Genomic DNA, 144,179 nt, shown 5'->3' on the forward strand with positions numbered 1-144,179 from the left:
ACACAAAGAGTCAACCTTTCTGTTAATGGATTTCAGTTAATGTATTAACATTTGTTCCATAATTATTACAAATGTATCGCCCAATGCGAGATATTAAGATGTTAATAATAGGGGGAAATGTGAGTAAGGAAGAGAAGGAGTATATGGAAATGCTCTGGAGTATCTGCCCAATTTTCTGTAAATTGAGAACTGCTCTAAGAAAATAACGCCAATAAAAATTCAAATTAAGGCATTCTTTATTGTATAAATGTTAAATTTTATAAATATGGTAATTTATTATGGCTATGTAGAACATTCCTCTTTTTCCATAACACCTATTTTCTAAACACATGCTGGCATGTTTAAAAAATAGGTATTATGATGCCTGTAATTAACTCTGAAAAGATTCAAGTAAACAAAAATATGGGGTTAATGAGAGAGAGAGAGAGAGAGACAGAGAGAGAGACAGGAGAGAGTGAGAGAGAGATAGTTGGGGCCAGGAAGAGAACAAAAACACGAATATCGTAAAATATGAGAATCTAGGCAAAGGTTCTAAGGGAGTATTGTGAACAATTCTTCTTAAGACTGATATTTTTTGAGGAAAAAAAAGATGAAAGGAAACTATGAGAAAAATAAAATAGAATTAAATTGCTAGGTTAACAATTTACATTCTATTCCTGGAATGTAACTTTCAACTTTCAGGAAATCATTTAACCTTTCTGTACTTCGAGTCCTTTAGCTCTAAAATGGAGGCCAACAATTCTTATTTTTTTTCTTCAAGTTGTAGAGAAACTCTAATTAATGAATTAGTGAGTGGAGAACTGTTTGTGAAGCATTTTTAGTGTTCTATCTTACATTTTTTAAGTCGTCTCTCTCTTTAGCATTTAGTCTCTGTATCACTTAATCGACATTCTATATACACACTAAGATTACTCTATTTGTAAACTTTTAACTTAATGAAGATTTACAAGTATTATTAATCCAACGTATTAATATTTCAAATAAGGAAGAGGGGGGTGTGGTTAGAGGATCAGCATCAGTGTTTGATGTCACTTTTACCCTGTTAGTCCATAAAAGGTTAGGTGTTAGAACACTTAAAGTTTGTTAAAGTAAAATACAAAATGGAGACCAAACTTGAAAATTCCCTGAGCAGACAAAACCATTTAAGCCAATTAAGCAAGACTAAATTTAGCTTCTTTCATGAACATACACAAAATTTAGGTTATTTCTTGTAAATACCTCTGATAATCATAAAACAAACTTAAGTCAGCCTCCTAAAATGGTACAAGATAATCACTTTTAACCAACTCCCTGCTATCTGGAAACTCTCATTGTAAAAGATAAATAACTTCCTCATTTTTACTTTGGAAACCATCTCTAATATCAGGACTGAATTTCACGTCGGTTTTGGGTTAGAAAGCTCCTAACAGATTATTGTGAACTGTTCTTAGGTGCACAATAAACTCTTACTAAATACCGCTTTACTGATCTGATTTTAATTTATACTGTTTGGGGATTTTTGACAAGGTTAAGCACGAAGAAAGGGCTGCTGCTGAAACCCTTATTACAAACCAGAGATGGTGATCAGGTGCTAAGGCCCTTTTGACCAATGCTAGATTGATGTAACGGCGAGATGATAAGTGTGTACACTGTAGTTGCTGAAGAATATATTTTTTAAATCTGTTCTTCAGCAACCATTTATTGAGCACCTACCATGGGCTAGGTTCTGTTCTAGGCATTTGAGATACAGAGAGGAAGGAGAGAGAAGAGGCTCTATCTCATGAAAGTTATGTTCTGGTTGGAGGCAGCTGATAATAAGCCAATAAATAATAATAAAAATCAGATAACCCTAAGCACTATTCAGAAAAATAAAACTGAGTAATGTGAAAGAAAGTGACCAGCAGAGACTTCAGGTTTGATGGTCTAGGAAGGTCACCCTGAGTAAAGAACAGTTAACATATCTGAATGCTAAGAAGAGGGCAAAAATGCTAGTGGAGTTGAGGAGAGGGCCAGAATCCACATAGAAGGACTAAGTAGTATAAGAAAACTCTTTGATAGGAAAGATCTTGGTATATTTATGGGGCCAGAGCAGAGTGGGCAAAGGAGAAGGAGGCATAGGGTATATCTGAGAGACAGGAGGATGGAGATCATGCAGGGAATGGAATTTGTAAGCCAGGATAAGGAGATTAAATTTTATTTTAAGTTTGATTATAAGCTGTTGCAGTTTTTTTTTTCTCCAAGAGTAATATGATCTGATTTTATTTTCCGTGAAATTATTCTGGATTCCTTGAAGAAAATGTATTGTAGATGTGACAGCAGAAGCAGGGAGATTGGTGAAAAAGTCATTGCTGTTATTGTAGTGAACAGGTTGGTGGATAGTGGCTAAGAATGGCAATTGTAGAGGAGACGGAGAGAAGTACATGGAATTCAGGATGCGTTTTGGGAAGTAGAGTTGATAAGATGCACATGTTGATGGAAAGAGACTAATAAAAATAATGATAATGATAATAATCTTTTAGAATTTTATTTAATCCTCATAACCACACTCTAAAGTAGATATTGTTATGAACCCTAATTTACAAATAAAGAAATGGAGGCACAGAGAGGTAAAGTATCTAAGTTTTAACTGTTAAGTAAAACTAAGTTAATGTTTTGATTGTGTGGAGTGGTGCTATTTGCTGAAATGGGGAAAACTAATGGAAGACCAGGTTTGGGCAAGAAAATGTGGCTCTTTTGGCCATGTTAAATTTGATGCATTTATTAGCTATCCAAGTGGACATATCAAGTAGATAGTTGAATGTTTAGGTGTGATGTTCTGGGGAGAAGTATTTGTAAGTCATAGGATTGGGTGATATCAGTTAGGAAGAGTATATATGGAGAGATAAGGAGGTTTCAGAAGAGATTCTTGGAGATGCTAGCACTTAGGAGTGGAAGAGAAAAGGAGCCTACATGAGTCTTTAAATAAAGATCAACCAACTGGAGAAAGAGAGAGAAAGCCTTTCATACCTGCTAGCAGGAGTGAGAGTCTGAAAGTGCAACCCATGGTTAGCAGGTGTTATACAGGCACATAGGTTGCTAGAGTAATGAAGAAACCAACCAGTAGTTCTTAGAATTAGATGACCTAAGGGTAAACGAGTCTGGAAAAGTATATTTAGAAGTTGAAGTTTGGCAAGGAACCAGAGAATTTTTGGACAATCTGGACAAATACATGCCAAATACATGGTTTCAGGGTTAGCAAGAGAAGCTTACAAGATCTTGCAAAAGTGTTTCAAGAGAGATGGTAAGCCCCGCCCAGGGGTGGAAGGAGGAAAAGGAGAACCTGATATCACAGAGGACATAAGAGAAAAGTTTTTGAGAAGGAGGAAATTGTCAGTGTGTTGAATTTGCAGAGAAAAAGTATAAGACAAGAACAGAGAAGTAAGTAACACTTGGAGTCGTCAATGTGGAAATCACTGGGGATCTCAGACTAGCTCAGCTGAGTGGCAGGAAAGAAAGCTTGATGGTGGTGTGCTAAAGGAGTGGGAACTGAAAAGTGGAGACAGCATTGTGTATATGCGCTTGTATTCATAGGTAACCTTATAACATACAAACTATTGCTTACTATAAATATGATCCTAAACCTTGCAATTTTCACTTAATAAAATTTGTCTCAGCAAATTTAAGAACTATGGTGTTTCAAAAAAGGACTGTATGTAATGCCTCTACAATGAACACTGATGTTGTTTCTATCTGTTTAATATTATAAACAATGTTTCAGGAAGGGTGTTTGTACTTGCATTTTTTAATTCTTGTGTGAGTGTATCTTTAGGATAAATTCATAAAAGTAGAACAATTGGGTCAAAGGGTATGTTTATGTAAATACTGATGAATACGCAAATTTTATACAAAGAGTATCTACTACTTATTTACCAGGGCACCTAGTTCTCCAAAGCTTGTTAACTCAGAGATTGTTTGCCAATTGGATAAATGAGAAATTATTGAATTTGATTTCAATTTTATTATTTATTACTTTAATTACATAATTTTTAAGCAGAAAAGTGATGTAGTGCATATTTTTATAAAAGCCATTTATATTTTTTCCCTCTGAATTCATGACCTTCATCCAGTTTTTTTTTTTTCTATTGGTTAGTTGGTTCTTATTGATTTGGATGTACCATAATATATTAATGAAAGTATACTTTTATTGATTATTTATGTTGCTAATATTCTTATCACACTTTTTCTGGCCCTTAGACTTTGATTATAGTAATTTTTTTTTTTTAAACGGAGTCAGAATTATCAGTCTTTTTTTTTTTTTCAGGGCTTCACGGCTTTGTGTCATGCTTAGAAAAACCATCCCTACTGTAATAATATAATTTCTCTGTAATAACATAATATAATTTCTCTATATTTTCTTAGAATTCTTTCATTTTTGGCTCTTGTAATTTCTCCGACTTTATCTGTTATTCTCCCTCTCTTTAAGTCTCCTACAGTCATGCTGCTGTCATGTCAGACACACTCCTGACTCAGAGTCTTTGCTCCTGCTTTTTTTCTCCACCTGCAAAACATTTCCCCACCATATCTACACATTTCTCTCCCTAACCTTCTTTGGTCTTTGTCAGAAATTACCTTCTCAAGAAGGATTTCTCTGACCACCCTATGTCAAGCTGTGATTCCTGCCCTTCCTGCTTTATTTTTCTTTATAACATAAATTCTCATTTAGCATATTGCATGCTCTGATTTTCATTTATTTTCTCTCTCTCTGCTTTCCAATACAATGAAAGTTCTACAAAGGCAGACTATTTTTTAAAATTTGTTTTGTTTGCTGTGATTTTGACAATGACTAGCACATACTAGATATTCAATAAATACCTGTTGACTGTCAGCAGATGCATAATAATAATAATAATAATAATTTACATTTTAGGAAGTATAGAAAATAAAGCAATCTGAAACATTAAGGTAAGTAGGTCAAATATTCAAAAAGATAATGAAATAATTAGATTTTTTAAGGTAAAAATGGGATATTTTATACATAAGGATATAACTTACATGAGTTGTAGTACCAATAGAATTCCTAAAAGTGAAAATATAATCTTTGAAATTATTATGACGACACCTAATTGATATGGTATTTGTCAAGTACTGGCAACATTTGAAGCATTTAAAAAACGTTTTTATAAACTAATTTAATCTGAGGAAGGTGCGATGAGAAAGTTGAGGCACAGAGGTAAAAGACCTTGCCAGAAGTTAGTTACCAACTAAGTGGTGAAGACAGGATTTGGACCCAGATGAGCTGCATCCCCAACCATTCCCGTTGTTCTCTAGCTACTTTAATTTCCCAAGTGTACTTTGTTTTCTCTGACCATGCCCCTGAACTTTGTAAAGCAAATGGTGTTTATAAGATCTGTCAGTGTCTGCCTGCCAGGTCCTATGGACTATCATTGATGTGGTTTGAAAACTTTAAGAACAGATTGGAATTTGACCTGAGCAATCCCAAGGACTATTTAGAGACAACCTATAAAACACTGTTAATTTCTGAAAACTGCATTCTCCCCAAGACAAACAACACAGAACAGCACCTAAGAGTGAAATTGTTTGGAAATCTCAGTTGAAATCTGATTCAGTTCTGATCTGAGCCAGTTTTGGGATGTGATGGGTTGAGACTGCCCCCATGTGGGTATAAGGCAAAATGACAGAAGCAAACCAGCTTTGGGAGAACTCTGCTAACTGGTGTTTCCTTCTAACCACTTTGTCCCAGGACCTATGGCCACTCATGAGGTTCTGCCATGCTAGTATTTTTCTAGAGAGTATCCATTGTTTAAACTAATCACAGGATAAAAATTCTATAGCAAGTATGGCATTCTTAGCTCTGTCTAACATGAGACCAGCTAACCTTTTCATCTTATGTTCCAATAAGGGTATTTCTCTATTCTCTGCACATGCCAGGCACACTCCTCATTCTGGGCTTCCACAGGTATCATCTTGTGGCCTGGAATGCCCTTTTCCCCCCTTTCTACCAGAAGAAATGCTCATAATCTTTGAAAACCCAGCTAAAAATTTTTGTGACCCTGTCCTTGCTTTCAAGAGCCCGAGTTATATTGGAATGAAGTGTTTCTTTTGACCTCACATGCCCCACTCTTGGACCGTGCAACCCACTAGCAAGCTGGTACCTTTTACTTTAAAATATTCTTAAATGCATTTTTATCCCAAGACTTTTAAACAATAGAAAACAACTAGTTTAGGCACCTGTATTTTCCATGATGACTACTGAAACATCTTAAACGATTTCCCTCCTTTCATTCTTTTTCCCCTTCAATCATTCTCTAGTTGCCAGAGTGATGTGTTCAAAAATAGACATTAACGAGCCACTCTGTTAAGTGAAATTCTTTGATGGCTTTCCTTTGTTTGTAGAGTGGGCTTCAAATATTTTGATTTCGCACATTGATTAGCAAATACTTTTCAGCATGTACCCACAACATAGATTTATTTAGATATTTATAAATCATACATGTATTACAGAAAAGCATCTGAACATTCTGAAATGGCATTTTTTCCTCCCAGCTAAAATAAGTTTATTTAAGAATGAGTCAACACACACAAAAAATATAGAATTAGTAGTAGTACTTGCTCACAGCTAAGCCACTCAGGGCCTAGCGCATCTGGACCTGGGCAGGTGTGGCCTTCCCTGGTGGCTAGGGCCTCTAGGGGTGAAGCCTCACTCCGATGCCTTGCCTGCTTGCAGGGACCTGCCAGGGCCCCCACGAGTCTGCCCTCCAGCTCCCTGGGACTAGCAGGTCACGCGCTCAAACGCTTCACTGAGGGTGGGGCCTGGCTGGGGTGCGCAGAGTCTCGGTGGGCTGGACCTCAGTCGCTGCTGTGCCCTCGCCTCCTCTTGTGCCATGGCGAGGCAGAGTCGGAGTCCTGCCTGCCTGGGCACAAGCCTGGGACACCGAGGAATCTGCCCACCTCCTCTGCTCCTTTTCTCTCGTCTCTTTCTCGTGCATCTTCTTTTTCTTCTCTTTCCTGCGCTTCCGGCGGCTCGCAGGGCCCGGCGCCATCTTCTCAGGCCCAGGCTTCTTCCGGGTGGGGGCGGCGGCCGAGCGGCTGCTCTGCACGCGGTGCCGCGTGACGCCGACAGCCGCAGCTTAGCCGCTTGCGTGTCTTCTTGGGACAACGGCATCGGCCTGCAGAGCCACTGTAGCTCCCCAGGCCCTGGAGCCATTCCGCTCCCTTCTCCTCGGGGTTCCCCCTTCCCGCCTGCCGCCTTCCACAAAGTCTTCCATGCTCAAGTGCTTGGAGCCTGGCGCTGCCACGAGCGCCTCCGGCTTCGCCCGCCTCAGGGCCGCCAACGCCCGCTCCAGGCTCAGACCCGCGCCGTCCGCGCGGCCCGTCGCGTGTCAGGTGAGGTCGCGGCCCTCCTGCCAGCGGCCCACTGGGGCCATCAACCAGTTGCCCAGGTAGTTCTCCCTCTGCTTGGCGGTCTTCAGTCCGCCCAGCCGAACTGGTGCTGCGCTCCGCTCCGCTCCCACCCAGGCGGCCGGAGCCGAACAAGGTGCGGGACCCGGCCTCTGCGTCCCCTGGCCTCCCCTGCACCGGCGGCTCCGCCAAATGGCGTTCTTTAAAGCCCGAGCCACTCATCTGCCTTGTCTCTGAGCATTATCCTCTATATGCCTGACATACTTGACCTCGGACAGGACAACCTCCGGGCCCATGGCTGCACCATATGCTTTCATATCGTGCCTTGGCATTTGCGTGGAATATCTTTGACCTCATTTGTCTGCTATGAGTTTCTAGTCATTTTTAAAAAGTATGTGTACAGAAGCCATTCGTCTTTGAGCTTTTCCAAATCCCACTTCTGAACCCTAGAATCAGCCGCTTCCTCAGTTGGTGCTTGGATAACATCTTCACATTCCCCCCAAATCGTTTTTTCTTTTCTTTTTTCTTTTTAACCATATCGTAGAGCTTTAATTGATTTGTCCCATTTTCTGTTAAGACTTGAGGGAAGAAACTGTTTATCTTTGCAACCTTCCCAGTTCATGGAGGGAGTTTAAAAAGTGTTTGTGGAGTGAATAAGTGAATGTCAGTACCTACCATTAAGTCTACAGACTGTTTATGTCTCCAAACAATTTCCTTATAAATAAACCTGTCACCACCAGTCACTAGAGGGAGAGGTCCTGACCTCTGTGGTGGGAGACCTCCATCTCCTGTAACTGAAGGAGTAAAAAAAAAACTCTTCCTTTGCAGGAAACTTCTTGCCAGGGACTTTTCTTAATGACCTCAGACACCTGGAATTATTTTGCTCTGTATCTTCTGTTCTGCCTTAGGACTGCTGTTCTTGTCTGTGCTACTGCTCAAGGTGGGAAGAGGGGAGAATCCCAGACATTTGTGTATACCCAGGTTTTTTTGTGTTGTTTGTTTTGTTTCTTCCTTGTTCTCTGTCATCTGGCCTGACTATATATATATATATATAGACTATATATATATATATTTTGGGGGGGGCGGGGATGGGGTGGGTGGTACAGAGGGGTATGGTGACCACTCCATTATAATCTCCATAGAACAAGGATGATGTCTATTTTGCTCACCATTGACTGCTGCCCAATACACTGTTCAAGAAGTGTTATGTTGATTGAACTGAACTGGTGCCCTTAGCCAAGCCCACCCCAGTCCCCTAAAGAGATTGATGCAGACAGAGTGAATGACAACAGTATATAATGAAGTGCTCTGAGGCTACCTAGGAAGGAGCAGGAGACCAGGCTTCATCAGAAGGGCTTTCCATGAGCCAATAAGCTGAGTAATCTCGAGTGAAGCCATAATGAACCTCATGTCAGAGGGGCAACCGGTTGCCAATTCTCTGTGCATATGGTGTGCTTTTTTGCTAAACTTCCCTGGAGCTCTTTTGCTAATTTAACTTTTCTTAATAATCAGCAGATGGCTTCTGTCTGGGAAATCATCAGCTGGTGCTTAGCAATGGCAGATTCAAGAGGAGGCATGGGACTTGTTAGGGGTGGGGAATACAGATGCCAACATGCAGAATGCCATGTGAAGTTCTAGGCATTTTCTAATTGGTGTTAGAGGGACTGAGGACAGCTGAGAGGGATAATAGGAAGAACCCTTCCTGGAAGGAAGATTGATGCTCAGGAAACCAGGCAACGGAAATCGGGAACAACTCCAGAATATAGACTAGTTCTTTCTGAGTACTCATTATCTAGTAGTACGTATTATACCTTTATCTACACAATCAAAGTACAGGGAATATAAACTGACCCACCATTTATTCACATGTTTATCCATTCAACAAATATGTGTTGAGGCTCTAATTGTGCACCATGCCCCAGAGAGCTGGGGTAATTACACAAATCAGCTAAACACAGTCATTGAGATTACCGGGAGGTGTTGATTCCCTAGCACTTTCCGGATCTGGACAGTGGCAGTGAGACGTATTCTGGGGCACTCTGAATGGTCCAAAGCACTGATTTTTTTCTGATACATAGGAACATTATCAATCTTTTGACCACTGCATACCCAGAGACTAGAACATTCCTGGAAATTAATAAGGGCTCAATAAACATTTTTGGAATGAATATCCAGCTAACGTACCAATCAAGAATAAAAGTAGATTTGTCAAAGGTGCTGAGGCAATTCAGTGAGAGAAACAATAGTCTTTTCAACAAATGCTGTAGGGATAATCAGATATGCAAAAAGATGAATTTTGGACCTCTGCCTCACATCATACACAAGAATTAGTTGAAAGTGGGTCTAATCCAATGCTAAAGCTATAAAATTTTCTTAGAAGAAAGTAAACAGCCAGAATAATAAATATATAACCTTTCTGGAATACCTTTCAGTGCAACCTCACCTCTACCAAGCACTGGCAATGTGGAGATTGAAAATGTGAATACTATTCCTAGGATGTCTGACATTGATATCCATAGAAGCTCACCGTCACTACCATTTGCCACCAATTATATTCAACCAATGTCTGCTTCCTCATATTTTAAGTTGTGAATGGAAGTCTTGTGAATGTTGCAACTATAGACAGAGCCTAGGTCACAGGTTTATATTCTAGTTGAGTTCCAGCTTCTATGTTAGGGAGATGGCATGTGTACTACAGGGAGTTCCCCATGAGTAAATCTTCATGATCTTGGGTTAGACAATGATTTTTTAGAGATAGCATCTAAAGCACAAGCCATAAAAATAGTTTGACCAATTTGACTTCATCCAAATTAAAAATTTTGTGTTTTAAATGAACCATCAAGCAAGTGACAAAACCTAAACACTAGGAGAAAATCATATACCAAATAATGGATTCCTATCCATAAAGAACTCTTAAAGCTCAATAATAAAGCAAATAAGCCAATTAAAAATCAGCAAAGGATTTAAACAGTCATTTTTCCAAAGAAGACATATAAATAGCCAATAAGCACATGAAAAGATGCTTAAGATCATTAGTCATTAGAGAAATGTATATCAAAACCACAATGAGATACTACTTCACACCTATTAGAATGGATGTAATCAAAAGAACATGCAATTGAAGTATCAGTGAGGGTGTGGACAAAATGAAATCATTAAACATTGCTGGTGGGATTTAAAAACATGCAACAATTTTGGGTAACAATCTAGCAGTTTGTCAAAATCTTAAACATAGAGTTATCACATAATCCAGCAGTTCAACTCCTAGGTGTGAAAACTTATACGTCAATGTTTATAGAGGCATTCATAATAACTAAAAAGTAGAAATTATGTACTGATACCTGCTATAAAATAGATACATTTCAAAAACTCTGTTTTCCAGAGGAAACCAGACACAAAAGGCTACATGCTGTATAATTGTTTTCATATGAAATGTCCAGAATAGGTAACTTCATAGAGGTTAGGGTGGGGTGAAATGAAGAGTAGGGAGTGGTACTTATGGGTATCAGGTTTCTTTTTTGCTATGATGAAATGTTCTAAATAAAGATTATGGCAAAGGTTGCACAACTTTGTAAACGCACCAAAAAGCATTTAATTATATACTTTAAATGGATATATTTTATGGCATGTGAGTTATATTTCAGTAATGTTGTTTTATAAAAAAAAGAGAATGAAAACTTTTTAGAAATACATGTAAAAAAATTACTTCACAAAAATCCCTGCCTAGAAAGTTATTGAAGGATATGTTGCATTGAGTCAATGGGATAAACTTAGAAAGACATAAACCTATATAATCTACATGTCTCATAGTATTGGAACTTTATTATAAGATAGCAGCAAAGGAAATCTCAGGATGACAGCCATGAAGCAGCCTGAAAAAAACAATTCTAAACATAAGCTGGAGGAGAAGAGCTTCAATAGGGATGTCTCCAAGAAAATTAAAAGATATTTTGGTTTATATGATGGATTCGACCTTGTGAAAAGTATTATTTAGAGCTGACATTTCCAGAGTTAACTAGAGTTGGTGGTTAGAAAACTAAACAAACAGGAAAAGAGGTAATTGTTAATTGTGAAAGGACAAAAAATTGAATAAGAAATGTAATCAGAATAAATGACTAGGCTCAATAGTGAACAACATTTACATGGTTCTAATGTTATAATTGAGTATCGATACAATTGACGTTGCCCAGTTGACAATAGACAGTGCAACACACCAAATAATGGTAGAGTTGGGATTGAAACTCGGGAATCAGAGTTCATTGTCTGCCAAAAGACCACATTGACAGTGCATTTCACAAGTTTAAAAGTGAGTTTGGCTCTACTCTAAGGTACTTAAACATACAAATTATCCCATCAATCTCTGAGAAAATCCTTTCCAGCTCTTTACAACTGTTCAGCTTTTGAATACTCTTGTTTTTCCCTATGAACAATGGAAAAAGTAGCTCCAATGAGTGAGAACTGAGGAGACACTATCTTTTTGTTAATGTTCCAACATTTTTTTAGTTGTTCCATTTTCATCCTGGACAGCTTTATTAAAACAGCTTTATTGAGGTATAATTCACATGCCTGTGTAAATATAATCTCACAATGAGATTTACAATGTACCCATTTAAAGCATACAACTTAATGGTTTTGAGTATTAGGTCATTAAAAGTTTTTAAGTTGTAAAATATACATAACAAAATTTGCCACTTTAACTATTTTAAGAGTATAATTCAGTGGCATTAATTACATTCACAGTGTTTTATAACCATTATCACTACCTAATTCAAAACTCATTCATCACCCCACACAGAAACTCTGTGCCCATTATGGAGTAACTCCCTTATCTCTCCTCTACCTGGTTGCTAGTAACCTGTAGTATACCTTATATCTTTCAAATTTTACCTGTTTTAGATGTTTCATGTAAGGAGAATCATGTAATATTTGTCTGGCCTATTTCAGTTAGCATAATGTTTTCAAGATAGACCTATGTTATAGGATGTATTATAACTTTATTCATTTTTAAGAATCTTAGTTCATTGTATATTCTACATTTTATTTATCCATTCATCTGCTGATAGACATTTGGGCTGTTTCTACCTTTTGACTATTGTGCTTAATGCATCTGTGAGGTCCTGCTCTTAATTGAGACACCATTTTGGAATTCAGAATACATGGGGTTGGAAGTTAGTAGTCCTGAAGTTTAGCCTTGGGTCTGTCTGTGAATAGCTATGAGGTCCTGAACAAATAACTTTCTCATTGGGCTCAAGTTTTCTCATCTGTAAATGAGAGAGCTTTTAAAATATTTATTTGAACACTTTTAGATATCAAGATTTAACATAAGATTGCCCTTGGGAAAAAAAAAACAGATAAATGTTGTATTCTACTAATACAAATATATTTTACAAATTCAAATTTGTAATAACAAACAATGATGATAATATATGCTATTTTGATATATAAGAAATAAAATCAGAGACTATTGCTGGCAGTTAATATCTGTTGGCCCATTAATGAGTCTCTTTCTGAACATACAACACTATCCTAATTTTTTGGAGATGCGGAGAGATTTCATCTCTGATTACTCATGGCAAGAAACAAAACCCATTTGAGCTGGGTTTTAACCCAAATTTGCAAAAAGATATAGGTAGGTAAAAGAACCTCTAGGTCAGATAGAGACTAGGGCCTATAGTACATACCAGAATAATATCCAGTCACCTTTCTGGAATACCTTTAATTGAAACCTCACCTCTACTAAGCACTGGCAATGTGGAGATTGAAAATGTGAATACTACTACTAGGATGTCTGGCATTGACACTCACAGAAGCCCACCATCACCACCGTTTGCCACCAGCAACTCCAGGAACGGATTCAACCATTGCCTGCTTCCTCAGATTTTAAGTTGTGAATGGAAGTCTTGTGAAGGCTGCAACTATGGTCAGAGCCTAGGCCACATGCTTATATTCTAGTTGAAAGGGAGACTGGAAAATAGAGTTCTGGCTTCTATGTTGGGGAGATGGCATGTGTACTATAGGGAGTTCCCTAAATATAGGAAATATATCCACAGTTCATGGTTGGCCATCAATTGGACTAATGGCCATTGCAGTCCTGAATTCTTTCCTCTGGAAAATGTAGATAAATATCGCATATAATAAATTTATTTTAAATATATAATAAATTTATTTAAAACATTAATTCAGGAAAATTTGAGTAATCGTAAAGATTGTAAAGTGATTGCCTTTCATTCTGAATGCAATGGGAAGCCGATGGAGATTTCTGAGTAGAGAAATGAGATGATTTGGCTTACATTTTAAAAGAATAACTGAGCATACTATGTAGAAAGAAGATTTGTATCATGAGGGGGCACAAATGTAGCATGGGCTCTAGTCAGAGTCTATTTTAATAGTCTACGTGAAAGATGATGGTGACTTATGCCAGTATGATATTTGGAAGGTCACAGGAATAGGTCAGATTGAGGATATATTTTGAGATGAGAGTTTATAGAATTTGCTTATAGCATGAATATGGAGTATATGAAAAATAGAGGAGCCAAGAATGATTCTAAAGTTTTGCTTTGATCAACCGAGTTGTCATTTTCTGAAAAGAGGGTGGAGCAAGTTTGGAGTGGTGACATATGCAGAATTAGGTTTCATTTATGGAACTGTTAAATTTGAGATAACTCTTAGACATTGAAGTAAAGATATTTAGATGCTTACAGTTTGGAGGAGAGGGCTAGACTAGAAATACAAATTGGGAAACGTTGGCTGTAGATAACAAATAAAACCTTGGGTGAAATGAAATCAACTAGAGAGTGTGAGTAGATGGAGAAGAGTAGAGTTTAGAGGGCTGAGCCTGGCTACTCTAACTTTGTGCCCCCAACACAAGAAGACCTTCATATGTTTGTAGAAACAGACAGAATATAAGAGATACTGTGAGTGGTCATCCACTGTCAGAGCAGTCCAACCTGTCTTTTTGACAGCATGGACTCCTTAAGTACCCCTTTTCTCCATCTGCTACATGGTTGGCTGTCCTGGGATCAGCATCTCAGAGTAATCATGGCAGTGAGCTGTGGTAAGCTCGATGTTATTGTGTTACTTGGGCCTATATGAATTCTAATGATCACATGGCCTTATGATTTTGTGTTAGTAGGGTAAGTTGTGAAATCGTGGATGAGCTTCCGTGTTTTTGATGTGTGGTAGAGTTATTTATTTTGGAAGAGTTGTGTCCTTCAAGATTTGATGTTACATTTTAACCTATATTGTGGACCTTTACATTTCCTGTCATTAGTTGGCCCAGAAGCAAGATGGTAGCATATAGAAGTAATTGATCGAGCTTGACTCTCAGCCTTGTGGTAGGTAATGTAAGTTCAGGGCAGTCTTCATATGATGATGCCTCCACCTTTCGTTATGGTACTCTTCTCCTTGTTCATCTTCACCTCTGTTGACACTCTGGAGAGTCTTGTAGTCCTTCATGAAGACATTTAGGAAGGCCCTCCTACATCCTAGGTACCTTAACAATATTTATTTTTTTCATATAATTGAATCATCAGAACAAAACTATGATGTAGATAATTTTTTATTCCTACCATTTCCCGCTTACAGATGAGGTAACTGAGGCTCAGGTAGATTATGCAGCTGGTAAATAGCAGAACTGAGATCCAAACACAGGCCTGTTTGACTCCAAAGCCCCTATTCTTTGTTTTATCACACTACTTTTTGCCTGATGGCATATCTTATATATTAAGTTACAAATACATAACAAAGCTACTAATGTTGCCGATGATGACTAAATAGATTTTATTAGGTAAAATGCAGGTGGAGCTGATAAAAACAAACAGAAAAAAACAAAACCCAAAGTAACAGCTGTATTTTTCTGCAGGAAGGTATCAGTGAAGGTAGATGAAGACTCTAAATGAGACTGTCTTCTCACACCAACTAATTTGGCTAAATTCATTTTGGAAGAAAAAGGTAAGTAGTAAAAGTCTTCATCCATATCACCAACCAATCACCTACAGTTGCATTTTTTACTTTCCGAGTAATTGTTTATGCATCGTGAATTTATGACATTTCTGTCTCAGCATTGTTAATGGGCGGTTAAAAGGGATAAGGTATTTAAATAGAGGAAATCTACTCCCAAACCAACAATTTTGCATTTACAATGTATGTCCAAGCTTCCCCCATTTCTTTTCTCCCATTGAAATAGGACCTTGGCCTCGATGTCTAAACCAGTCAGCCTTTTAGCAGATGTAGTTTTATGGTTTAGGTTGGGAACTCCAGATACAAAAGCTTACACAAGTTTTAAGAATGAGCTGAGATAACCACTAAAGAAAACTCTTGCTAGAGGAGCCACAGAGCCAGGAACAAATCTCCAGGCCATGTAATCAGAAGGGGTTTATGCAAACCACTTAAAGGAGGTTTACACAAATATACATCCAATTTCCTCTTTGGAAGGCTGTTTCTTCCCACTGAGTCAGTGTTTAACAGAGCTTGGCAAAGCATGAGCCTGTCAGTTGGAAGAAGATAGGGTTTTAAAACTTGACCCATTCTTCAAAGGAGAAAATAACCCTTAAGCTGCATTAACAGAGCCTACCATGAGCAGCAGAGACAGGGATTCTGTCATCAATGCGTTCTCTGGGCTGGCATTTCCTTTCCTTGCTATAGCGGCCTCTGCTTGCCTACACCTGCCTTGTTATCTGCCTCCTGCAAATGAGACCTGCCTTTGTGTGTACTGTCTCTGAGCATGTATCTGTGAGCAAGGCTCAGTTTTCTGAGCTTTAATTTTGAACAAAATGGAAAACATACTCAACACAGCCTCTGCTTCCTGTCTAAGTCGTGGGGACAAAGTTCATTTCATTTTTCTATCTCATGAGAAGAAATGGGCTGCACTGGTAGACATGCTGGGATTATGCCATACCATGCTATTTTTTAGTACTGAAATATTGACTTTTGGGGATAGCATAATACTATACTGTTTTGTTAGTATTTTTAAAAATCTGATATTTGAATCATTAGTGTCTTGAGCTCGAGATTAAAGACTCAACTTGTTTTTCAGTGTATGCGAAAAGACAAACAGCTGGACAGCACCAGCCCGGCCAGGTCTGCTTCTCTCACATTCCCGGTATGCCCCCAGGTTGTGATATCACAGAGCTTCTATTGCAAGAATAATTCTTCTCTGCTATTCCTGGTGAGTAGAATGTGAGCTGAAAGTGATGCAGGTAAGTGTGTACTCACTAGGATTTTCACCTGTAGATGATAACATTAAAGGAAACAGATGAATCAAAAATGGCTTATTTAAAACTAATACTGTAGCTCTCTCAATAAAAACCTGTTGTGCCTGGCCCTCTTTCACTCCCCCCCCCCCCAAAAAAAAAGTCGGTTTAAAAAAGATCTTCAAAGTTATCAAATAAGAGATGGGATTATTCAAGTAGAGTCAGATGAAAATATTTGGAATTATTTTATAACAGCCTTTTCATTATTCCCTTTTTTCTCTTTTCTCTTGTTGCATTCCCCTCTTTTCTGTCTTGCCATCCTTACTTGACTCCTTTCCCTGCTTGGACTCAGCTGTCCCTCACAAATAAGTAACTGGGTTTTTCTAGCAGAGGCCAGGTTGGCCAGGTGCTTGGAGAGCTGGGAGTTGCAGGGAGGAGAGATGAGGGCACAGCCTGACCAGAGCAGCTGGTTGCTGGCTCTCACTCCAGAGGAGAGTCCAAGCAGAGCTATGGAGTGCCCACTGCAGCACGGACAAGGCCAGTGAACGTGGTTCCATGGGCAGTGACAGTACCAGTCAGAATGGAGCTGTGGGCGGTGAGGGGGCAAGGGGCACAACTAGGGAGACGTGAGATTTCTAAGACAGCAGTTCTGTGCCATTCTGTGCCATATTTGTAATGGGTCTCTCCCAGCTGCTCCCAGCCAAGGCCGTAACTCAGTAGTTTAAGCTATGTTCATAAAGTATTGAAATCATTAAAAAGTTTTAATCAGGGAAATCTATGTTCTGTAACTCTCTGTGTAAAGGATGAGACAGCTGTAATTACTGAGTGCCCTTGGTTGTAAGGATGCTAAAAGAAGGCAACAAAAATTTCATTTTTTTGTTCATTATCAGCTTGTTGAAGACTGAGTGGTTATCATGAAGGAAGAAAACAATAGCATCAACGCTGTATCTATTGAGTACCATAGGTGATAATTTGTGTTCCATGGAAATGTGATTTATATTTTATAGTTCACTATAAAAGCCAAGGTGGGATGCCATCTCTCAGGAGTCTGTTAGATGGCTGATACTAGTCTGGCAATGATTCTGTGTTGGAGCTCATGGAATGTTAGAACTGAAGGGACCTCTGACACTACCTTGTACAGAGGATGAGAAGTGGCCTGCTCAATGACCTCCAGTGGGTTTTTGGTAGAGACAGAAATGGTTGCTTGAATGACTAGGCAAACCCTCATAGATAACATTTGCAGAAAGCAGGAAAGTGGAACCAGTGGTGGCTATGTCAGCAACTGTGAGAGCCAGCTCTAGGAGGTATCTGAACTCAGATCACTTTTTAATTACTCCCCATTACTGCCTCAGCTATACCCTTCCTCATTCCCATATCTCATACTGCTATCACCTCTCAGACTCTATGGGATAGAGGTGGGAGCATCTCTCCACTTCAGATGCTTGGGCCCAGATATGTCCCTTCTCCTTATGTCCTTAGCATAGCTGAAAGAACTCTGAGGGTAGGGGTTTGAATGAGATTGTATTACAGGCAGGGAACATGGGGGATGTGCTTGCCTCTTTCCAGACAGATGGGTATCGTTAGGTCATCAGAGGAGTTAGTCTTATGTTAGGTCCCCTGCAAGTAATTTCCCATCTCACAATAGCCTGGTGGGACCTTCAAGTCAGAGACACAAACATACAGACGCTGCAGGGGTGGGTGGGGCAGGCTTCCCCTCCCCCCTGCCCCCCCAAACAGCCTTTTTCTTCTACCCTGATCTTGTGTTCATTTCCCGCTGATTTCTCTCCCTTTACACAAGAGGGCGCTGGAGCCCACGTTTCTGTGCTCTGGGCTTGGAGACTAGGTTGCAGGGAAAGGCAGAAAAGTGATCTGATGTGTTTCAGATGATGGTACTAGCTCTGCCAACTCCAAGTTCAGGTACTCTGTGTATACCTCTAGATGCAGTAACTCTTAGGGAAAGGTATAAACTCCATCCGGGCACCCAGGAGCTCGCGGTTTTGGGCCCACCTTTGAGAGAGGTAGTGGCCATCTTGGAGGGTATCCTGCAGAATGTGACTGTATGCAAACCAAGCTGTATGTAAACTGGCTGAGGGACTTGGGACCTTTTAGTCTGGAGAAAAGACGATTAGGGGCTGATGAGAGCTGGTTCTGTGTTTTGGAAGAGAACTAGGCTTATGTGGCTTTAGCGGTAGAACTAGGACCCATGAGTAATATTTATTGAGAAAGGGATATCAGCTTAACATATGAAAAACTTTATATATGTGGAAAGCAGCATGGTTTAAGCAGTAAGAACAAGGGTTATGGAGGAAGTCCTAAGTTCACCCTCTTGCCTACCCTCACTAGCTCTATGACTTAGATAAATCACATAACCTCCTTTAGCCTCAGTCCCCTTATCTGTAAAATGAAGATAATGATGTCTATAGGATTATTGTGGAGAGTCAGTAGTTCGAATAAAGTGCTCAATGTAGTGGCTAACTTTTTTTGAGAGCTCAATTAAAAAAAAAATTGTGGTAGCTAACCTCGAACACTTATTCTGTGAAAGGCATTGTACCATCTCCCATCCCAAACAATAATGAGGTGAGCGTTCCTACTCAGATTTTATAATAGAGGCAAGAGGGATTCAGAGAGAATAAGAGATTTGCCCAAGTTCTCAAGCCTGTGAAGTTGGGATGCTGAAATCCTCAGCTGGGTCTGACTGTCTTCAGAGCTGTAGTCCTGCCAGGACACCATGCTGCCTGCCTGTGTCAATGTGGGGTCTTCACCCAGAGGGCCCCAGGGTCTGGCGAGCTGTTGGCGGGTTTATCTATCACACACAATGATGCAGGGGCACATATGTTGTTCTGGCAAAGGCAAGGCGCATTTTCCAATGTGGATCGAAGCAGTGGATGAATAATACAGGGAGAGGGATCAACAGAAGGGGCAAGGGGAGGCCAGAGCTGCATCAATTCCCTTGCCCCCAACAGGGGCAGCAGAAGGTGCAGCTGGCGGGGCCCCAGAGAGGAGCCGCCAGTCCAATCATCCTGCCGCTGGGTTTTGCACAGCTTTCCCTCTCCATTCTTTCTCGTTTTTGACACTTGTGATTATTACCAATCCTGGTGGCGCTGACGCACAGGAGTGCAATGGTTACCATGGCATACTTAATAGCGAGAGCAGATGTTTGGCAGGCTAACTCCATGCATTCTAAATACACAAGGCGAAAGTTGGTGGAGGGCGTAATTGATTTGCTGACTGCAATGGGAAGCCAGCCCATGCCCGCGCTGGGCCCGGGCACCTTACCACATACTCTCTCTAACACAGCACATGGTCTCATCATGAGCTGACCCCTTGTAGGCCCCTCTGGCCTCACATGTTGTCAATTCCCACCTGCTCTCTCTTCTGCTTTGCTCAACACCTGCAGCCTCCCAAACAAGCTGTGGGCTGTCTCCTGTCTGGGCCTTCCCACCAGCTGTGGCCTCTCTGCAGAACCGCATCATTTGTCGTGTGGGTAATGCCCATGAGTCCCTCAGTTCTCAGCTTGGACCTCACTCTCTAGCATACCTTCATGAAATCTGAGTTGGCAGGACCATCTTGTGCCTGCCCTTCATAAAACTTAACTGCTGTGCTGTAATTTCTTTTTTAATTGTTCATCTTCTCAATAGAGGGCAGGTTTCTTTACTATAAGAACCATGATATTTACAGGTATAATTTTGATTATAATTCATGTAAAAATTACATGAACTAAAACATCCGTCCTTTTCTATTAGTATCACATTTCTTGCAAAACACCTTACAGTTGGTCAGGATAGCACAAGTGCTCATGGCTTCCCTCCAGACAGGTTTATTATTATCTGCATACAAGGTACACGTTCCTACCTCTGAGCCTCTGTTTGCAGCATTGGCTCCATCTAGAAACCTGGTATCCTTTTCTCATTCACCTCTACCTTTTTAAATCCTGTCCTTTAATCAAGACAGCTGTCAAGTTCTTTGTAATCTTCTCTGATATACCTCCCACAATTAAATATGATCACTTCTCAGTCATAAACCTCTTCCCTAACACCCCACTTCCACTGCACACTTAACCCCACAATATACTATTTGCATCTCATTTGAGACCCTTGAATTTCCAAGATGCAGCCAGGTGCAGTGGAGAGTCCCGGCTTTGGCCTTAGGCCCAAGTTCATAGCCTTAGTCTGCTATTTACTTGTTCTATATAACTTAGGATGTGTTAAATGACCTCCCAGCTTCATTTCACCCATTATTGAAATGGGTGTAATCACACCAACTCCAATTGGATAGCCATGTGGATGAAATAAGATACTGAAGAAAAAATATGTATCCCAGTGCATGGAACACAGACCTCATTGAATGGTTGCTATTATTAAGTCACTATTTATATATTTGCCTGATGCCACCAAGGCAACTGTGTTATAATACCTGTGTATACCATGTAGTGTGGTACAGCAATGGTTCCTGTCATATATAGCTGAGACAGTAGAGGAAACTTACTTTCCTCACTAAGTTTGACCTGCCTTGTCTGTAAATTGGGATTATGAGATAAGTGGGAGCATTAAATTTTGAGTACCTTTTAAACTGTAAAAGCTCAGAAACAGTTTGAGTCAACTTAAAGGGGCTAGCATGAGAGGAAATGTATGGAGCAAAGGCACATCCAATTTCTGCTTCACTTTGGAAATGCCGAAGCTGAGACTAGTTTGGAGTTAATCATTGCTCTGGTAACACAAGTATTTTGTATTCACCTCACAAGTTCTGAACCATGTAGAGAAAGAGGCAGAGAAGGGAGAGAGAATGTGTGTGTGTGTGTGTGTGTGTGTGTGTGTGTGTGTGTGTGTATTTCAAGAGGGGAATGATGGGGTTTTTCAGGGGCAGAACAACTGAGAATTTGTTTGGATTATTTTCAAATAATCATAACTTATCATACAAAAAAAAAAACCTACTAATTTTGTGACTGTGACCAAGATATCAAATTATTAAAAGAGAATTAGGAAGTTTTTACCAAATGGTTTGATGGAGTGTATTGACAAAAGTGAACATTTGTGAAGGTCATTGAGCTGATCCCAAATGGATGGGAATGGTAGGATTGAGGGGTTCATGTAGTTTTGGTCCTAACAAAGTCTTTATAGAAAATTCATGATTTTTAAAAACTCTTTGAGAAGAAATATGACTGTGTCTCATATTTCTCAAATTGTAAAGTAGATTTTTTATATCACATTTTCAAAAATTACAACTTCTACCTCTTTTGGAAAGTCATAGGGGACAATCAATTCTTCCCCACCAACCCTGTGCTCCCTTGATTCCGTGCTTACAAAAATGAACCTCAGGCATTTTCCGGTATGGGCTAGAGTTAGTTTGTTCCCACTCCCTCACATCCATTAGTGATGTGAGAGCTATGAATGAAGTGTCTGCATTATTTATTTATTTATTTTTACATGCTTTTTACTTTGAAGATGTCTGGCTTCTAGTATGAGATGATAGCCCCACACAGCCCTGAGGCCTGGAGAGCTATATTTTAAATACGGATTTGTCAGTAACTTTTAACCCTAGGAATGTATTTTCTCCATTCTCGCCTCAAGCTTTTCATCTGGAGAACACCAGGGTTGGATTTCATCATTTTCTGTCTGTTCAGGTGATTGTATGGTTTTTCTTCATCGGTTTTTAATTGTTGAACCAGCTTCGCATTCCCAAGATAAACCTCATTTTTAATGTATTAATGGGTTTGATTTGCTAGTACTTTGTTAAGGATTTGTGAGTTTATGGGATGTTCTCTTGATTTCTTTACTTGTAGTGTCTGTGGTTTGAGTAACTCAGAAATGAATTGGACAATGTTCCCTCTTCTTCTACATTCTGGAAGAGGTTGTGGAGAATTGATATTATTTCTTACTTAAATGTTTGGTAAAATTTTCTGGCAGACTCAGTCACCTTGAAGATTTTTAATATTCTAGGCAGTCCCGGGATAACTGAAGGTCCATCCTGGGGAAGTTTGGAGAGATTTCCCACCTCAGGCCCTTTAGAAAGTTCTTGTCAATAGGGGAATAAGGAAGCTCCTCCAAATCACACAGAGAGGGCTCCTCTTTCCTGATAACTTCTTGTGTCGTCTCACCAGCTTGCAGGTCACTTTTCCAAAAATGATTTTGAGTCTTTGAGAGAAAGTATGATATAGTGAAAAAAGCTCAATTCCTTTGCTCTAGTATATACTAGTCAGGTGACCTTGGACCCACTTTCCCAAACCTCTAAGAGCCTTAGGTCTTGCATCTGTAACTGGGCATGGTAAATTTTAGTTGATAGGACTGTTGTGAGGATTGAAAACATAATATATAAAAATGTCTAGCATAGTAGGGTTTCAGTAAACACTAATCTTTCTGAGGAAATAGGGACACTCTGTTCCATTTTACTCAGGCTTTGGGATCCATGTGAGTGAAAAGCCTGTTTGAATCTGGAACCTCTGAATCTGGGATAGTTTTTCTGAAGGGAGTCAGAAATGCAAAGACAGAGCTTTTTTTTTTTTTTTTTTTTTTTTGCCATCTGTTCAACAAGATGAATGAGTTTACCTTGAAAACAGTCACATTACAAAGTGATTGCTGGATGGGAACAATTTGTTATAATGCTCCAATTCCTCTGCTTCCTTCCCAGTGGGGAGAATGCCCTCTTCAGTTACTGAGGCTCCAGAGCGTTGCTTCCTAATGGGAACCGGAGAACAGGCAGCTATTCAAATTCTAACTAGAGCCTAGAATGATGGTTCTTTTTGATTGGAAAAAAAAAAAAGTCGTGAGTCAGCTGCTTAGGAAAATGCCTTGCTGATGATATTAGTACATAGAAGCAATTTCATCAGACTGGGAAGCACATTTTCAAGAGACAAGATTGGCAGGGCAGAAAGGACAGAATATTAATGAATCTGTCACGTGGGATGATGGTGCTGTTTCAGTTTTGGGTAGCAGAGGGAGATATTGTCACCTAATCCTGGAATAGATATTTGGCAGGAAGGTGACTATCAAGGTGTTTAGAGAAAACTTGGCTTCTAGTTAGTTGTTGTAGAGGTCCATGATTTACTTACATTTGGTTGGCTTTTAGACTTCACTAGGAAGCACCAGAAGGCAAAAGATAATTACTTACAATAATAGCCAACACTCTGCATGAAACGTGGTGTGATCCAGGCACTGTTCTAAGTACTTTATGTATATTAACTCATTAAATTCTTAAAACAGCAGTATGAGATATGGAATAATATTCCTATGCTTATTTTGGAGATGAGGACACTGAGGCACAGTGATGTTAAGTGACTTCCTCAAGGTCACATCTAACAATTGTTTGTACTCTTAACCATTATTGGGAAAATACCTTGCCAATTATATTTACACTTTTGACTTTACCAGATCTTACACACAGTTCTGTGTGGTAAGTACACTTTATTACCATTATTTTATTAGTGGAGAATCTGAAGGAGGGAGAGAGGGGGCGTGAGAGAGGGAGCGAGAGAAAGACAGATTGAGATTGTTTGATTGAGATTGAGAGAGAATGAACTTTGCAAACTTTGGGCCTGAAGTGTTCTAAAAACATTCTCAGTGCTAGTATTTGGGCCTGAAATGTTCTAAAGACATTTCCAGTGGTGATATTCTAGGCTTCACATGATTGGCTAATAATACAGAGAAAGTGTTGGAGAGCAGAACTCAGTCCCAAGTCTGACCCCAAGTTCAGTGCTTTTTACTACTTCACTGTTTCTTTTACTACTCCACTATTTCTAGCTCCTTCCTCTGTGCCAGGCTCTGTGGGAGTGAGGGCTCAAGAGATGCAAAGACCTAGTCTTTGAGCTGCCAGTACCCGAGCTACACTGACTTCTCCCTTACTTGAGACTCTCAGCCACTGGCCCTGGAAACATGAGATGCAATTTTAGTTTTTTCATTTGGCAGCCTGGAGACTTTGACACTGTGTCTCTCTAATCAATTCGCAGAAGTATGCTTTCAGGAGGCAGGGCTGAAAGACAGGAGAAACAAATATCATTTTCACCACTGGATGGGAGAGGGAGAAGGCAAGTCCCCTCTGAGGTTTACTTTTGGGCCAAACAATCTTAAAGGTCTTCAGGGCTGACATTCTAAGAAAAGTTTAGGTAAAACCTCAAATCTGTTATTAAATTTTGATTCAATGACAGGGAACCTCAATCCAAGGGAATGACTATAAGTCAGAGTTCTGCTCACATTTTGGATTGGATAAGTTCTTGTTATAGGGGACTGCCTTGTGAATTGTAGCATGCTTAGCAGCATCCCTGGCCTCTGCTCACTAGATGCCAGTAGCACCACAGTCTCCTTGAATTACGACAACCAAAATAAAACTTCTAATGGTGGAAATGCACACACTGCAGTGGACCATGGGGACAGATGCTTTAGGTTGATGATGATAATGATGATAATGTTAATAAATAACATTTTTTCCACTGGCTATTATGCCCCAGGCCCTCTTCTACACAGTCAAGTGTATTCTCATTTCCTCTTCACAACCACTCTGTGAGTTTGATATTGTTAACTTCATTTTGTAGAAGAGAAAACTGACGCTCAGAAAGATTAAATAACTTGACCAAGGTCACACAAAGTTCATGAGCAGTGAGCTGAGACTTCAGTGCTTACACCATCTGCTTTCCTCAAGATGTTCTAGATAGCATGTATGGGTTACAGACTGGTGTCAGCCTATGGACTATTTGCTTATAGTCTGTGATGAAGTAAACTTACTATATCACTAAACACACCATTCAATTCAGCTAATTTTTTTTGTAGCTAGACTTTCTCAGTGGAGGATGCATTACATAGATTTATACACTGACACAACCTCTTATCTTGTTGTAGACAAGCATTTGTTGCAAGCAGGCACAGAGATGAAAATGTCATCTAATATATCCATAGAACTTCACCACTGACAAATTGTACTGCTTTGTATTTTCTCATATACTTCTTATAGAAGTGCCTTTCCAGACTTTATGAGGTTTACTGAAGAGGTGACATAAGATAGACTGTGACTTTCCTGATGAGGAGACTAAAGCTCAAACAATTCAGTAATTTGTCCTTGCTATTAAGATAATAAGTTGGAAATTCAAAAGACGAGTCCAAGTTTCCTAACTCATAGTCCACTGTTCTTTCCAAGACAGAACTGTGTTCTGATCCTATCAATGAGTGGCTCCATGCCATCATAAGGACTTAAAAATGGATTACCTTTACTTCAAGGTACTCTTCTATTAATATGACATTGTTATTGAAAGAAACAAAATCATAATTTTGGGGGGCAATGTGCTTTTCCATTCAAAAAAGCATAATGCTTCTTTGATTCTCTGGGGTTATGGAAAGAACCTGAGTTTTGGAATCAGCCTTAGACTCCGTATTTATAAGTTCTGTGATTTTAGGCAAGTGTTTAAGCCCATCTGACCCTCATTTCCCTCATCTGTTGGACATAATCACATCTACCTTTTGAGTTGCGTCGGTCAAATTATATGTATGTGTACAGTGCTGAGACAAATGTCATGTGCATGGTGGGAGCAAAGTCAATGTGACTTTTCTCTACTTTCTATCTACAGTGTGCTTTTTGATCCTCTTCCAGATCTTTAAAACTGTCTCCTAACATAGTAACTAATAACACTAGAAACCAATCTTTATCACTAATTCACAATCAATCTGGGAGAAAGCCATTCCTTCCTAAATCAGGACTGATCAACGGGGCCTCAAGACCCAGCTCTATCCTACCATGAGCTCATAGGAACAGATGGAAAATGGGCTGGGCAGATGGAAAAACTCCATTTTCCAACAGGAATTATTTATTTGTGAAGTTGGAACCATTTGGAATGAATATTTTGAATTAGGAGGGTGAAATATTGTTAAGATTCACAACAGGGCCATGAAATTAACTAATGCACTGCGACTACCAGAGTCACTATGAGGCAGAGAGTAGGAATAATAATGGTGCTTTTAAAAGATGGTTCAGACACGTAAATTACTTACTCATGTGTGCGTCAGTGTCGGTGACTCCCTCAAAGCTGTACTGCTGATGGCGTTATCCCTAGTGTCCTTCGTCAGAAAGGCTGTTTTCATTGCAAGGTCCTTTGTCTTTGTGATCAGGTTATTATAGAACATGGACATTATAAGATACTTGCTACCTGTGAGACCTGTTTAGTGTTACACACTGTGTGTGGTGTTTTCCATACCTTATTTCCAGCCCTTATGATGATCCTGTAAAGAAGGTACTTTAAAACAGGGATCCTCAACCCCTGGGCTGAAGACGGGTACTGGTACTGGTCCATGGCCTGTTAGGCACAGCAGGAGGTGAGTGGCGAAGCTTCATCTGTGTTTGCAGCTGCTCCCCAGCGCTAGCATCACCACAGATCATCAGGCATTAGATTCTCTTAGGAGCACCGGTTCCTGGTGCCAAAAATGTTGGGGACCGCTGCTTTAAAGACTACTTTACAGATGAAGAACCTGAAATTTGACAATGTTAAGTGACTTATCTAAGTCGCACAGTAGTCTGTAACAGTTTTTCCTGCCTCTATTCTTGCTTCTCAGAGCTTTTTCCAATGACTCTCAACAATCAAAACATTCATCCAGTCACATCACAGACCTTTGCCCTCCATATGGAGTCTTAGCAGGACATCATGGGCCTGCCTTCGAGATCTGACCTTACCTTCTCCAGCTTCTCTCACTTTCACCTGGAGCATCATGCTTCAGGTGTATGTAACCATAGTTCACAGTTCCCAGAACAAACACTGGGTTCAAGTCTCAGTGGCTTTGTTCATATTACTTGGCCTACTCAAAAAATTCAGCCCTGCTACCCAAGTACTCCACTCCTACCCACATTTTGGCCACTTGCTTCTCCTCTGCTAGAGTTCAGCCCAGTCATAAATATTCTAGGAAACCTTTGACAACAGCTATACTCTTATCACCGGTCTAAGTTGTGTGTCTTCTGTCATGGCTTAATACTTTTGGATTTCCTCTCTCAGAGCATGTATACTCTGTGGCATTCGACAGCTTTAGTGTCTGCTTTCACTAAGAGATTGTGAGGCCTGACTTACTCATCTCTATATGCCTGATACCCAGCACAGCTCCAAACACACTGAGGTTTTTGCGTTTGTGAGTAAATGGACGGATGGGTAGAGAAGAATGACAAGTGCTTTCTGCTAAAGCATCCATGTGGTATGTCTGTGGTTTTCATAGGCCTCAGAAAACAAATAACTAAGACATCTATAAAGGAATAAATCACCAAAGCCTCATTAAGATCTCAGAGAGGGCTGAGGGAAACCATGATATTGGCTAAGTGGCCTCAGAGTGAGGAGGATTGACCTGGGAGAGAGGTAAAAAGCAGTGAACATGCCTTTCCTGATCTGTTAAGTGCCAAGGAAAGAAGCTACAGACAGTCCAGTTCTAGGCAAGGGTCAGTATTTGAAGGAAGTTCAAGTTAGTCAGTAGTCTTTGGATGAGACCATTATCTAGGAAGTCTGGAAATAGCTTAGGAAATCCATTCAAACTATTTACTGAAGCCTGGCCATAGTAGGTGTTTAGTAAATAAATAAAAAAGAACTATACAGGGCAGAAATTCTGTTTACCTTCCTAGACACAAGAGACCTACGGTAATTAGAAGCTCCAGAAAAAAGAAACCTCGGCTTTTAGTGGCAGACAGCCCAGGGTGGGTTGGAGCTGGGAAGGGCTGTATTTAAATCATGCCTCTAGAGCTCTTCTGCTGAGCCTCTGAGTCTCACCTCTTCATTCATAGAGTAGAAATAATTCCCACCTCTGAAGGTTTTCATGAGTAATAGGTAAGATCACAGAACCTGGTCCTCAGTGTGTGTTCAATATTGAGTGTTCTCTTCCTGTTCTCTCGGGATCAGTGAACCTTGGCACAGGCAGCAGTATGTGGGAACACAGTTCCTTGCATCCTTCCAGTCTGGCTGTCAAAACGGGGCAGATCTGCTATTGACAGCTGGATAATAAGCCAGGACGGAATAGAACTGGCAGATCTCGCAAGGAATGACCACTAAGAACTGTGCTGAGGGAAGGCAGGACTTCAACTCTGTTTCCAACTCTTCCTACACCTTTAGCACAGAACTTTTCTGAGTTTCAGCATCCTCATCTGTAAAATAGTCACCATTCTTCTCATGTCCCACACTGTCTCTGGTCTGTTTCTATGTGGTGTTCTGAGGATAGAGGGCATACATGGAAACATGCCCTGGATAATGCATCAGAGTTGACCTAGCCAGAAATCAATTCCTCTGAGAGGTGGGGGAATGATGAACTCCAAATGCCTCTTCTAGAAGCAGGATATAGATTGGATCTCAGGCTTTGGAAGCTCCAACTGTGCACTGCGTAATTCCAAGGACTATTGTTGGGAATTATGTCCTCTTTCTACTTACTTACCAGGGTGTATCAGTAGGCTTAGTTAAGTTTTGCCATGGTAACAAACAATCCCAAATTCTTAGTGACAGTTTTAATTTTGTGCTTAGAGGTTTGTTTTTGTTTATATGTCCATGGTGTTGATTTCTAATTTGCTCCATATCGTCTTTAGTCCAGGTCCTGGCCTGCTCTCTCAGATAAAGCTGGCTGTAGTTGAAGAAGAAGAGAACATGGAAGAGCCACACAATGTCTTTTAAAGCTCTTGTTAGGAGGGACATGTTTCTTCTGCGCAACTTTATTGACCAAAGTAAGTGTTCAAGTCAACAGGGTGGGGCTGACAGTTCTCTCTCTGGGAGGGGAGTCAAAGGTCACAGGCCAAGCCTGACTTCAATGAGGTGGGAAAGTATTCCCTAGGGAGAGGACACAAATTTTGAACAATAGATATTTTGAAAAATCAAATAATATATTATACAGGAGACTCAGAATTCCCGCTCTTTGGAGTTAGGGCACTGGAAGGTTCTGTGAAGTTGCCCACCACTTTCAAGGGAAAGTCCCAACTTCAGTTGTTGGCAGTAACTCACTAAATAAGAGTTAGATTCCCAGTCTTGTGAATGTTAGTGGTAACATCTTGCTCATCTAGGGCTGCTCATAGAACCCCTGGGTCCTGTGTTCAATACCCTTTGGAGGACAGCACCTATGGCGAAGGAAAGGATCCCAAATTCTGGCTTATAGAGGTGAGGGAAGACTGACTGTATACAGCCCATGGTGTGTGTGTGTGTGTGTGTGTGCGCGCGCGCACGTGGCAAATGTTAAAAAAACGGTAACATGGAAAAGATAATCTGTGTGGCTTGAATATGCTCTTCCCTGTCCTAGAAAGAGCATCTCCCTTCACTTGCCTGGAAAAAAGCTCACTCAGCATCTCATAGTGAGCACAGCCATCTTCTCCTCCAGGAAGCTCTCATTAACCCACCTAAGTGAAAACATTTACTTCCCTGTATGCCCTCCTTATTCCCAGGGCAAATCTAAGAACACATACTGGTCACACAGAGACAATTATTTATTTCCTTGCTACTATGGGTTGACTTTATCCCCACATAAAAGATGTTGAAGCCCTAACCCATGCTACCTCAAAATGTCATTTGATCTGGAACTAGGGTCTTTTCAGACATAATCATGCTAAAATGAGGTTGTTATGGTGCACTCTAATTTAATATGACTGGTGTCCTTAGAAATAGGGGAATTTGGGCACAGAAGTAGACAGACACACAAAGGGAATGTCATGTGAAGGTGAAGACAGACATCTAAAAGCAAAGGAACACCAAAGATTGCTAGCAAATCACATGAAGCTAGGAAAAAAGCATGGCACAGTTTCTCCTCACAGTCCAAGGAAACAGCCATGCAGACACTTTGATCTTGGACTTCCAACCTTCAGAACTGTGAGGCAATACATTTCTGTTGTTTTAGCTACCCAGTTTGTAGTACTTGGTTACAGTAGCCCCTTCCCCAACTGTGCCAGTTCTAGAGAGGAGAAACAAAGTTTTCTTTTTTCTCTTTCCTCCGCCACCTACCTCCCTACCTCCCTCCCTTCCTCCCTCCCTCCCTCCCTCCCTCTTTCCCTCCCTCATGCCTGAACTGCCAGGCACAGGGTTTGTGTCATTGTTATTGCAGTGATTGCTCAAACTTAAATTCTCTTTGGCCACAAGGGAGGGGAGAACATTAATTAAAAGAGAGACCAATTTTAGAAGAATGAATTGGAACTAGAGCTGTCTGGAGAGGCAAAGATGACAAGTAGTGAGGTCTACATCTCTGAACATTTTTAAACATAGGAAGGTTGAAGGAAGCTCTTACGAGGGTTGCTTCTCTATGAATGTTGAGAAGTAGCTTTGCTGGTTGGAATCTTCCAGGGATTGTCCTATTGATGAGTATTTTGGAATTCCTGTGAAACAGAACCTGGGTAGCAGTACCCCAGTGTGGGAGAGTGGGATGTGTGTTTTGAGCAAGGACTTGGTACAAGGCACCAATTGCTCTTCATCAGATAAGTCTTTGTCAGAGCTCAATCTGCTTGTGAATTTGTCTGGAATCCATTCTCAACAGTTCCATCTGTTCATGATTATCCTACCATCTGACCATTTACTCTCTGTCAATGTCCCTCCCCTGGGCACACCCACTACCAGTTAGGTTCCACCCATTGTCCAACCTGCATAAACTGAGTCCGAGAAAGACTAGACAGAAGAGAGGGAAGGAGGAGGGAGACCTTTCAAGACGTTGGCATTCAGGGCCAAGATGTGTCTGGGGAGGCCCTACCAAGCCTTCATACAGAACTTGGGGAGAAAGCATGTGGCCAAGCCAGAGACATATTGTGCCCCAGGCAGTCTGATGGCTCCATAGATAATATTGATGCCTTTTGTTTGGAAACTCTTTGTGGAGGCTTCCCATTTCCCAACAACCCATGCTAAATGCTGGGCCTCCCCCAAGCCACTTTGCCTTTTGCACAGTTCCTCGGCCAACTGTGCAAGCAGAAGAGGGGACTTGCATGCTAATGAGGGGAACGGCTGGCATTCCTGAGGCACCCCAGCTCTGGGAACCCCGCCTTTGTTGCTAAGGAGCATTGGAACTGTAGCTGAAAGGCTCTGCAAGAGCGGGGAGAGAGGAGAGGGAGAGAAGAAAGGCAAGCATTTGTTTTCAGAGCTTCACAGTTCTCAGGCCAGCTCCAAAGCTGTCCAATTTCTGATCTCAATTAGAATATCAAACCCTGTTATTGTTTCTCTTAATGATCTTGGGAAATTCCTCCGAAGAGTCAGTGAGCACTTAGCAAACTTTTTGGAAGGCGAGATCTGTACAGTTGTGCTTCTGCTTATGTGAAAAGACCATGCCAAGCATCCTGAAAACACCCTTTATTCCAATCCCCAGAAGGCGTTGGTGAAGAGGGAGAACAAGAAGAGGGTCAAAAGCTGCCGAGTTTTCAAAATGTTCATGTGAGGGCTCCATTCAACAGATGTTTTCCAGGTGCCCACTTGATGGTGAATCTGGGCTCTGTGCTGGGGATCAAAGATGGAGAAGACCTAGGTCCTGGCATGGAGTGACCTTGAGATTTGCTGGGGAAACAGACCAAACCTAGTAAAGAGAATTCTGTGTGTTTTTTGCTCTGTGACCTGGAGGACACTATTGAACTTAGGCATTCAGTGGATTCTAATCCTGGCTTAGTCGCTGATGAGTTGTAAATCTTTAGGCAAATACATTTACCACTCTGAGCCTCAGTTTCTCATCTGTACAATAGGCATAGTAATGCCAACCTAACTTTGTTACAATGAAGAGTAAGCTCAGGTGAGAGAATGAGGAGCAGAGATGTGGAGGATATGGTGTCTGCCCTCCAGGATCCCACTATCAGTGAGCCAGCTGTTGGCTTAGAAGGTGTCTGTACCTGGAAATGGAATCTAATGATTTGGCCCATTGAATGGGGTAAACCAAAATACCGTATACGAATAAGGTAGTAAGCCAGTATCCCTGTATGGAGCATGTCTGTGTGCCAGGCATAGTGCTAGGCAGTTTGCAAGCACTATCTCCTTCTATATAAATGATTCTTTTGGGTAAGTAGTGACTTTCTGAGCATCACACATCTGGGAAAGAGTCTGCCCAGCAGGTGAGGTCCAGCCTCTGTCATGTCTTCAGTGTTCTTTCCATATTTAGAGGCTGAAGGTTTCAAACAGTTGGGAAAGACATAGTTGAGACCAGGTCTCGGAGCATATTGGAGATTAACTAGTTCACTGCACACAGATACCCATTTAGAAAGGTTTGGCTTGAGAAATCTGGTCAAGATCACAGATACCAGATACCCTCTACCCAGCGTTTATAGAAGTTCACAATGAAACAGCCACAGGGAGTTTACTAAACACCACTGATATGAGAAAAAGAAAAGTAATAGATTTTTCATCAGCAAACCATAGAGAAGTCCTGGTATAGAGGTCATAATATTCTGAAGCATGGTAACCTCATAGCATTTTCCTCTTTGTGTCTAGTGGTTTGCCTCACAGCCAGGCCTTGTTTAACCTCTGCTGTCACTTTGTCAGCTTGATAGCAAAGCTTTTCTCTAGGACTTAAGCCGAATTTTGGTTCTTTTGATGTTTACTCAGAGAAAAGCTAATGAGTATTTACTTCTGCAATGTGCAAATCTTGCAAACACACATGTGTATGCGCGCACACACACACACATACACACATGCCCAAGGGTAATGCAGTGGAGAATTCCAGACAAGAGATGACCCAAGAGTAATGATCACTTGGCTCTAGAAGGCAGATGTATCTCAAAATTAGTTTTTGCTATAGCCGTAATGTTACCTTCCTATGCCAGCTCACACAGACTGTTGTTCAAGCTTCCTAATACTCAACAGCTAAAGGGATATAAGAAAGGTCCATCTCTACTACATTCAAAGAATTGTCCAAATGACATGGCTTTCAGTGTTTGTCACACTCCTCTGTAGAGATACTATTACTCCAGTTTTACAGATGAAAAACCTGAAGTTCAAGGAGATTAAACAACTTGCTAAGGCTACAATTTACAAATTACCAGAGCTGGATTTGGGCTAGTTTTAAAGCCTATTCTTTTTCTATTTTCTTTAAGTAGCGGTGGTGGGCAATAGGTGTGGCTCTAGATCCGGCCATGTCTACGCCACTTCTAGAAGCAGTCACTTGGCAACACTACAAAAGTATAGTATGCACGACCTGTAGTCACATAACTCTGGTGCCACCTTTCATGCTGTGTCAATAGAGTCTCCTCCATTTGTTTGACTTGGTGGGTGCTAGGGCTGTCTATCAGAAACTATACTAGATGCTGGACATAAGGAAAAATCATTGCCCTTCAAGACCTTATGACTTAGTGTGATAACCCCAGCTTCATGTTTAGGGCCTCCCTTCACCTCTACTGTTTTTCCATTCCATTTCCCTACAGACATGTTGGGTATACCAGGACTTTTTTAGGTATCATGGGGCCATTGTTTTCCATAATGCCCTATCTCTCTGGCCAGTTATCAACAAATACAACCCAGCAGCTTTCTTTTCACTTCCCTGAGACTCTGTTTCCTCCCCTGTGAAATGGAGCCATAAAACCTGCCTTACTGAGTTGTCAGAGTTGGATGAAACAAAGTATGTCAAGTTCTTGGCAAATAGTATTGGCTCAATATATATTGCATTGTTTGATCTAACATTCTAATTTTCCTTATTTGGTATTTTTTTTAGCCTGAGAAAGCCACATATGTTTGCTTAATTCTCTGACCTAAAAAGCAGCTAGCAGATTCTAGAATGTTAGAGAGGTGATTGGTCTGCTTCAGAGACATTTTTATGAGCAACTCAGGGATTATAAAAATTAAAACTAAACCAGGTTAGACCAGAAGGACCTTAGAGATAGTTTATGTCATTGGATACAAATTATGTTGTTCATAAGATTTTGTTTAAAAGAGTTTATGAGACACCCCACTATATAAAATGAATCAGAGAGGATGCTCAGAGATCTTCTGTTTGCCTTTCCCTTGAACCTTACTTCTTCATGCTGTCTCCCACACAGATGTGAAAATGAGGATCCAGGTCGCTCAGCATTAAGATGGTACTGGGAATACACTTGTATCTGAAACCCTGGACCAATGTTTCTCCAATGAGTTCATGCTATCTATGTGATGTGTGTGCGTAAGTGAGTTGTGTGGGAGGTGCAAAGTTGGGGAGGGATAGTAAGAACTATTGGAACTGGTGGAAAGTTTTGCTTGATTTTCCTGCCAGAGGGAGCAAAGAAGATGCTACCTATTTCCAGAATTTTTATCCCAGGAGTTCCTCCTCTGAACTTCTATTCAGTAGTCTGGGAAAATATCCCTGGAGATAGTGTAACACCTTTTTGTTTTATACTAGAGAAAATATTGGACTTGTTCAGAACACCTCACTTGGAATTGTACTTCTACTTAGTATTAAGATAACATATTGCTAATACTTTTATTTTTCTTATAATTGGGAAATCCTTCCCAGAATAGTGACTAGAGGAAGGGCTGACTTACTCATCCAAAAATGATACATTTAGGTCCATTATGTGACAGGCATTTTTTGGGAATTGAAAACATCTGGCATGTTTTTTACTATATGGAATTGCAGGCTTTGCAAAAAAACATAGTTTGGTCAGTAATGTAGAAAAAAATACATAATATTAATAAGAAGCTTTATTAGAATAAAAGGGGATTTAAAGAAATTGTGTTCTTGCCACCTTAGAAGAGAAAACCTGGTTTTCTTGTATCACGTCGAGCTGCTTATGAGCAAGCATCACAGCCAGAAACCAAGTCCAAGTCCAAAGCATCTACAATAGCTACATCAGCCTCAACTCTGACAGTGCTTCCACCACTACACTCAGGCTTGGGAGAAACACGTGTCTGGGTAAAAAGGGAGATAAAGGAAACATCTGTTCTCACAATATGGGCTTGTTATCATAGCTCCTTTAAGTACCGGAGTGCTGGCTCCAAGAGCATATTTTCTCCTGAACGAAATCTCCTCAAGGCCTGGTCAATTTTCCAAGGGCTCAGGGACAGGTTGTAAATGAGATTGTAGTTGTGAATGAGGCGTCTAGCTCGTTCCTTCTCCAGGACCCCTGTGATTAGATTGGGTGGGTGGGAAGTTTTTAAGAGAAAATGGAGAAGACAAAAAAGAAAAAAATAATGAATTAGCTTAAATGACTTCAGAGAAAACATGAAATGTTAATATTTTGAAACTTTAAGCTTCTTAAAAATCAATTGATATCCTAGAAAGATATTTCCAGTCCAGCTATGCATAATATATATCAGGAACAGTTTGAGGGTGACTTTGGGGAAAGGAGATGGCGATCCCATAAAATTCATAGGTAGATTCTCAAGCAATTTAAGCTTATTCTTTGTAGTTGTAAAACTTATGAATCAGTTTTTAAAACAGGTGGGGTACCTCCTAAAAATAATTTCTAATTGTTCTGGTTTACTTTTATCTGTGAATTATGAAAACATATTTCTAAACATGAAGGATTTAAACAGCACATTTTTGAGTTTTCTGGAAATGTATTTTACTGTAATTTCCTTCAGCTTGTTGTGTAATCACAGGTAAATCATATAACTTCTTGTGGCTCAAAGTCTGAATCTGTGCATTAAGGAAGGCCCTTACTATCACAGGATGTATGCTGGTACCCATGTGTGATGTTTATCAGTGCCAATGTGCTTTCCACGGTAAATTTAAGTAGATTTTGATAGTTGCGGAGAAGAGGTTAAGTGTAGATTATGGCATCCACTAAGATCAATAACTCATTCATAAGCCCTTAATTGTGAACTTATGTGTGTCAGATATTTTGCTTGGGGATATAGAGGATTTAGAGAAGTGTCTGTTACCCAGCCAGTTGAGGTAATTAGATACGCAGAAAATTAACTAATATACAACAACAATAACAATAATAATTGGTACTTATATATAAAATTTATCATGTTTTGGGTACCCTTGCAAGCATTTTACCAATGTTAACTCATTCGGTCCTTATGACAACCCATTTTACAGAGTGAGAAACTGAGGCATGGAAATAATGCCCAAGGTTGCTCAAGTCCATGCATTAAATCACTCCACTACATTATAGACTGAGAAGGAAGAAATCATTTTAAGTAGGGCTGATATTGTTTTCTAAATGTTCCTTGATTGTGAAGATCTATGCTACAGGTGTCAATGAAAATTTAAATATCTTATATAGGGGTGAAAGCTTCATCTCTTGCATGTTCCTTATCTACTCTCCTGTACTTATGCAGACCGCATATGTGATTGTAAAATTTTTAATAATGATTGTGATGATTGTAAAATTTTTTCTTTGAGTATCCAAAGTATCTAGTCACTTGTGGAAAGCTACTTCTAGCCCATGAGAGTTAGCTCTAGTGGATACCTGCCATCTCTGTTTAAGCTGCCAAGTATTATTTGTATTTAAATGTACAAGGACTCTTGAGCAAGGTGTTCCCCCTCTGACGTCTCCTCTAATAGATGTTCTTGACAGTGGGCTACAGACAAGTGAGGCCCTAATGCAATTTATTCCATTTACTTTTATTCTGTCCTGTATGATCCTTACCTATACCATCTCATCCTGTCTTAGTTTATTTGTTGTCTATTCTATTTAGGTTTATTGTCTTTTGCTCCTATTAAAATGTTGGTCCTTTTGTCTGCAGAAATCTCTTTGAGTTGGCTGATGCATCTTTGCAGATGTCTGGATTAGGTGGCTTTTCTTGGTCTGGCCTAGGTTTGACCCCTCATATCCTGCCTCTGGAAATATAAGTCATAGGCTTTAGAGTAAGTGTCTGACTGGGAAAATTATTTTAACTTTTTGAGCCTCAGTTTCTTCAACTGTAAAACAGGGATAATTGAATCGTAAGAAAATCTGTAAAATAGTGCTTAGCAAAATGCCCAGAACTAGTAAGCACCCATTAATTCAGGTATTATTATAGGATAATTATAATAATATTATCAACATTACTTAAGACATATAAAATATATTTTAAGAAGAAATTATTTTTATATATATTATATATTTTCATTAGAAATTAAAAGTAATGTTAAAAAACATCTAGCATTCACCACTGATGTGTGTGGGGAGGGGGAAGGCATTTTCTACTATTTTCTAAGCTTTAGAAAAGTAGGAGATTCCTACTGTCAAACAAAAGTCCACTGATTGAAATGTGTATCTGTCTAATTTACTGTCATTAAGGGCTGCTCAGGATAGCTGCATAAAATAACCCTCACAATCCATCTTAGTGTTGGAAAGCTTGTCCACCCACAAGAATTAAAATGAAGAAATAATAAACTCTTTGACATCTACTTCATCGTACAGTTTATAAAGAACTTTCAAACATCATTTGATCCTTTCTCAAATCTGGGAGGTATGTTTTATTATCATCAATCCTATTTTATAGATGAGGAAACAGGCTCAGAAATTAGTGAAGTCTGGACTTGAATCCAGGTCTTTTGGTAAAAACAAACACTTTCATGTAGAATCTTAAAAATAAAGTAAACAAACAAAACAAACTCAGAGATACAGAGAACAAATTAGTGGTTTCCAGATGGGAGAGGCATTGGGGGAATGGGTGAAAAAGAGGAAGGGATCACGATGTATAAATTGCCAATTATAAAAATAGTCATGGGAATGTGAAGTACAGCATAAGGAATATCGTCAATAATATTGTAATAACTATGTATGGTGTCAGATGGGTACTAGACTTATTGGGGTGATCACTTTGTAAATTTTGTAAATGTTTAATCACTATGTTGTACACCTAAAACTAATATAATATTGTATGTCAACAGTAATTGAAAAATAACAATGAAAACATCTCATGCTCTTTTTGGTGTGTCATGGAAATTTGATATAATGGGAATACCAATAGAACTGAGTTTGAATTATGGCTCAACTTTTTACTGGCTATTATCTCATCACTTTGAGCTTGGCTTTTTCCTCAGCAAATAAGGACATCAGTCCCTTCAGCATGGGGTCAATGTAAGGAGTTAGCGATACAGTGTATATAAAATTCAGACCCATGCAGACAGTGTCCTTGAGGGCTCTTATTGCATTCTGCGTCCTTGAACTCTAAAATACTTTCTATCTAGACTGTAGTCCACTGGAAAAATTCCCACTCTACCATTCACCCAAATATTTATCTCAACTACCCTCTTTCTTTAGAAAACATGACCAGTTATTCAAAGTCATTCCTTATTTCTTCTCAAGGATATCTTCTTGACAACTCCCATTAGAGAATAAGCACAAAGTCAGTTCCCAGAAATGCTAAGTTGATGATGGATGGTCTGTCTTCGTCCTGGATGGAGAACAACCCAGCCTATATTTCCTTACATATAACAGAGAGCAGTGATTCATCAGTGGGCAAAGCAGGTACCGTCTGCCCAGCATCCGGAGTGGGCCACGTGGTCTTTTAAGTACTGTGGTTGGTAAACCAACAAGATGACCTGGTTAGCTCCTTCCCTCACTAAAGATAGTTATAGTGTTCTCAGATCTGCCTGACACAGTCTTTGGCTGCTGAGGAACTAATGAATTTCATAGAAACAGAGAAAACAGGCATAAATAGTGAAGAGGCCATGAGAAAGGCATTTCAAATCTGCTGGAATCTGCCTCCAAAGTCAATAAAACTCTGTTTTTTCCTCAGAACAGTTCAAAAGTATGAGAAAGGTCTCAGTCTTTGGGGATTCTCTTAGCAACTAGGTTTATAATCCATCATCCATCATCCCAAATCAGTATTTGTTTCTTTAGAAATGTCTTTTCTTTCTACTCAGTTTTTTGTTTTGTTTCAATTTTATTTGCAATATCATTAGCACTATCATAGTCCCAGTATGAATGCCTGGACTCATGAGTATTTCAATAACCTTTTGATCTCCTTTTTTCCAGTATCTTCCCTAAATTATCTATTTCAGTTTTCATTGTGTTCTCTTCTGATTGAACCTTTGGTGGATGCTGGGTAGAGAATGAAGCCCATTCTCATCCTTGGGATTCACAATAGAGTCTCACCTTACACTATCCAATAGAACGTGAACCTCCAGTCCTGTTTCGTTCACTGCCTTCCCCATCACATGCATTCACAGCTTCTAATATTGCAGAAGATGGTTTGAACTCAGAATGCTTTACTCAGCTATCCAAAGTCTCCTCAAGGCCAATCTCAAGCTGTCTTGCATGGAGCCCTCACTGAATGCTCTGGCTCACATTAGATGATGTACTTCTTTACATCTCTTCTCTCTTTACTTTGGACTCTTTAACTCTTTGTTTATAATATTTTACTGTATGCTGTGTTAAAAATAATATTGGTATTGAACTATTGCTAGTCTCTCTGTCTTACTTTCTTACCTAAAGCTCCTTGAGGCCAGAGACTGCATCTCATTCTTTCTTATTTCCCTCCTGGTTCAGCCTCTAGCACAGTGCTAGACATGAGCTGTTTAAAAAATGATTTTCTAATTCAGCTAAATAAATTTTCATTAAAAATTTCCCCTCTCTTTGGTATAAGTATTAAGAGTTCTTGGTATTGTAGGGTAGTTATACTTCATGTAGTCTTGAATTAATTTGCTTTGCAAATTCAAAACAAATTGAAACAACACAGAGAGAATGAAAACACAGGCATTGCTATTGTTAGATGATTCATTCTAGGCAATACTAATGTGGGCAATTCCTCTTTTAAGAAATTATTTCTAGTTTTATTGAGATACACCAGTGTGTAAGTTTAAGGTGTACAATGTGATGATATGATACATGTATATATTGCAAATGTTTACCACAGTAGGTTAGTTAACACATCTTTTACTTCACATAATTACCATTTTTTTTTCTGCTGTTGTTGTTATGGTGAGAACATTAAAACTCTCTTCTCATACCTATTTTCAAGTATATAATGCAGTATTGTTAACTAGTGCACATTAGATTCTTTAAACTTATTCGTCTTATAATTGAAAGTTTGAACCCTTTGACTAACATCTCCTCATTTCCCCTAGCAACTACAATTCTACTCTTCATTTCTCCGAGTTAGAGGTTTTTAGATTCTCTTTTTAATACACTACCTTTTTGTGAATGACAGTATGTGATTAAATACAACAGTTTCAGTCTGTGTGCTTTTGTGTACATTTTTTCTTTTCATTCCCTAAGTCTCTGAGTTCTGGAATTCATTCTCTTTCACTTAGACAGTGCAATATTGTCCTTCTTTTCTTGTTTTTATTTTCTCCTTTATTCATTCACAGTCATCAAGAATCTTTCCAAAATACTTCATCATACCACTCCCCTGCTTAGAAACTCTCAGTGCAACTCGCTGTCTTTGAATTAAATCCAAATTCCCTGGTACAGCGTCTAAGAGCTTCCTAGATCTGGTCCCTTCCCATATCTCTACCTGTATTATTTAATAGTCTTCTTTCTTAATTTTTAAATTAATTTATTATTTTTATTTTTAAATGACAGTTGACATTAAATTATTATTATTCTTAATAATCCCTACATTCTTTCCAAACTAAACTCTTTGCATTGAGCTTCACACATAATACTTTACTTGGTCAACTTGTACCTTTTCCAGACAGGGCTGTTGATTTCATTCCTTTATGTACAAATTGGGCTTTATTTTTAATGATCCATTCACATTTTGATTCATTCCCTGATCACTTCACTAAGAAGAAATTCTCCTGTTTCTGAATGCCTATATAGCATACCCTAATGGCTTTACCACCTTCCATCTTGGATTTAGTTATTTATGTACATTCGTTCATTTATTTGCTGCCTCAAGAAAAAAAATGTTAAACAGAATTATGCAAGGTGCTAGGGATAAAAAAGGAATATAGTCTACTGGTGAGATAGTTTTAAGCCCACCCAATAAAAAAATACAATTATCAAGTATGATAATGGATGTTAAAGAACTCTGAGAGGCCAGGTAAAGGTTAACCTAGATCTATTTGGGGAAATCAGGGGAATCTCAGAGGAGTAAAGCTTGAGTTCCAACATATAAGATTTTAGGCATTAATTAGCCAGGTGGACAAGATGGGGAATTGTCATAGGGTGGGTATGTAGGGGAGAGTCAGACAGCTCAGATGAAAGTTAGAAAAGGCAGGTCGGAGGAAAAAGAAAGGCTAGTCTTAAGAAGGCAGATAATTAATTAGGACTACGTAAAAAATGCTGGAAGAATAAAATTGAAGACAAGAATGGTCAGGTGGACAGAGACCAGATTTTGCCTTGCTAAGAAGTTTTGGAGTTCATCCTGTAAGTAGGCACACTAAGATATTTCAGTTAGAAGAACAAGATTGGATTGTGGGTTAGACTCAAGTGATAGAGTGGAGGAAAGATCAGAGACGCAAGGAAACTAAGCAACCTGGTGAAGAATACATGTCTAATTCATCTTTGCATCTCTTGATTGTACTTAGCACAGTGCCAGGCACATGGTTTATATACAAATTGTATTTGTTATGAAGTGGAAGGAGATGAGATCCACTTTTAGACCAGAACAGAAAGAGAAAGGCATTATCGACTCTAAGCTTCATACTTCACCTTTGTTACTCAGATCACACAGGTAGAGGGCATTTTCCAGTTTCCTAAACCTGTCAATCCAGGTCTCACATTCTTCAGACTTGTTCTTCATCATTGGACTAATAAAAGGCTGTGAGACTGGCCTGATGATGGCCAAAGAGCTCAGGGGATCTTTAGGGGCTGAAGTCTCAGCAGGGAGGTTTTCTGGCTGCAGCTCCTCTTCTGGAGTTTTCTTCTAAAACAACACAAACATATGACTGGCAACACATTCACCACTCAGAACTCCTTCAGTCTTCTGGCCAAAGATGAGGCCACACAATTAGTAAGATTTTATTGCAGGGTCAAGCTTTGTAAAGCTAGGAGGATGCATTTCAAATCCTTAGTGCCATAGGACCATATCTGCCAAGTCTTGTTAGATATAAACTACTATGTTGAGTGTTTTTATTATTATTTTTTTTTATTTAAGGAGAAAGATGATGTCATGACTTCATTCAGTTTGAATTTCTGGTTTGTACAAAGCAAAGGTTTTTATAACTGGCTGAGACTTTTCATGATCTATTCTGTTTTATACTATGGGGGATGGGCTTCAGGAAATATTTATAACTTCTTGGTGGGAAAACCTCTGGATCATGAGTGTAAAGTTCTTGATGAAGAGTAATTGAAATAACAATGATATTACCTTAGGCTTGTAGTCTTATTATAATGGACAATAAAACACTTCTACTTCTGTCTGTCCTATTCATTTAATAAAGGAAGCTGAGTCCCAGAGAAAGGAAATGACTTATTAAGGTCATATAGTAAATGACTGACACAAAACTAGAACAAGGGGATAGAGGTTATCCAGCTCATCTTAGTATCCTAACCCTATGTCAAGTAAAAAACAGATATTTTTAGAATAAGCAGACAAACGAGTCCCAGCAGGGCTACATGACATTCTGTTGCCCATCATGTAGAGAGTGGGCAACTATTATTTGAGCTGCCCAACCCCACTTTTCCAGGAATTGCCCTTCCTGCCAATCCATATAGTAGTGTAGATAAGCACCGTATGTCTTAAGTATTTAGTACAGGACTGGACAGCTAATGCAAAATGGGCCAGTAAACACAGTCTCTGGTGATTTGGGAAGTATTTGTGAGAGCTAAAGACAGACAAACAAAGATCATTTGGTGTGAGAAGTAGGTGCTTTAGCAGATTTTCCACTCTGTGTACTAGAAATGAGAAAAATTTGGTCTGCTGAGAAAGATATAGATAGGTGATAGATGATAGGTATAGACAGATAAGTAGATAAATGATAGATAGATAGATAGATAGATAGATAGATAGATAGACAGACAGAAAGATAAGATGATAGAGATAGGAGAGAGAGGAAGCTGACAGCAGAGAGGTGAGAAAAGATATAGGAAGTTATGACGATGTTCAAGTACTTGATTTTAGTTCATTGTTACTTTTCTATCCTTAGATAGCACAATATACTCTCTGTCCTTCCAGAATATTAAGTTGGTAGAGTTGGTTCTGTTGATTTACAATCCAAATAGAATTACTTAATTCACCAAAGAATTATGCCTCTAACTTTTGTATACCATCTGTGTTTTCCCCAACTGTCAAATATCTGAATTTCCCCAATTTTGTACCTTCATTTCAAACTTCTCGCATATAAGCTATGAAAATACCATGGCTCTAAAGAATAGTAATTGCAATAAGAAGCCATATTTTGAGTTTGTTAATAAACATGGATTAAGCTACCGCTGGGGATGCGAAGACTTGTTTAATAGAATGCTATATGAAATTGTATCCATATGGATAACCAACAACTTAGTAAATGCTAAGAGATTAATATAAAAACATGCTACTTTGCTAAAATTAATTTTAGGAAAAGCTGAAAGTTTTATAAAGGAATTAATGAGTCTTAATTTTTGTTAGACCTTTGGATCACTTTAGAAATCCGACGAAAGCTTTAGATTATCTACCCAGGTAAATGCATATTTACATACAGTTTAGTGGATGCTTTTAGAGAGTTCAAAGAGATCCTTGGATGTGAGAAACTGATTTTAAATAATTTTATATTTCTTCAGATAGTTCAACACTTTGACCACTAAAGACAGGAAAAGGAGAAATTTGTATCGACCTGAATTAAACTCAACTCACTCGCTTACTCATACAACTTATACTGCTTTGGTTCCACTGTGTCCTAATGAAGTCCCAATTCCTTGCTTGGCACGTAAGACCACCTATGTCTTAATTGGTTGGGCTTTTTACTCATCTTTCAAGACCCAAGTCATATTTCGCTTCTTGTGGAAAGACCTCCCTGACAGCCTCAGGGCTGGGGGAAGGGTGGTTCTTTGTAGCCTCTTTACCCATCACTGCACTTACTATGGGATATTGTAATTGTTTGTTAGGGTACCTTTCTCCTCCACCAGAGATTTGGAGACAGGGCTTGTGAGATAGTCATTTATGTATTTTCAAGGTCTGGTTAGTGGCTGTCACATAGTTCACAAGACATGTTTACTGAATGAATAAGTGAAGGAATGAATGATTTTCTCTGGGACAATAGGCAAGTTACTTTACCAAACCTCTGCTTCAATTTCCCTTTCTAAAAAGTGGTATAATGAATGCTGTTTATACAGGAATGTGAGAAGAATCAGTTATTGCAGAGATGCAGTGAAATCCTCAAATGAGGCAAAATAAAAGAGCAAAGTATATTTTTTATAATCTTATTCACAACAGACTTAACACTCAAGGAGAAAACCATTTGCTGTTGTTTCTTCATGGAAAGCGGCTTGCCAAAATGGATACTATTTTCTAAAATATTTCAAAGTGTGAAGTGTATGAAGAGGCCTCCCGTCATTTTAAGATGAATTATGTTCTAATCCGGGCATTTAAAAAACAACAACAGAAAAACTCAGGCTGGTTTTCAATTCTGTCTGTATCTTCTCCTGGCTAAGTGCTGGGAATATTAAAACAGATTTTAACTGCTTGCCAGATTTTTTTTTTTTTTTTAAATCAAAGAGCCCATTATATTTTAAAATGCGACCTCTGGTGAAAAGGGCACCTTCTGTTTCTGGAAGCTGGACTTAAGATGTTAAATTAGGTGTCCTAGCCACCCTTTATATTGATGGCAGTTGGTGGATATGTCACAGGCTTTGGAAGGACACCTGTACACGTGCTACAGGACCAATTTCTTGGGGCAGATGGCAGGTGAGAGGTCTCTGTATGCATACCAGCTAGTACAGGAACCAACCTACACTCTCAGAGTTCTGCTGCCTCCCTTCTCTGATGGAGGAGCGTCTCAAAGTCAAAGACAGTCTGACATCAAGGCATTGGGTGGAAATCAAAAACCTAGAAGGGAGGGCCCCATAGGTCTCACACAGCATCTGAGAATAGACAGCAAAGAGTCAGTGAAGCTCCTCCCCAAGCTCTGTATACACAGGTGCATACCATATGTTTAGTTTTGCTTTGAGACATCTCAGGAACTTCAGGCTGCACTTCAGTGGCAGAAATTTCCTTTCCATTCTTTTCTGGATCTGAAATTAAAAGTGGAAGGGTTTAGTTTGGTCTCTTTGTTTTAATACATACACATATAAACCAAGGCAAAGAAGATGTTGAGGCTCTATTATGTGGTTGGCACTATGTTAGGTGGTGGGGATACACTGGTATATTAGAAAGATCTGATTCCTGTCCTGATGGAGCTCATAAAGGGGAGGCAGATGCTAAGTAATTACTCAAAATCATCATTTAATTACAAATTACCATAAACATAACAAAGGGAAATGTGAAAGTATTTAAGCTTTTTTGGGAGTATGTATGGGAGTGGTGGAGGCTCAGGGAAGGTTTCTTGGACTAACTGACATTTAAACTGGGGACCTGAAGGATGAATAGGAGTTTCCAGGCAAAAATAATGGTTGGGGTGCACATGGAACAGAGAGTTCCAGATAAGCAGAGACAATAGCCTGTAGAACTGTCTGGAATCAGGAGGGCTGCTATAGCCTGGGGAATGGGAAGGAAGCTCTTCTCGTAGCCCTGCCTCTTAACAGAGAAGCAGGAACTCCCCCTCTTTCTACACAGGTGTGTGCCTAATGGATCAGGTGACACCTTTGTCTTCTCCCTTTCTTATTCGTTTCAATGGTTAGAGGTCCTGTTTGGGAAGAGGTTTGAACAGCATCCCTAACCCAGGGATTCTGCTGTCCAAGTACAATTTGCTCAGTTGGCTGTCTTCATGGATAGAAGAAATTTCCTTAGGATGCAGGAAAAAGACATGAAGACCTTCTCCTGAAATCTCTAAGGCTTATTGTGGGTATCACTCATTCATCTCTCAGCACTTTCCATTAGACTTGATGACTTATTCGTGTATTTTAAAACTCTGCATGGTGACCACACAGCATAGATTTCTGAGTGTTTCAGCTTCGATATTTAGTGCAAAAGTTAAATATGTCATTAACGAATACATATTGCTTCTGAGTTGGGCCTCACTATTTTCAATAAAAATTGTTCAATCAATACATTTTAAACAAAAGTTAGAGAGAGGGCCACAGTTGTAACATGATGGTAGAGAGTAGAGCCCCTGAAGCCAGACGCCTTGGGTTTGAGTCCTGGCTCCTTTCTCTATTAGCTGCATGACTTTGGGCAGGTTATCTGTCCCTCTTTGTGTCTCAGTTTCCATTTCTGTAAAAAGGGGATAATGCCACCTATAGGTTATTGTGAGAATTAAATGAACTAGAAAATTAAAGCAAATACCTGGAACATAGCATGTGTTTGCTAAATGTTAACTAATAGAGTTATGTATATTAGGATGTTTATATAAATAAAATCATCTATCAAATTAAAAAGCCTTTTACTAGACTGTTAACACTGTACCCATGAGTCAGTATGAACCTTCTCGCTCAGTTTCTTGATGGAGAAAACAATGTGATTTCATAATCTTCTCTGAAACCCTCGAATAAGTACTCAATGCTTGGTTGTTGACTAAATGAATAACCATGTGTTCTAATTTGGAATTTAGAAAATAAAATCAGTAAATATATTGATCTGTTTCTTCAGTTCCTTTTCAGGTCCTAGGAGAGAAGGAATTTTCTCTATATTTCTTCATCCTCTCATACCTAACTCAGATGCTATGTAGAGTAAAACTTAATAGATGCTTAATGAGGATCATGATGACAGCCAGTTAGGGCAGCCCCTTCCAGGCAGATCTAATTTAATCTGCTGAAATTTAAGTTGTCATGGGAACCCGTCATCACCTAGTAGCAGTGGCCCGTGCTTATCTCACCCAGTATGTGAAAGGAAAGCTTTCTGTTTCCTGTAAGTGAAAAAAAGATTCAAATTACTGTGAGTCATAGAGCTGTAGAGTTAAAGGGATTCTAGAAACACTATATTGCGTAAAGGCAGAAAGATGGCTTTTGGTGTCAGACCTGAATGCTCATCCTGATTCTTCTCTTTACCAGATGCAAGCTTTCGGATCCTAATTGTGTCAGATTGTGAAAGGGGGATGATACCAGCAATTTGCAGTGATGTGGAGATTTAAAATAAAATTACCTAATACAGGGAAGGTGCTCAATACAAAGATTTACTATTTGTTGTGTCATTATTATTTTATGACCTTAAGCAAATCTAGTTTCCTCAGAGAAGAGGACTTAACATTAATTACAATGCACCACGCATTTTCCTGAGCACTGTTCGTATGCGTTATCCCTTTTAGTACAGATCTAGAACCTAGACTTTGTCCCAGTCTAGTTTCTTTCTTCTGCCTGCACTTCTCAAAGTTCCACTAGGAGAAAATACATGCTAGTCTCCCTGGTCTTTTTTAACCTTCCCTGTCTTCCTCCTAATTCCTATAAGCATATAAAAAGGTAATGATTTGCACGTGTAAAAATTGTTTGAGAAACCCCAAGGCAGAGCTTTTTTTCCCTAACACAGCAGGAAGGATAAATAATAACCATCTGTCTAGTCTGCCAGTTGAAGATTTGCACTGGAGGAAATAAGCCAAGCTGGCTTCTAGAGATTTCCAGGTGTTGGAAGGGCCAGGTTTTACAGGGCTTCTAGTGGATTCTGACAGCTATACAGCCAAGGCTCCTATCCCCCCACTCCTTCTCCCACTAATGACTTGAAATCAGTGGTCTTCAGTGCTGGCTGCTAATATGCTTTCATCTGGGGAACTTTAAAGATTACAAATGCCTAGGTGTAATACCAGACCAATTAAATCTGAATCTCTAGGGCCCAGCTCAGGATATCTGAAGAATTCCCAAGGTAAATCTAAAGTGACGCTAGGGTAGATAATGTCTGATTTAAATAATGGCTTCTGGCCACTGAAGCTTTTGTGAGAAGGAAACTAATATGTATTAAATATATATGCCAGACATTTCCCACATATTGTCTTAATCTAAGGAATAACTGTGTGGGGTGGAAACTACCTCCGTTTGACAGATGTGGAAACTGAGGCAATGAAAATTTCAGTTACCTGCTTATGACAACAGAGGTAGGGTTAGCTCTGGGATTCTCATTCATTCATTTGACATTTGTTACGTGCTTACCATATGCTAGGCACTTTTCTAGGCACGATGATGTGACAATGAACAAGACAACCTTCTTATGGAGTGTGCAACCCAGTGGGGAGGGCAAATAAATAGGTACGTAAAATAATGTCAAGTAGTAATAAATGCTATAAACAACTAAAACAAATTATGGGCATAGAAAGTAATAGCAGTTGATATTTTGGATAAGAAATTAGCTAAAGTCCTCTCTGAAATTACATTTAAATAGAACCATGAGTGGAGAAACAAGGGAGAAAGCCTTGCAAATGTCTGGGGAAAGAGCATTCCAGGAAAAAGCTTTGGTGGAGGCAAAGATCTCCAGGGAGGAGTGTTTGGTGCATTCAAGCAGTAGCTGAGAAGAGAACCTAGCTGACTCAGAATGAAAAGAGAAGTGGGTTAAATATTCATGGAACTAAAGGACCTCCTGGGCCATGCATGTGACCGAAGTTGATTTTTTTTGTTTGTTTTTTTTGGCTTCCCAGCATTCATTCCTTCTCTGATATTACTCTCTGATATTATCCCCTATAGTGATAACGGCTATATTTTGCTTTGCGTGGACCACTCTTCCTGATCTCAGTGCTGTGATTTGGTAGGAATGACCCCCAGTTCCAGCTCCAAGCTTAGTTTCAATGAGTTACAGATTAGGTGGGCTCTAAATCCAATGAAGAGTGGTGTCTTTATATGAAAAAGGAGAGGGTAATTTAGAAACAGATGCAAAAGAGACAGAGGGAGGAAAGCCATGTGAAGATAGAGGCAGGGTTTAGAGTTAGGCAAACGCAAGCCACCCAAAGCTGAAAGGAGAGTGGGGCCGGCACCACCCAAAGCTGGAAGAGGCCAGGAAGAATTCTTTTTTAGAGCCTTCACAGGGAATAGGGCACTGCTGACATGACTGATTTCAGATTTCTAAAACCGTGAGAGAACAAATTCCTATTCTTTTAAGCCACCCAGTTTGTGTTCATGTGTAACAGTAGCCCTAAGGAAATGAATACACTCACCATCCTCTCTTTGCTCTTTCGGTCTTCCAATGCTTACAGAACCAATCCCTTAGTTCTCTGTTGTAAATTCCATTTGACATACCTAGTAATTTTTCTATTTTTCTGCTGCAATACAAACTGATATACTGCCTCCCCCTAGACTCTCAGTACCTTGCATTTTGTTTTAAAAGGTAATCTGTAAATGGTTGGTAGATACAGTAAATAGAGAAATTGTAACAGCAGATTAATATCAATGCATATTTTTTCACCTGTAATATTTAAAATGCTAATTGCTAGATATTTTGCCCAACTCATTCTTATAATTTCACTAAATATATCTTGGAAATCTTCCTGTATCAGGCCAGCTTTGTTATTTTACAGCTGCACAGTTTTATCAGCTGGATGTACTGTAATGTAATTAAATGGTCCCTGAAGGATCTTTTTATTTTTTTCCATTTTTAAAACATTAAAAATTTCTGCAATAAACATATATATAAATCTTGAAGAGTTTTTTGTGAGATATCAGTAGGATAATTAATTACCTGGCTGTGGGATTCCTAGATCTAAGGGACTGTGTAGCTGAAGTGCTAATAAATAGCACCAACTTCTACAAGTGTGTTACATTCACCATAAATGGCTATCACTAGAGAATGCTTCATTTTGTAATAAAACTTGAAGAGTTATGTCTTTTATGATCCGGCTGGCCTAAAAGAATAGCCATTAAGGTATTCTCACTCTCATTTTTCCTTCACTGGTGATCCATTTACATTTCTGGGAGCAATAAGATCAAATCCAACAAACAGCTAGAGTTAAGCAGCAGAGTCAACAGTAATTCTGGGAAGTGGGAGGTCCCTTGAGGAATAATATTACTGCACTTACCTACAGGCAAATCAGATGACAAATCAAAGGAAGCTCTGCTCAACAACTCAACAAAATTCTGCCATCTGTGCAAGAAAAGGAGATATAATATTGGTGGTCAATATCACTGCTTTGAAAGAATGTGCAATGAAGCTTGAAGTTTATATTGATAATTTTGAAGAGACTTTTTGGTATGTGTATCATTTGAGAAGCAAAGCAGGAAACAAAAGCTCCTTTATATATCTCTACGAGTAGGGTCTTTAATATAAGAAATTAGGTGCCCATAAAATGACTTCAGTGGCCAGCAGAAGGGAGGTTGATGTCTGCTGCTGTGTTCAAGGTCAGGCCTCAGTAGATATAATCCAGAAACCAGGGAACTACAGGAAATTCTGGCTGATGTGTCAGTTGCCCCTGGCCATGAGATTGGTAACTATGCAGTAAAAAGTGCACTTTGGCCACTGGAAGGGTCTGACATTACTGCAGGAAAATAAATAAAAACTTAAAGTGTCTCTGTCCTCCTCCCTATGCTCTTCTGTCTTACAGATCTCATGCAATTGCATCTCACTGATGGAACTTAAATCAATTCCAGAACCTTGGTGTCAAGGGAGTTTTGGAAGTGTTCTTTTTAGCCTTCTCAAGTATGGGAAGTATTGCAACACAGGAAAGAACACAGGGGATAGAAATGAGTGCTGAATACAAACAGACAATATTTAGTGAAGTCCCCAAGCAGAAATTGCACTGAGCAGTATGTCTGCATGTGACAATCAGGGAGACATTTAAAGCTTACAAGTACTTTAGGAACGCTTTGGTAGTGAAAAATCACTTATATTTGCTTGCCCAGCATCTATTCATCCTCTCTCTATAAAAATGTTCTTCTCTGGGGTAATGGACTGCAATCAAGGTCCGATACCTTTTCCTAGCCAGTGACCCACCTTGTCTAATTAATCTCTGTCTATTACTTTCTTCATCCCTTCTTCTCTCCCTTACTCTATCTCCCATTCTTTGTCTCGGTATCCACCATAATTTTGGGTTTGGTAGTTCCTGAAGTTTTATTTTTCTGTAATTTTATACGTTACTCCATATCCTTTCAAAATATTTAATTTGCTATGTTAGCAAAAGGCAGTTTCTGTTGCTAGCAACTGAATTATAACTGATAAGAATTTTTATCTCCTTCTTGCCTATCAGAAGTTAAACAAAAATAAAGTGCAAGTTATGAGATATCTATCCTGGTTTTCTAGAAGAGTTCTAATGTCATGCGATTTTATTCTCTTTAAATAGAAATAATTCCTTAGATATGTAACTAGTTTGTTTTGCTTATATCTCATAAAACTTTTCTTATACATGATATCACAAATCAGCAAAGTTCTTTGGTACAGAAAATATGGTTTCCGGAGCTTCATTCATTTTCAGGCACATGAATAGATGAGACACAGGTATGTAGAACCACAAGCCAGATAGGATAATGATTATATCAGCTGCTGAAGGCATAGGCAGGGGAGAGAAGTTGGTGAAGTAACACTCTCAAGAAGTATTAATAATCATATAAGGTTCTGATATTAGCATAGTTCTAGAAATGAACTGCAATAGAAGTAGCTCCTGTTTTCTACACATCCTGCAATTTATTTCCAAAACCTCTTAGGAGGGCCAGGCCTGTGCCTAGAGCATCTGCTGACTCTTTGAAAAACGACGTGACAACAAAACACCATATCCATTGATATTTCCGTGTTGCATAACATTTATTTTCAGAACTGTTAGGAATTATAAAATATGAGGTAAAGCCTCTGGACAAAACGCACTGGAAACTCTCTTGCCCCTTCTTGATTATATGCTGCTAGTAAGGTAAGGAGACTGTGGGAAAATTTTCTAAGTATTGAACTTGGACAGTGTCTGATTTAAATGGTGTTTAGTACTGCTGTGGCCATACAATTCTTAAGATCCTTCAATTAAAATATTTTCTTTTTTCCATATTCGTTACCCTAAAACCTTCAAAAAGCCATTGATAACTTAAATGTAAGAATGGGTTCTGCTTGCTATAACAGGCACTATGATTCTAATCACAGGAGCAGGTGCTAAACTCCCAATATCAAGTCAAAGAAATGAGGACTTGAGGACACAGTCTGTGAGCCCGATTCTATATTCAGGCAGATCTGAGTCCAATTTCTAACTTAACTGAATTTATCACGTTAAATGGCTTCGGTGAACATTCTGAGTGCTTAACATGCATTATCTCATTTAATTAAAACACCCACTTTATGAGACATGTGAATAACTTGCCCAAGAACACCGATTAATGGGGCAGCCACAATTTAAACTCTGGCTGTCTGACTCCAAATTTTGTGCCCTTGACCATTGTACTATGTGGCCTTACAAATGAATGTAATATAACTTGGCTTCAGTTATAATTTTTTCACCTTTGGAATTTCATGAACGCAGCTCCAGTCTTCTGATATTTATTATTGCAGAAATGTGAGATCAGTCTGGTTTTTGTTCATTTATATTTAATTTTTTCCTTTGTTTACTTTGGCTTAATTTAATTTGGGCTATATAATAGTATAATAATATAATAATTCTCTTTGTATTTGAAATAAAAAAGTTTTGTTGGGATTGACATGGATACATTTTTTCTTAATATAGTTTAGATCATAATGAATCCTTTCATTCTGTACAGAGGAGTTTTTCTTCCATCTCTGCAAAGTTTCTTCAGTTGTAACTTTTGTTTTTTACTTCTTATCCTATTTTTCTATTTTTTGATTCTACAATATCAAGGCTTCTTGAGTTCAATCTCTATTCTTAGTCTTCTAAATCTACTGTATTTTCTTCTCTGTTCTTTTTCTCTAGATTTCATGGGAAACTTAAGATTGGCTGTATATATTAGATTTTTTTTAGTGTTAATTTTGTTTTTACCAATTCCTGGTTGCCTCTTTTTTTTTTTTTTTTTGGCTAATATTTTATTGGAACATAGCCAGAGCCATCAGTTATGTGTTGTTTATGACTGCTTTCAGCTACAAGTGACATAGTCGAGTAGTTGCAACAACTGTGGACCATTGTGGACCCACAAAGCCTAAAACATTTGCTATCCAGCCTTTTATAGAAAAGGTTTGCTTATGTAAACATTTAACAGAAATGCCTTCATATCCTCAAATATCTAGCAGTATTTAATTTCCTTGATTATTTCATATTTTTATTGAGATATAATTTACATAACATTATAGTAGTTTTAGGTTTAGAACAACATGATATGTTTATGTATTGTGAAATACTCACAATAAGTCTAGTGAACATACACCACCATACAATAGTTAGAATCCTGGTTACCTCTTTATTCTGCTGTAGAAGATTTTGTTTCCTTGAAACTATCCACATTTCCCCAAGGTTTTTCTAATTTCTTCTGTTCACTTTTTGTGCTTTTAAAATTTCATTTTTATAGCCTTTTAATTTCATTATGCTAATTACTTTCCTATTCATTTCAGTAGAGGACCTGGCTTCTTATACCCTATAGACAACACTGATGGTTTTCTGAATGTTTTCTAGTTTCTAGAATGAATAATTTTCAAGTCTGTTGTTACTTCAAGTTGCCAGAATCATGATTCCCTCTTCATGTTTGTAGTATTTTATTTTTTAAAATTAGGCCTCATATGTTGGGTATTCTCTTTATTCAGGGTCAGTGGAATTGTTCTCATTCAGCACAACACAACAGATGACTTGTGCAGATTTCGCTTGGCCCTACCCTCTGCTGATTTAGCTGCACGGATAAAGGGCTGGTGGCAACTGACACCGATACCTGGATGCCTGGTGCCTTTTAGTTGTGACTACCTAAGAAGTGGGATTTTCTCACCATACCTGTTAGATATCAGACACCAAATTGTTATAGTACATCATAATCAATATACTCCTTACCATATACAATTATCAAGGATTTCTCCATCTGCTCCAATCCACACAATTTTATTTTCAGCAATTATGCTTCACCAGATACAAACCAGAGGCAGCTTTTTCCCTTCCTGCCTTTCTTACTGAGCTCTGCCATTTCTGAGAGGTGTGCTCTCTGCATAGGTACAGAAAGCAGTGTGTGATATTAACCTCGAGAAGCAATTACCTGCCTAGAAGGACTCCTTGTGGTTAATTGGGCTGAAATTCATAACCACAGCCTAACAGCCATTGCATACTGTGTTTCAGGGAAAATGCCACTGACTAAGCTGCCAAGCCTCCTGAGCTGTATACCTGCCAGCTGAGCTGACCTTTATAAGGGAGTTGCTGGAATTGTATTTCAGCCAATAGGCTAAGAGCTGACTTGTCCAATTGAAACTGCAGTTATATCCTCATTTGCATCTTTACTGACAGAGCAACTCCATAATGACCAATGAGAATGCACAATTCTGACTAATCAGATCAGAGCTCTTTGGACCAATCAGACTCTGCACATTTGGATTCCTAATTTGCATAGAAATGGACCAATCAGGGACCAACGCGGAAACTTTCTCTATATAAGTGGGCTTTCCTTTTATCTCAGCAGGGAGGTCTATCAGTTTCCTTTAGACGATATGTTTCTTTGTTTTGCAAACTTTACTAGAATTAAGGTTTTTGTTTTTACCGCACCCAAGACTGGAGATTTCTGCTGACATTGGACTGGTGGCAGCGACCCTTTGCTGACTGTGGGTAAGTGTATTTGTGTGTATTCCTGGGTGGGTAAAGGGGAGGAGGGAGCAGTACTGATTAAGACTTGGGGCCTCCAAATCAAGAGAAGGAAGAAAGTATTTTTTGTCTCCTGTGTTTTTTGTTTTTTTGTTTTTTTGTTTTTTAGGTAAGTAGGGTAAATCTTGGGGAACTAACTTAATTATTTTTCCAAATTCCATTTATAAGTAGTAGAGATTCCTTCTAGATTCTGGCACTAGAATGAATGAATTCTTGCTACCAGTGTGTTTTTTTGCCTCTTTATTTGTTCATTGTAATTTTAATTAGGGGTTTGAAGCAGATGACATTTTGTTCAAAAAGTCTTACATATCAAAACAAAAAAAAACAAAAACCTAAACAGACCAAACACAAAATGTAGGCTATTTCATAGAAACCCCCTTGTAATCTTGATGAAGTTAATTACAGGTGACAAGTTTCTCTGAGCTTTATACAGGCTTAAATCAAAGATGTGCTGGTGCATACTTCCCAAGCCTATTACCTTTCTCTACCTCTTGAAATGTTTGCTCAGGTCATAACAGTTTGTAGTTCTCCAAACTTGTTACACTTTTGCTCTTTTGTTGTTGTTGTCTTGTTATATAATACTCCTTTTCTCTCTGAAATATTCTTCTCCATCTCTCATCTGGTTAGTTTCTACAAGTCCCACGAAGCTCAGCTGAGACACAGTGTAGAACATTGCTAAAGAGCAGACTCTGTTCAGACTGCTAGACTCAGGTTAAGTCTCATGATTTGAGGAGTTAAAGCATTCTGGTTATTCCCTTGAGAATCCTGTAATGTACTCCACCTGAGAGGATATGGAATTTGAAGGAAGAAGGCAGGAAGGAAACCATGAAGAAGACTTAGCGTTCAGGAGCTGTATAGTTTATTCTGGCTACCATAGCAAAATACCACAGACTGGGTGGTTTAAACAACAGAAGTTTATTTCTCACAGTTATGGAGGCTGGAAGTTCAAGATCAAAGTGTCAGCAGGTTGGGGTTCTTTGGCTTGCAGATAGCAGCCTTCTTGCTGTGTCCTCACATGGTCTTTTCTCTATGTGTCCAAATTTTCTCTTTTTATGAGGATACCAGTCAGATTGGATTAGGGTCTACCCCAATGACCTCATTTTAATTTAATAAACTCTATAAAGGCCTTAGCTCCAAATATAGTCATTGTTTGAGGTCCTGGGGACTACGGCTTCAACATATGAATCAGAGAAGGGGTAGGGATGCAGTTGAGCCCACAACAGGAAAAATATTCAAAGAACTCCAGCTTTTGAAACAATTTACTTAAGATCTCTGAACCTCAGTTTACTTATCTGTGAAGTGCATATAAATATAACACATGCGGCTGTTGGGAGTATGAAGAGGTAAGTCATATAGACCATCTACCCCATGCCTGGGATGTTAGCTGCACATGCATCAATCCCTTACACCCTCAGGTTGGGAGGTTATTGGATTTTTATATAACTCAGCTGCTGGGGTGCTCATTTAACTACATCTTCCTCACCTTTCACCTTCTTGGTAATGTAACCTAAATAGCATTCTTCTCCCTTTCCAATTAACTCTGAGGAGGAGCACAGAACTTTCTGATATACAGGCGAAAAACTCAATTTAGACAAAAGAATTCTTTTTGCATTGACAGGTGGAAATTAAGGTTAAGAAAAATTAATTACTTGCCTAGGTTCCCAAAGCCAGTACATTTCAGAGCTAGGATTTCCATCTAGGCCTATATGATTCTGGAGCTCGTGCTGCCGTTCCACATGGATGAGGACCAAAGGGACAGTGGAAGTTGTAAACTGGGGAGGAGAAGTTACCTGCAAGCCACGGGCTTCTTTGGATCATATCTGCTTCTGGAACTTAAAAGCGTCCCCACTTTTGTGTCTGTATCCTACACCTCTACTGGGTCTTAGAGGAGAGGGCAAGAGATACTAAGCTGTTCAAATCCAGAACTGTGTTCAGCATCAAGCCCAAAGATGAAGCCTGCTATGGAACTCAGGCAGTTTGTCTAAAGCCCCTCTGCCTAGCCACCACTCTATAAACTTCTGAGTTTCATAGGTTTGTAGGAGAGTATTATGATGTATTAAGAGCTGAGACCCTGAGGCCAGAGAGCATGTATTTGACTTAGCCTTATTGATGAATTAATTTATAAGTTATATATTGATTTTAGTCCCTCTGTGCCTCAGTTTTCTCATTTGGAAAATAATAGTACCTACCCCTCAGGGGCACTTGCAAAGATTAAAATAATAATATTTATAAAGCACTTAAAACATTGCTTAGAACGTAGTAAGCAATATAAAAATGTTGGCTATTAATAATAACAAAAGCTTATTGTTGTTTGTTATCATCCTCACCCCATATGAATTATGGGTTTCTGGGAGAGAAGACTGGAATTAATGAACTGTTAAAAGCCAGGTTCAGTTTCCAAGACTGAACCAATAGGTAGATCCAAACTCTTCTCTAATAGCTTGCTGCCTAACCATTTTCCTATTCTCATTAAAAAGTAATTGCTGAATCAGACACCTCATGTTTCCTTTATCTCCTAAAATCCTCTGGTTGTTTCTGGGATTATCAAACCAGTCCTTTTCAACCTAATTGCACTCTCAATAATGGGCCAGATGTGTATGATAAGTCCTACTTGTGGCTGTGTCAATTGCTCCACTCTATTTACGAAGCTGCCATAGCAGCTTCATTATTTATCCCCTACCTCAACACAATTTGGCGTGTGTGCCTGTGTTTTAAACTGGGTTTGAAGCATTTAATTTTGCCAATACAATTTTAGAGTATTAGTTTGCCTCCTGTTCTCTCTCTGCCCTCCTTAATTACCATTTATTGCAAAGTCACACAGAAACATTAAATGCTAATTCTGACTTACATGTTCTTGGCCAAGAACAGGGATAATAATTTCCATCTAACACAACCTGAACTCATTTTAAATAAGGGTGATTCAAAGTAGAGATTGGAAATCGTAATCAAGCCTTTCTCAAAATCGCCTTACCCTGGCAGTCATTCTCTAATGTCTCTGCTAATTGGTAAGCAAATGGCAAAAAAACAAAATCTCAGTGTTACAAAAAAACTCACACAAAAAGCAACTTTGCAACAGCATTCACGAAATTGCTCCTCTCATCAGCTCTTACAACGTGACAGTTTAAGAAGAGAACACAACTCATTTTATTTGGTTAGATGGGGCTAATCCCACATCACCATAATCCCTCCTGATGTTTTATTGATTCTAAAGGACATTTAATCAGGAAGCAGCTCAGCACTAGAATCCTGCTAATTAGCAAGCAGCCACATTCAAAATGGGTTCCCAATTGAACAGCAGATTAATGGACAATATGTACCAAAATAATGTTTCGTGCATTTAGCTCCTAAAATGTGTGTCTAAATTGCATCTTTAATCTCTTAAGGATATAGGTTTGCATACAAAGCCCTTAACGGAATGGATTTAATTCAACAGAAGCAGCCTTACCCAATGACTGTTTAAGGATGAAGCAGGTTTATTACTTATACTTGCTATTCTTTACTGGTTTTCATGGTTTTGATGTCCTTGAACAGTCAAAGGTCAAAGATAGGTGAATAAAGAAATCAGTTTGCTTCTCTGATAAACACATAGAACAATGGAAAATGAGAATATTGGTATAATTTTAAGTAGCCTAACCTCATTTGTTCCCCCATTCACTCTTTTTCTCATATCTCTGATTCTTGGAACCTTGGTTCTGAATCAACTTTAATCAAATATATTATATACCTGATGTAATATGAGCTTTGATGCTTGCATTGTCTCCTTTTATATTGTTGCCCTTTTGGAACTCCCAATTTTAGCTTATTAGTTTTCCACTAGGCTCTTAGCCCACTTCTCTGGATTTGATGCTTAACCACTTTTCCTCACTCTCATCCAGCCACCCCCAAGGTTTCAGAGAAGGGAATCTCCCAAGTCCAGAGCTGGTCTGGTGGAAATTCATTGGCTAAGCTCAGCCTCCCATCATCTATTATTTATCAGTTGACATTTCCCATAACCACTACCCTTCTTTGTTTTTCTGTATTGCTCTTAGCACCATGTGATGTCACATATTCTATCTTATTTCCCTCCTCCATTAGATATAGGCTTCATGAGGGAACTGGCTTTGTTTTATTCATATCTGTATTCCCAATTACTAGAGTAGTGATTGATGTGTAGTAGATGCTCAATAAATGTTTGTTAAATAAATGAGTTAATCAGATATTTACCATATACCTGCCATGTGCCAAGTACTAGCCTACAAGAGAATATAATGTGAGGAAAACAGTCATTTTCTTTGCCAGCATGGAGATCACTATCTAGACATAAACTAACGAATCACACAAATAAATACATAATTACAAATAGTGATAAGTGCCAGGAAATATAATGACAAGGAACCTGATTTCAATGAGGTGGTTAGGGAAGGCCTTGTTCAATTTGACCATGAGCTAAGGACTGGGCAGAATTTGTGTATCTATATCCTTAAGAGTATTTTGAGACTATTCTTCCTCTAGTTTATTCCATTGTTTTGAATACCTACTATGTTCTAAGCATTGCTCTAGACACTTGAGATATATCAATGAATAAAACAAAGATTCTGCCTGCCCTTTGGCACTATAGTCTATAATCTTATCAGAAATAAACATCAGAGAGACATCAGCAAATTACCAAATATGTCAGAAGTTGATAACTGTATGAAAGAAACCAAAAAGAAAGTCCATTACAGGAAAGAATAGGTAGGGTATTACACTTTGAAATAGAGTGGTTAGTGTAGGCTTCATTGACTAGGTGACATTTGAGCAAAAATTTGAAGGTGAAGAAGTTAGTACGAAGATATTTTGGGAAAGAGCCTTCTAAGTAAAGGAGGCCTTTAGAGGATAGGTGTTACGGTGGCTGTGTGCTTGGTGTGTTTGAGGAAGACAAGGAGCATAGTGTGACTGAAACATAATGAGCAAAGAAATTTGCAGATAGAGCCAGAATCGTGATGGGGGAGAGCAGTGATAAGGAAGTAGATCACTACTCTGGCTCCTGTAGAGCCCTGTATGATGTCTTTGATTTTTTCCTTCCTCTGAGTAAAATAAGATGCTCTTGCAGTGTTATGAGCAAAACAAAACAAAACTATTTTAGGTTTTAAATGGTCACGGTAGTGGTTATGTTAAGGATAAACTAGGGACAAGGGATAAACGGAGTTTAGTTAGAAGGCTAGTATAGTAATCTAGGAGAAAGATAATGGTAGCTTGGATGGGGTATAGTTAAATAACAATAGACATAGTGAGAACTGGCCGGATTCTGGACATATTCTGAACATAGAGTGGATTTACTAATCAATTACAGATGGATTAGATATGAAATGTGAGGAAAAAAAGGATTACTGGTATGTTATATTTTTATTTTAATTTAGTTTAAGATATTTTCTAATTTCTCTTGTGATTTTTCTCCTAATAATAAAATATATTTCCTGCTTTTCATGCCTGGCAATTTTTGTACAAATGCCAGAAATTGTGAATTTTATATTTTTGATTTGAGATTTCATGTTCCTTTAGAAGTTTTGGGGATGTAGTCAAGTTGGAAATGGTCTGATCATTTTAAGCTTTATTGGGGTTCTTAAAATTTGTTAATTTGTCTAGGGTAATTTGGCCTCACTACAGCACAATACTCTTCTGAGGACTCTACTCAGTGCCTGCCACATGTATTCCTCTCTGATATCTGAGGATACGAACTATTCCCAAAGCTGTATGAGATCTGAGTATTTTCTCCCTTTTTCTTTTGGTGTTACTTTCTCTGGCCTTGGGTAGTTTCCTCAAATACATACATTAGCCTGTACTCCCATGAAGACTTGAGGGCAACTCTTTGGAAAATTACAGAAAGAACTCCTTGGGTATCTCTCCTTTCTGCTACTCTGTACTGTACATTCTAGCCTTCTTGGCCTTCCTAAACTCTGGATTCTGTCTCCCTAGCTCAAGGAGAATTCTAGGTTCAGTTTGGATTCCCCTTTCTTGTTTAATAAGCTGAGCTTACTTCATTTTTCTCTCAAGAATCACTGCTATGTCTTGTCCAATGTCTAAAAACTATTGCTTCATAGAGTTTGCCATATTGTTTTTAGTTATTTAAGATAGAATGGTAAATTTGATTGTTGACAGTCTATAATGGTTGGACATGGAAGTTTACTGCTTTTGTTTTTCTATGGTTAAGAAGATCCTTTGGTCTTAATATAGTCAGACATTTCTTAACTCTGTCTTTAGGTGATCAAATTGATTGTTTCACACATAAACCTTCTAGTCTAAAGACATATTTGTGTTTAGTACCTTATAGAGGATTATGTGAATAAAAAATTCACTTACTTTATTTCACCTTGGTAACCCAAATCTTGATGAGTAAGCAATGTTTCCAGGAGGCTCAAAGTCAGGTATAATCCATGTTTCCCACATATAGCCCTGACCTGCAAATAAAACACAATTTGAAAATTTTCACTGTGATAAATTAAAAATTTGAATTTTCCTTTCATAATTAGAACCTATATAATCTTGACAAAGAATTAATACCCAGGAGTGCATTGTACCATTAGGATACCATTCATGACAAGGATGTCCAATTGAATTCTCATCAACAGCAGTTTCTTATTTGGTTGACAGAGGTATAATTTATTATACAGAAGTCACTGAACTTTGAAATTCTGATCTTACATTTTTGTCAGCCACAGAATTGGTGGTGGTGAAGGCCTAAAAATTATATACACTTATATAGGTAAATTGCAAAGTAATTTTGTATATCTGCTTTGATTTATAAGATAAGCCTATTGTGTTACCATGGTTAATATTACTATCTACATTTTATATTTTATATATGAGGAAACCAAGACTTAAATTATGTGACTTTAATGTCATGAAGTTAATCAGTTATGGAATTTAGTCTAGAAACCAGAAGCTCAATAAATATTTTTGGATGAATGAATGAGGTCTCACTGTAGTTTTCCAAATGCTTAATATTTTACGAGTCTAACTGACAAACCAGTTCAGTTCTCAGGTTGATGGGTGGATAATACTTAGTTTTAAACATGTCAAACTTTTAGGGGAGTGATAGCATATGTTGTATGTTTAGCATAATGTTTAAGCATATAGATTTTGTAATGAAACAGGACTTATTCTGAACACCAGATCTGCTGCCTGTGATCTGCGTGACCTCAGAAATTTATTTAACCTTTCTATGCCCATATACTTCATCTACTAAATAAGACTAGTATTTTATACTTCCCAGAATTCTGTGAAGATTACATGATAAACAGAATAGTGCCTGGCTTTTAGTAGACATTGGATTAATATCTGTTGAATGAAGACGAGAGAGAGGAAGAAAAAAGAGGGCAAAGAAAGAAGAGAGAAGAGGAAAAGAAACAGGGTGGGGAGAGAGAGAACCAGGGGAGAGTGAGGGTGAGAGAAAGGAAGGGAGGGAGAGTAGAAGAAAAAAGAAGGAAGGGAGGAAAGGACAAAGAACTTTAAAAATGTCTAATAATTTAGTGTTTGGGCTAAATAGTAGCTACTAAACAGTAGCTAGTATTATTATTTTGAGAAGAAGTTCATTACAGTAACTGCATTAAGCATGTCTTTTTATTCTGATGCTTTGATAACATAGGAGCCTTGCTGACCCTGGAGAGATTGCTCTTCCCAGGGCTAGCCAGTTCCTAGATATAGTAAAGGGCTGGCTTGAGAGATTGCTTTTTCATATGCAAATCAACCATCATCTTTATCGAGGCTCTCACACTTGGACCACTATTTCCCTGCCGTAATCTTCCCAGGACCGAATATCAAGCAACTAGGAACATACCATATGCCTCAGAGCCCCCAAAGTATTCAAACAACCCAATCCTAAACCTGCTTACTCTGCCTAGCTCATTCCACAAAGAAGGCTCTTATCCACATTTTCCCCTCATCCTCTGCCACCTGACAGCCCCTGGGGCTTCCCTGTGTGGCCCGTGTGATATGCCATGCCCCCTTCTTGGAAACTGTAACAAACTTTTTTTCAGTGGCAATCATCTCCTGATCTGTTAGTCTCACCAGACCTGAATAATAATAAAACCTAGACTTTAAAACAGTGACAAAAATAATTTCCATTTGTCTTTATGCAAGGAAACAAACAACAAATCTGGGTTTAAAAGTTGCAAATGTTACTAGGTGTAAAGGAGTGGTATCAGGGAAACCTAATAACAAAAAAGGTCAATTTGAAACATGAAAACCGAATAAGTTTGCCAGAAGAATAAGGGGTTGGGGAGAATTCTAAGCCGAATAAAAAAGCATGTACAAATAGTGGGTGAGGAAGAATGTAGTGCTTTTTAGAAACTGCATATGTTTTGATATCCATTCTATTCTAGTTTTATACCCCTTTCCAAGCTGGGCCGTAATTAGCTGTTCATTAGTAGTGCTTTAGTAAGACAGTGGCTTACTAAGGGTTGGAATTGTGTTTCATTTTCCTATCACCATTGCCTAACACAATGCTGAAAAATAAAAGATTACTAATTATTGAATAAGTGAATACATGGTTGAATGAGGAAGTGGATGAATGAGTTGAATACACTAAAGAGTGGAGTATGTATGGACAGAGGTTGGCAAAAAAATTGAGAGGTAGAAATTAGACACATTATGCCATTTTACTCCCTAAATAAAAATTAATTCATCCTTATGAGTAGAGCATATTAATGTATTTTTAAACATCAATATTAAGAGGTTATTCTAAAAACAGTTCATTTACTTCTGGCAATATTGAGTTTTGCTGTAGGCTAAAATGAACAGCAGATTAGAAATAGTACATCAGAGTTCCTAGAAGCAGATTGATTGATAGCTGCTAAGAACTGACTGCTGACAGTTGTAAAGGAGTAATAGAAACATCTACCAGAAAATCTTGGCAATTTAGTGTTATTCAGGATTATTATTAAAATTCTTTAAAGCATGAATATTCATAATGATGACTCTTGTTCAATAAGAAAGCATTTGATTATGTGAAGTTTTTTTCTGTTTAATAAGGAATTTTTAAAATCAAACGTAAATATCTTATTTAGAAAATGGCATCTGATATTAAATGTTTATTTCCCCAAAATGCCCCTTGAAAAAGTGGCGCACAGATGCTCTCTTAACATTCTTTCTTCCCATTATGGCTCTATTTTTATTTTACCTAATCACTATACCACTATTCTTAAACTGCGTTTACCAAGTCACTAGTAACCTCCATGTGTTTCAAAATACCTTTCAGTCCTAATTCTAGATGGTCTCTTCACAGCATGTGACACAGCTGATCACACCATCCTTCTATATACATCTCTTCTCTTGGCTTTTTTTTTTTTTTTTTTACTATTCCTACCACTCTTTTGATTATTCGTAGTCTCCTTTGTTGGCTTCTCTCTGTCTACCTATCCCCTAACATTGAGTCCCCTCCTCAACTTTTCCTTCTCACTTTTCATTATGTCCTTAGTGATCCCAACTACTTCCATGACTTCAACTCCATGTTGAAGATTCTTAAATCATTATTTAGTTTTCACTTTGCAACACAGAACGACATGTTCAAAACAACTCATCATTACTTCTCCTCCTCCTCCAAACTGCTTCTTTTCTGTTTCCTGTCTCAGAGATGGTACCATCTACCAAGCTGCCAAAGCTAGAACCTCAAGAGTCTTCCTAATTCAGGGTCCAGATCCAATTAGTCACTAAGACACCAATTAGTCAGTAATAAGACACCTTCTTGATAATAACGAGAAAGTTGCATGAGGATGAAGCAAAAAGTAATGAGAAGCATAGCCGCTTGTGTTCTAGTTAGCTTCTTCTGGAAGTATGATCTGGGAGTAGCTTGAGATGTAAAGTGGAAAGAGAATGAGTTCGAGAGATGAAGAATATAGATTACGTTATAAAAGGGCCAAAGTGAACCTGCATGCTTGAGATCATCTTAGGTTCTACAGACTTATTGAATCTACTTGGGTTATGGTCAGGCTGGTTAATGTATGTGAATCCATGGTGCCTCAGCAGTCCTTTTATTGCATCAAAGACATGTCATCATTGCATCAAAGACGTGCCAGAGGAACAGGATGAGTGAGTTCTTAGAATGAGGATGACAGGTATTTGATATGTTTTCATACTGTGTTTTGACAGTGGTCAAACTTCTATTGATTTGAGTGACAAGACCCAGACTATTTGTCAAGACTGAATTTATCTGAGAAGATACACGTGACCTGTGAACCCTCTGCACTGTTGGCTGTGAGGATGTGCCACAGCACTCCCACCCCCGCCCAGCACAGTGTGCGTAGATTTTATGAGAAACTTAAGGAGCCTGTAATTCTCTCTCATGCATCCCAACAAGATTTAATACTGGTCAGAAAGAAAAGCCCTTCCAACTCAGATGGTCTTTCGGAGTCCACTTTAAAGTCCTATGTCCAGGAGCAAGGATTTTGGTGTGGAACCACTGCTGCTTTCTGTATCTAATGTCCCTTGGTTCCCAATTTGTCTCATGTTCTGGGGAAACAGAATTCTATTTTACATGCCTCCCAGAACTGTAATGTACTTCGAGTGAGTTCCAGATGTCTTAAGAGATACCAGATGGCCCATGCAACACAGACCAGCTTTAAGGAAAATGTGCCCCATTTCCTTGGATATGAACCACAACTTTAAGCTGTTAGGGCCAGCTGTTGGGGGAGAAGTTCAAGGCCTTTTCTGATAACTAGTGCTCAGTGTGGCCATCAATGACCCCAGGAAAGCTTCTCTTTCCTTAGGCTGTTTTGAAGTGATACTTTCACCAAACACTGATTTTTTAATAAATTAAACTAATATTTACTTAGCGCTTCATATATCTGACTGTGTATAGTGCCTTCACATACTTACCTTGTTTAATCCTCACAGTAGACATGGGTGGTAAATATTTGGAACCCAGTTTTTCCACATGAAAAATCTGAGATGCAAAGAGTTTAAGCAAATTTATTTTGATTTTCAAGTCACTTATGCTCAATCCTGTGAGTATCATCTGAGAACATTCAAGCTTCACTGATGGTGATAGTTTCTAGTAACAAAGAATTGGTACTTCTTTATTTCTACTGATCTATTCCTGAACATGGTAAAAGATTTTATGATGTGTGGAATCTCCTGTAGTGTTCTCTCTCTCTAGTGAAACATGCTTTCATGTGTAATATTCACATACATATACACACACATAATATCACGAGTTTTGGCTTTGCATACTTGGTTGATTGTATAAGTAGAAGTGTAGAGAAAGCCACTTCTATGCTAGAATAAGAACCCACTTTCAGCATATCATTTCCTTGCTTTCTTAGTGAATATAATTTGTTCTTTTAGATTCTGATTCTCAATTCTAACCTATGTTTACCTAGATGAAAGGTATTTTCTAATCTTTTCAATGGGACTTTCCCCTTCTCCATAATTTCTAATCCTTTCTATTCCTGGAATTCTAACTCTTATTTCCTGGGTTCAATGGAATCTTCTAGATATCTTCTGTCTAATAAAGTTTCAATTCTAGCTCTTAATTTTCAGTTCCCTTTTGTACTTAGAATTCTGCCTCTGCCACTCACTAGCTATGGCCCTTGGGTAATTCAACGGGCCTCTCTGAGACTCAGTTTTTAAAAATTTATTAAATAGGTATTATAACACCTATTTAGACTTTGGTAGTTATCTATAAGTGTTAAGTGAGATGAAGTAAGTAAAGCATCTAGTACAGTACTTGGCACTTAGTAAGAACTCAAAGCTTAGTGGTTGTTAATAGAATTGTAGAAATAGTGGTAATTATTATTTCACCTATATCCTGGGGTTTATAATTAATATGGTTCTGGACCTTCTTCCATGAAACACATCTGCACTATTAATTAATGCTTTGAAAAAGGATACTGTTCTCTATCAGCAATAAATCACATTAGCTTCTAAAATTTGGGATTCCTAAGGAATGGGATACCACATGCTGACCTCACTGGAAGCTGGTAGAAGATGTGAGAAATGACCATTTGGCCTTGGCAAAATATTTGTTTTCCATTGTGAAATATTATTTTAGTATGGTTATATTCTTTATTGTTAACATAAAGCAGCCCGATGTAAGGAATTTGTGGATCAATTCTGCACATTTCACAATTCCTTTTCTATTTTGTTTTTCACCTCTCTAGCACAGAAAACAAAATAAAACTGTAATGTAATCCACAGGCAGAACACAGATCGTAACTATGCTTTTTTACTATAGACCCAAAGACCCAAGATAGCCTTTTAGAGACGAACAAATCTGAAATCTAATTTTATTTACCTTGGGTGGGGATAGGTAGCCAGAGAATGAATGATCTTCTTTTCGAAAACTCAGATTAAGGTTCTCTATGTTGAGTTTGCCATTTGTTGTTCTTAGTGCCATCTTTAAGATTTCCAACAGGCTCTTTTTCATTTCTGACTGTAAATTGGAGTTTGGAGGGGCAGTATCGCTTGGATGGGCAGGGGAAAGGCTGTGAAAAGATGATCCACTGAAAGCCACTGTATTTTTTTGTATTATGTCACTCACCCCTGTTATACCCCATGGCTCCAGAGAACCCACCCAGTAAGGCCTTTTAAATCTCTGTAACCTGGTCATGGCACTGCAATTCGTGATTTCATAGAATAATTCAAATCTGTTCCATCCTAGAGAGCACTACAGTCTCTTCCAGGAGGAACCAACCAATTCAACTAGAACATAGACCAAAAGTTGTATTACTCTCTCGTTTTTCCAGGTTGAGAGAAAAAATTCGAAGTGACATAGTAGTTTGCTTTACCTACTTGATCTTACTTTTTTAAAGCCCAGGATAATCAAATTTCTAAATGGTACATTGTCACAAGCAAAGCAGACCCTGTTAGAGCACTATAACCAGGGAACCTATATAGAAGGAAATTTTAAACCAGGTGAATTTCCTGCTTTATCTGTAATTCTGCTGTTTGTATCTGGAAAACCCAGAAAATATTTGAGAGTAATTATTTACTTACCATGTGGCATGTTAATACATGTAATTATTCAGACAGTTTATCTGACTATCGTTATTTTATGTAGCAGGTGAAAAATACCAGGGTGATAAAATGTTAGTCATTTATTTTACGAAACTAGTTTGAGATATTTACTCATTTAACATTCAAAGATATGTGTCTTTCCAGAATGGCTGACCTCTCTTCTTTACAGTGAAGCTTTTTGTGATTTCCATTATCTCAACTTAAGCACCATTTCCTAGAGGGACATTCTATGACATCCTCCATGCTCCACTCATATAAATCAGTTTGCTTTCAGTGTGTTCTTGGTAAAGCTCTAACAATCAGCAATTCAAGATAAAGTCCTAACTTGGAGCATTACTGATTTTCGTGTATAAATACGCCCACCATGGCTGATTTCAAGCTACCAATATGTCACTGAATGAGGACTTGGGAACTGCTGCTCACAGTAGGTCCTCATTGGTGCTCTAGCACCCTCTGCTTGATAAACTCTTTCATAATTCCTTTGTTCTTTTCCTTACGTTGTGGTTGCCTCTTTATTTCTTGAGTCATTGTTTCATGCCTGACTTCCATATCAGACTGCTCTATAAGAAGTGGGTCGAATCTGTTTTGTTCCTTGCTATTTCCAGATCTTGTACAGTATTTGTAATTAATTATTTTTGGATGTATTTAACTTTTCCTAAAGGTCATATTGTATTTTCTTTTTCTTCTGTGACTCTTACTTGAGTTTTGGCTCTAAACTATACCATTCTGAACTATTTAATAATAGCGAATATTTTCCAAAAGCATGATACAGGAAAGGAGAAGTGGCTATCTTTGTTTTGGTTACCTAGCTCTGCACCCTTCTTACTTTCAGGGAGTTCCCCAGCTCAGGAGTCTGCCTCTTACTTTAGCAGAGGAAAATGCCAGCTATTTGCTTACTAGCTCTTCTTTGCTGCTGAGGGTATTTGACTCTGGCCTTGCCAGTCAGGTGTACCTGTCCCAGATTTGAATCAGAAGTGTTCCTTCCTCTTTCCTTTTCTCACACCAGTTTTTGGAGATAGGAGTTCATTAGTCTCTGGCCCCCAGCTCAGTACAATGAATACTGAATGAGCAGGTGTTATATGAATCCCATATACTGCATTTGGTGGGGTTTCTTAGAAAACCTGCTGCAGGAGTTGATTTCATCTGGTCCAACTTAGGAGGTGAGAGCTGTTGCCACTCCTGCTCCCACTGGTGATGCTAGAGGCTTTTTAAACATCACAGAGCTGCCTCATTAAAGGCTCTACCTGACAGAAATGAGAGAGCATTTTCCTGAGCAGCACATTAATTAAAAAAGAGCCTAGATTCATTACAGGCCATCAGTCCTGTGCTTCTACACATACACACTGTCTGGTTTGTGTAAAGCAGCACCTTCTCTGATGAGTTAAAAATGATCTCTTTATGTACCTTTTTATAGGCTAGATATCCAGATGTCCCTTCATGTGAAATGATTCAAGCTCTTCGAATAACTGGAAGTGCCAATTACATTTAATAAATGTTTACCGAACATTTCCCATGTGTCAGGAACTATGCTAGATGCTGAGTTGGCCAGGACACACACTATTCCTAACCTCAAATGTCAAATACATAATTACAAATACAATGTCTGTTATGAAGGGGAACCATTCAGCAAAGAGATATATTCTAGTTTAGGGCTCAGGACAGGCTTCCTGTCTAGGAATCATAAGATCCATATCTGCCAACAAGTGGCTATGTTTTCCAGTGCATAGTGTATTAGCTCTCAAGGGCCAAATCTCATAATCTGTATTATACAGTGTGGTTGTTGATTATTAAAAATGTATAGGACTTTATGGCTCTCAGTAGGACAATTACTTCCAGAGTGAGATTTGCCTGGCATATCCACATGGCAGTATCACTTTCTTTAGACTGTGAGCCCTTAAAGGAGAGACTGGGCCTTGCCAACCTCTGAATTCACTGTGCCCAGCAAAGTGTGCCTGGAAAACAGCTGCTCTCCAATGAATATTCGTTGAATGAAGTACCATAATCAAAAAAGACACTCTGGAGAAGGGAATTAAGTCTAACATTTGGCCTAGGCACATTTTACAGAAAACTACCTTTTTCCTAAAGTAAAGATATAAATTCCTATGCCATGGCTCTTAGTCATTATGTCACATATGTAACTGAAAAGAGTGTCTTCTGGAAAGATAGTTTAAAAATAGTAACAAATACTTACATAGCATTTACTATGTACCAGGCACTGTTTTTAAGAACTTTGTATTAATTAACTCAGTTATTGTTACAAATCTCTGGAGTTCAGTGAAGTCTATTATTCTCATTTTACAGTTTTTCTTGGAATGGAAGCACAGAGAGGGTAAGTGACTAGTCTAAAGTTACAAAGCCACTTTATGAAGAGATAGAGATTGAACCCAGACGTCTGGCAATGAGGTTATGCTTCTAATCACTGCACTTTTGTCATTTTTCTTAGAGAATGCAGAAACTAGCATGATTTACGGTGTCTCATCTCTAAAGATAATTTTCACATCCTATTTTTACTTTAGGTCATTTATTTCCCCTGAGATTATGTAAAGGAATTATCGATTCTTGTACCTCAAACATTTGTTGGCTAGTACTTGTAGCCCAGGAGTTCACTGACTGAACAGATTTCTGGAATCACACTCTAGATTAGATCTGCACCAGTATGCAATTATTTCTTGTTTCATAATGAGGTTTTCCATTTTCAAATGACAACTGCATAAAAAAGACACACTTGATGTTAAGAAAAACATGCCATTTCTGCAAATAATTTTCTATGCCGACCTGTGTATAATAGAGAAAGAGAACTACTAGTAGAAGCCAAGTGTTGGTGAAGAGCAAAGTGGATCTGCATTGGATGGGCTTTTAGAGTAATTGACCTCCAAGATCCCTGGCAGCTCTGGCAGTGTAGGGATGATATGCCCACAAAGAGGGGGAAAGTACCTTTTGCTGTGATGGCTACCACCTTCAGTTTTCTTCAGGTTGCTGTCCACAACTTGTTTGCTTTGCTGTGGGTCATCTGAAGCTGCAACTTTTAAAAACCTGAGTAGCTTTCCATAATTCACCTGAAAATTAAATATGCTCACTTAATTTATATGTAAGGGAAAGAGGCCTGATGAGATAAAATGTATTTGGAAATTTATTAGTGCTTTTTACCCAGTAGTACTATTATTCTCCTTTCTGGACAGATGGTGAAATTGTATTTCCTGGTTGGATAGGGCCATGTGACCAGTTCTGGCTTATGAGTTGTGAGAAGTGACATGTACTACTTCTGGGCTAAGGATTAAACTCACATGAGACCCTCCAGAATTCTCGTTTTTCTTCTCTGCCATCATGTCCAAAAATATTTCAGAGTGTCTGTTTCATCAGCGCCTGGGTTTTGGAGCTATGACAGTGACAGTACTGAGAAGAGCCTGTGGCTAACTCATTACAGAAATGTAAATGAAAAATAAGCTTTTGTTGTTTTAAGCATCTGAGACTTTGAGGCTATTTGTTACTACATCATAACCTAGCCTCTAGCCTCTCTCTCACTCACATCTGTTACATACTTTATATGACATATGCATATATTTAGATATATGTAGCATGTATATTCAGATTATTTGGGGACAAGGCTTTATTAAACTAAGTGAAAAAAAATCTCAAGGCCTTTTTTTTATATCGTGAAGAACTGAAGGAATGTAATCCATTTTCATTGCTGAGCTGGATGACATCCAAGGAAGTGATGGACAGACAACTTCAGAGCAGTGGAAGGGGTGGCAGTGGAGGAGATATAGGATCTCCAATATAAGTAGATTTCAGGGTGGAAAATTTGATTGAACTGAGGAGTCTTAGAGGTTGTGCTAATAAGTTAGCATTATATTGCTAAATACTTCTATTACTAAATCCTTAACCTATCTCTATCAGGTTGGTTTTGGTCTAATTTTTTTTTTTGTCTAGTTTTCCATCAATACATGCTCACTAATTATTACCCATTGATATTACTTCTTCCTATTTTAGGATATTTTCCTCTAGCTCACTGAATTTGCCTACACTTGGACCATTCTTTGTGTTCGCTCACAAGTGTGAGATTGGGAAGTGCAATCAGAGAAAGAACATTGCCTTTGTATTGTGGCGTCTTTATGTCTGCCCTGAGTTTTCCACTAATTTTCTGGGTTCCCTGAGAAAGTTCCTTAACCCTCCCGGGTCTCAGTTTCCTAGTGATTTCTGTTTCAAAGATATCCCCCATCGCTAACTCTCTAAGAACTATCATGATATATCTTAGTCAAGTTCTCCATTCTTTTCTTGAAATTTACAGATGGATTTGCTTGTAAGTGGATTTAAGCGTGCCCATTATCTTGAATCTGTAACTATTCCAATAATGTTAAGAGTGGACAATGAAAGTTGAGATAGGAAAGCCTTTTAAAGAGAAATTAAACAGGACTAAGAGACCTAAATTTATTTTATATTCTGGTCTATTCAGACCAGAGGTTTCCACATCTGAATATAAATAAGTTTCGTATCTTAGGAGTCAATAGTAAAGGTTATATTAAAGAAAGAAACTTGCTTTTTAATTCTATTACTTTGGTTGGTTCAAGTAAAATAAACAAAAGGAACCCGCATTTAAAACAGCAAGATGGCCATACCATTTCAGGAGAGCTCCTTCTAGAAAATCTCTGGCAGAGGATCTTGATTGTTGGTAACTGTAGAGGGACTTCATGCCTCAAGAAGAGGCGGCTCAGCTGAGATTGAAGAAGAAATCCTGAATAAGTAGGATCTAGGATCTTCAGCTCTTTCTCAAGTGTGTCTAATAAGCCAGAACTCAAAGAGCATGACTCGACTTCTCTTCTGACCAGGGCAAGAAGAAAAGTATCTTCTTTAGTCATTCCAGTTGGCCTCTGGCCAATATCCTGACACAACAACAACAACAACAACAGATTAACTCGGCTCTAAAATAGGATGGCTGTAGACTCATACAAGGAAGCAGAAGCCTAGAAGGGCTGGTATCATTCACTTTCAGGCCTATCCTAGAATAGGATGAGTTAGTAATACCTAAAGGTAAGTATTTGGGTGTATTTATTAGTTTACAATACCTCAGGACCTTCTTCAGGAGAAGAATTTCACTTCAAAGTACATAACTGTTAGAAGGCTCTTTAAGGTATATATCAGCTGTCATTTACAAAATAACTTTTTGATTATAAGAGAATTTAGAATAAGAAATCTTAAACACCCATTGGATATGAGAGTAGGAAGACGGGAGGAAGAAGAAAAGTTTAGTTGAGACATTTGAGAACCTTCCTGGAGAAACTTCCTGGAAAGCTGGTTGGACATATGGAGTCTAATATCCTCTAGTCCATTCTCACTGTCTTATTATCTGCTCTACATCAAAATACACAGTCAATAAATAATATTCTTCATCCACAATAGGAAACCACCCATCAACTCTCAGTATACACACCTCTGGTTGGTCAGAGCCACCCCTTGCCATCTGTTCCAAGGACCAGTCTCTAAGGTTTCTCCTGGGAAGGCCATGGATGTAGGACAGGGATTGGTCTCCAGTTGGTACAGAGATGCAATGGACATTTACCTGGTTGGGAATTTTTAAAAAACAAAGAAATGGTGATAAGACTCAGAAAGGGAGAGGGGAAGAGAAAGAGGAAAGAAGGGAAAATATGAGCAAGCCAGCCAATTTCTTAAAACATATTCCCAGTTCCAAATGACTTCAGCCCATGTAGTCATTGGATCAATGAGTCTCCAAAGAAGAAAGCTTGCCTCAACATCAATTTCAGCGTTACATAATTAACACATTTGACAGATGTATTAACAATTACCATTTCATTTGTACAAGACAGGTGTCTGTGACAAAGGAAAAGCAGAATGTGAGGTGTTTATAGGCAAATATAGGGTTCTTATTTACGATAAGGATATCCTTAGGCTGTTTTAGAGGAACGGCAACAAAGGCAATTGTGAACTCTGTTAAGAATGGAATAGAAGCATTTAAAAACACAGACTATGATATCCACAGAGCAATCTTATTAAAGATTACAATAGAACTAAATGACGGAACAAGGGTCCATGATGAAATCCTGTTCCCTCTTGACATGGAGTATGGTGTATTAATCATGCTTTTTATTTTCTGTATTTTCTGATGGCTTGACATCTTGGGGGACATTGCTGGCTAAAAGAGACTGTCCTTCCCAGGCCAAACTAATTCTTAGAGATAGTAAACAGCTGCCTGCTAATATACTGTTCATATGCAAACCAACCAATCCTGAGTCTATATATTACCAACCACCACCTTTATCTAACTCTCACACACAAAACCAATATTTCCTCTGTTGAAATCAACCCAAGTCCAGAAAGCAGACAACTAAGGACAACCCATCTGCCTAGAGTCTCCTGGGATTATTTAAACTAGCCAGTCCTAATCTGTTTACCCTGCCCTTTCTCTCTCAGGGAAACCTCAATAAAGACTGGAGCCTGTGCTCTCCCCTCGCTTCCACCTCTCGATTGACCTTAGTGCTTTCCTATGTGGCCCTGTGTAATGTCACATACCCCCTTTTCCTAAGGAATGTAAACAATAAACTCTTCTTTCAAAGGCAGTTGCCTTTATATCTGTCAACTTTCCATAACTGATTAAAATAAAATTCCAGGTGCAAATCAAGACACATGGTTATTTTTAACATCAGATAATTAAAAGGAGACATTATCAGAAGGACTCACTGAAAACTGGGTGTACTCAATTGGTAGCCATGTTAAGTGACCTTATCTGTGTGGATAGCAACCTACAGCTGCTTTATAGTCATGAAGCATGAGAAAAATCAAGAGGTTCTCTAGGGTTGGCAGAGTGAGAAGGAGTGGCAGAGAGTTCTGGAATAGACATAAGAATAACAAGACTAAAAATTTGGGGCACATACTCTTTACAAGGCACCGTATGAGTGCTTTGTCTATATCATTCAATTCTTACAACAACCCTATAAGGTAGGTACTATTAGCGCTCTTTCATAATTAGAAAGCCAAGGTTACAGAAGTTAAGTGACTTTATTCCTTCATTTAGGAAATATTTAAGTTTCGCCTAGTGTAGGCCAGGCACTACGTGAACGATATAGGCCCTACAGTGAACGATACATCTGGCTACCGTGCTCACAGAGCTTGCAGATAGAGGCACAGCAAGCAACTGTGACAGTACAATATGGAAAGAGGGCCACTATCTGAACAGTTCACAGGGCCACCTAACCTGGACTTTGGTGGTTCAGGTCTGGAAGCAATGATATTTAAGTCTAGGCTTGAATGATGAGTTAGATACCAATTTGAATAGGCTAATTGTGTGGTGAGGGAGGAGGAGAAGAGTATAAGAAAAGGAAACTGAACATTGAAAATCTTATAGATAGCACATGGGCTTAAGAGAGGGTTGGGTGTTTCAGAGCATAGTTTAAGTTTTGAGAAAGGCAAAAGGCAAGGCTGCAGAAGGAGGTGAGATGCATGGTGGTGAATAGACTTAAGTCTTGTTAACAGATGTGCTTTACTTTGAAGGCAAGGGAGAGCCATGGAAACACTTTCAGCAGAGCTATGACTAGGTCGGAATTGTCCAAAATTTACTCCCTAGTAAGTCATGCAGATAAGATTTGAACCCTGACTTTTACCACTATGCTAGGGTAAAAGAGATTCCACATTCAGTCCACAGAGTAGTTTCATTCTGTAAAGTATTCAGTTAGGTATTTCAGACACATTGTTCTCAGAACAAAGTTTCTTTGAAAATTACTTTAAACATAAAATATTTCCATTTCAGCCACATATATTTTTCTGCCTCTGAGAATTTGATACACTTCTATATTATAGTATTCTAAAGAAGCGTTATCAATACTTCATCATTCTAATGGGGTCAAGGTGTTTTTTAGCCCCCTTTCCTCTCATTTAAGCACCAAAATTTATTTATTGAGTATTTTTATTTTCAGCTCTGCAGGTACAAGTGAACAAGACAGGTATAATTCTTGCCCTCAAGATCTTTTAGCCTAGATGTCACAGACTAAGTTTTATGGACTCATCTATGAAAGGGAAAAATGTATTTTACTCCAAGGAATGATGTGAAGAATGAGTATTACAATGTATTTTAAACATTTTACAAATTCTAAAACTAATATATTTCTTTTTAAATTTTTTGTGTATCTCCCTCCAACAGAGTGTGAACTTTATATAGGCCAGGACTGTCTTGTATCCTGCTGACTCCCAGCATTAAGAACAGCACCAGATTTGAGGATATACAGTGTCAAAATGGTGATGTCTTATTCAGGCCAAGTGCACACTAGCTTCAGATTTGTCCCTTCAGTGATATAAATCATTCATATAAATCAGTGATATAAATCACCTTGGTTATTATTTTTCAAAAGCAAAAGGTGTCCCCAAAATGTCAAAGAAAATAAAATGAAAAATTTTGATTAAGAATCACCACATTTCTGACTTTCGGAGTTGCCAAAGTATAAAATCTTTGATGCTAGCAGTTTCTCTCATTTGCTTTACTTCACATCACAAAATACTGCTTGGGGATGACACAATAGTCTGAAATGACTTCCGAGCAATGCTAGTTTTATGATGTTTGCCTAAAAGAATTGGTACAAATGCAGCTCAGAAATTAAACAGATTTAGTAACTCTTCTTGGGTTGTTGGAACTTGCATATTGGTAGTATAAACAAGTCTTTTTAAAAGATTGCTTATAAATAAAACTATTTGAAGTAGTTACAGTGCGGGAGTCAAATGTATATTTGAAAAATCCTATTGCTTTTATAATGAATAATATTCCATTGTGTGCATATATATTTTACCTATTCTGTTGATGGGACATTTGGGTTGCTTCCCTATTTTTAGTTACTATGAATAATGCTGCTATGAACATGGGTGTACAAATATCTCTTTGAGACCCTCCTTTTAATTCTTTTGAGTACATGACAAGAAGCGGTATAGTTGGATCATAAGGTAGTTCTATTTTTAATTTTTTTGAGAAATCGTCATGCTCTTTTTCACAGTGGGTATAACCATTTTGCATTCCTACCCAAAATGCACAAGTGTTTCAGTTCAGTTCACATCCTTGCTAACTAACATTTGTTAATTTTTTTTTTAAATAGTTATTCTGTTCTAGTAGGTTGTATCTGTGAGGTTGTATCACATTGTAGTTTTGATTTGCATTCCCCTAATGAGTAGTTATATTGAATATCTTTTCATTTGCTTATTGGCCATTTATTTATTTTCCTGGGAGAAATGTCTATTCAATTCCTTTGCTCATTTTTGAATTGGAATGTTTGTTTCTGATTGAGCATTAGAAGTTTTCTCTATATTCTGGATAATAACCTCTTATTTTATATATGAGTCCTCCCATTCTGTGGGCTGCTTTTTTACTCTGTTGATAATATCTTTTGATGCACAACACTTAAAAATTTTCATGAAATCCAATTTTTAAATTTTGGTTCCTATGCCTTTGGGGTAACATCTAAGAAATTACTGCCAGGTCTAATGTAAAGATTTTGCCCTATTTTTTCTTCTAAGAGTTGTATAATTTTAGATCTTACATTTAAGTCGTAGATCCATTTGAGTTATTTTTTGTATATGCTACGTAAGGGTCGAACTGCATTCTTCTGCATGTGGATATTTAGTTTTCCTAGTACCATTTGCTGAAAAGACCATCTTTTACCATTGAATCATGGCACCCTTGTAAAAAATCATTTGGCCATTTATGTGAAGTTTTATTTTTGGACTCCTTATTCTATTCCATTGGTCTACATGTCTGTCTTTATGCCAATACCATACTGTTTTGATTAGTGTAAATTTTATAGTTATTTTTGAAATTAGAAAATATAAGTCCTCCAGCTTTGTTCTTCTTTTTCAGGGACCTTCGAAATGAGTTTTTGTATTTTCAGCAAAAAAAATCTTTGTGATTTTGATAAGAGATTGACAATGTTAACTTCTGTATAAGAACATAGCATGACTTTTCATTGTGCAAATCTCTTGTGTTTTTCAGGAGTGTTTTGCATTTTTTCTCATAAAAGTCTGAACATTCCTTAAGTTCATGTCTGGACATTTGACTTATCTATATGTATGAAGGCATTGATTTGTGTATATTGATGTTATAAATGTTTCGTCAAATTCTCTTAATTTTAGTAGTTACTTCATTAGTTGTTTTGAAATTTTATGTGCATAGTCTTATCATATGAAAACAATTTTTCTCTTCCTCTCTATTATGCCTAAAATTGCTTTCTCTTGTTTAATTACATTGGCTAATACCTCCAACATAGTATTAAGAATCAGTAGAAATAATAATACACTTGACTTCCTCCAGACTCTAATATGAAAGGCTCTAGCATTGCTCCATTAAATAAGATGTTGGATTTGGGTTACTATGTAGAGAGAGAGTTTTAGAAACAACAAAGAACAATACATTCTTATTCTCATGAAACTTGAAGACTTGTTGAAGGAGATGCGCAAGGAACCAGCCCATTTTGATAATATAACATTCACTATAGGGTTATACACAGATTGTTTTAGAAGTACATTAGGAAACCACCTCAGTCTTGGTGATGAGACCATGATGCTTCTTGGTAGAGCAGATATTTAAGTTGAGACCCCAGAGTAATTAGGAGTTAAATAAAGATGGAGGGAAGAGAATTTCACACATAAAAAGGAATAACATGGAAGAAGTGTAAAAGCTAAAGAGAACAAAACTCTATTAGGGAAACTGAGTTCAGTTTAGCGAAAGGTGGGGATGGAAGGAAAGTAGTGCGTAGACAGAACTGAGTTAAAAGAGTAAGTCAAGAAGTTTGAATTTTGTACTAGGGCAATGACAATTAAACAGTGGTTTTAAATGTTTGAGTAGGGGTTACACTTGATCAGTTCCTCCTAAAAGAGGCAGCATATATATTCCTGTCTCATTGGTATTGTGCTTTGCCCTGTGGCTTCCCTTGACAATGAGATGTTAGTGGATATGACACAAGCAAAGACATAAAGTGTACTCGTGGTTGAGTAATGTGGTCGAGTTTGTCGTCTTAGAATGTTTTCATTGCCTTAAGAAGAACTTGCTTTGAAGAGCCCACTGTTTCAGAATAATAAGGGAAACACAGAGCAGACCCGAACCAAATTTAGTCTGGAGCCAAGCGTAGGAAAGTGCAAGTGAAATGAGTAAATGCTGCCTTAGCTCACATCTGCAGATACGATCATGAATTATTGTTATTATAAACCACCGAGTATTGGGGTAATTTGTTACACAGAAATTTTATTATAATAGCTGACCAATATAGAGAGGAAAGCATGGAAAAGGTAAACCAGTTTGAAGATAATTAAAATCTCTCTGCCAAGGTATAATGGTGGTCTGATTAGGATTATGGCAGAGGAAACATAAGAGGGCATTTCTGAGAGACAGAAGGAGGTATAATTTAAAGGGCTCAGTAATTAGTTGGATATTAGAGTTAGGGAGAGGTAGAGGAAGAAAGCATGCCCAGGATGCCCAGGTTTCTTGCTGATTCAACTTGGAGAGCTGTGAGACCATTCTGTGAGACACAGGCCACAGGAACAAGAGCAGGATCGCAGGTTCTACTTTGAATATGTTGAATCTGAGCCGCTAATGTATAGCCAAGTGGTAATGTCCTTGACATCTGTGTGTTCATCTATTAAGTGAGAAAACATCATGTGCCTTCATCTACCTTACAGGGCTATTGTGGAGAATAAGCAAGATCAAACACACAAAAGGGCTTTGAAAAGAACACACTACCAATCAATTGTGATAATTATTAAAATTAAAGCACTAACACTTTCATTTTCATGCTGCCAGATACAAAAAGCACATTCTAATTTTACTTTTGAAACTGCTGTTTGTTGTTAGTCACACATTCATTCTTTTTTATTTTCCGAGAGAAGGCAGAGCTGATGATCCTGAGAAACAATGTAAACAACATATATATTTTCAAAGACACTTAAGAAGCAGAATATGGAGACAGAAAGATCCTAGGACTGGTAGTAAGAAGAGCCAGGCTTTTGTGAGACCTTGAACCAAATCATTAAGCTCTTTGGGCCTCTCGTGCTTCATGCGTGTAATGAAAGTTCGTACTTGTTGATTTCTAAGATATCTTACGGTTCTCACATATGCAAAATGATGGATTTGCTTAACATTTTTGGCTTTACTTACCTCCTACTAATGATACTCTTCAAAGCTGATCTGTAATTTATAAAAGAGTTTCACACTTGCCTATCCTCACCCATATTAGCTTAGTCTTTATCAGCAACTTTTCTTTTGGAGCAAATTCAGCCAGTCCAGATTGCCTGTTATTTCCCAGGCAGAAAAGCTTATTTTCATCTATGTGTGATGGATGAGGCTCTAGAAGGAGTTCTGATTGGTTTGCTTTTTTCACTGAGGCAGGATTCCATTTACCGCTTAGTTAAGGTGGTAATGAGGGTCTCTGTACCAGGCAACTGGGCTGCCATCTGGCAAGCCACAGCCACACACTCGGCAGATAGAACCAATTAGGCCCCACACCTCTCATGAGACCTTGCTGTGTTTGGTGGCTAGGTGTTAACCCTGCTGAGTCTCCTACAAGAAACCTTGTTGAGTTTTGGGAGAGGAGCAGCATATCATCTCCTTCTGGCTCTACAGAGCTAGCAAAGAATCCAGACTATGGTGGTCTAACAACAGCTGACCCAGTGAACATTCTGCCCATTATAATATAGGCTAATGCAGAGTCTGCACCAGGAATGGGCAACTTGATACAGTGGGGAGGAGTGTTAAACAAATTTCTATTTATAAGAGAAAACCTAAAAATGACTTAAATCCCCATCAATAATGAATTAGTTAAATGAGCCATGTTATATTTCTATAAAGGAATAAATACAGTTTGAAGATTAAGGATACAGAACTTGGGCTTCAGCTGTGGCTCTGTTACTTCTCAGCCTTATGATTCAGGCAAGGCACTTGAACTCTCTGTTTCTCAGTTCCTTCATCTATGAATGGAAGATGATAAGAGTTCCTACTTCATTGGGTGTTTGGGAATAGTAAGTTAATATATGTAAAGAGCTTAGAATAGCGCCTGAAACATAGTAAATGTTATTTAAGTGTTCTGAGTGTGACTCTCATCAAGCCATTAAAGACGATGCTTAGGCTGAATTTTTTGAAGCCATGGAGAGAATTCTCAGTAGGAGGTGAATCAAACAGCATAACAAAGAGAACATATTATCATGACTCTCATTCTATATCTATACATGGAGGAAAGAAGAAAATATATAACTATTTTTTCTTAGTTGAGTTTTATTTTCTTCTTATATTTCTATTTCCCAAAATTTCTATGTAAGTATGTAGTATTTTATAATTAGATCAATAAAACCTTTAAGAAGAAGAAAACCTGGGAAAGCATATTATCTGCACACTTATGAGTCACTTTAACTTTTATGAGTCTCAGTTTTGTCGTTTATACCATAGTCATAGAAATAACCTCACAGGTTAATTCCAAGAAGCAAATGATAAAATTTACCTGAAAGTAATCAGCAATAATAAAGTGTTTTATAACTGTAGTACTCTTACCAAGGTCATCCTTGGGGAGCAACAACAACAAATATATTAGTGCCAGTGTCAAAATTAGGTAAAAGCTCAGAGATCTTCAGAAATTCATAATGGAGTATTTCACTTCTGCAGATGTATTATGTTCTGTTCCAAGCAGGCCCTAAATTCAAGGACTCTTTATGAGAAAGCCAAAAGAACACATTAACTGGGGATTAGGAAGCCCAAGTTCCGGTGTAGGCTATGCCTCTGACATTTTAGGCAAGTCATTTTTGTTTCTGGATCCCAGTATTCAAGTAGACCTTGCAGAGTATGGTCTGAAGTCCATTGGTGGGGTGCGAACCACTCAGTTATTTCTTTTAGAGTTCTTATGAGCATAAACTCACAAATCCATAGGCTTTTATTTTCTCACAGGACTAAAAACTAGTTAGTATCTGATTTAGTAGAGGCTATTAAAATTACAAACTAAGAATAGTTATGGTTGAGTTTACTGCAGACTCCAAGTCAGTATTCTACTAAAATCTTTGGCCGTCACTTAGTGCTTGGCAGCCCTGCAAAACTCCTGTTCTATGTATCTGTTTAATTGAATTTCTGAAATTTTTTTGGAGATAGTACTTTATCAATGAATTATTAGTTTTGTCTTGATTTGTATCCAGTTTTCAATTGCTGCTATTCTTATTTTTAAAGTACAAATTACTAGTCATTTAAATTTATCATTATCCAGTTAGTTTGTTGTGAATTGTTGATTCTTAACAGAGTACAGTCATATATGTTTCTATCCACCGGACTTTGAAATTAAGTAATCTCTCCCTATAAAATTAAAGCAGACAGGCCCTCCCCCTCAAATATACCACAAATTTCCATATATGATGACAATAACCACTATATGACTGTCACTGAATTAGCCACAGATAGACTAGGTTGACCAACTCAACTGGTGGTCCACAAAGGTGCAATATACAAAATGACCTCAAGATTCATTTTCAGATGAAAAATTCTACATTATGTGAAATATATTACCATTAGTACGTGTGTGTCTTAGTATAAATCTATGTTTCTATCTTAACTCTGAATTTTCCTGACCAATTACCAAGAAAAACTCAGGTGTTTGTCACTCACTTTGCCATCCAGAAATCTGCTACTGAGTGCTCCCATTTGAAGTTTCTGGTTTTCTGGTTTCTGGTTATTCTCCTGGTGTTTGCTGTCTTCCACATCATCTGGGTCATGATTAATTTGATGATCAGAGGGACTATTAGGAGCTGGGGGGTCTTTGCTCATCTGCCTTGCATTACCAGTCACAGATTTCTGGAGCACTCTTTGAGTTTCTGCCTTCACATTCTCATTCTTGCTGTGAAGAAACAGTTTTATACTGTGTTACTCACAAGGCAGATCTGCATTCAGTAGGCTACATAAGAAATGGAAGGTGTTTGTTGGTGTGAACAGCAGTAACTCAGCATGGTGGAATGAAGAAGTGGACATTGGTTATTTGCCTATGGATCATTTACCATAGAGAAATCATGTTATTATCTTCTCAGGCTTTACTTTCCCTTACTGTAAGTAATGGCAGTGTCAAAAACAAACCCTAAAGTTATTGTATATTTTACTTACAAGTCTAACAGGTGTTTTCAGTGTTTGCAACTAGAAAAAAAAAAGTCAAGGCAATTTGCCAGCACCAGTTCTGCTCAATGTCTCTCCTCAACTCCTCACCTTGAGGCTTCTTTTTCTCTCAGTAGTTATCCACTTAAGTTTAATATTTAATGGAGAAAAGAAAAGGAAAAAAATAATGTAAGAATGATTCAAAGAAACACAAAAAATAAAAACTTAAAAATTATTCAACTTTAATTACAAAAGACAAGTCAAAACAATTACAGGGTATCATTTTAAATATAGAAAACTTTTGAAAATAAAAAACTCAGGTACTAATGTCTATATACATAGATATAATTAATAAAGTGGGTGATCTGACAAAAAGTGTCAAGTGTCAGAAACTTTAAACTCTTTAACCTAGTAAATCAATTTTTAAGATGGTATATTATGGAAAAAATATAGAAAAATTAAAAACTAAATATTTAGCAATGGGTGGATATGTTGAATTACTTTATTCTGTGTTTATGTGATAGAATGTATAGAGCCATTAAAATGGCTTGACACAAGAAAATGTACCGTTATATGAATAAGTGAAAAATTATCTCGACTATATAAAGTGCATATATATAATATGTGAAACAATCAGTAATCTCTGGGTAGTAGAACTCAGGATATTCCATTATACTATTTTACATTATATTTTATCACATTATATCTTATAAAACTATTATTTAAAATTTTCTGTATGAGAAAATATAATCAGGAAAAATAAATTTCAAAATAGTTTTGCCTTATCTCTAGAAGGCATTCTATAAGTTCTAGCTGTTATCGATACAAGTAAAAGGATCCATTTTAAAGCATGTCATGTTACCAGGGCATAAAATGGTTGCTCCAGTACTTGTTGATTTGAACAAAGCCAAAGCATGGGCAATGATTTAAATGTATGTATATATTTTTTACAGTAAACCTCTTAGTTGTGGCAGCATGAGAAGGAAAGCAGGCTTAGGAAAGAACTCTTGAGGGATACTTACATTTATTCCAGAGAGAGAGCATGATCTACAGCATCAGGTACTCCTGAAAAAGGTAAGCTCTGAAAAGTGGCCATTGAATTAAACCATAAGGATATCATCAGGAAGCTTGATACAGTAACTTCAGTGAGATAATAAAGGTGGTTACTGTACTGGAGTGGATTGAGAAAAAAGGGGAGAGAAGAACTTAAGAAGTACAAAGACCTCTATGAATAAGTTTGCTTTTAAGAGGGAGGGATGGGATACAATATAGATTTCAAATCGGGCTTGGTTATTACCTTGTTGAAAGATAGTAGGGACTTTAATACACATAAATCCTAATGGTAAAGAGCCAACTGAGTGAGAGAAATGGAGATAATATCATTGATAAAATAACATGAACTCTGACAAAGTGAAATGGGATATCACTGAGAGAACAGAGGCAGAAATGAAACTTGAGTTGGCTAGTAGGGAGATAGGCGAGAATCTAAGCAAATTTATTTTTGTACTTGGTGACAGGATTTTGATCAAATTGCTGACAACTTGAACTTTCTCTTTGATATATATAATATAGTTACCTGTTGGCTCTCAAGGTGGAAATCCTGGGGTAGGAAGTCTGAGTAAGGGTAGCTGGCTTGAAAAAGCTCCAATAAAGAGTGGAAGACAGGTGATGAGAAAAAGAAGAAAGGTTGACTGGGAAAAAGTGATCATTAAAGGCTGGAGACTACAATTTTGTGACAGCATATAAAAGGATGCATGCTCTTCTCTGGGATTGTGCAGTAGTCCTTGTGGAGATGCAAACAAGGCAGACAGTGGGCACATGCAGAGCTGGGGCTTTGTCAGACAGGTGCAGTTGAATGACAATAGAGCAAGAGAGTAGAAGAAAAGTGTATATTTAACAAATAGTTTTTGCTGTGAGAGAAGATATATAACATGTGGTCCTTAAGAAATTTAATTTCATTTGTCCAGAAATAACAGATATAATAAAGTTAATAACTGGTATAAACTTGTTTCTCAAAGTCAGATAGATAGCTTCTAGATAATGGTTACTTTTTTCAGGGAGTTGTAGAGCCCAGAAGGGAATGTTGGGGGACTTCTGGAATATTGGTGCTATTCTGTTTTTTGATCTGGATGTTTGTTTCATGGGTGTGTTACATTTGTGAAAATTCAGTAAGAATACACTTAAGATATTCATACATACATGTATGTTTCTATAAAGTATTTAAAGAAATTGTCGTAAGATTTATATAAATCATATGGAACATACCTAATTAGATGAATGTTACAAAGAATCAGTGCTTTTTGAAATTCATAAGAGAAATAATTGTAATAAGTCAGATGAAGAGATATACAGATACCATATAATTTCACTTCACTTATGTGTAGAATCTAAAAATAAAACACAAACAAACAAAACAAAAAAATAACTTATAGATACATACAAAGAACAGAATGATGGTTACCAGAAGGGAAGAGGGTTGAGAGGGAGGGTAAAAGGGTTAAAGAAATCAATTATGATGATAGATGGTTACTAGACTTACAGTAGTGAACACAGTGGTATATACAAATATGGAATTTTAATGTGGTACACCTGAAATATATATATAATTTTATATACCAATTTTATCGCATTAAAAACTTTAAAAAAGAAGTAACCATGGTCTGCAATGGTTGCAAAAATAATGGTATTACTGAATATTTAACCCATGACAGGCACACTATAGCCATTTGTATACAGTTGTTTGTTTAAACATCAGATCAACCCTACAGGTAGGTGCCTATACTATTCTCATTTTAGGATGAAGGAATTAAGGGTCAAAGAATTTGATTCATCTGTTGTACATGGATTTTCAATAGTGGAGCCAGAATTTAAACCTAGGTCTACCTGATTGCATCTACGTTCCTACTGCCAGTAAAGGAGTCTGGAGAGGATTCATGGAAGTTTGGAATTATGTGAGAAGCAGAGAATAGAGGAGAAAGCAACCAAAGCAGGAAGTGCAGGATTTAAAGACAAAAATGCACATGGGGATAGAGAGTTAACTTCTAGATGAAGACAAGGGAGATGAATCATCTTTGCTTTAACCATGTCAAAATCTTTCCATGGACAGTCTCAGGACAGAACTGTATGGGAAATGTGAAATGTATCTGCCTGTTCAAACAGCCACAGTAGATGTAAAACCAAAAATAACCTGTTAAATCTGTTCAAAGTAAAAGCTGTTTAAAAAAAAAAACAACATACATAGCAGTTTAAAATTATCATGAAAATGACTCCCCAGCTGAGAAACGGCATGTGTCCGTTGTTAGCACAAACATTTCATCAGCACACACTGGTTGTTATGCTGTTCACAGAACTCACAGTTCTTTCTTCTACACTTGTGTGCTATTTACCTGCAGTACTGAAAATAGAAATCTGCCATTTCAAAAAAATAAAGAAAATGCTGTCAATACTGTCTTGGAAGCAAGACACATCTAGCTTTCTCATATGTACTTCTGACCTCAGCTACTGCTCTCAGGGACACTAGAGAGTTTAGTGTCACTTGGGCAATGAGAGAGAGTAACTGTATTGCTGAAAGATAAATAAACGTAGAGAAAAGTAACCAATTGTTCACTTTCTCACACTGGACTCTTCCTGCAAACCAGCCTTTTATTGTCACTCTCTACTACTACTCAGAGTCTCAGGTTAGAAATATTACAAAGGTGTCTAGAAGCATCCTCTGCCCAAAACAGTGTGGAGATTCCCCCACTGGCTCCACCTCCCGTGAAACTCCAACTCACCAGATCTCACATTTGATTTGGATTACACCCCTGCAGAGAACATCAAATCTCAAATGGAGGACCCAAGGGGCTCAGCAAAAAGGTCACCAGATGCCATCTTAAAGGTCTGCCAGCCTTGGCAGCGACTCAACACCACCAATTTCCAACTGCGCGCCATCTAACAGGCCCCAAACCCTCTGGAGAAGATGGGGTATACTGTGCCAACACAGTGAATGGAGATCTAATTCCAGTAAATGAAAGCATGTTCTTATTTGGAAGTAATAACAGATAATCAACACAACCAGACTTTTCTTATTTAAAAAGACAACAACAAAATAAAAAATAAAATGAGACTAGGGTGGGGAGTGCAAATGAAAATCTCACCAAACTCCATGGGGAAGCTATAATGTGAAGCCTGTGTTAATGTAGCAAATGTTATTGTGATGATGTATGAGGATTTTCTTTTCTTTATTTTTTATGCCATGAAGCCATTCCATGTATTTTTGTCATATAAATTTAGCTTTAGAAAGATTTAAAAGTAATTTAACTCCCAAACCTATGCCTGAATCATTTCTTTATCATTGGAATTATATGAGCTAACATGTTGTAAATGCTTCTGTGTATCAGCTATCATATACGAGTTTGCCTAAGTTCTTTCATGTTATCCAATAATTCTATTGGGCGAATTCAATAATAATTCAAAAAGTAGGGATTATTATCACCATTGGACAGGTGAGACAATGAATGATCAGAGAGGTTAAGTAAATTGCCCAAGGTCATCTTCCTAGTAAGTACAGATCTAGGACTCATATCCAGGTCTGTACGGCTCCAAGGCATATGCTCCTTCCTCTATATTAATCCTTTATTTTACACCCGTAATATACAGACTATTTTAGGCAACATTGTGTTCCTTTTAAAGTATTAATAAAAAAGTAACATATAAAGACATCTAGTCAACTTTCCCACCTAGACCTACAAGTCCCTCTGAATAACACCAAAGTGTCCATCATTCAGTTTTGGTCTGTAATCTTTCCAGGGACAAGGAATTCAATACATTTCCAAAGTTATTCCCAAAATACCCTATTTCTTTCTTTATAACATTGAGTCAAATCCTGACATCAGTGGAAAAAAAAAACAAAGTTTATTTTTCATGGCATTCGCACTACACTATTTCACCGAATAACAAAAATGATTTTTCAAATTAGGGTCACGTTGGCTGCAAAATTAGCAACTGATTGAATCAGCAATTGTTCTTTGGTGTGATATACTTTTAACTCACAAAAAAATGATATCCCGACATACCTACTCTTCAACCTTCTTCACTTTTATATACAATTCTACAGCATTAGATATTATTACATTATGGGTGTTTTCTTCTGTTGACTCAGCTATGCATTACTACCTTCTTAGTCTAGATTGTAGTGTGCATACAATCCACTCATTGTCTTCAGACTGTGTTGTCTTTAAATTTATAAACAATGTGAGAACTGAAAAAATAAAGTATATAAAAAGAGATATGGGACCACAGAGAAATTTCAAGCTAGATCTGCTTAAGGAGGATGGAAATGACTCCATGAAGGAATTGACGTATAAAACAGAAGTTGAAAGAAAAAAAAAGATGAAAAAATATTCCAAATAGGGTGAAGGGCTTGTTCTTGGAGAAAATGACAGTGATTCCTAACTATTGAAACTCAGACCACCTAAAGTGGGTTATAATCACGCAGGGCACTGGATTATAAAACAGATTCTTGGATCACTCTGAAATTATTAAATCGGAATTAAACAGGACAAGAAAATCTGTTTTCTTAGCAAACATCTCAAGTGATTTTTATGCCCATTAAAGTCTGAGGAACAACATCATATGGAGTGACAAAGGAAAGTCTTTTCCATAACTGTGCAAAAGTTACCCATAATTTCAGGTAATATAGTGGTTAAAGACATTGACTTTATGTCCCATAATACTGATTTTGAATCCTAGCTTCAGACATAACTTGCTGCGTGACTTTTGGCAAGTTACTTATCTCTGATTTTCAGAGTCTCATCTGTGAGATTTAAAAAATAATACTTATCAAGATAAGATGTATAAAATATTTAGCGCAGAGTCTGGCGCTCACTTAGCCCTTGACAAATAGTAATTTTACTTTAGTCATAAGTTAAAGTGCTATCTCCTTTATCAGCATTTCCCCATTACCCAAGTACACAAGGATTGTTCCTTTCTTTAGACACCCAAACCTTTTTGTATTGACAGGCAAAACTAAAGTTCAAAATACCAAAGTTGTATGGTACATAGAAACTGAGGAAAGTCTATTTAAATAGATAAAAAGAGAGTTAGTGTAATCTGACTACCCTATTATTTACTAATAACAATAAATACGAGCATTAGAAATCACACACTTTAAAAAAACCAGATTAATTAGTATTAAAAAAAAAGATCTTTGATAAAGAACAATTCTTCAGAACCCTTAATTTTACAGAAAAGAATACCAAAGCATTGCTTCATCACAATGTTCTCAGGTGGACTATACCCAGGAGCTTTGCAGACTGTGCTGCTTTTAAACCTTTGAGCCAATCTTTATCAGCTTGAAATTTAATGTCCTTTGCAGTTACATTCTCCCCTGTTTTGCTTTTGCAAGTCTAAGCAAAATGATTGTGTAATTGCCTAGCCTCTTCACCAGTTATCTCAGTGCTTTAAGACATAGTTTCTGAGCCAGGTCTTCTGTTCATACTGTGAAAAGATGCAGCACAAACAGATCTCCACTCTCTATGCCACTCTCTGTATACATCCACATAGTCTATGGGATTGGGGAACAGTAATGATTCTTATATTATTTTCTTTAGGTTGAACTAAATCAAGGGTATGTAAAGAGATCATGGATTTTTAAAAGTACTGTCAGAAAGGAGGAGAGAGGCGAATAGATGGAGCACAGGATTTTTAGGGCAGTGAGACTATTCTATATGATACCATAATGATGAATACAGGTTGTTATACATTTGTCCAAACTCATAGAATGTGCAACACCAAGAGTGAAGCTTAAGTTAAAGATTTTGCATGATTACATCGTGTCAGTCTAGATTCATCAGTTGTAATAAATGTACCGCTCTGGTGGGGGTTGTTGAAAATGGGGGAGGCTATGTAAATGTAAGGGGAAAAGAGTATATGTGCTATCTCTGTACTTCTCTCTCAATTTTACTGTAAATATAAAACTGCTTTAAGAAAATCAAGTCCTAAAAAAGTGTACTATACAAATATAAATCTGTGCTTTCTAAGGTTGGTAAAATTATAAATCCTTAAACTAAATGTGGCAAGGTATTTATCTCTCTAGAAATTTTCCACATACTTACAATAAACTTATTTTGTTTTGCTTTTAAACCAAACTAGAATTACACCATTTTGTAATCTTTGAAAAAATTCCTGTCAACAACATAATGAGATATCTTTAAACATCAATACTTATGACAGTGCAAGAACATTTTAAATGTCTAAACACTATTTCATTATGTTTATTCAACTAGTCCTATATTGTTGAATGTCATTTCCCAATTTTTATCAGTTTAAATATTGTTGCTCTGCTAGATTTGTTTCTTTGCTCTTAGTTCCAAGCCTCCTTCTCCCCTGCAGAAATCTGACCTGTGTGGACTGATCAGCTCATTAGCTCCCATGTCCTCTGATTCTGGCTGATTTTGGCCAATAAATAGTCCTGGCAGGAGATGGCTTTCTCCCTGCAAAATTGCCTCAAGATACTTGTGTCTCTTGCCCAAAGATCACTACTTTTTTCAAGGTGGCCTGAGCTACCTTCTTTTCATCTCTGCAGACCTAAGGTTGGTAACAACTTTGCATCTGCTAGCCCATGGTTCCTGCATTATACCTTACACTTCTCTTACTTTTATAAACAAACCCTCCTCGAATCACCCTAATTTGAGTTATGTAATCCATTTCTTACTGAACCTAGACTTAAACATTTTTGTGTAAATTTTTGAAACCAAAACATTACATCTACCCATAATTGTTGTCACAGAAAATTGATTCATAGATGGAAAATGTTAGCCAAAATACATGCCTTTTTAAGGCTTTTAATAAATCAGTAGCATATGAGTTCTCTTTTTTCTAAATCCTTGTCAACTCTGAGTATTTCCATTATGGAAATATTTCTAATTCGATTGGTAAGAATAATATCCTTTTGCTGTTTAAATTTCTTATATTACCACTTGAGTAGAGTCCCCCAGCTTCTCCTCCCATCCCCAACACACATATCTAGTGTTCATTTTTTTTTTCCTTTTGCGATTTGCCTATCTTGACCTTTGGCCAATTTTTCAAACTGAACTGCTTATCTTTTTTCTATTGATTTGTAAGAGATCTTTATACATTAAAAGGATTGTTTACTATCACATATGTTATCAATAGTGTTTTGTTTTTACTTTTTAAAATTTTTATTGCATTTTTTTGATATATAGAGTTTCACATAATAAAGTAACAACTTTTACCTCACGGTCTCAATATTCAGGATCAGTGGGCACCAGTTTTTTATAACATTGATTTGTCATTCATTCATATTATGCTATATTCTTTTACTTAAAATGTTATACCTATGTCTTATGGTAGAGGCTTATGTCCAGAACAGTATCTCATACTTCTTTATACCCCTCACAGTGCCTAGAATAATAATAGTAATAATAATAATAATAATAATAAATCCATTGTAGAAGATCAATAAAGAAATATTCTAATGCAGTCGAAAGGGCACAGGAGAAGTTTGCTTTTAGCATATTCCTTCATCACTTTGAACTTGTAAAAATGGAGATAATAGTGTGTGCTCTGATATTTTGAAGAGACTGAGTTCATAAATATTAAGATATTCTGTAGATTACATATCACGAAAAGTAATAAACAAAAACAAGGTATTAGGATAAGTAGATCACTTGACTTTTTAAATCCCAGAGTTTATCCAGGTTATATATAGGGACTATAATTGGTCATTGCTACCATCTCCTGACTAGATTTTCATCATGACTTCCTAAATAGTATCTCTCTTCCAGGTTATCTTCCACACAGCAGCAAGAAATATCCTTTGGAAAGCATAAATTCCACCCCATCCTTCACTGCTCTCAATTCTACATAGAACATTATATTCTACATAGAAAAAATCCGGAATTCCTGCCATGGTTCACATGGACTATGATCTGAGCTCTGCTGGCCTCTGTGACCTCACTTTCTGCCCCCTCTTCCCTTGTGCACTCTGTTCCACCAACATTGGCTTCCTTGCTCCTCCTCGAGGACTTTATGTGTTCCCTCAGCCCAGAATGTTCTTTCCTCAGATATTCGCATGGTTTACTCTCTGTTTAGATCTGTGGAGGCATGATGCCATGATGGTGACAACCTGTGGTGTCACTTGGTATAGGCTAGACCTCATGGATAAGAAAGCAGCAGCTAGATGGGCACCCTGATCTCTGGGCACTGTGTTCCCAGAAAGCGATGCTGTCCCACTTTTTATGAAGCAAGCATTAGGCAGCCTTGTACCAAAAAAAAAAAAAAAAAAAACTGCTTGGGTTCCAAGTGGTCAGCTTTAGGTGCAGTTTGTTGCAGTTGCTAGGAAAGTTGATATCTGGAGAACTTGGGGCCTATGGGAAGTTGCAGCCTCTTCTGAGGCAAGAGAGAGTTTTATGGAAAGTTGGAATCTGGTGAGCCACACCAGATGCAGTTAGGCCAGTCTTAGCCAGCTCACTGCTAGCTAATCATGGATAACTCTTATTGGATAATTTCTGGTTCTTATCTCCACTTAGTCTCAGTTAAAATATCACTTATGCAAAGAGGCCTTCTGGGAACACTCCTTATAACATGATATACCTTTATGATTCTTTTTTTTTTTTTCTTAACTGCACTATTGGTCATTATTTATCTGTACGATATGTGTTTACTATCACTAGAACTTTATACTGCTGTATCCCTCAAGGCTTGGCACTCAGTGCTCAATTAATGTTTGTGAAAAGAACGTTGATGGAATTCCATATATACATTAATTCCTATAGCTGTTAATGTTAACCCTTTTAAAAAGTTCAAGAAAGTAAAATATGTATCCATATGAAGGGCTTTGAGGGATTAAAAAATGACAAGATATGGGCTCCAAGAGAATCACATGGGAAAATAACATTTATTGGCTATAAATATCAATGTGCATTATTATAGATATTTGCTACTTTTTCCCATAAAACTTGTAGTCATCTTCTCCTGTGCTTAATAATGCTGTACCAACAGCAGTGTAACTATGGATAAAGCGCTTTGGGTCATTGATTCTTGGCATTGGAAGGAACTCTGGAGGCCAACTTTATTCATTGGAAGTATCTCAACTCACAAGTGTTTCTTGAAACGAACCCAATTCCACTTTTATTTAACAACTCAATCCCCAGATTCTATAAATATTCCTCTAGGCCAGCAGTCTCAACCTTTTTGGCACCAGGGACCAGTACTCCTATGAAAATCTAATGCCTGATGATCTGAGGTGGAGCCGAGGTGGTGATGCTAGCACTGAGGAGTGGCTGCAAATATAGATGAAGCTTTACTTGCTCACCTGCTGCTCACCTCCTGCTGTGTTGCCCTGTTCCTAACAGGCCACGGACTGGTGCCAGTCTGTGGCCTGGGGGTTGGGGATCCCTGCTCTAGGCCATATTTCATACCCTGGATCTTCCATAATGCTATGCCTTTAGTATGCCAGGGTCTCTCCTAAAACGTGGCATCCAGAGTGGAGCATAGTACTACATAGGTGACATGTCCAATTCTGAATATAGTGGGCCTCTCACATCCCTCTTATCTGGATATTCTCAGCTCATGGTAAACTCAAACACAAGTGTAACAGAGAAACACTCTATTTTATCTTTCATTACTACCACACAGTTCTGGTCACCAAATATGTGGGATTTTCTTCATACCTAGCAGTTCTCCGACACCAGCAAGGTGTCCTGCAATTCAATTAAGTTCTGACACTATCTACATGGAGTTACTGCAGATCTCACAGGTTAAGGCCTCAGTCTCACGAGACTGCCCCACCTCCTTCAGATGTCAGTCACAAGCCCAGGTTGTTGTTACCTGTGTTTCTGACAGATGGGCTGTAAATGAGGGTTCCCCTGACCACCTCTTCCAGTTTGAATAATTTGCTAGAGTGGCTCAGAGAACTCAGGAAAACTGTTTACTTACTAGGTTACTGGTTTATTATAGAAAGAGTGAACTCAAGAATAGCCAGATGTATGAGATGCAGAGGGCAAAGTATGTGGGAAGGGGCATGGAACTTCCATGCCCTCTCCAGGCACCACTACTGTCCCAGCACACAGCGGTGTTCAGCAACCCAGAAGCTCTCTGAATTCTACACTTTTGGGCTTTTTATGTAGGCTTCATCACATAGTTATGATCAATCATTAACTCAATCTCCAGTCCCTCTCCAGTTCTGGGAGAATGAGGGTGGGGGTAAAAGTGGGGTAATTATGCTCTGGTCTTTCAGGTGACCAGCCTCCATCCTAAAGCAATCCAGGAACCTAATGAGAGTATCCTCTTTTAAAACAAAAGATACACCACCACGCAGGAAATTTCAAGGGATTTAGGAGCTCTGTGTCAGAAACCAAGGTCAAAGACCAAATATTAAAAAATGTTCCTAGTGCTCTTATATCTTAGGAAATTGCAAGGGTTTTAGGAGCTTCATGCCAGGAACTGGGAACAGAGACCAATATGTATATATATTTTCTATTAGTTCACATCAAGTAAGACCCAAATATTCCATATAATCATTTACATGTACTCTTAACTAAAAACAAACTTTGTATATATCTCTGTAAGTTCAGCTCATTTTCCTTCCAAGGCTTCCTAGCATTCTACAACCTTCATGTTTGCTGAAGTGATTTGTCTGTCTCTCTCCAGTTGTTTGAAAATGTTGACTAAGAACAAGGGTAACACACAAAACCTCTCCACCTTCTTACTTCCATCCAACATACAGTGTTTACAACAGTTGTTCATGTTGGTATGTCATCTATCTTAATACTATGTGGTCCAGAATTAATTCTCTGCCTTATTTCAAGATTTTGTGAGACAAATGTGCCTAATGACTCACTGAAATTAACAAATACTATGTCTTCATCATTACATCATTTGGACTGCAGTTACTTTATCAATAAAGAAAATGGGACCAGTTTAGCATAATCTCTTTTTAGTCAACATGTACCATCACTTTGTGTTTTGTTTTCACAACTAACATTTAATTCTGTGGCCTGCAATTTTGCCAGGGCTTGTCTATAAGCCTCAAGTTCTGTGGTTTTGTAACCCACCTTTATCTTATTAGAAAATGAAGATATTTTTCTCTCGTCACCTGCCATATCTTCTCAAAGAGCTATCAAAGATTACTCATCAGGGTTCCATAGTAACAGCTGCATGCTATTTTAGCAACATGGGTCTTTACTTGGATTTAAAGCAACTACTATCTTTACAGAACTTAACTTTTCCTGGTGTCCATTTGGCTCCAATTTATCAGATTTTCAATATGTACAGGACTTTGTATTCAGTACTAATGGTACAATTGTGCTCATAGAGTGTACAGTTAAATGGGAGAGACAGAAATGCATAGGAAATTGTCATAGAATGTCATAATTCCTAAGGGAGAGATGCAAGTCCACAGGGGGAGAAGGCCAGTGAATCTGGGGCTGGTGGTGGCAGCACCTGGCTAGACTTGTATTTTAGAAAGATGATACTGGCTGTCCTTGGGACTTGGGCTTCACTGTAATGTCACATAGGAGTCACCTTGGGAGTTGACTAAAATGAATATTCTGAATCAATATGCCTGGAGAGGGGTTCAAGATTCTGTATTTTTAACAAAGTCCCAGGTGGTAGTTCCTGGACTACACTTTAAGGAGCAAGGCTTTAATGAGTATATTGATGAATAAGATTAGAGGCAGAGAGTTGGGTTGGAAGACTAGTATAGGAGGAAAATGATGATAGCACAAACTAGGGGACACTTGTTTTACTCTTTAAAGTCTATTATAGTTTGATTTCCTTTGGAAAAAATATCCAACTAGGTAATTGTACAAGCTAAATTTGGAAAGAGGGAGAAACCTCAATTCCAGTCTTATAACTAATAATAATTGGCCTCACTTTAAGTCCACTAAGACCACCAAGTTGTCTCATGTATAAAATGGAAGACTGGTTTTTATGGGTTGAGTCGTGGTTTCCCCCACCAATTTATATGTTTAAATCTTAACTCCTAGTACCTCAGAATGTTATTGTATTTGGAAATAGGGTGACTGCAGATGTAATTAGTTAAGATGAGGTCATGATAGAGTAGTATGGGTCCCTAATCCAAATGACTAGTGTGCTTATAAAGGAAGAAATTTGTACACAGACACATACACCATACATTCCATATGAAGCTTAGAGTTATGCTGCTACAAACACAAGGAAATACCAGAAGCAAGGAGAGCGACCTGGAACAGAGCCTTACTAAGCAACTTCAGAGAGGGCACAGCTCTACCAACACCTTGATTTCAGACTTCTAGCCTCTAGAACTGTAAGACAATAAGTTTATCTTGGTCTAAGCTACACAGTTTGTGGTACTTTGATAACAGCAGCCCTAGCAAATTAATATACCAATTTATACATTTAACATAATTTTTAGGTCTAACATACTATTCCATGTTCTCCACATATCTTATAGGAAATCTGAACTAAATGTAATCATACTGGAAAATTTCTGTTTTTCTATACATTATTAATTTGTGATTTTTCTTTTTAATTCAGATTCTCCTTTTAGAGACTTCTTCTCCCCCACCCCCCCTTTTTTTTTGGCTTTATGTTCTTATGTAGATTTTTTTTTTACTAATAGGCTCAACTGATTCAACCCGAAGAAAACACCATCTTGAGACCCTGCTGAAAGGTAGATGCAACATAACCGAAATGCTTCAGAGATAGATTTGGGGACATGTATGACATGATAGTGGTGGGTCTGTCCTTACCTCAGCAATAAGAAGACTTTTGAGAATTATTTATTTTCGAACCACACAGGAATATTTTAGCAAAACATTTTAATTGTCTTATGTCATTTAAGCAAAATTAACATCAAGCCCATAAAAAACAAACAGAAAAATCTGTATTAATATTTTAAAAAACAACTTTTTTTCCAGTTGTCATGGAAGAAACAACTATATCTTTTATTTCACAATTAATGTAGCCAAATCAATATACTTTTTTATTTTCTGGATTCTGAAGTTTAAAGAATAAAGAAGGAAAATAAAAGTCACCTTATAAGACAAACAAAATTTTTCCTTATTTAAAAGGATAGAATCCTTCCCCTACCAACCCATTTAGGAACATTTTAGACTCTGATAACCTTGGAAAAAGGAAGGGACTTGAGATTGTTTACAAACAATCTCAGAGAAGAATGGAATCAGTAGAGCAGTAATGTCACCTGGGTAGGAGAACTGAGCAGAGTATCTAAACTGATCTTACTTTCCTTGACAATGACTGGCATGTGACAGGAGATCTTACGATAATCTCAGTTTTCTTATTTACAAAACAAAGGTAACTTGCCTCCTAGGCATAGAATATAAAAAGGATGGCAACATTTCATAGAAAGAGATTTGATTTTTCATTAAATGTCTTATATCCATGGAAAGATTTGCCTGAATCATAGCAGAACCATTTATTAAGCATGCTGAATATACTATTAGAGACAGGAAAGATGTTTTGCATATTTTTCTCACTTGATCCTCACAACAACCCTATTAGATAGTTTTTATCTCCACTTGGTAGATTATAGAATCTGAGGCCAGAGATGTTAATTAACTTTCTCAATGTCAAAAAGGCCAGAAGGGCACAGAGCCAAGATCCAAACTTTCATCTTTCAGCTCTGTAGGGATCCCAAATGCATGACTCATGTGCTGCAAACCTCTATTCCTGTGCTATGGCAGACATTACTAATTGATTATAGCACACACTTTGGAATCTCTTGGGGCTGTCAACACTAATGGTGGAGAATTAAAACTAATTTGCCCTTCTAAAACCTGTACTCTATAACAGTGGTCCTGATGGCCTCATCTTCAGAAACTCTGATTCAATAGATCTTGGGTTGGACCCCAAATCTTTATTTTTAAGGTCTCTCCAGGTGATTCTGATGATAGCCAGATTTGGTCTCCACTGCTTTCTGTGCCAGTGCTTAGTGATGTCAGACCTTTTTCCTGTAAGTGCCTTTGTTTGGTCTGTGGGTTTCTGAAGTAGACACAAGAGCTATGAAAATCATCTTAGGAGGGAAAGACAATTATTGACTAGCTACTGTTTATGGAATGACTACTAGATGAAAGGTAGGTCTAGTACCTTCTTTTTCTCTTGTGAACTGCCACAAGTCTGGAGGGAAGAGGTAGTCAACCCCGTTAGTATCAAACATCTAGTGAATTTGAGAGATATGAGTATCTTCCCTTAAATGTGACTGTGATGAGCTTGGAAGGGAAGAAAGACTTCTTAATTATGCTCTGAGAAGCTCCTCTTGGAGAAATATCGAATAATAAGAAGAATAACAATCTTATAATTTATTATTAATCCCATTCCTTTAATTTATAACAAATCGACTAACAACTTCTCTTCCTGCCTCCTCCCCAAAATTACTACATGTGGTAGACCTGATGAGGAGAAACAGCAGTACTGCATTAATATTTATAAATGTCTCAATGCTTATATTTCCCATCTTTTTGGAAAATCAGCCCAAGTAATTAAGGAGTATGAGGAATTATAAACATGAAAAATATCAGGAAAACGGTGCACATGGAAAGTATCAACACTATTTTATTTCTACTGTTATATCTTAATGATTTAATTTTCCATAGATGGCATTGTTAAACTGTGAATTTCTAGATTAAAAAAAAATACCCAAAGTTCATTATCATCCAGGCAAAACAGATTATTTTCAAACAGTAAACTTACATCTTTGGCTTCTCCACAAGGTACTGAAAGTGTTTACTTCCAATGATTTTCACCACCATCTCAGGCATTGCGTCTGCTGCACAAGGATTCTTCCATACTGAAGACATAGTTCTTCTCAAAACCCCTTCAAATCCTTGGGGGTGGAAAATAAGTAAATATCTTCTTCTTGACTTTCCACTAGGTAACTGTAGCATCCTTGTCAATAACAGCAGTGATAAAAATAACAAATGCTTTACCTGTATTATCTCGTTTAATGCTCCCAATATAGATCTGAGTTAAATAGTCTTAATTACTATTATTCTTGTTTTATATTGAAGGAACAGACATAATGTAGTTATGTAACTAAACAACAAAAATGTAGTTAGCAGAATTGGGATTCCCACCTAAGAAGTTTGTACAACTAGTCTACTGAACCATTTGGCAACTCTACCTCCCTGATTTCAGATGGCACTCTTGAGAGGTCAGAGTGGGAGTCAGGACTTTAATGGGACATATGAAAATCTTATAGTCAGCTCCGATGCTCAGTTTCCTTTTTTATGAAGCCTGGATAATTCCAGTTCTCTTCTCAGACATGTAGGGTGAATCCAACAAGATAATGTATCTGAAATAGTGCCATACAGAGGAAAGAGTTTTGTTGTAGTTGTAGTTGTCATGACTGACCTGTTTTTGCAACAAGCCAATGAATCTGAAATTGAGATCCTGCACTAGATAAGCAGCAGGTGTTTAAACAGGTCTGATGCTAAGGGAAACTTAGAAGTTCTGTAAACTCGGCCCTAGGCTGACCACTCCCTTTCAGAGCCTCTCAGAGTAAAAGGCTTTTAGAAATCATTCTAATCCATATGCTGGTTTTACAGACTGGGAAACTGAGGCCCAGAGAGGGTGTGTTATTTGACCAGGGTCCCACAGCGAGTACTCGGGTCTGACAGCTAGACCAGCATTTTTCCCAAGACCCCAGCTTCACTTAGTATATGGTCAGCACTAGGAGCTGCTCAGTGAGGGAGCCCTATCCAGCAGGACCTGCAACCTCTTCGATGCTTTCTGGAAACTAAGAACCAGAACTTAATGCGTGTGGGGTCCCTTCTCTGCCCAGCAGCTGCGTGTCAGTCTTGACCCCTTCTAGGGAGAGAACAGAGGGAATGGCCTTACCGCTGAGGCTGCGTTTCACCACCCAGGCAGCTCAGGGGTGCGCCGTCTGTGTTCTCCCGAGGAACTAGCTGCTGAGGCCCCTTGGGAGCAGAGTTGGGCAGGGGATTGGAGCCCAGGAGTCTGGCCAATCACAGGGCCCGGCGCGCGGGCGGAGGCTGCTCCCGCCCTCATCGTTAAGGACTCAGGTCTGTTGCTGGGCGGGACCAAATTTCTTTCCACCTGCAGGAGGCAAGGGATCTCCACCACAGGTGCCCAGGCAGTAGCTGCTGACAGGCTTAGATGTTCTGAAATCTGTGTTTTGGGGCTTCCTCAAAGATCTGTGAGCGGTTTTCTTGAAGCTCATGTAGCTCACCTGCTGTGACCACGCCTGTCCCTCTCTTTCCCTTAAGTTTCTTTTCTGAGATTTGCATGTAGGTGGAAATCTTACACTTGTTGCTTCAAATCCAGGCTTTGAATAAATCCCTTCTGTTCCCCAAGATTCAGTTTTCTCATCTGTAAAATAAAGAAAAGTAATAACACACACCTAAAGGTAAGTTGGTAATGAAATTAAGGATATAAAAAATAATTTTAAGTGGTAACGATATGCCAGATCCCTCATTCGAGCCAGATAACTATTACCTTGTAAGTTAACAATTACCAACAAAACAATTTTATTTCTAATTTAAAGATTAAGGGAACAAGGTTTGGCCTGTTGAGAAATTATCCAAGACCCCACAGAAGCAATCAACAGAGCCAAGAACTAAACATAAACCTAAACAGTCCAAATTTCCAGGCACTCTTTACTATGGTGTAGCCTTCAGCACATGTGGATAAAGGCAGTTTAAACTGACTCCAAAATGATGCTTTTTCATCATTAGTAGCAAGACCTAGCATCCATACTACCTGCCTCTCTCCCTCTAGCTGAACCATGTTTTGTGGTTTATTGTACTATCAGCTGGCCCATGCCGCCAGAGATACAATCATTTCCCCTCTAGGGTTCACTCTCTAGTGGGCAAGACACATGGGCACATTCTATGACATACAAAGTGCCATGAGTTTACAGAAGAGGGGCCAGTACCCTCTCACTCCTCCAGCCCAGCCTTCACATCGTCTCCAGATAAGTTCTCCCAAGGCTCAACTGGGATAGCCCCCTCTTATAGTCCAATATTTTGAAGGGCTCCCATCAGCCATGGAGGTTGTCTGTGATTTCAAAGTCTTCTTAAAGACCTCAATCTTGATCTCTAGATTGATTTCCTACCACTTCTCCCAGCCTTGCTCTGCCTATTATATTAGTTTCAGATGTACAGCATAGTGGTTTCAACATCTATATATATATCTTATGAAGTGATCACCATGACAGTTATAGGAACTGTCACCATACAAAGCTATTATGATATTCTTGACTATATTCTCTCCGCTGTTCATTGCATCTCCATGACTTATTTATTTTTTAACTAGAAATGTGTACCTCTAAATCCTTCACCTTTTTCCCATCCCCCCACCTCTATTCATCTCAAATGGTCACAAGTACATGCCTGGGAATCAGATACTTTGAGTTCGAATCTTAGCTCTGCTAGTTCATTGTAATATTGGGCAAGTCACTTAAAAGCTTTGTATCTTATCTTCCTCTTATATAAAATGAGGATGCCTTTTTGTGAAGATTAATTGAGTTATATAAGTAAGGCATTTAAAACAATACTTAATCATAATGAACTACATCGATGTTTGCTATCATCATCATTATAATTATCAAGAAGCTAAACCAGATCCCAGAAGCTGAAAAGTTTCTTCATTCTTTATATAATTTGTGGTTTCTCTCTTATAAAATGTGTCTTTTCTTACCTTAGAGTAAGGCTATTTGTTTGCATCAGTTGTCATACCTTCTTGAAAAATGCTTGGACCAGGCTAACTAATGACCCCCCAGAGTCCACTTCCTAATCCCTGGAACCTATTAATGTTACCTTCTGTGGCAAAAGGGACTTTGCAGATGTGATTAAATTAAGGATCTTGAGATGGGGAGGTTATCCTGGATTATCCAGGTGGATCCTAAATATAATTACAGATGTACTTAGAAGAGGAAGGCAGAGGAAGATTTGACAGAAGAGGACATAGGAGATGTGACCATGGAAGCAAGAGGTTAGAGTGATTTAAGAAAGGTTTCCTGAGTCAAAGAATGCAGGTATTCTCCAGAAATTAGAAAAGGCAAAGAAATGTTTCTCTTCTAGAGTCTCCAGAAGGAAACAGACCCTATTCACCTCTTGACGTTAGCCCGGTGAGGCTGCCTTTGGGCATCTGGCATCCAAAATTGTAGGAGAATAAATTTGCATTGTTATAAACCACCAAGTTTGTGATAATTGTCATAACAGCCATAGGAAATTAATGCAATGCGATCGAAGGATCCGCTTCATAGACCTGATCACACTCTATGCCTTAAGTAGGCCAAACAAAATTCTTATTAATGACCAGTGTACAGATATTGAAGGAAAAAGAAGTCTTCTTTCTGTTGGGGTTCCTAAATTGTGAGAATAAGGTGTTGAGGCTATTGGCAGATATGTACATCAACACCTATTGCCTTTTTTCAGTAGAAGAAGAGGAAGCCAGATCAGAGCTGAAAATAGAGCCAGTGTGAGGAAGGGGGACGAACACAAAGAGGCTGGATCCAGCTATGCCAGGAATTTTAGGTTGTAAAATTCCCAAAAAGAAGAGGGATGAATTTCCCTTTCACTTAAGTTATTTGGAGATGGGCTTCATTAATCTTTACCCAAAGAGCCCTGACTATTAAAAGGCTCTTAAACTTCGAGTTGCTAAGGGTTATATATATATATCAGGTGCAGTTAACTGAATGGCATTTCAAGTTTTACTGTAAATTCTGTGATAAAACTTGAAGGAGTAAATTAATTTTGATCAAATCAGATATTCTACTAAAGACTATCCTTTGACTTTATCTTGACCTAAAAGTTTTATAAATGCTAACTTGAAACATAACGACATTGGAGGGAGGCTTTCCATTGTGCAGTACTTCCATCAGTTTGAAGGTATTTAGATGAAATTTGATATATTTTTCAGACCCAAGGGAACCTTTACCAAGCCATTTTCTAGCCAAATGACTTTTAAAAATCAATTTAACTCTTTTATCTTTAAGGTAGAAGCAAACGATAATTATCCTGAAGACCGCTGTCAGAATTGGAGATAACATGCTTAGTGCCCCTGAAAGTAATAGGCTTCCAATAAATGATATTCTTGTTTATAACAATAGTAGCCAACATTTAGTGAATATTTATTATGTGCCAGACATTTTGCTAAAAGCTTTTCTTTCAATATCTCATTTAATCTTCCTAAGAATTTTATGAAATAAGGACTATTAATATCCCTTTAGAGATGGGGAACCTGAAGCTGAGCGAACATAAATAACTTTCTCAAAGGAACATAGAAGAGTCACCTGGAGTGAAAATCCAGGTGTGTGTGACTCTAGAAGCAGCCTTTGTAGCCAGTACTCCACATCTCCTCTGCGGATGCTAGTTAGCCATCGTTATTATTGTTATGACTGTTACTATTAATTTTGTCAGTAGCAGCATTGTTTTAAGGCTCTAGGTCCCTTAGAGAAATGCAGATATTATTCTATGACAGGATTCTTGAGGAGGAGTGGCCTTTTCTTATCTGGGATTTTCAACTTCACACTCTGCTTTATGAAATGACATAACCAGGAAACATCTCTCCAGTGGTTTATATTAAACAGGGCGAAACAAAAAGCTATGCAATAAATGTCTCCATAAGATTAAATACTGTGGTTAAAACTGCATTCCTTGAATTCAACAGCTTTAGATTACGAGTCACCAGAGAAAGATTCCAGAGAAACATCTTCATCCAATAGAGTAAGCTCTCTCTTTTTTCCCCCCCAAAGAAAGATGAATAGCTGTAATAAGAGAACTAAAGAATGCCCTCTCCTAAAACACCATGATTTTATGTTTACTGTTGAACAGAGTAAGGAAGAGAAAAAAAATTGTTTCCAATGTTTTGTTTTTGCCCATGTAAGTCAAAGTAGCAATAAAGCACTGCTCTTTTGAACTGTTTACTCATAGATCTATAAAAATGAGACATTTTTGCAGTGAAGTCCTTATCTAAAAAGAGAATGCACAAATACTGATGTTAAATTGAGCTGTATTGCAAAGAATATGGAGCAATAAACTCCACCTCCCCCTGCCCCCCAAGTAACATACAGGAGCCAAGCCAATGATCTTTATGACCAATGGGGAACTTTAGGTAAAAATATGAGCAAGGGCAGGGTGATTGATTTTACAATAGAATACAAATCTGGCCAAGTTTCTTTCCTCTTTAAAATGCTCTCATGGCTTTGGAAAAATAGGATTGTGTAGCATACTGATTAGATGGACCAATTTTGGGTCCTATATTAGTTTACTAGGGTTTGCCATAATAGTTCTATGTAGGGAAATGAAGCAGATACTTATGGTTTAAGAGTTCGGAGGCTGGACTTCTGAGAAGGTATCAGCAGTGTTGTTGCCTTCTGGGGAGGGTGAGGAACAATCTGTTCCATGCCTCTGTCTTTGCTTCTGGTGATTTACTGACCATATTTGACATTCTATGGCTTGTAGAACTCTACCTTCATGTTCACATAGTATTCTCCCTATGTATATGTCTGTGTCCAGATTTTTCTTCTTTATAAGGATGTAAATCGTATTGCATTAGAGGCATACTCTACTCCAATGTGACTTTACCTTAACAAAGTTTATCTGCAATCACTCTATTTCCATATAGGGTCACATTCTGAGAGTTATGAATTCAGCATACACATTTTTGGGGAGCACAGTTTGCTATCAACTGAATGCTTGTGCATCTCCCCATCCCCCATTCTTATGTTGATGCTCTGCTCCAATGTAATGGTATTTGGAGGTGTTAAGGCCTTGGGAGGTAATTAGATGAGGTTTAGATAAGGTCAAGAGGGTGGAGCCCCCATGATTGGATTAGTGCCCTTCTAAGGAAATGAAGAGGCCTGAGCTTCCTCTCTTTACCCTGTGAAGATACTGCAAGAAGGTATACCTGTGAAAACTAGGAAGAGGGCTCTCTCCAGGAACTAAATTGGCTGAAACCTTGATCTTGGACTTCTCAGACTTCAAAATTGTGAGAAAAAAATAGTTTGTTGTTCAAGGCACTCAATCTATAGTGTTTTTATTATAGCAACCCAACTTTAGACACATTTCAACTTACAACAGGTCCCTGCTGCTTGAGTCTAAAACTTGGCTCTACACTTAATGTGTTATTTAAGCAAGCTACTTTGCCTTTCTGGAACTTTATTTCTTCTAGGATAATACTAATACCTACCATCATGTAAGGAGAAAATGAATTAACAAATATTTATAATTGTGTTTGGTATATTGAAAAAATTCATTGCCATTAGCCTTATACCTTCATAGGATAATACACAAGTTTTTTATTCTAGCCTCCTTGATTACTGACTTCTCCAATCTCACTTCCCTCTCTTTTTCTCCTCACTAATTAACTGAAGATGAACCAGTTTATCTGTAGTTTCTTAAAACTTCTTTGGAGTTCTTTCCCTCATGTATTTGAAGAGGTTGTTAATTTTACTTGAAGTGTCTTCTCATGGCCCTGTTTCTAACTTTCAAGGTCAAACTTGACCAACTCCATGAAGCTTCCTCAGTGTCCCCAGATGGATAGGTCTGCTCCCTTCAGCAAACCACACTTACCACTCTCAACTGTAATTACTGGTTGAATATCTTTCTCCCCTGCTCAATTGCTCCCATTGAAGGTAAATACTATGTCTTATTCATCATTAGCCAGTTCTAAGCACAGTGCTGGCACATGGTATGTGATCATCAATATATGCTAAATACATGGAAGAAAACAAAAATATGTTGGATAACTTATATTAATATGATAATAGTAACTAAACACTATTTAACAAAAGGTTGCTTATGTTATTTATTTAAGGTTTACTATGTGCCTGTCATTTGGTATCTTATCTCATTTAATTTCAATAATGGTCCTATAAGAAATATATTATTTTCTTTGTTCTACTGATGAAGAATCTGGTCTCAGAGTGCTGGTGTGGATTAGACAGGACTCTTGGCGTGAAATAATATAAAGTCCACGGAAACCAACTCTAGCAAAAGGGGTATTTACCATGGAACCCAAGTATAAAGATGAACCCAGGCCTGGAACAGTTAGAGACATGGAAGAAAATTTTCTTTTACTAGTCCTTATCTTTGTTCCCACCACTCCCCCCCCTCCACCGCCCCATGTGTATTAATTCTCTCTGCTATACTTTAGTGTCTTCTGATCCCACAGATCATGGGAAAGGAAGTCACCATCACAATTCATAGGTTTACATCATTTCCATTCAAGAGACTAATAAACCTAGAATTTTTTAGTCCAACTATTTACTATGGTGGCTTAGTTTGTGTTAGGAGACATCTGAACCAATGAATTGTTACACTGGGGGAAAGGAGATAATAGCAGAAACTTCGGTACGAACCTTTAATTATGGGGGAAGATAGAACTGAGAAAGTTATAAGGTTCAGGATCCCGGGAGAGATTAATCTGATAGGAGGTTGAATAACTTGCCTGAGGTCTTATAACAAAGAAGTTGCAGAGCAACTATTCACATTCACATCTGGTTGACTCTAAAGCATTGCATTTTCTCCTTGGGCTGAATGATTTTAACTTCTATAGTATAATAAAAGAGGCCTGGAAAAAAGGTTATAATAAAAGGTTCTAGAGAGTGACTACAGAATAAAATGTTTTAAACCAAACAAAGACCATTTTATACACTTCTAGATCCTTAAAAACCTTACCTGCTTTTAAGTTTTAACATCTATAAATCACAGAACCTCAAGGTTGAAAGGAACCTCACAAGTTATGGTATGTAACCATTCTTCTACCCAGCCAGATGGTACATGGGAATTCTTTGTGATATTCTTGTATTCTGAAGCCTCAAAGAGGTTGAATTAAGAGCATTGACTCTGAGGCCAAAAGGCTTGGGTTCAAATCTCAACTGTGCCACTTAACTTGCATGTCCTTGGGCAATGGGCTTAGTATTTAAGCCTTAGAATCCTAATCCGTAAAAGGAGAATAATAAAAATAACTATGCCACTCATTTTTTTTTCAAAGCAACATGTATTGTACATTAATCATGTGTGGACCCTCTTCTAAGTGTTTTATATTTACCAACATATTTATCATCATCATAATTCTATGTGATATGGAATATTATTCTTAATTTAAAAAACTGAGGCCAAGGGAAGTGAAGTACCTTGTCCTAGATCTCACAATTTAGTTAGAGGTAGGGCTGGGATTTAAACACATGCACTCTGGTTACAGAGCTTTTGTATTACCCACTATGTTATACCATCTCCCTGCTATTCTTGGGAAGAGAGAGTGATAAAATATATGTAAAGCACTTAGCACCGGCATACCCAACATTCTCAATAAATATCAATGCTGCTGCTCCTACTCTTCTCCTAGTTCCAGTCTTTTTACTACCAGCTACTGAGCCCAAGCACCATAAACTCCTCAGTTTCTGAATTTTCTAGGAAAAGAGGGAGGCCTGCTCTATTTCCTAATACTGCTTCTTGGATTAGAAGAGGAACCTCGTGCAGATGTAGGACTTTTCAATGCCCAGTATCCCTACTCACTACTATTCATGGCCTGGTTAGGATAATGCTCCCTCTTTTTTGGGGGGTTGGGGGCGGAGCAATAAGAAAATAGTTGAAAAAAGAAATGCTCCTTGATAGCATCCTCAAGTGGCCTAAATTTATTTTATGATAAAACTTGCTATATTAGTATCACTGATATATCTATATTAAATATTTATCGAGCATAATTTTAAAGCACTGGGTTGAGTTGCTGACAATAAAATGGTGAGTCAGATTTGAATGCTCCCCTCAAGATTACCAACAGAAGAGGTAAAATGTGCTCATAAATAACTATAATACAGGACATAAAGTAAAAAGGACTAACAAAAATAAAAATTTGAAGAAAAGAGAAATTCAGAATAGTGGGATTGGAAAAGATTTCATGGAAGATTTAGCATATGATTTGGGTCTTTAAAAAAAATAGGTAGTAATTTGACGCATGAGACAGGAAGAGATAATATGCTTTGCAGAGGGAATAACATAAGTAGAGGTAAAGAAATGAAAAATGTTGAGTCGTGGTCAAGGAATATTGTCTAGTTTTATTTGGAAAATGGTGAAAGACAAAATTGGGATGGTAAGTTTGGGCCAGATTGTAGAAGACATTGAGAATCAGATTAAGTGCATGCATTATTTTTGATTTGGACAGAGAGATGTATATACTATTTTAGAGTATGAATGAAATTACCTCACAGAGAGAGTCCAAGTTATACTGTGGTAAGAGATAATACCTAAATTTTAGTAGTTTAAGAAAATGAAAGGTTATTTTTATACATGCAAACTTTGCTGTGGATTTCGGGTATTCTGCTAGGTGATTATCTTCTCTATGTTGTCTCAGCAGTCTAGTGTCTGTGAACCCTATGGCACCTCCATTTCAACACATGCTTCCATGATGGTTGTGACAAGAGAAGAAAGTTCTAGAAGACTATCCACTTCAAACTTGGTACTTTGTTCTAGATATCACACATGCACTGCTTTTGCTAATAGCCCATTGACCAGAAGAGTAACATGACTCTATCTAATGAAAATGGGGGCTGGAAAGTCTGGGCTCTGTAAGCCTGGAAAAGGAGAAAGAGTAGATACTGATGACCCCTAGTAATGTCTACCACACCCAAAGTTGCAGAAAAGTCACTTTGACTTAGAACATGATTGCATTTACAAACAAAATAGAGCTATGTTAAGATTTCTAATATACAATTAACAGAAAATTACCCATCTGTTGCATTTACCACTTTCAAACGAAGAAAATGTTTATTGTTTATCCATATACAGCACATAATGAAAGAAATATATCCACTTATTTCAGTAATCTGCCTGTTATTACCTCTAGAGTAGCATAAATTGGTATACATCATGTGTGACATAGGCTCTGCTAACACACAGCTGACACCTCGTTTTACTTCAGTTGCAAGCTGCAATCTGTTGTAGATCACAGTTTCCAAAGGAACACCTTGTCAGAATGTGAGGAGAGAGAAACCTGTGCTTAAGAAATGAAGAACACTTACATAATGTACATACACACAGATGCCTATATGTTTTATTAACATGTTAGGTGATCTCAAAATCTTTGACACAGAGTGGGATGTAGAGCTTACAGTGGGATGTACAATTGGTATGGTTTAATCAAATAAAGTGCCTGAGCTTAGGAATCAGAGAAAGATAAGTTCCTAACTCTATGAACTAATTGCTCTGTGACTTTTGAGACTTAGTTTCTTCAATTTTAAAAGAACATTAATAACAACAGTTGTCAAAAATGTTTTCATGATAATAGCTATAATTAATTGAGAGCTTGATGTATGTCAAGTATTTTACATATGATATTCTATCATATCTTTCTATATATTATCTATCATCAACATACATAAGGACACTGATTCAATTCATATGAAGTGGGATTTAGATGTATCTGATGAATTGAACTGGTAAGTAAATCCTCAGGAAGTAGGTTTGCATGAAGGATTTTTTCAGGGGTGGAGAGGAGTTGCTGAAGGAAAAATAATAGAATGGTTTCACGTGGATGTCTAAGATTGAGACCGAAATAAGATAGACATTCTAGTATTTGCCTAAAATTTGGGTATTCCACCCATTACCCAAGTCTATACATAACTATAAGTAGATGATGAAGAAAATGATTTGAGGAGACACAGAGACATAAGCAACACTTGTTTGGTAAGCAGGTGACAAAGTGTAAAAAAAAAAAAAGAAAAGATATTTCTTTCCACTTGGTATGAACACCATGAGAATCAGAATGTAGCTGTGCTAGAGTCTCTTGAGGGTGTGTGATACTTTGAGTGCTCTGAACCACAGCATCCTTGGCAGGCAATCAACATCCTCATGGAGGGCACCCTCATCTGTGACTGTGGCAAGATTGTGTTATCTTCAAGGGACTTCCTGGCTAGTTTATAAATCCTCAAAGGAAAAAAAGAAAATTGACAAAAGTCCAGTGCTGGTATGTTGGTAAGAATTCATGAAATACTCACTGGGATCTTTTGACATTTATGGGAGGCTGTGTCTTTAATATCACATTCATAGATTCTAATCCAGGGTCTGACATGAAGGAGCTTGGAAAATTATCAAAGAATGTAAGAAGGAATAAAGAATTGTCCTAATGCTCAGTGAATGCTGTTTCTCTGTGAAGACACATTTGGCATTCTGAATAGAACATTCTTCATTGTGCAGGATTGTCCAGATAATTGAAGGACATTTAGCAACCTTAAACCCTGAGCACTAGATTTCATTAGTACACTCTATTCATTGTGACAATAAAAATATACACTCCACCCCCATTTCAAATGTTCATTGTGAGGATGCTACTCCCTGATGTTGCAAATTACTGATCTAATGGGACTCAATTTACTCTGCAGCCCTAGAACCAATTTTTCTGTGGGAACCCATAGAGCCTCTGTAGAATGGGACTTTTCTATACTCAGTACATTGTGACTGGGATTTTCTCTTTCTTCCTTTGCTAAGTGCCCTAGAAGTCTCCTAGAAAGGAGCTCAATTTGACATTCCAGTGTGCGTGTCCAAGGCAATAAGTCTGCCAAGGTCAGCCCAGTATTCTGCTGAGGGACCAATCATGGATCCTCAATACTGGTAACTTCTTGTGTCTCTGTTGTCAGAAGACTAGAAGATTCTCTGTATTGCACTTCAACTGGTAGAAGTTTTGGAAAGAGGAGTCAAGTGGGGGTAAAAATATTAGCTTTGTTAATGTTTGGTAAATATTAAAGATCATGGTTCTTTGGCAAAAAAGGATTTGGGACCTTTTCTATGTCGTAAGCCATATCAGTACTAGAACTTTATAGATACAACTGTAATGATGTGTGTGTAAAAGGGGTTATTTGGGTGGGGAAAGTGAAATGAGTTAGGCAGGAGAGAAACATGCCTATCAGAGTCATTCGTTTATGTCATACTTAAAAAAATCTTTCACCTCCTGGAACTCCAGCAGCAAAACTGCCAGTTCTAACATACATCACTAGGTGGCAGTAAAACAGAAATGTCTGCAAAGAAAGCAGAAATCCCTTCAGAATTGTAATAAGTTTTATAGACCAAGACAACTGCAGTTGTAAAACATTATGATGTATCAATTGGCATGTTTGCTGATCAAATCTTTACAAGGTTCGAATAGGCTCATAAATGCTGGGTTCTTTAGTTTGGCCTATTCAGGCTTCATGGTTCTGCTTAAGACATTTTGGAGGACTTGAAATTCAGCAAATGGTTGAAATATAAAAGCAATATGCCACTGACAATTTGTTTTCCTGTGATTGAGGGAAAATATATATGCCTCGATTAAAAGCTCTATCCAAACAAGCAGAATCTGCTACATTCAAAGATGAGCTCATTTCTTATGCAAAGCATAGCCCAGGCTGGAGTGAACCGACAGCTAAATCGTTTTGCTACTTGATTTTTATAAGTGAGTTCCAATTTCCTCACCGTTTCTACAAGAGTCTTATTATGCAGGGATGTTTCCATTTTTTTATAAGTGGTAACTGGCTGATGATAAAATCAGGCTTTATGATGAATGCATAAAACCATAGGGCGGAGGTAACACCAAAACTCTCCTTCTGTTAAATTGTTAGTCTCATGTGGATGGTTGAAAAGAAGGGTGATCTGGTTTATGACTTTCAACGTTTAACAATGGGGAAACTGAGGCCTAGATGTTAAGCGATTTGCTTAAAGACATATGACTGGTGAGTTGATTTAGCCAGACTGTGAATTCAGATTTCCCATAAGTTATTGGATAGGCTGTGTAACTGGTTACCTTGAAAAACCGATTCAAGTTGAGCAGCTAAGCCTGTCTGTACTTTCTTTTTGTAGATGTGTACACTGATTGTTTCAGGGAAAAAAAGACTGCAATTCCCTGGAAAGAATGACCATCATGTGATGGCTGCTTATCTTATATTATCAGATAAAGATCTTGTCTCTGGCCAGTCAGTTCCTACATATTTTGACAAGGGATGTCTTTTACTGTCTTCCTCAAAGCTAAAGCATGCATGCCCTTTGCTTTATCTAGTCTTTTTTCACCTGGCTAAATTCTGTTGAGGATGAGTTTGGTGGCCCTTTGATGTGTTCCCCCAGCTATTTTCTCTAGGTACTTTCCCCAGGATGAGCAACTCTTTTTTATAATTGCTTGAACTTTTAGTAGGTATAAAGTGGAGAGCACATCTGTTTTGCTGGTAGCTAGAGGCACAGAAGTGCTTGGCACAGAGGAGTTTCTTAAATAATTATGTGAAAGAATAGAGTGATCCCTATCCCTGGCTTTGACAGAATGGTATTCATTTCAAAGAGGGAATATTTATTCCAGAATTTGAAATAATAGAGTATAAAATGTTTAATGTATATTGCATATCATATGTGCATTTGTAACTAAATAACTGAAAGTTACATTGCCATCATTATATATCCATATAATTATAGCTATAATATCATCTATGTATATATCTATTTATCAAGTATTTATATACAGACTTAGTTGTTTATTTTGCTATAGGGAAAAAGAAACTAATAATTATTGATCCTTCTTCTGTGCCAGGCACTGTATTAGGTCTTTGTACAAACTGATGCCTTTTAATCTTCAAATATAAGCAGCTGAAGTGATGAAATTAGAGCTCAGAAAATTACATAACTTGCCATGCATTTAAAATATAGGAGAACTGGATTCATACCCAGACTACCTCTCTCAGAAGATTATAGTGTTTCCACTCTTCAGAAGTAAATGGGGCCCAGAGAGTCACTTTCCTAACATCAGACAGCTAGTCAGTGGCAGAACTAAGTGACAGAATCTGGGACTGTGACCTTTAACTAGTCTGCATCAGACTTTCTGAGGAAAGAAGGTAAGAACTTATTTTTATGCAGCTGGAGTAATTTGGCAGATTTCAAGATTTTATGAGGCCCAGACTTTTCATTGGTTCTGTTTATACTGAGAAATGCATTCATTTGGCAGCTGCCTGAAACCTATGTGAACAGCTGCTAACTCGTGGTGTTAGCTAGTTCACAGATCCCTTGGTCCTTTTGAGCTTCCGCAGAAGTTGAGTATTGGGAAACACAGATTTTATAATCTATTTGTACATAAGAATGCATTTTCCAGCTCTCTCCTTCCTTAGTCATTCTCTTCCTAAGCCATCTTGCTGTGCATTTGTCAAAGAACTTTGCCATTTTTAATTTGGAGACAACAAGTCAAGTCAGAGAAAGCTAAGTATCAGTATTAATGAAAAAATATATTAGAAATAGTTTAAAAATGGGAATGACTGTATTTGCTCTATAACAAGCAGAGCATTTTAAAAAATCAATAAGAACAACTAATGGTGATAATGTCTTCCCTGACTCATAGGGATATTTAAAAGTAAAATGATGTAATTGATGGGAAACACTTTGAAAAATAAAAGCACCATGCAGCACAAGGCATTACGATTATTATACGATTGGCCTTAAGCACAGCTAAAAGTGAGCTTTTCTCCCTCAGGACCAGATGTCATCATTGATAAATCATTTGTATAATTCCCAGAGTACAAATGATATCTGCAGGGCTCCAAGCTCTTGTACTTGTTGTTATGATCTCGTCATCAGAGTATTCAATGGATGTGGCCAAGGGCAAGTCACAAGCTTTCTGGGACTCTGTTCCCAGGTCTTTGAGATGGGGATTAATGGTATTACTAATGGCTACCATCTACAGAGCTATGTCCAAGATACAAAGTATTTTGGGTTTATTATTTCATTTACTGTTTACAAATGGCCCTATCGAATGCCATATTTTATAGATATGGAAAATGAAAAGGTAAAATATCTAGGCTTAGATCATATAAAGTATCTTAAGGTGTCTGTAGAAATTCACAGATCTTAAGTATATTGTGTATAGTGGATTGTGCAGATTCGACTCTCTGGCATGCTTTCCTCTATCCCCTTTTCTTTGGAGAATCTCTCCTCCCCAAGAGCATATTCTACGGAAACCTGATAGGGCTGCTAATTTCATGTACCCTTATATGTCATCATAGGGTAAAAGTGTGACCAGGCCTAGTAAGTCACAATAACTCTCTCACTCTAGTCCCATTAATTGGCTCAAGGGGTGGGTATAGGGTGAAAGCCTGGCAAATCAGAATCCCTGGGATTTATATATACGAAATTGAATAGAGAGAGACTTTCTCTCCTGTAGGGTTGTCAATTAGGATGAGGTAAGAAGACTCAAGAAGACTATTTCATAGTAGGAAAGAATGAAGTCAATAGAGTATCAAAGTCAGATGGGAAACATTCAGATTATATCATTTAATCCCATAGGTCTATCAGTGTGTGAGGTAAGATCTACCCTTTCTAGTCATTAGAGTCAGTAAATATCTTTAAAAAAGAAAGAAAGAAAAGAAAAGAAAACAGGCTTGCTTTTAGAGCAGTTTTAAATTCACAGAAAAGTTGAGAAGTACAGACATTTCCTATATCCTCCTCCCCCCATAAATGCACATCTTCCCCCATTATCCCCACCCAGAGTGGTACATTGGTTACAATGGATGATCTACGTTGACACATCATAATTACCAAAGTCTATAGTTCACTTCACAGTTCTTGCTCAGTGTGGTACATTTAATGTGTTTAGATTAGTTTATAATGATACGCAACCACATAGAGTATTTTCACTGCCCTAAAAGTCTTCCGTGCTCTACCTATTCACCTGCCCAACTCTCCCAATTCCTAGCAACCACTGGTATCTTTTACTGTCTCCATAGTTTTACCTTTTCCAGAATATCATATAATTAGACTCACATAGTATGTAGCCTTTCAGGTTGGCTGCTTTTACTTAGTTATATGCATTTGAGTTTTCTCTGTGTTCTTTCATGGTTTAGTAGCTTATTTCTTTTTAGAGTTGAATAATATTTCTTTGTCTCGATGTACTACAGTTTACTAATCCATTCACCTATTAAAAAACACCTTGGTTGCTTATAGGTTTTGGCAATTAGGAATAAAGCTGCTATAAACATTTGTGTACAGGTTTTTGTGTGGACATAGCTTTCAATAAATACAATTTCAAGCTAATTTCAGTTATGTTTTTGGCACTTGGAGTCAAAGGTTCTGGTTAATGTAATATGTAACAAAGTCCATTTATATACTATGTCATCTTCAGTTTTCATGAAAACCCAGAATACCGTGTCTAGTATTCTTATGAATGGTGTTTTCCAATAGAAATAAAATAACGAGGAAAACCAGTGACACATTTGCTATTTATTCGTAGTGTTTATGCCCCTAAGGACCTTGCTCTTTCCACAATACCCTGTTAGATATGGAAGGTGGAATCAGACATGCTAATGAGTTTCGATTTTACTGTAGAACAAAGGCAGATAAACATGTTAGAATAATGTCTGCATTATTCGAAAAAGTTAAATTTTTTTTTCTAGTTATTAAGGCATATACAAACTTACTTTAATAATATCTTGATTTATATCTAAGATACATTTTACATTTTCATGCCTATTGACAACAGAATTCTATTCATGATTTTACTTTATACTTGATCTGGATCATAGTTTCCCCTGTCATAACAGACAACACACTTTATTATGTTGCTAATTTGTTTACCTTTCCGGTTAGATGGTAAGGTCCATGAAGGTAGATATAACATGCTGCCATAAGAAAAATAATCCTGTTTGAGCTCCCAGTTTGTAGCCCAGCACCTGACATCTAATGATATCTAAAGGTCTGATTAATGAATGCATGTAGAAGTGTACCCGAATAATTGTAAAATGAACCTGAGTAATTATAATGCAATTTAATTACTAATGTTCTAGAGGCTACTGAAATATGCACACTGGCCCTTCATTTAGCTCCAGATCGCTAAAGTTTTTGTTTCTGTCTGCTTTGTTTTTCATATTCCTCCCTCTTTTTCAAGCTTTTTTTTTTTTTTTTTTTTTTTTGCTGCTCCACTCCTCCCCCCTCCTCCCCCGCCTGAAGCAGTGGGCCTTATATAGGCAGTGTGTTAGAAAGGAAAGACAGGTCTCTAGTATCTGATAGATACTGGCTTTCTCCCTTAATATTCCTATGACCTTGAACTTACCCCTTCACATCTCTGACCTTCACTCCTTTGCTAAATGGGAATCCAATAAGCCGCCCTAAAGATGTATGAGATAGAGCCTTAAAATCACCCAGTAGGTGATTTTAATTGAGATATAGCTTTAAAATCACCCAGTAGATGAACAAAAAACATTTTAATGAGATTTTAAGAGCAGGAAACTAAATGCTAAAGTGTTAAATGAGACAAGTGAAAGTTTGAACACTGCCTCAATGAAAGTGGTACATTGGGAAATGAAGATGTCACACAAAAGGGTTTTCAGTGTGGTTTTGACGCTTATAAGTGTCAGATCACTTTCAGGCGAAAGCCATGCTGAGAATAAGGAGGTCATTCTGCATGTTGGAAGGAACACAGTTTGCTTTGAGGGCAAAGGAATATTTTCTTTCATGAGTAATGAAGTTAGCACACGTGTAACACTATTTTCGAGACTCACTATCTTTACCTGCATATGCAAACCCAGCAAATATTTTAGGTGACCCGATTCTAGATGACTTTGTAAGAATCAAATTGTTGCTATGTTTTATCACTTTTCCTTTCCTGAGTAACATCTTCACTGTTCATCAAAAATACAGGAAGATAAATATTAGGAAGCTATTTTAGGAAGCAGGAAGTCCTTATTAAGCCTTGTGATTTTCTTAGCCTTTCAAAATATCTGTCTAAATAGATGACTACTGACTGTTGTGTTAGTAGTAGCAGTAAAGAATATGTTCTGGAAGTCACATGGGGATTCATATTCTTGCTTCTACATCAGTTTTGTGACTTTGAAAAGTTAACCTCTGTAAGCCTTATTATACTCGCCTATGTTATGGGTATAAAAATACCTGCTTGGCATTATCGAAGAAAAACCCAGAGCTTGGTACTTAGAAGTTAATTGAATGTTGCAGTTATAAGGTTTTTGTGCAAGTACAGGTTACATCAGTGATTCAGATACCTAGCATAATAGAGGTTGCCCAAGGAGTAACATTCCTAGCTACATTGTGTCATTGACCTCTACCTCCCTCTTTCCTTTCCTTTCCACCAGTCTTTATCTACATTGTATATTTCTTTCTTTCTTTCTGTGGGTCTTTATCAAACATCTCTTGATTATTTGCCGTGTTCCTACAACTGAGTAATCAAAACTCGTTTACAGAGTATTTCCATGTACATTCATTTTGCTTTTACATATTTTTCTTTTTACAAAATACATTGATATACATATGTTTTATTTTAGTACATTTTATTTATCTATGATGTATGTTCAGAAAACTGCAAAAATCAAAAGTGATTAACTAATTTTACAAAGTACATGCACCTATGTAGCCAGCATGAACATCAAGGAAAAGAACATTTCCTTTACCCCAGAAATCCCCTAATGCCTCTTCCTAATTCAAGGTAACTGCTGTTTTGACTTTCAAAATCTTAGTTATGTCAGTTTTTGAACTTTATTAAGTGGAATCGTATATTATATATTCTCTTATGTATGTGTTATTTCTCTCAATTATGTATGTACGATTTATGCATGCTCTTGAATATAGCAATAATTTGCTCTTTTTTTTTTTTTTGCTGTATAGTATTTTTTCATTACACTATAAATAGACATTTGTTTCCAGTTTGGAGATGCTATGAATTCTTGTGTTTGTCTTTTGATATAAAGGTAAAATAGAAACACATTTATGTTGGCTATATATCTAGGAGCTGAATGGAATAGAGTACAAATCTTTAACTTTCTTAGAAATTGACTACAGATTTTCCAGAGTAAGTAGCTCAATCAGTGTATTCTCTCAGAGAGCGAGTGTCCTGGTAGCTCCACATCCTCACCAACAGTTGATACTGTCAGAATTTTTATTTATACTGTTGACCTGGAAAAGAAACATACCTGTCAAAAAGGACTCATTGTGTTTAATATTTGGCCCAAATTTATAATCAGAGTCTAGCAGTCATTGTTTACAGAGGCCTTTCACACACACTGCATTTCAGGGAAAAGCCACAGACTCCAGCACTGTGTTTCTGCTTTCTGAGTTGAAACTTATAAAGAAGTTTCAGGAATCTCATTTTAATCCATAGGTTGAGACCATTCGCTTTCAATTGGATCTGTGCAGCTATATCTTCATTTGCATCTTTACCAACCAATCAAAGTAATCAGGACAGTGCTATGTGGACCAATCAAAATGTGCAAATTATTATACCTCATTTGCATGGAAATGGACCAATCAGGGATCAGGACAGACACTTTCTATAAATGGGCCTACCCTTGGTCTTAGGGGAGTGTGCTTTTGGTTTCCTCTGGAGGCTACTTTTCTCTGCCTTGGAAATTGTTCACTAGAATAATCTCTCCTTTAATTGTACCCCAGATTGGGGACTTCTGTTGGCATGGATTGATGGCAGTAAACTTTTGTTGACGAACTCATCCTGTTGAGTATGTAGTAATATTATTGTTATTTCAATTTTGCGTCTCTCCTAATGCCTAATAAAATGAGTAACTTTTCATATGTTTATTGTCTGTTTGGATATCTTCTATTTTGAAATGCCTATTCAGTTTTTCTTTTTATGCTTGATTTGTAGGTTTTTTTTTTAAATTCTAGATTCTTTGCTGTATATAGATATGGCAAATATAGTCTCCTGTGGTTTGACTTTTCACTTTCTAAATGCTGTCTTTTGGGACATGAAAGTTCCTAGTTTTTGTATAGCCTGATTTATAATTTATATTGTTAATTTTTTGCCCTGTTTAATAAATTTTTGCTTACTCTAATGTCATAAAGATATTTTATTTTTATCTGAGAGATTTAATGTTCTGCTTTTCACATTTCCGTCTACATTTCATTGGGAGTTAGTTTTTGTTGATTGTTAGGAAGTGATCAATATTCACTTTTTTCCATATTAATTTCCAGTTGACCCAATACAGTGTTGAATAGAAGTGGCAGTACCAGGCATTATTTTGTCTCTTTCTCAATTTCAGGCAAAGTTTTCAATATTTAATTAAGTATGATATTTGATGCAAAATTTTAAAAGATAGTATTTATCCAATTAAGAAAGCTCACTCTATTCCAAGTTTGCTAGGAATTTTTAGACTAAAAGGTGTTAGAGTTTATCAAATGCTCTCATCTGTTAAAATTATCATATTTTATTCTTAATTCCATTTGTGCTGAATTACATGGATTGAATTTTGAGTGTTAAACCAAACAGGAATTTTTATTCTTGAAATAAACCCTAATGACTGTGGGTACTATCATTTTTACATAATATACTGGATTGGATGTGTTAATATTTTATTTAGGATTTTTATAGATTCTTAAGAAAGATTTTTCTGACATATTCCTGTTTTGTAAAATCCTTGCCAGGTTGTTGAATCAAGGTTATGCTGGTCTCATAAAGTTAGTTCTACTTTTCTATTATCTGGAAAACTGTGTGCAAGATTGATGATATTTCTTCCTTAAATATATGGAAGAGTTAACTAGTGAGGCTGTCTGGGCTTAGTGATGTCTACATTTCGTGGAATATATTTAATTGGAGATTTAACTTTTTAAATAGATATAGATCATTTAGATTTTCTACTTATTCTTTTGTTTTTTTTAGAAATTTGGCAGTTTCAGTTAAACTTTTAAATTTTTGGTCATGAAGTTATTCATAATACCCTCTTATCTTTCTTTGTTTAAAAAAAAATCTGTAGAACACGTTGTGCTGTGCTATTTTTCATACACAATTTTCTCCCTACCACCTGTCTCTCTCCTTGCTCATTCTTGCTAGGCATCATTCATTTTGTTATTCTAATAATCACTTTTTCTTCGTTCATGTTCTCTTTGGTATATTTTCCATTTAATTATTTTCTGCTCTTTTTAATTTTCCTTTTTCTACTTTTGAGTTGATTACTTAAATTATTGGATTTGGGCCTTGTAAAATTTCTTTTCTAATATATGAATTTAAGTCAACACATTTTTTCTCTAAGCTAGTACATCAGCAGCCTTCTGAAGGTTTTTAAATATTATAATTTAGTAAAAACGTTTTCTAATTTTCATTGTGATTTATTCTTTGATTTGAGGCCCATTTGGAAATATTTCAAATAATCTTTAGTTTTAGAGATTTCTATTTAGCTTTTGTTATTGATTTATAGCTATAAAGCACTGTGTTCAGAGGACATATTCTGTATCACTTTAATTATTTGAAAGTTGTTGAGACTATGGTCTAGCATTTGATCAGTTTTGACAAATGTTCTATGTATACTTGAAAATAATGTGTGTTTTGGTACTATTCCTATCACTTTCAGTGTTTCAGTGTTCTATATAAATTAGTTCTAGAGTGTCATTTGTGTTTTTTTAGAACTTTTTCCTTACTGATATCTTTGTTAGTTTATCAGTTATTGGAAGAGATGTGTTAATATTCCCAGCTATAATTATAGATTTATTTTGCTTCCTTTTTTTATATTTATTTTTTATCATGACATTGGTTAACAAAATCCAGTAAGTTTCTGCTATTTTGCCTCCTTATGTCGACTTATATTTTATATATTGTTGCCATGAAATTGAATTCATATTAATTAACAAGTACTAAATCTTCCTTTTATCCTATAAAATATATTTTTTTTAAATTTCTACAGATATGTCTTGCCTTTAAAACCTACATTGTATATTTGTATGGCTACTCTTTTTTTTTTTAATTAGGGGTTTCATGGTACTTATTTTTTCATTTGTGACAGAAACTATTGACGTCCTGCTCATATCTCCCCAGCACTAACTCTTCCAGGACATGCCAAAGCACCCTACTGAGCCCTTCTGAAGGCACCTTCAACTCTGCCTGAGAGTTGTATCCTAATTGATTTGTGATCAGAGCAGGAAGTATGGGGGAATGGGTAGTCATTCAGGCACAGCCTTCCACTAAGAAGGTATAGTGGTTTAGGAATAAATGCTTCAGCTTCCTCACCCCTAAGTTAAGACAACTGTTATATATATTTCATACAATCTGTCAGCAGTACACAGCAAGATTCAGTTATAGTGGCTCCCAAGATTAAACTATTTATTAATACATCCAATATTCCTTCTTTCCCATCTTATTTTTTTCACTCCCCTGCGTATGATCTTGGCATTATCTTATGCTGAACTATTTGCACTCAAATTCTTGTGTCAGGGTCTGCTTCTGTGGAAATCCAGCATAAGAAGTTATCCTTTTACTTATAGTTTGTCAATGTCTTTATATTTGAAGACTGTCTCTTACAAGGAGCACATTGCTGTATTTTGTTTTGTTCAGTTTGATAACCTTTTCCTTTAATTGAAATATTCAGTCCACTTATACTTAATGTATTTATAGGTATATTTGAGAGTTTTATTTTTTCTACTATAACTATCATTTTATTATTTCCCTTCTGTTAGCTTCTTAGTTACATATACACATATTTATATATATGTAAAATATATATATATTTCTTTTATCTTTAGAGGGTATCCTAGAAATTACAAGCATCCTTAACAAATTAGAGTCTAATGTAAATTAGCTCTTTTATCAATTCCAAGACATTGCTAGGATTTAGAACATTTATACTCCCTTTATTCTCTTCCTGGGTTTTTGTTATTAATGTCAAGAAAAATACTACATAACATTGTAGAATTCACAAAACATTTTTTTGTACAGACAATATTCATTTAGGTTTCTCTACTTATGTACCTTTACCAACTGCATTTAATTGTTTCCTGCATTTTGACTTTTACTGTCTAGAATAATTTTCTAACTGTATGAAGAATTATCTTTAACATTTGGTGTGGTATGTTGACAAATTTTCTCAAGGTTTTTGTTTGCTTCTATAGCAGTATTTTTATTTAAACTTTGCCTTTTCTTTTTTATATAAGTAAAGTTGTTTTTACTGAGGAATAATTTACATACATTCAAAAGCACAAATCTTAAGTGTTCAGCTTGATGAAATTTTATATGTGCACAACCCAAATCAAGGTTTTGAACAATCGAGCACTCCAGAAAGCCCTCTCATTCTCCCCCTACAACTCTGTGTTCTCCAACCATGAGTTAGTTTTGTCTGCTCTTGAACTTCATATAAATGGAATCATATAACATGTATTTTTGTTTTTGTCTTTTTTCACTCAACATTAGGTCTGTGGAATTATTCACCTTTTATGTATAATAGTAATTTATCTTTATTGCAATGTAATATCCCAATACATAAATAAACCATGATTTATCCATTCTATTATTGATGAACACGTGGGTTATTTTTCATTTTTGACTATGAATAATAAAGCTGTGATAACCAATATTATACTTTTTTTTTATGTTTATGTAGGACATAACCACTTACTTCTATTGGGCATATACCATTTTTCATTGGTTTTAGTTTTGAGGGTTGACAGTGCCTTTGAACATTTTAAAATGTATTTTTATTGTTCTATAGCTTCTAAAACTTCTACTGAAAAGTTAGTCATTAGGTCTTATATTGTTCCTTTGAAGGTAAATGTGCTTTTTCCTACAGCTGCTTTTAAAATGATTTTGTTTTGGGTTTTTCATAGTTTTATTATGACATGCCTAAATGTGGTTTTCTTTGTGTACATCCTGCTTTAATTGGTGACTTCATGTCTCTTGTCAATTTTTGATAATTTTCAGCCTTTAGCTTTCAAAGGCAGGCATCCCCCACTTTCTGAAAGTTTGTGTTACACTTAGCTTTTAGAAAAGACTTGCTTTAGTACCTGTTTTGCTTGCTAACTGAAAGAAATGAAAGATTTTTGCTTTTACAAAAAAAGGCAAAAAGTGAAATAGCTTTCAAGCATTTGGTTTGCAGTGAGTTGGTACAGAGACAGCACATACCCCTGAGCAGCAGGAATCGCCCTGCCAAGCTCCTTCCCTTGGAACTATAGTCAGCATCAAGCCACCAAAGCTCTGAACTGTGTCTGTAAAGCATCTGTGCTTTGTCTCCATTTATTTTGTGCATTCCTGCTTTTAACATATATTAATGTTATTTCGGGTTTTATGTGTTATTTGGTATGATTTGGTAGGTTATTTTGGGGTCTAGGAGTACTCGAAAATTTCTCCATGTAAATTAATGATAATTCCTTTTTCGCTTTATGCCATTTTGGTTTACCAAAGGTTTTTTAAGAATACTCTAAGATAGTAGGGGAACCTGTATGGCCTTTGACTATTTCTCTCTATTCTCCCTTTATGTGATTCCAATTATATATATGTTAGACCTTTTAATCATCTCATAGGTCTCATGATGTTTTCTATAATTTCCATCTGTTTTTGCTCTCCTTGTATTAGCCTGAATAGTTTCTGTTGACCTAATTCCTGGTTCACTGTGTCCATGTTGATTCTTAATCTGGATTAATATATTTTTAGTTATATAATTTTTATTTTCTCTAAGTTCTAGTTCTCTGATTACATTCTCCATCTTGTCATCTATTTTTTTTTTTTATTCAAAACATGTTACTAACAGTTATTTTAAAGTTTATGTCTGATGACTTCCTAAACCAGATCATCTTTGGTTCTTTTTCTGCTATCTGGGATTTTATCTTAGTCCTGCTTCTTGATATGGCTGGTATGTTTAATTAAATGCCAGACATTGTGTCTGGAAATTTATAGATGCCCTCAGTGGTGTCGTTTTTCTCCAGAGTAAGTTTACTCTATGCTTAAGATGGTAAATAGAGGACAGTTCACATTATTTCAGTCTGAGATTGAGATAACTGGAAGCTGAGTTGCAACTTTGGTAAGGTTCCATTTGCCTCTGGTTCATCCCCTATCTAGAGTATAATCCTCAATAGGCATTATTTATTTGATTGTTATATTCTATCAGGTAGTATTCCTTTGACTGTTGCATGTGAAAAAAGAAAATAGTAGCTTAAACAAAATAAATTTATCATCTGACATGATGAGAAGTCCAGATAGAGTTTGGTTCTTTGGCTGTTAATGCATCAACTCATCCAGTCATTGATCTTCTCTGAAATTCTGTTGGGCTTGTTCTCGTGGTTCTTATATGGCTGCTGCAATTATAGGTGTCACATGTAGCTGACACTATCCTGAGTAGGAAAGTGAAGTGTGTCTTACTGAGGTTCTATGCAAGAAGAGAGACAATACAGGACTGAGAAGGACAATAAATTGGCAGGCGTGGGTCCCTCAGTTCCTCCACATACAAGTATGGATGGAAAAAGGAGCTAACAGCTTCTCTCAACACAGCTGATCAAACTGCCTTCCCCCTTTTCTATAATAATATCCTTCCTCTGATCTTAATCTCATTCCTTTCACTGAGACCACAAGATAGAAGAAGCCTCTACAATCCATCTTATGTAATTAGAATTTGACACAGAATGAAAAAAAGATCCCAGACACAGAGTAACAGCTGGTACAGCAAAGACAGGTAGAACCCTGTCTACCCAGTGGATTATCCATTTTCTAGAGGCCTCTTTCCCCCAAAGCCTTTTCAAACCTCATACGTCTCTTTGCCCAGAATTTTGTCACATGCCTGTGCCTAAACCAGATTTTGTCAGGGTCAATGGAATGACCATGATTGACTTAGACTAATCAAGAAAAACCGCTTAAGCCTGGGGTCCTTTCTCTGGGCATACAGCTGGATGGTATATGAACACTTCAGCAAAACTGGAACTTGATTAACAAGGAAGAAGGAAATATACACATCTCTTACATGGGGAGAGAGACTATGAGAGGTATATTATTGTTATCCATCTAGTTTCAGTTATGAGAATTCTGTGATTCAGAGAGTTTAAATACCCAGCACAAATTCAAGTATTTAATGGCAGGATCTCTACTCAAATATATTTTGATTCCAAATTCTGTGCCCTCAAGTCTTCTGAGTCATAAGTTTTCTTTTTTCTTTTTTTTCGTAACCATCCCACCAAGATATTCACGTATGCAAATTGAGGTGGACAACACTGTTTTTCCACTGCTTTTCCAGTCCTTAGAAGCATCACAAATGGTCAATTAGGATGAGAATGCTGTGCAAAGAGTGTTAATCACCTATAGAACTAGGATAGCTTAAAACTTTAATTCGTATATTTATGTGGCTATTCTTCAATAAGTAATGGATATAAGCCACCTAGAGCTTAAGCATTATAAGGTGTTGCTATTCAAGCTGAAACCACAAGGGACCAATTAGATTTTTCACTTCCATTAGCAAATATGATTTGTGTCCACTCCCCACTGCCATTCATAATTTTGAATTCCACTCTATTTAAAATGTTCTCTCTCAGCTTCAGCTGAATAGTTTCAACAAGAATCTGTCTTTTTGAGAAGTACCCTCAGAGTGACAGATTAGCAGCCCTGACAGTGTTTGCTAAGTTGGGAGCACATTAGCCATTTCCATTTCTCTCCTCCAGTGTGGAAGTGGGGAGCCAAGAGGCTCTACTGTCAGAAGAGTTGCTTCATGACAAAGCAGCTGGAATAACCACAATTGCAGCCCTTGAGAGCAGCTCACGCCATGGGGTCAGAGGAGCAGCATTTTATGTTCCTTTGTAGAATAAACTGAATATTTTTATAAGAAACAAATCTTCCATCTATGATCCTGTTCCCATTAGTGGGTCAAGGCAAGAGCAAACCAGAGAGGCTTAATTTACTTAGGAGACATTCAGTATAAATACTATATTCCCTTGTGTGATGTTCTTGTTCTGTTAGCTTTGATACGTGCAAACAAAGATGACTTACTCAAAGTTTTGATATGCCCAAAGACCATCCTTCTTATAACACGGTGTTCCTTTTCGGCTAAGAGTCAAGAAGATCCAGAAAGTCTACATCAACACAGCATGTATTTTCCTTCCACTAAACTACTATACAATCTGTAATCGCTAACCCCACAAGTTTGAAAGTTTACCTTAACATTTGTGGGAAGCAGATGGTTTCCATACACTGCCAACCTGTTGTTACCAAAGCATTTTCCAAGAATTGTTTCCCAACCACAGTTGCTAGCATAATTAACCTTTCTGTGGATTGAATAAACAAGAAAACGATCACCAATCTGCATGAAAGCCAAATGTACCACTCAAGATTTTGCCTCAGAGCAAACTCCAGGATACATATAAAACCACACACAGCGTGATGAATGATCCACTTTTGGTTTGTTTTCTTATGGCCACTATTTTCCACCAGTCTCCTCTATTCCATAATACACCCCCTCTTTCTAGTCATGTGTTCACATGTACCTATTTTTTATCTGCAACCATTGGTCTGGCCCTGTCCTGAGAAATTTTTCTTGTCAGAGTCACCAGGCAAGAAATATCTAGGATGAAAGAGAAAATAGCCTCATATTTGAGGCTTTAGGACTGGTTGTACAGATGTTTGTTTCTCTATAAGCTTTATCCAGCCTTTTTAAATACCTGTATCTTTGCCTTGTTTTCTGCTATTAGTGTCTTGCTGATTTCTGTCTCTGTCTATCCCTCCCTCCCTCCCTCCCTCTCTTCCCACCTTCCTTCCCTCCCTCTCTCTCTTATTTATATTCCAGTTTCTCAACTTTTTAAAAACTCTACTTTGAAACAATTATAGATTCACAGGAAATTGCCCCCAAATTGTACAGAGAGGTCCCCTGTGTACCTTTCGACTAGTTTTCTCTAATGGTTACATCTCACATAAATTAGTACACTATTTAAACCAGGAAATTGACATTGATACAATCCACAGAGCTTATTAAGGTTTCACCAGTTTTAGATGCGTATGTGTAGGGAGTGTGGTGGGGGTGTTTTCTTAGTTTTAAGGAGGAAATGTATTCATTTGCCCGATTTCAAAACAGCTGAGTCAGATTCAATAAACATTCATTAAGTGTATGTATGAGACATTTTCAGATCATTTATATGAGCTTGTTCAGTTGATCTTCATATCAACCCTTTCAAGAAGAGATTATTATTCATTTATCCATGAGAAATTCAGTAATATTTCCAAGGTCATTTAAGTAATGGCCTGACTCCAAGACCAGTATTCACCCTACTGCTTGCTTGCTCTTTCGTCTTTCGTCTACACCATGGTTCATCATGGACTTTTTATGGACTCTGATTCACAGCCTGAAATAGATCTCAGGTTTGTAAGGGCCTCCTTCCATCTAGCCTCCCTGACTGCTGATCCATAACCTGGATTCACTCCTAACCAGTGTGCCCTTTGCTTTTCTGATTCTGACCACTGATTGGAAGTCAGACTGTCCAGTGACCCACGGTGGCATTTGTAATTGTGCCTTAAATATTGGGAGCAGTTTATGAAGTTCTTCCACATATATATTTGCTGATCCTCCCAGGACATTGAGGTAGGTAGAGCTGATACTACCATTCTAGAAATAGAGCCTAGAATAAAACTCAAATCTTTTGAAGCCTGGTGAAAATTATTCACAGTGTTTCCTGTGAAAATGTTGGAGGATGTTTTTCCTCCTTAATGGTAAGTAAGATTGAGCACCTACTATGTGTTATGAAGTATGGTAGGCTTTTTATGTACATTGCCTAATTTTTTTCTCATAGCAGTTCTATGAGGTAACTGTTGTTATTAACCCCATTTTACAGACAAGGACAACTCAGAGAGCGCAAATGATAGCATCAGTCACAGAGCTGACATATAGCAAAGCTGGTAATAGAACCTGAGGCTGTCTGACTCCCAGCCTAAATTTGTAACCTATACTTCTTGCTTTGAAGGAAACAAGTAATTATCACTAGACACAAAAATAAAACAGAAACATTCAAATTGTGTGACACAGGGTAGAGATTACGAACTGTGTATTAAAATTTGAATTATTAATAATTAAAATTGGGATATTTCACATAAAAATTTGGATTTCTAGATTTTTCATGATAGGTTGACAAAACTGGCAATGAATTCTTAGTCTAGCCCTGAGTTCATGCTTTCCTGTTTGCGACAGTTCTTTGCCAACCTCTTTCCTCGGATACCTGCCCAGCCCTGCAGGCTTGGGAAGTGTTGGTGGCTCCTCAAACAGTGAGTCAAGGGAATCAGATTTGTAGTTAAAGTTTCAGTATTTCCTATGAGCCTGTGGCAGTCTTGAAATATCATCGCAGGTCCTTGGACATTTCCTTCCATCTAGAGATGGAGTTTGTGCTTTCTCCCCTTGACTTTGTGTGAGCTTTAAATTGTTTTGGCCATAGAACCTGGGAGAAGTGACTATGTGACTTTCAGTTATATTATAAATGCCATGCCGTTTCTGCCATGTTCACTAGATCACTCTCTTTTAGAACTAACTTGAGACCATCTTGCTGGAGAGGTCATATGTAGGCACTGTGGTCAAACATCCTCTTAATCTTGGTAATCATCCCACAATGTATATGTATATCAAGTCATCACATTGTACATCCTCAAGTTAAAAAAAAAAAAATTGCCAGCTGAGTTCAGCCTTCTAGCTATCCCTGCCAAGGCACCAGATACATGAGCGAAGTCATCTTTGATTCTCCAAACCAGTTTATCTACCAGGTGAATACCACTGAAAGATCTCAGTACTACATGGGAAGAAAAATTATACAACTGAACCGTGCTCAAATACTTAACTGTAGAACTGCGAGATACACTAAAATGGTTTTTGTTTTAAGCGTTGGTAGTGGGATTCCCCCTCCCCCCCCCAGCAGTAAATTAACAAAGTATATATAAAGCTCTGCGCCCCAGTTTGATCATATGTAAAATAGAATTCAGAATAGTCTATGTTCTGTCCTCTTCATACAGATGGAAATGGGAGGGGTAAATAAAAGAATGGATTTAACAACAGATTGTAAACTACCAAGTGCTATTCAAATAAGGTTATTATGATTATTATAAAAGCCTGATGGCTTAGTGACAATTTTTAAGCCTTCTTTCAAGAGGGATACAAAGACTGCAACCCACAAAGCAAGAGTGAACAGGTTAAATTCTTTATCAAATCCTTGTGTAGGATTTTAATTAGTCACATGTCTTAATAATGTGCTCCAATAGCACCATGGCCTTTTCAGTATGCAGTATCCCAACCAAATGGCCTTTTTATGTCAGCAGTAATGGAGGACATAGGGACAGGACTCGAATGAAACTTTGCAACTTCCAGCTATGTTGAGACATTAAAATAACTGGAATGAAGGTTTGATGGAAAGTCAGCCAAAGATTTTACTGGACAATGAGCTAGTGTTGGGAAGATAAATCAGGTCACTTCGTAGGACTGAGTGCAGAGCATACTGGGCAGAATTTTTAACCAATTGGCTGACTGAAAGTCCAGAGGCAGTTTTATTTTCCTTTTATTTTTATGTAATACATTTCTGAAAAGCCCTTTTGGCTGTTATGGGTGGCTGAAATATAGTGACAAGGTCTTGATGAGGCCTTTCTCTTTGCTTCCTTCTACCACTGGTGACTTTTCCATAGGTTGTTATTTTGTTTAGGATATTCCCCTAACTCTGCTATCTAGTTAACTCCTTCTGATTTCAGCTCAGACATCACCTTCACAGCCTTACCTGATCCCATAAATTAGTTGAGGTTTCTCTGTCATGGATTACATGGCTCCCTATTTGTTTACTTTATTATATTTATCACAGTGACATTCATATTTAACAACACGAAAATTATTCTCACAATATGTTCAGATATAAAAGAAAATGTAGCTACTTCATTTTCTATAATGGATCTGATCCTTCCAAAGAGTGGTATTTATTCTGGCTTAGCAGTAATAGTCAACTTTAATTTATCACAATTTATCAGTTGCTGCCACTGTGAAGAATCGGGCACTATTTGTTTAACTGCCCGGTCATTCTGAATGCCTCCTGGACTCCACGCCCAAGGTGGTGTCCAAGTGGTTGGAGGAGCAACTTAGAGTAACTTTGTGGCTTTGGGAAAAGAAGAGTCTCTAGCTAGGAACTCTATCTCTCCTGGTCTCTGTATATTTGTAGTGCCCACTATATGTTCTGTATGCTATTTAAACAATTTGGTTACCTGTACTTTTTCAAAGTAGAAGAGTGACTAAGAGAATTTGCTTGGGAGCCAGACTGATTTTAATTCCAATGTCTACTCTGTTTTTTATTGATAATATTCTTTGACCAGACACTTCACTACCCTTAGCCTCAGTTTATATTTATAATAGAGATATCAATGGCTATCTTTGACTTTGATTAAGGCCTCAGTTGTGTGTGTGTGTTTGTTGTACACACCCCATAGCATCCTTAAAAAAAAAAAAGTATTCTTGTCCTCATTTGACAGAGCAGGAACTGAAGCTCTGAAAGTATAATAAATATATTGAAATTATACAACCAAGAATTTGTGAATTCAGAATTTAATTTGAAATTTTTTGATTCCAAAACTGTAGTTTTTTATACCATTCTTTCATACTTCTCAGTGAGATGCTAACTCATAGTTTGTGCTCCCAATGACCAGATTTTTTGGAAGTCTCTATACTTTAGGGAGGTCGGGTCTTGCTGGGGGGTTGGGAGGGCGGGAGGGGGGTGTGGGGTAGGGGGGGGAGGTTGGGGATTGCAGGGATTGAGGGGGAGGGGATGGGGGTTTCTATGTACCCCTCACCACATCCACTCCCTCCCCTCCCCTCACTCCCTCCCTTCCCTTCCCTTCCCTTCCCTTCCCTTCCCTTCCCACTTCTGAGATGAAATATTGTAAGACTGATTGTGGAAAACCTAAGATCCTGATTAAGCTTTGGTTACCAGTGAATGAAAGCACTGTGCTTAAATTTAATATATTTTTTAAAGCTTTATTGAGGTGTAGCTGATATACAAAAATTCACACACATTTGAAGTGTATAATTTGGTAAATATTCATCAAAAGATTATGTAATCACTACAATCAAGATACTAAAATATCTGTCACTCCCAAACTCCCTATGTTTTTTCATCCCCTTGGGTAGAACGTCTAGTAAAAAGTTGAGAAGTAAGTGGTCCCCATCTTAGGAAAAAGTATTCCTTCTTTTATTATTATGATTTTAGCTTTAGGGTTTTTTTTTTTTTTTTTTTGTAGATGCAGTTCATCTGACTGAGGATATTCCCTTCTATGACTTGTGTGTTGAGAGGGTATTTTTTTTCTAGTCAGGATTGGATGTTTGATATTGTTAAAGGATTTTTCTGACTCTAATTGAAATGACCGTGTGTGTGTGTGTGTGTGTGTGTGTGTGTGTGTGTGTGTGTGTGTTAATCTGTTAATTTAATGGTGAATTACCTTCAATATCCTTTACAACATTTATGTATCTTTGGTTATAGATTATTTGAATACTTGGCTCTATTTTAGCAAAATTCTATTATGGCTTTGGGCATCCTAAATCTAAAGGCTATTAACTAATAATTGTATAAATATATAACATAAGTAGTGTAGCAAATCTATAATTATTAGATACCTAGAGTTCTTCTTGTTACACTATGCAAACAAATCACACAGACTTTAACATTTGTTTATTTTTTATTTTACATAAAATTTATGCCCGACTGTACAATTTTGTGGGTTTTGATAAATACATAGTCATGCAAATACTTCTAAAATCATGATAGAGATTCATCTCTCTCTTTCTACCAAAATTCCTTCATGTATTTTTTTCTTAGCAAGTCCTGCAAACCCCTCCCAGCCTTGGCAACCATTGATTTGTTCTCTATCCGTATAGTTTCACCTTTTCCTGAATATTACATGCATGGAGTCATAGTCTTTTGGGCAGGGCTTCTTTTAGCTAGTAAAATGAATTTAAGATTTTTTGGAGTTTCATTTATCAATATCATGGAAACACATTTTCCCACCAACTTTCAAGAAAGGAAAAAAAGTAAGCTGTTAGAAATGTGGTATATTTATCAAAAGAAGATGGAACCTGATACATAAGTGGTGAAATGGGGAGGCTATTTGCTTTGTTGTGGTTCAAAAGTCATATTTTTTTCAATATGTAAAAAACAAAAACTCTGAACTCTTTGACCCATCAGGTGGTGATATCCTTCCATCACAGAATCAGGGGTGACCCTGTACCAGGTGCAAGTCCTTGTCATTGTTTCTATCCATATTCTGCCAATTTCATGTACCCAGTAATAACTCATTAAATTCTTGCTTGGTGAATTGGGCCAAATTAGATAGCATTAACGTGTATGTAATCTCTATGGTATTGAGAGTGAAATTGTTAAATAGAGATGTGGTAGTCGGGTCAGACTTAGTGAATAGATTTCTGTTTTTCTCCACAGTGAGGGATGTATTTTCATCTCAGATCCCCACTGGTCAGATACTCTGAGAGAGCAAGAAGTGTGGGACAAGAGCAGCATGAGGCCCAGAAGAGTTTAAACAATAACAGAGAAAAAGAATAGAGTAGATCTCCTATGCTCAGACATTCACTCTGAAGATTTTCTCTAATCCTTTCAGGGAGTTGAATGGGACATAAATATCAGGTTCCCATTATTTTGTATTTACAATTGAATGTATATATACTTAGTCTAAGAAGTAGGTTCAGTTCTCAACTGATCCTTTAGTTGTTATTGTAAGGTCTGAGTAAAATAAACAAAACAAAACAAAAATTCTGTATATATTTCTGAAGACTGGTAGGTGCAACTTAGAAGCTCTCACAGTTGCAGTGCAAGTCATATTCAACTTATAGCTAGGAAGTCTTCAGGTCAGGGCAGTAGGTATTATTGGGGAGTGATGTACTTTGGGGAGTGGGTTGGGAGATTGACATTGACACTTTGTAGGGCATTTCAGAAAGTAGACTTCCCTTCCCCCAAACAGCAGGGAGCAAATTATTAGGCAAAAGAAGCCCAAACTTAAAACAAAAGCTGTCAGGCACTCATTCACAGCAAATGTCAGACTCTAGACACCAACTGCTAATGTGTTAGAAAATGCTGATTAGGGATTACTGAGGCTGCCTGCAAACGTTCTATTACCATTATTTAAGAAAGTCTGAAATGAGTTGATGCTAATTTCATCAGCATTTTATGTTTTCTTATAGGTTTCAAATCTGTGAATGTCAGCATTTAAAGAATTTAGATGAGAGATATATTTAAATAAATGCATTATTAAAGGAGGAGCCAGGTATTTAATGACTATAAGCATTAACTTTAGATCATATGTGCTATGTTAATTTTGGAATTGATTGGTATGATGTGTATAAAAATTGTATACCTCTATATAATTTTTATGTACATCATACAAATCATATATATGTATATAAATGATTGTATATAAATAATCTGGATATGTATATATATTCCCTAAGGGTAGAATTTTAATTCCATTTTGTTAATTGATATACACCAAGCTCTCAGAACAGTTCCTCCATACAATAAGTTCTTGACGATAATGTTGAATTGAACTAGAGACCAGAAATTACAAAAAAAATATAATATGCAAACTAGAGGGCTTATATATTTGCTATGGTCAGACAAGAAATTTGATTCTGAAGTTCTGAGAAGCTAAAGTCTTCCCATTTGCAACAACATGGACCGACCTAAGAGGTATTATGCTAAGTGAAATGTCAAACAGAAAAAGACAAGTATCATATAATCTCACTTATATGTGGAATCTAAAAAACAAAATAAACAAACAAAACAGAAATAGACTCATAGATACAGAGAACAAATTGGTGGTTGTCAGATGAGAGGAGGGATTAGGGGCTAGGTGAAAAAATTAAAGGGATTAAAAAGTACATATCGGTAGTTATAAAATAGTAACAGGTATATAAAGCTATAGCATAAGGAATATAGTTAGTAATATTGTCATAACTATGTATAGTATCAGATGGGCACTAGACTTATTGGGGAAGATCAGTTCATAAATTCTATAAACGTCTAACCACTATGTTGTACATGTGAAGCTAATATAAAATAATAGTGAATATCAACTGTAATTGAAAAATTAAAAAATAATAGAAAATAAAAATAAAATGAAATTATACCTGGTTGTATAGCTTATATTGTCAAAGAGGAGAAAAGATACCAATTCAATAAGGAAAAATTAAGCTTCCCTAGGGCTAAACTATATAAGAACTTTCCAGTGTAGAAACTTATAAGAAGCAGGAATGAATTTTTAGGATGACTTTATCAGAATTGTCAGTAAAAGTTGAGAGCAAATACTAAAATCTAACATGTAAAATCATGAGTGGGTTTAGAAAATATCCATTGTATAATGAGATGAAAGAAGGTGGAAGGAGGCAGCAGCGAGTAATACCCGAAGTTGTACAGGTAGGTAAAATCCTATTGTGGCTGAAAGATTTTGGCTTCTCAGAAACAGATTATTTCCATTTGTCTTTTTAGCCGCTTCCTAATCAAGCTTGTTTTCATCATTTACTTATTCAAAATCATTTATTAATTACTTTTTATACTTCAGTTGCTGTGATAGATGCTGAGGATACAAGATAAATTCAACCTAGTCCAGTCCTTAGGGAGGTCTTAATCTGGTAAAGGAGAAAAGCAAGTCAATTGGCTATTATGGAGAATCGCTGTAAGTAAGGACACAGAGGAGAGGCATCTAAATTAATCTAGAGTCAAGGCCCACTTCCCAGAAAAAGAGACCACGGAGTTAATTTTTAAAGATATGTTTTGAGTGGATGAACAAAGGGGAGAAAGCACCATAGATAGGCCAGGGAGTGGCATGCAGATTAAGACGTTGCAGTTACTGGCTGGGGTTGAGGGCAGTGCTATGGAGTGAGACATGCTTCTGGGGATTATGGAGAGAGGAAAGCAAAGGAAAAGGAAGAACGGTGATGAAAGAAGGGCCTTGGGTGTTAAGAACTTTGAACTTTATCCTAAAAGCTATGGCAGCCATAATCATTGTAATCATTGAAAAAAAGATTTTAGTCATTATAAGGCTCTTTTAATTTAATGATTAGTGGTTTTTATCATAGTCAAAGAAAGGTTTTCGTACTGTTCCTTTGGCTCTGAGAGGCAATCAGTAATAATTCTTTTCATGCCAGCTAGGCAGAGAATTCTTCCTTTTTGGTAAATCATGATACTAGAACAGTTCTCTGGTCCATCCTCAATATTTTATAGGAAAGAAAAGGCTCAGAGAGTAATTGGCTTGATCAGCTACCAAGTAGCAGAACTAGGATTTCAACCTCATTAAGGAACCACTGTAATATGAAAAGAACAGAAATGAGAGTCAGGAGATGAGTTCAACTTTTAACTCTGAAGCAAGTTTGTGACCTTAAGAAACTCATATAACTTTTCTGAGCTTCAGCGCCCTCATTATAAAATAGAGTTAATGATGACTGCCTTAAAATACAGATTCTATGTTGAAATAATGTGAAACAGATCCAGCTTACAGTGGGTGCTTAATATTTGTTGATTCTGCAACTCAAGCACTCTGCTCCTTTGGAGTTGTTTTCCTGCAGCCTTTTTTGATGTGTGGTGTCTATAGTATGGCTCTCTTTGCTCTTTCTTTTAGTCTTCAGTATCCCTGTGTCTTCTGGAATCAAGCTCCAGTTGTATTCAAACTAGCCTTTCCAGTTGGGGCAAATTGGGTCTGTGGAGAGTTCCTGAAAATCTCAGTGAAGCAGACTGTGAGTTACTGGAATTAGAGCAAGTGGCAGAAACATGTGGTTCTCATTGAAACCTCTAGATAAGAACATTTCAGAGTTTACAGCCAGGATCTGCCAGTGCATCTGTGGACTGAGGCCTGAAATCTGGAACCTGAATGCAATTTATTAATGACGAAAGTGCTGCGAGGGTGGAGGAAGAGCGGCTGTGACTTAAACACAAACATAGGGGCAGAAGCATATTTTTGAAATCATTTTTTTTTTAAATCAACCCATCCAAACTAGGTCATTATAAAGCTAACCAAGGATAACAGCCTTATCAATCAAATCTTTTGCCTTCACAGTTGAGTGAAATCTTTTACTTCCCTTTGTAATAAAAACCAAGAGGGCAGTTTAATTTCCCAGTTAGAGGCAAAAGAGTCTTTTCTTGACCCTTAGCTCTTCATCTCCATTGAATAGCTCACCCTACTTTAATGTTATGCTTTATTATTCATATTATTATTTTTGAAAATTATTCCCAGAGGAAGAAGACTATAATGAAAAGGTATCAGACTTTTTATTCGAATAACTAATCAGATTTTAGGAAGACACAGCAGTGCACTGTAAGGTTTTGGGGTAGGAAGCTAAAATGATCTGTTTTCCCCTATGGTTATGGAAGCATACATTTAGTAGAAAATGAATTTTCTAGCTTTAACAGGGAGGGCTCATGGAAGGAGAAGGAAGACCTTGTTGTGTAGGAGCAGGAGGGATACCAGGCCCACGCTAAAACATTCCTTTTTGAAGAATTTAAATATTATCTTAATAGCTGCAGTGTATTAATTCTTCAGTCTCATTCCGGGAAGAAATGAAGTTATTGTAGAAGAGGTCTGTCTCAGAGAGGATACCTGCATCTCAGCCATGATAGGCTGATTATGGCTTATTGCATTTCACAAAGCCCAAAGTACACAATAATACACTCATGAAACCAAATCAGATTCAGCCACATGCTAAGTTCCTACCTAAAATGGTAAGAAAAACTCACGCAGAAGTGTGAGTTTTCCTATCCAATATTGTTCTGAGTATTTAAGGAGCTCTGAATTGTAGATGGACTGAACTTTCTGAAGAAATACCCTTCAGGACTTGAGAATCTAAGGATTTAATCTAGGGCCATGATGTTATAACTGAAGAACCAGAGGCTAAAGGTGGTGTATAATTTGCTGAAAGTCACAGAGGTGGTTAGGGCCAGTGACAGACTGAGACCAGGTCTTCTGAATTGTAGTACGTCCTTTCTTATATTGCATTTGGGAGGAATTGCTGAACTATTCTACCTTTATTAAGAACGTAAATTTAAGGGGTGGGGTAGAGAAGGGATCTACTGTTTGTTGAATAGTTAATAGATACTTAGAGTGATGCCTGAGGATTCTTATATTTAATATCTCATTTAATTCACAATAATACTGTGAAGTGAGCATTATTCTTCTTCTAAGATGTGGAAAATAAGTCTGAAAGGAGTTAACTTGGTCAAAGTACCAAAGCTAGTATGTTGAACTGGAATTAGCTCCAAGGTCAATTTGGTACCCAAATGGACACAAACCACTACTTAACACTGATGCAATATACATTTATGAAATCATGTTCTCAGTGTTGGAATTAAGAATCAAGGTAACCAAGTACTGCATTTAATTTGATGCAATGTTTTTCTCTACCAAATTCTTGAGAAATGTTCACCAGTTTCTGCTTCACCTGTAGTCATGAATAACTCATTCCCTCACAAGATATTTATAACTTATAGAATATAGTAAAAAAATATTGCCCATATTTTATTTCTTAGTTTATCCTTTTAACTCATATTTCCTATGTCATCTTCTGATATTCCACTCTGCATAGTATATTTATTCATTTGTTAATTCAAAAATATTTAATATTACATGTCAGGCACTATGCTCTATTCTGAAAGTACAATGATGAATAAAGCAAATATCATGTCTATCTTCATGAATTTTGCATTGTTTAAGCAATGATTTGGGTGTGATTCATATCTGAGCAACTGAAAGAGGAAAGTATTGATAACAGAACAGATAGATTAAAAAAAAAAGGTAACCCAGGCTCTACAATGTGGCATGCTCAACCCTATAATATGGTGTCATGTAGAAAGATAGACATATATTTGGGGTTCACTTAGAAAATGAAACATGGGGAATTTTTTTTTTTTTCTGATAAAGCAATGAAGCAAAGATGCTTAGAGCATCTAAATGGCTCCTTAGAGATCTGGCCGAGTTATGGCCGATGACACAAAGTAATCCCTGGCAAACTAGGCTGGATGTTTGGCCTCTGGACTTTCTATTGTGCAGATATTGAGATCAGAACTTGGTGTGAACAGGGTCATGATCTGACCCTGAAGTAGCAGCTGCTTATACTGGCTCTCAGAGGACTCAGGTAAAAATCCAATTCCATCATAACGGATAGTAAGCAGGCCCAGGGAATGCTTGAAGGGAAGTCATTGGAGAAATACCTTCAGCATGGCAAAACTGAACAATCACTAAGCACCTGTTATGTGCCAGAACTTTTATATAGTTATCTCAGGTATTTCTCTCTAATACGGATGAACTAGACAAAGTCTCCTGGAAGTGAAATCCCCTAAGTTCATAACTAATAGAGGAGTTGGAACCCCGCACTCATGTGTATCTGATTGTGCATTTTGCACTACACTATGCTGTTTTCTTTACATTTCTGTGAAACCAATGAGGAGATTCCTTGAAAATCTGATTTGAAATCCAAGAAGAGGCAAGTTGAAGCCAGAGAAGCTTGTTTCACAGCCTTTCACTTGCAAGGGACCAATTCAAGGTCTTGGGAGAGCCCTTAGCATAAGGTCACATATTTTTGTAAACTTTGCAACACTGAGATATTTATACATTCTTTTTCTTAAAGAGAGACTCCAAAATTATAAAAATGTTTCACTCCTTAAAACCTATGCTAACACCCTATTTAGAGAACAATCATTCATTCAACAAATATTTCTTGAGTGCCTAATATTTTCCAAGCACTGTGCTAGAGACAGGAGAGACAACAGTGAACAAACCAACACAGATCTCTGTCCTTACATAGTCTAAAGACCACATATGTTGGCAAAGTCCTAGCAGGAAAAGCATACCATGCTTAAACTATTTATTAAAGTTTAATAAATAGACTATCTGCTGAGGTATGTTTGGGTGCAGGTAAACCATTAAGAAGAGTGTAGTGTTTCCTGGTTAGTAACAGGAAAATACAAGCTTGATAGGTAAGGGAAGGGAGTGTTTACTAACCTGGAGACAAAGATAGCTGGCTGAAAAGAACTGCCTGATAGAGAATTATACCTTTGGTTGATGGCAAAACCCAATTATCATAGAAGGAAGTGGAGCAGTAAACACCCACCCTTACTTGGCCTTTATCCTCTGACATCCTGCTGGTATTCCCTATTAAGCACACCCAGTTGGAAGTTAGTAGTTTAGCCCATTACTATATTCATACAGATCAGCCTTCTGGATCACAAGGTGCAGAAACCTGGGGGGTCATTCTGGAGAAGAAATAGATGATATCCAACACATCAAATGTGTTCAGTTCAATTCTTAAAACTCTTGTGAGGCTGTGGTCTGGGAAAAGGAGTTACATGAAGTAGAATGCCAGTTATCTAGTACTGATAGTATTCCTGATTATGATGATGATGATTATCATCATCATCATATGGCAAAAGAAAACATTTATTGAAAGCCTGCTCTGTTGTAGGCATGAGCTGAGAGTTTTCAACATCTGATATCACATAAGTGCTCTCCTTCAAACAATGTTCTAAAGAGCTCTAGGAGTGGGCCTTTTGCCAACTTTGAAGAATTTTCCACCAATATAGGAAGTTAAACTTCCTAAGGGACCCCTTCATGTCTCTCTATATTTTATATATTAGAGTCTGTGGAAAAAAATAAAAACCATTGGGTAATCATATATATGGAGAATTCACATTCAATCAGCCATAGTGAAGATAATAAAAGATTGAGAAGTATTAATTACTGAATTCAAATGGATACTCTTTTGCAAATGCCCTAGTAACCCCCTGATTTTCTCTCAGATTGGGCACTTGCTAAAGGTTCATTGGACCTAGGAGGCAGAGTGTGAAAGATACAAGATATTGAATCGTTCCCATTTCCTTCTTAAACTATTCTTAAACAGAAAGGCTATTCCCAAAGAGGAACAACAGGGACTGACCCATTTATGAGAATGAATTGGTTTGCCCACCTGAGAGACATGTTTCAAATCACTCAAGCCACTGAGATTGGATATGCAAATGATTTCTTTCAGAGTTCCTCAAAGGTACCCAAAGTAAACTTGGAAAAGTTGACAAATTTCAAAAGTTAACAATGACTTTCTTCACGCTCATGATATCAGACATACATTAACCATATTTAATATCTAGAAAGTCTAATCTTTGTTGGCGTAAACAAGTTACCAAAAGTATCAGGGAATCTAGACTCCAAATTACACTTTGAATTAAAGAAACATTTATCTATAAGTTGAGGTTACAAATTATTCATTGAATTCCTTTATTTAACAAATGAGAGAACTGTGACCTAGAAAAGAAAAATGACTTATTCAAGGTCACAATATGAGTTAGTGGCAGAACTATGATCAATAACCTTTGTTATTTGTGTTCTGTGTCTAGCCCTGTGTTCCCTATAGTTACATCATTCTGGCTTTCAGAGGCATAGACAGGGAGACCAACAGTCTGAGGGGCCTTGAAGATTATCAGTTCATGGGAAAAAGATCAATCACTTCTCTAATAATATAGAGGGGGAAAATATAGTGTTAAAGAATGCAATTGGAGTAAAAGTACAGGAGAAAGGAATGCTTCTAACATATTTTCATGTCTGCACTAAAAAAAGAAATGCTTAAACTATGTACTCTTCTTTGACATCACCAGGTTAATAGCTTCATGGAAAGCGGGCAGGAACAATATTCCTTTCTGAGACTATTTATAATTTGGGAAAATGATCTTATCTCAAAAATATATTAAAACATTTCATCAGCAAATCATACTTTACAACACTAGATTAAATGAGAAATTAATAAAATGAATCTAGTTTCTGAAAATTATTGCACAACTTCATTCTTCAAGAGTCATTCGCGTCATTGATGATTGACTTCTGAGCAGGCATGGAAAACTCAAAATACATCTGTGTCCAGACTCCCACTTTCCTAAGACTTCACTATGTATAAAACAAGAGAATTAAGTTCTATCCCCTTTTAATCACCATATTTCCATTTAACTAGGTCTGGTCCCACTGAGTTTGCCTGAGCTGTAATCCAGTCATACCTTGCTTTTCAAGAAGCCATTGACCCCACTGGCTGTTAACTACCTAACATCAATTTTCATGTGAGGCACCAATATTATGGACTTCCTATCTGATGTCATCCATCTGATGATAAGCACTTAATTTCTTTCATTGTTAGCTAATATCTTGTTTCTCTTATCTTTGTTTTATTGGTCAGGGAGTTATTTTCTTAACCATAAATTTCTTTAAGAACCCCCCTAACACTTATTCTTCCAACAATCAACACTCCCAGTGTATTTTCAGTTGGTTGACAAGGTAAACTTACATTAAAAGTGTTGAATCTTGAAACATTAAATAGGACAAAAATACTTCTGCTGGAATAAGAATGGTGAACTCCCTTCTACTCATTGGTCCTTAACATTAGTAACATATGGAAATATTTGGTGATAACTAGAAAGTTTCTTAAGTATCCTACAGCATGACATCTCTACATTTTGAAGAAGAAAAATAATGCTCTTTTAAGTATGCTTTTATTATTTTGAGCCCACGCCAGTTATCTGTTCATTTCCAATTCTATCCATTTCTAATTCTGCCCCATGACATAGAAAATTATCCAAGGGTCCATGTTCTAGACTTCAAGCCAATGATGAGTATCAAAGTTCAAGCTTATTTTTCTATAGCTTGAAGTGTATACAAGACAAAGGCAGGAAAAAATTTGCTATCAATAGGGAAATTTGGTCCATGGTAGGTAAATGATGAATTTCAGTGTGAGCATCTTATCAAATAAGCCTATTAAAAAAGTAATCCTTTTTATACATTTAGAATAAAAAAACACAAATATCCCATGTAAATCTATGAACACTGACATGATACACTGTTATGGATCTTTTGAAGATACCCAAGTTACCCTAGATGACCACAAAAATTCAGTTATACCCAACCCATATATTAAACTCATAGCTTTAGAAGGCCCATCTTTAAACTATGGATTTATATAATTTTCAATATTTATATTCACTACACTGAGGAAGAGCTATGAAAAAAATTGGGGAAACCTACTCAAATACTGTTTAGTAAATGTAATTTATATTTGATATAGAATCCATACTTCAAATTGAATACTTACTAATTGAATACTTACCAAGTTTGATATACCAAGTTTAGTCATTAGCGACTAAAACATATGATCCATACTCTTATAGAATATACATTTCGGTGGCCTTTTCATAGTATTTGTAGTAACAGTATGAAAATTCATATTCATAAGGGAACTACATGCATTTTTTCTTTTACCATACTTTTAGGTAAAAATCTTAGTATGGGTCTAGAAGTCATTTGAGTGATATCCCTACCTACTCCATTTGCCTCTGCTTTATATCAAGTGCTTGTTTTGTTTTAAAGGTTAAAAAAAATACATACTATTTAAATAAATATTTTAAGTTTTATATGCTGATTTTTATGCCATTGCTGTTTCATTATAATAGTAGAAGAAATTTATTTTAGGGGTAGAATTATATAAAATGAGATGTTTTTGATTCTTAATTTTTAAAATAATAATGAGTACCTAAACACGTTTTCATGTCAACAAGAATTCTCTATGGCTTTTTGGTGCCATTGACTTTTTCTCAATACTCTTTATATATAATGTTAATTATCATCAAGTTAAGAATCAGTATGCTATGTCTGTTCATTTTATTTCTTGATCTCTTTCTGCTTTATATGACTTGCAAACATTTGGTCACTTTTAAGGTTGCATATTTTTGCACGTAAGATGCTGTGCCTGGTATTTGATGGAGAGTTCATTTAGTGCAATGTGGTAAACCAAGATTAATGACAAATGAGAGATAGAAGGGAACTAGTCAGATAATTCTGCTTCATTTATCTTTTGGAGGATCTCTCTGAGGTGAAAAATTTCTTTGAAATTTCCGAAGAAGTCCTGCAGATCAAGCAAACACATCTGATAACAAGCTGCCCTGTCTTCTTGACTTATTGAGAAAAAGTGTCCAGTATGGTAAACGACATTGCATTGCTTCTCATATTTTCTTGCCTTATTTCTCTTTTTCTTTCTCACCTTCATATCTCTAGGCTTGCTTCTTCTAAATAAAATATGATCACTTAAATTCTTGCCTCATCCTCTGCTTTATAGAGACTTGGCTAAAACCAGAAGTAATTCTAGAAAACAATATTTAAAAATCATATTGCCTACTTGTCTAGAAGAAGTAAGACCCGTTGCTGGTAGTAGGATGCTATGCATAGTAATCAATAAAGTTTTTTTGTTGTTGTTGCGGATAATGGAGTAATTAAGTTGGAGGGCAAGGCAGTAGGAGACCAAGAATTTGCAGCCCTTAGTTGGTATGGAAATAGGTTTGTTGATTTGTTTGTTTAAATTGTATATTAAGGATGTAAAAGGAGGTGGCTGCTTTTAATAGCACTAGAGACCTAGTTAAAAAAAATACAAAGGAAATTTCAACTTATAGAAGAATATGTAAACCAGAAGGCTTTCATTAGAGCCTTTGAAAGGGCAGTCTTTTCCTCAGCAGTCTTAGAGAACAACTGTTATGAAAATCAGGCACAGGAACTGATTATAAAGGTGTCTGAACTACAAGGGAATAAATGCACACCCTTAGTAGGTCTCCTATGCCAAAGTCAGTGCTTCCATAGAAAAAGATAAGACCTGAGATGGTAACATTTGAGTAAACAAATCTGAGAATCTTGAACTTTTCTGGCCAGTAAAAGCAGCATCTTCATCTTTGCCAGAGGAGAATAACCTCCCCTTCCCTCTAGACCACACAATTATTTTACCTGAAGCAGGTGCCTCATAAGATGACTCTCTTTATTTCAAGACTCACCCCTACCATCCCTTATTACTTCTTAGATGTTAATCAGTGTTAGGCTTAGTAGGGCAATCCTGAGAGGAGACTACAATCCTAGCTCTGAAAAGAAAAATTCTTAAGCCAAAGCAATTTCAGGACTTTTGTGTATTTGTGTATCAGCAAGAATGAGGGAAGGGAATACTTGCTGAAATGAACATGTGTCTCACATTTAATGCCACCAGAGAGCATTAAATGCAGGAGGACAGAATGACCTATGCTTAGAATGCCAGCCATGTTCTTTCTACAGTATCCCAATGCTTTCTTCAGTATCTTCAGTATTCCAGTATCCTATTGTGCAATTAATACATAGGCCACAGTACGTAGATTATGCCTGAGCTCAACAACATAAGCTCTCCTTCATCAAGGCTGATCTAACCATTGCCACTGCTAAATGCAAATCTTCTAACAACAAAGACCAAGGAATAATTCTTTAGGGATACCATGTAGCCACCTAGTAGCGGATAACAACATCAAAATCTTTCACTTTGGAGGAGGAAGTCATTTATCTTTACTGGAACTGACACATACTCCAGATATTGGTTTGGCCTCCCTTCCTATACAGGCTTTCCCAGGAACACCATCTGAAAGTTTATAAAGAGTCTTATCCATTAGTGTGGGTCCAACACAA

The 144,179-nt window shown here is 37.4% G+C and overlaps 1 protein-coding gene, 1 long non-coding RNA gene and 1 pseudogene across 5 annotated transcripts; 1 reads left to right on the top strand and 2 right to left on the bottom strand.

Annotated features, from left to right (window-relative positions):
• Positions 1-6,825: 6,825 nt before the first annotated feature.
• LOC107518338 lies at positions 6,826-7,694 on the bottom strand (annotated as a pseudogene).
• Positions 7,695-15,235: 7,541 nt separating this feature from the next.
• LOC107518355 lies at positions 15,236-89,726 on the top strand. 3 transcript variants are annotated; one of them, XR_004955151.1, is made up of 6 exons: positions 15,236-15,327; positions 16,412-16,543; positions 29,088-29,222; positions 34,473-34,591; positions 83,987-84,107; positions 85,830-89,726. It is a non-coding gene; the product is annotated as an uncharacterized LOC107518355 (long non-coding RNA). The 3 variants fall into 3 exon arrangements; XR_004955152.1 differs by having other exon boundaries at positions 86,843-89,726; XR_004955153.1 differs by lacking the exon at positions 34,473-34,591.
• On the bottom strand, positions 31,092-99,951 carry CUNH1orf87 (chromosome unknown C1orf87 homolog). 2 transcript variants are annotated; one of them, XM_016159928.2, is made up of 12 exons: positions 99,873-99,951; positions 98,727-98,859; positions 82,557-82,785; positions 73,368-73,496; positions 72,556-72,651; positions 70,874-70,995; positions 67,218-67,407; positions 61,289-61,386; positions 50,300-50,364; positions 45,361-45,446; positions 41,949-42,162; positions 31,092-35,531 (listed from the first exon to the last, which is right to left on the bottom strand). In XM_016159928.2, the coding sequence occupies exons 2-12, from the start codon at positions 98,831-98,833 to the stop codon at positions 35,371-35,373; spliced, it is 1,497 nt and encodes a 498-aa protein (XP_016015414.2). In that variant the 5' UTR covers positions 98,834-98,859; positions 99,873-99,951; the 3' UTR covers positions 31,092-35,370. The 2 variants fall into 2 exon arrangements, with proteins under 2 accessions (XP_016015414.2, XP_016015413.2); XM_016159927.2 differs by having other exon boundaries at positions 72,556-72,819.
• Between the last annotated feature and the right edge of the window lie 44,228 nt (positions 99,952-144,179).

This window comes from Rousettus aegyptiacus, unplaced genomic scaffold, assembly GCF_014176215.1.
Source record: "Rousettus aegyptiacus isolate mRouAeg1 unplaced genomic scaffold, mRouAeg1.p scaffold_m13_p_1, whole genome shotgun sequence".
NCBI classification, from domain to species: Eukaryota; Metazoa; Chordata; class Mammalia; order Chiroptera; family Pteropodidae; genus Rousettus; species Rousettus aegyptiacus.

What these genes read in the sequence shown, in the direction of transcription:
- CUNH1orf87 (XM_016159927.2), bottom strand. Translation starts at nt 98,833, where the DNA reads ATGTCTTCAGTATGGAAGAATCCTTGTGCAGCAGACGCAATGCCTGAG. An exon ending in GCTACCTATCCCCACCCAAG is followed by an intron (nt 61,387 to 67,217) that starts GTAAATAAAATT and finishes TTTTATTTGCAG; the next exon opens with GTCAGGGCTATATGTGGGAA. An exon ending in GTGTGATCTGAGTAACAAAG is followed by an intron (nt 35,532 to 41,948) that starts GTGAAGTATGAA and finishes ATCTAATCACAG; the next exon opens with GGGTCCTGGAGAAGGAACGA.